The sequence below is a fragment of the Hydra viridissima genome, unplaced genomic scaffold (genome assembly GCF_058129835.1).
Source record: "Hydra viridissima isolate aposymbiotic clone 2 unplaced genomic scaffold, HvirCarnegie_v1 scaffold_15, whole genome shotgun sequence".
NCBI classification, from domain to species: domain Eukaryota; kingdom Metazoa; phylum Cnidaria; class Hydrozoa; order Anthoathecata; family Hydridae; genus Hydra; species Hydra viridissima.
In genome coordinates this window covers 7,507,356-7,649,576 of record NW_028324314.1, presented here as the reverse complement: position 1 = coordinate 7,649,576, position 142,221 = coordinate 7,507,356, and the positions used below count along the sequence as shown (strand labels likewise).

The window sequence follows — 142,221 nt, the reverse complement described above, 5'->3', positions numbered from 1 at the left end:
ATGCAAGCTTTATATTAAAGTTGATGATTTCTATTTTCAACAACCATTGGCAGAAAAACTCTAAAAAAGGAAGCATTTCCATCTATTTTTAAATTCAAAAAACAAATTGATGAACAAAAAACGATGTTCTCTAAGAAAACTTATTTATTTAGATTTATTTAGAAGTTATTGAAGCTAGTGCATTAAAAAATAATTTTCCAAAAGTCCTTTGTAAAAAAGATATTACTCTTTTTGAAGCTAAAAAAATTTATGAATTTGTTTTACCCAAATTAAAAGATCAAGATACAACAGTACCTAAAAGTTTTTTTGAGCCAACGATAAAAAAAATTTCCGAAAAAAGACTCATCAAAATTGCAGATCTTTTGAGATCTTTAGAGATCTTTAGAGGTACCAAATCTCAGTATGATCAAGTTCAAAAAAACTCAAAGAAACCCAAATGAAAAAAAACCCAAAGAAAAAAAGACATTCACTTTTTTTTTTATGATCCTAAAGATAAATCAACAGTTGAACATGAAGCTTACAATCTTGAAATTAAAGAACCTTTAAAAAATTACTTCAATTACTCTCATTATTAAATGAAGAAGACTTCCGTAATTGTTTTGGTTTGCTTCAAAAAAGAAATGGCTGAATTTGAAGGATCAAATGGTTGTCCAAAAATGCCTGAAAAACTAACCTTGATAGGATAAAGAAGAACCAGTTGGAAAATTTAAAAATGAGATTAGAGTTAAAAATGTCAGGTACATAACAAACAATACCAATATCTGTATTTAAAAAAGCAATATTTCATTATAATTTGCTTATATTTGGTTTTAAGATATCTTTATGTTTTATTCGCCTTGAATCACAAGATAGGCTTAATGCCATTCTTCAAATTTACGAACATTTGTAAACATGAAAGGATTTTAAATTGCTTTACTTTACGACTTGAGATGTCCTATTCTATTTATCTACTTGTACAAAAAATTTTATCAGGTATGTATTTAATTAGATTTAAATAATATTCTGCAAGTTCAAATATAATACCATCACGTGATTACAATAATCACAATTTCCAGTAGAGCATGAGCTACGTGCTTTTCTAACAGAGACAGTTAATCTGCTAATATAACCCTTTGAACCTTCCATGGCCTCCTCTCCTTGAGAACTGAAATTTTAAACATGCTCGAGTAAATATTCGGCCTTCAGAATGCGGCGTATGTGAATTGCGAAAAAAATTTTGCACTACTTTTTTTTTAAGCCCAAAAGAAAGCTTAACGTTGAGATTAATTGAAATAGAAATAAGTAATGTAATTACATGATGAATTAAAATTTAAGAAAATCATTATTTTAAATAAATTACAGTTCAAATACCTGGTCATATTATAGACGCCCGACCATTAGGGGACAAGGCTTGCAGTAAACTTTCATTCATACATTAGGGGCTAAATTAAACTTTCATTAATACATTAAGGGCTAAATTCTTTCTTTTTTTTTTTACAACCATATATTTGTAAGATTAAAATTATTGTGCAATAAAAAAATGTCTCCATCAACAGAAGTTCTGGTACGCATGTGTAGTTCAACGATTTTTTTTTTTTCTTTTAAGAGTTTGACATCACGAAAGCAACGAGCCACATGAAGGTTTTCTATGACGAGGATTTGTTCTATGAAAATGATTACGACGTTTGCGAACAAGTCGAAATGCTTGAGACTCCTTATCACTGTCCATTAATTGCAGGCAAGTAAAAGTTTATAACTTTTCAAATCAAGCGATAAAAACTTCTCATGATGGCTTCTTTACTCTTAAATTTGTATTTTTTATTTTCTTTATCAATTTAGGGAAAGAAATTTTTATAAGAAGCGAAACTAAAATGCCAAGTTATATACCAAAGGTAAACATTTAATTTTGCGCTACACTTTTTCTTAATTTTGAATTTGAAAACTTATTCTCACTTATATTTATCACTGATACTTAATATATTGTTTTCCCAAGTTATGAAACTAAAATTGTAAAAACTGCTGCGGTTGCTTTAAACTTGATGAAACCTTATTTACAGGGAAGATACACCGTCGAAGTGTCAGTGAGAAACCAAGACGACATTGATATCGGCTGCACATTTGTCGAGTTCAAAACAGGTGAAGAAGAGCACTAGCTTAATTGACTCGAAAATGCCTTTCAAATTATCTTTAAAATTTGTTAACAGAAGATCATCTTTGAGTTTTTTCACTAAACAAAGTTGTTGAATGTTATTCGCTGATCCTACGCATAAAGTGTTTTTCATCATTAAAACCGTGCGTAATTCCGAAAAATTTTTCTAAATATTCCTAACTGATAAAACTGATAAAACAATTTGAGAAGAGGAAGATTTCTTCATCGAAAATTTACATTTTAAGGTAGAATTAAAAACTTGGCGACAGCTTTGAAATACTTAAAAAAAAAAAATTAACTTTTAAATTTTTTTTTTCATTCATATTTTTCAGCGAAAAAAGATAACGAGCAATTCAATATATTTTCTTAAAAATTCTGTTGAGAAAAAATTAATTTATGAAAAACGAAAACCTTATGTGAGAAGTTAAAACAAGTTTAATCCTTAACGAACACGTTGAATTGCATTGTTTATTACAATATTATTATAATAAACAATCCATAAGCAATAAATTATGAAATAAACCTGTGAAAGGTTGAGAGGTATTGTACGTCATCTTTAATTTTTTTTTGTTTCGTACATATATAGAGGCAAAAATGAGGTGTCAAAAACACATTAAAAAATGGAAGCCTACTTGAGCCATGTTTTTCTGGAAACTGATTTCATCCGTTTCAAGTGATGTAAAACATCATTTGGAACTCAATTCAGCGCGCGAGCCACCAGAACACACAGTCTACAAGTAGAGTTTTCAACAACCGTAGTTTAAACTGTCGATTGACATGGTTTTGACATCTTATAATCACGTAGACTGCTAATCCTTATATCAGATTTTGAATATTTATTGTATGGTTTTTTTTTACATCAGCCGAACAGTTTGTTGGGCGTTCAAAAATTTTCTTCGAGAATAGGTGAACCATAAGCATCTGTAGTCATTTAGTGTTTAGAAAAGTAGGTGTAGAAGATCAAATGACATCATTGTGCTTCAATGCAAGTTTTTAATACTTGCTATCGTTCTAGTGCATGTTGATTGATTGGGCTAAAACTGAATCAAGATCCTTTTCATCTGGCGCTATTATTTAATGGAGCTTATTTTTTGGGTTGTATTTGAAAAGATTTCAATCAGCGCTTCCTCAGGACTAGAAACACTTATCTTCAAAAGGTTTAAAAACTGCTTACAATTTTTGAATTGTGACAGCTTCCTGGGAGCTTCATCAGATGCGTCAGTTAAATCTCTAGTAAAACCATTTTATTCTGACATTTAGAAACTTTCTCAAGTTTATTTTACAAGCCGAACACCAAATTAAAGGAATTGATAGTTAATGAAAAGGCTGAGAGAGAGGTAGCCCTTTCCAAAATTTTAATATAAAGCTGACAAAGACGAGGATTAGCTTTAGCTTCCTGAATGTACTAAAAGAAACGTTCTAGCAAATACCAGTCCCAATAGTCAATAAGTGAAATTAGTTAGAGGTTTACTTGGATACGACATTAATACTGCCAGGATATTTTGACGTTCGAAGTTTAAAACACTACTGAGGTATATGTGACTAAAACTATTCAATTAGTTTCTCTAAAATAGTTCTCTCAATAATAGATGTGATAAGCTGAACAAGTAGACAATGGACATAAACAATTAATTTAAGTTCTAACACTACTATGATGTATGTCTAAATAATTAATATTTAAATATATTGCCAATTACTAATAAACGTAAATCTTTGAAGCTCAAGGTCCACCCCTAAATATCAACTAATGCTGCTGATTTTTTACACATAATTTTGTCTTACATGCATGCATGCATACATTCATACACACATACATACATACATACATACATACATACATACATACATACATACATACATACATACATACATACATACATACATACATACATACATACACGCATACATCTTCAGATATATGTATAGATATGCACCTAAGGCTTGTTCCCTAAGAATAAATACCTTGAAATTTTTAGGCTCAGCGAGTCAACTCGGTATATTTCTTTTAATTGGTTTTTATGTAGGAAAATGTAAAAAAGAGTTAGAAATAAAAACAGAGAAAGGAGAAAACGAAATAAAAACACGACAGAATCTAAGCTTTGCCGGCATTACTTCTCTTATGCAAGATTTTAATCCCCCGCAATATATTCTCTAATGTTTTCTAACGATGTTTTTATGAAATCTATTGACGTTTTTTATCTGGATAACTTTTTCATATTTACTATTTAAGTTAATCAAAAATGTGATCTAAAAAAGGAAAAAAAAAAAAAAAAGGTATTCTAAAATGAAAAAAGTTAAAACGCTTTTTAAGGTAAAAAGGAGAAACAAGGTTTTCACTCATCGTCACGGAGTGTAGGAATCTGAGTCAAAGTAGGAACAATTTCGTCGATGATGTTTTTACATCCCGCAGAGATTATTGTACGACCCATCAGGTCGAAATCGCTACCTGTGAAAAGAAAAAAAAAAACACCTAGCGTTATATTTATTTTAATTTTCTTCTGAGAGATTTGTCAGTTCATATATTACTATTGTAATTGAATACATCAAGGAAACAGTTGAGCAAATACTTACCTAACGTTGTAGCATTGCACCCTCCAGCCTCTTCCACCATCAGGTTACTAGCAGCCATATCCCAACAATGCGGCCCCCATTCAAAGTATAAATCAATTGAGCTGCAAGCCACCATACACATATTTAAAGCGGCTGAACCAGTACTTCGCATGCTACGAAATGTAGCAACAACAAAATTTTCAGATAAATAAAAATAATTATAATAATAACAACAACAATAATAATAATAATAGTAATAATAATAATAGTATTAGTCATATTAATTGCTGCCTTAAAATTAGGTTGCAAATGCAGGAAGTAACAAGAGGCATGCATTACAAAAACATCTTACCCTCGAACCTGATGTTTTTGCATGATGTCCAGCAGGTTTTTACATTTTAAAGCTAAAACATTATTTTCTCTAACTGCGCCAAATTCAAAAGCAATTAAGGCGTTTGTCAAACCTAAATATTTTAAAGCGCAAAAAGATTTTAATTTTTTTACGTTTTAAAATTTTTAAAAACGTAACGTTTTAAATTTAAATGATCGAGCAAAAAATAACAATTGTAAAATAAAAAAAAAAAAAACAAAAAAAAAACGTACAACTAGGAGGATTAATTATTTTCAGCCTTTGTCCGTTTAGATATGCTCCTTCATTTTGTACAGCTACATAAAGGTCTTTTAGAATTGGTGCATAAACCACTCCAACTTCGCTCTAAGATAACAAAAATCTAAATTTGTTTAGAAGGGGTTTTGTATATATTTTAAGAATAAAAACATAAAAATATTTGTAAAATGTAAATAAAAGCGATGGCTTAAACAAAACTTTATTATATTGCGATATTAGAGAAAGAAATTTTTTAAAGTAATACTGAACTGCAGACAATAAAACGTGAATATATTCTGCCTTTTTCAATTAGAAATACTTATGAATTAGTTATGCACTATGCAACATTCATTTTTTAAATCGCCCATGATATTAGACTTTGAATGGAATGATTTAATATATTTTTTTTGACTGCAAGCTTTAAGGTGTTTTAACAACTAAACAATAATTACACCAAAAAAACTTGTAATTACACATAAAAACTAGACGTAGAAAGTTTTACGTAAGCCGGAGATATTACAGAAAAAAATATCTTTTAAAAGTTTTTGCTTAAAGTATATTAAAAACTGCAGTAGTTACAAAGGAGAGATGCTCTTATTATGACCAAATATCAATTCTAACCTGAAGCAATTCACTAAAAACCACTTCCATCTTAAACAGCAACTGGATTGGTTTACATTACAAAACTTTTTGATCATTGTTGCTTTTTAAGACATAAGTTAAAAAAGTTAAAAAATACTCAAACTTATTTCACAGGTCTCTTGAACATTACTTAGGAACATCATCATCTTTCTGATTATGTTTGAAAACTATATTTTAAAAAAGGAAAAGATGAAAACTATGAAAACCTCATGAAGAGGTGTCTCTGGGAAGAATACTATTTGAAAATCTTGATCTACCTAAATTGTTTAGATAAAAAGAGCATTCAACTAGTTTCACATTTACAATCAAGCTTAATTGTAAAAGTAACTCAGATTACGTTTGTGTATTAGTGAAAGTGCATTGATGCATTAAAGTTTTAATAACATTTAACAGGTATTGATAACCTTTTGGGCCAGAATATTAGAGTTGTTCACAGAGCAAGATGTAAATGTTGTGAAATGGCCCTTAAAGTGATTCAGAGAAAGTTTCTCTCTCTCCCTTGGTGCCATGCTTGACTAAAAAATTTTTCAATTCTATACTTAATAGATTGAAACTTTATGCAGCTAAGCAAGGTCTAGTTCTTCAAACTCTAGCTCCATCAAAAAAACGAATTAAGCAAAAAAAAAAACAACTCTGCTTTCTATAGGTTGCAGCAGTGATTCACAGACTTTTTGTTACTATCAGACTTGAAATTTTTGAGCCAAAAATAATCGTTTCCAAATAATATTTATAAAAGAAAATTTCAAGATATATGACTTCCTACCTTAAGATTTGATTAGATCTCCATTTTTTTTCAATGAAAGTCTGATAAGTACTGATGAAGTATTCCCCTGACATAGAGTTCTAAGTTTTTGTAATGGATATGCAAACATATTTCCACCAACGCAAATCCAATCAAGAGGATTCTAATCTAGATTGGATGAAGGCCAAAAGTTTTTGGTGATAAATTAGCCATATTGTCTTTAGGAAACTGTTGGATCCTTTTGGTCCCATGGCTTAGAGCTCCATATTGCTGGAACACATAGTTTCCATCTGGGGAAGTCTTCTTGAGACATGATACCACATACCTTTTTAAAAGGCTGATAACCAATTATAGGCAAACCCACGTGGATTAAATACTTCAGTTCTTTTTGCTTCCATTTTTAAACTTTTTAAATCAAATTTATTTTTGTTCAACTTGATTTAAAAATTACATATTTAAGCATCAACAAAAAACAAAAAAAATCCATTCTTTTTAGGTGATGCAACCTTTCTAAAAAATTAGTCTGCAAATCACTGCTTCCCCCTGTGTATAACATCTTGCACAACTTGTATTAATTTTAGTTAATGGGAAAAAAAATTGCCCTAAACATCAACAATCTTAACAAGTTCCTATGGTTATTCAGCAAGATACTACATAATCAAATGTTTCAGCAATATACTCAACCATCCTTTGTTGAAAAGCTAACAAAGATGACTACAGAACTTGCCTATATATTGTGGCTAACATTTTTTGCTAGGCATTTTGATGGACATTATAGACAAACTTCTCACAAGTATTAAAAAAAAATCTGTTTTAATTTTAGAACGATTCAAATTTTTAGGTGGTTATCAGTTTACAGTAAACTTAAGTGAAGTGTTAAGAAAAGCACCATTTGAAAAGTAATCTGGGGTAAAATACAGAGCAGCTCAAAAAGATATTAACAATATTGTTTTCAGTTGTTTAGGCAAATATTCAAATCACAACTACATTGAGTGTATCAAAAACATTCTCCATAAGCTTTAAAGATTTTGGATCCATTAAAACTCTTAGAACACAAAATCAATTTTTTTCTGGTATGAAAACATTTTTAAAAAATTGTCAGTTTTTGTGACACAATCTGAATTACAGAGGAAGGGAAACTTTGAAAATTTATGAATGATACTGTTTTGATAGGCTAAGAAATCATTCTATATAGTCAATAGCAATAGAGATGATTAATTGAAATATGTAAAGGAAATGACTAAGGTCATTTCATATTATAAAATCATATTTGCTCATTGAAATTATGACTTTCTTTTTCTTTTTTTCTTTTTTTTCTTTTTTTGCAGGTCAAATACAACCAACTCCTACCATGATTACTCACAAATGAAATGGTTAAAAATAATGGTTGTATCAAGCAATACTTAAAAAAGTAAAAATTATATGAATTGTTTTTTACTTTTTTGTTTATAACAAGCCCAATTGAAACTGCTACATATGGATTTCTAAAAAAAAAAAATCTTTAGTTAAGAATAACTTTAAGTGAAAATTTGAAAAAACTGTTAAATAGTATTTTAACATTCAAGAAACATGCAACCAAATTTGTATTTTTCTAATAAACTGCAACTTTCAAATAAAATGAAAAAATAACATTTAACCTGTTTATTAACCAAAATATGAGTATTAAAATACCTATGAACAAAATTTGTTGTACCATCTATAGGATCAACAATCCAAGTGGGTTCTGATGTTAATAGAGAAGATGCACCACCACTTACAGATTCCTCTCCTATAAATCTAAAATAAGCACTTAAGATAATACATACATAGATACAAAAAATTAAAAATTGCCTTTTAATAAACTTAAATAGAAAATTTCTCACCAACAAAAAATTTATAGCTTTATTTATAAAAAACATCTACAAAAATGTACCAAAATTTTTATAGATGCTTTTTAGAACTAGATTAGAGTTCATAAGTGATACTTTTGTATAAAACTCCACCAAGATCTTTAAAAAATGTTTAAAAACAACAACTCTGCTGAATATTGCTATCTAATGAACAATATAAATTTGCAAAAAATTTTATTGGAATTGTTATTTCTAAAACTTTATTGGATTAATTCTAAGAAAACTTGCTTGCAAAAACGGAGAACCACAAAATGGAGAGCCAGGAGTGTAAGCCATCACACAATAAAGCTACTTACAATATTTAGAAATTTATTATGACAAGACCAATCTGTCTGCAAAGATCAGAAACTATATTAATGCAGTATATGTGTACTGTTCATTCTTTCAACTTGGTAGTCTCTTCAGTTCCTTGAGTAAATCCAAGTCCTGTCTCTATAATAAATTTTTTACTGGCTCCAAACTGTTCCATGGCAGGCTACAATATGAATAACATTTGTTAAGTAAGATGTAATCCTATGAATGCTGATATAATAAAAAGAAATTACTAAATTTTGTTTGAAATTTTTGCCTTCCAGGAAATTTGCTGTCTCTTTAAAACTAGTACTTTTCTATCTTGCTGAGGTAAATGATTTTTAAAACACCAGCTTTAGAGTTTGGCTCTAACTTGGTGTTATAAAAATCATACACTGCATTAATATAGTCTTTTTTTTTTCATTATTGGTTGTAGTATTAAATGTTTGCCATATATCAAACTTGGCATTCCCTATTTTTGGCCTAAATGGTCTATGGGTAGTAAATTAAAATTGCAGTCAACCAGAGGTTTTTTTAATCTTTCATAAATACTTTCTGCTTTTAACTCTATAATGCAGACAGCAAAATTCTTTCTTTCAGCATGGTTTTTTTTTCTTTAAATAGATCTTACTTTTTCAGAAAATTTTTAACTTTTTTAGTTAAAGTAACTTATAATTTGGACTCATGAATTTCATTTCCAGTTTCACTCATCAAAAAAAGTCTGTGCAAAAAAAGATCTCATTTTGAATATCTGGGCTTAGCACAAAAGTATTTCTAGAACCAGACTTGTATTTGTATTTTGAAAAAAATTCAGCAGCTCTAGGAAACTTCTCTTGTATTGAGTTTCAGCTTTATCTCTTTGAAAAGCTATTTCTCAATTTGCTCAATAGGAATATATTAACTATAGTTATTAAATACTCTTTTTCTTATTCAAATTATAAAACATGGTCCAATAATTGGCCAAATTTTTTTTTATACTTACCAGTTTTAACTTTAATTTAAATGATTTATGGCAGTAGGGGAAGGGGGGGGGGGGGGCAAATCGCTGTGCTTTTTTAACTTTCTCACAACTTTTTTTTAGTTTTGACAAAGCTAAAAATTAACAATAAACAAGTCTTTTTATTGCTAAATTCAATTCATTAATATACATTGAGGCAATGAGATCTGAGTTTGTGTTATTTATCATTCGGAATACAATTTGAATTTGAACAAAGTTGTTCCCCCTTTTCAAGAAAGCATGTTTGTTAGCAAATGATTGTGTCCACTGATGATTACTATTTTTTACATATTCTTTTTTGCTAATATTCTTAGTAGAAGAAAGTTCTTTATATACAAACTTGTTACTAGCAACCTCAGACATGATGAATATTTCATTAACCCAAAATTAAAAATTTATTAAACAAATTGCTACACATACAGATGATCATGAATCACAAATTAATATTCACTGGAGGTGTAGATTCCAGAAAAAAACCATTACTTACAATTATGATTAATATCTAACAACTTTAGTTGATTTGTACACAATGTCTATGATTTTTTTTGTAAACTCATTTATCTATGCCATTAATTACTTAAATTAGTTATTGAATTATAAAAATAATATCTTTCTCATTACTTTTGAACAAAAGCTCATTGATTTATGATATAAGAGCATTGGGTAACAAAAAAGTCATAACCCTAATGTATAATATATATGCTTACAATGAATATACAATAAATAAGAAACTTTATGCTATTGCTGAAACACAAATTATTTTACCAAGACTTTGTGTTAGTTGTAGACATTATATTAAGTCCTAATTCCAATCCGATTCAAATTCACTATGTGAATATTGCCAACTACCTTTTTAAACATTACTAACCAGTTTTAAGAGAGATTCATTTTAAAACTATTTCCAATCTGTCTGCTTTCTACCATCAGAAAAAAATTGAAAGCAATAGCAAAATCAATCAATTCTTTTTACAGTTTGAAAAGAATTTATTGATTTTGCAGTTGTTTTCAATTTTTACAACTAGATATTGTTGTTCTTAGGGCTAACATTATGGCTGGCCAAATAAAAAATCAAACTCAATGGTGAGAATACTTTTCCTACTCTAGAAACTTTATTCACAGGTTAATAAACAAAGATCATTCCCTAAAAGAATTGTTAACCTGTACAATTTTTTGCAGCTACTACTTCTAGTCTCACATGTATTTTTAGTGAATTGCACAGAATATTTATGGTTGCACAAGGGTTTTTATGTTTCTTTCTCTTTGAACAACATTTATTAAATTGAAGTGATTACAAAACCATAATCTAAACCTTCAGGAAACTCTTATTATAACAAAACACTACCTATAAAAAAATATAGTTGTAAAGGAAGATTTTCTTTACCCAAACAAAATTCTTAGTATATAAATCTTGTTGAAATGTCAATACAAGCTCTGTTTAACTGATGTTTTTAAAGAAGGATATTTTAACAACAAATATAGTTACCAACAGCCTTGGATTAAATTCATCTTAATGCAAGCAAAGACAATAGTGAAAAAATAAGCACTGTTAAATGTCCTCAAAAAAAAGGTAAACTATAAATAAACTGCATATTGATCTATTCTAAATTGAAAATAAAATGTTATTTTGAGATAAAAATTCTTACTTGTGTGATGGAAATTCTTTTTTCAATGCACTAAAAATCAATTTTTCAACCAACTTGTCAGTTTCAGTGACTAAATCTGCAGCACAATCTTTTGTAAACACTGTTTTTACTTGATGATAAGATTCTCTTATAATCTAATTTTAAATACGTATATATATATATATATATATATATATATATATATATATATATATATATATATATATATATATATGTATATATATATATGTATGTATGTATGTATGTATGTATGTATGTATGTATGTATGTATGTATGTATATATATATATATATATATATATATATATATATATATATATATATATACATGTATATATACATATACATAAATATATATGGAAATGTGTAATATGTTATAAATTTAAAAAAGATTGCTTAATTTGAGAGTTAGTATATTAGTAAAAATAATGATTAACTTACATTTCCTGCAGTATTAGCAATATTTATAGCTGTAAGAACGTAATGAAGACGACTATCTTGTTTTGAAGCTAGTGTTTGAAGACAGTCATCTAATGACATTTTTGTAAAAACTAAAATTTTTTTATGTACATATACATATATATATATATATATATATATATATATATATATATATATATATATATATATATATATATATATATGTACATATATATATGTACATATATATATATGTACATATATATATGTACATATATATATGATATATATATATATAAAAACTGGTACAGTCACTTTATATGTGCGTTTATAGTGATTTGATTGTTGAAAAACAACAAACAAAAATTTTATCGCAATTTTATTTCAAAGCTCCACCATGTTTGTTTATTGTTAAAAAATCAAAAAAATGTATTTGGATAGTTTACACTGGGTTCAAAGTTCACCAAGAAGTTAGCAAATAAAGTAGCGAAAATTTTTTTTCCAATAAAGTATTATTTATTTTATATATATATATATATATATATATATCTGTGTGTGTGTGTGTGTGTGTGTGTGTGTGTGTGTGTGTGTGTGTGTGTGTGTGTGTGTGTGTGTGTGTGTGTGTGTGTGTGTGTGTGTGTAGTTTTATATTGTTGCTCTTATTTTACATATAGATAGTACTTTTATTTCTTGGTGAGCATAGCTAACCAAGAAATAAAAGTACTTTGAATTTCACCATTTTTCTTTTTTTAGCGATTCATTTCTCAACAACATCTATTTGTTGATAGCATCTTTATATATTTTTGATGTATCAGCACTGTCGGGTAAAGAGGCCAGATAGGATATCCAGCGAGATAAAACGAAACAAGAAAAGTTCTGAATATAAGGATTTTGTCTCAACCATCTAAATTGGATCAAAAAAAAATTCTGTAATGAATATGATATGCATTTCATACTCATGTTCTTGTCAGAAAATATTTTTCCAATAATAGATAAGAACTTTTTTTATCCCTTGCCCCAAGACTGCGCGAAAAATGCAATATAAATTTATGTTTGGTTTAAACAATTTATTTTTATTTAGAATTATTTTCGAAAGACTAGTTGTTGTTCTTCAAAGAAAGACATGTTAATGACACATTTTTAATGTTATCGAAACTTAAGAACGTGTCATTCTACATTATCTTTTTGAAAAGTTATTATTTAATAATAAATTATAATAATAAATAATAAAAAATAGATCACAGCTCTCGCATAAATCTTAATTCAAATGATGCATTGCAGGATTTGATTTACGCTCTTATTCAACGTAGAAATTCATTTAAATAAACTAAATACGAGGCATTTTTTCTAACTCAGAGTACAAAAGTATACTAAAAATATTGAATACTTTTCTAAGCTCTTTGCGTAACAATATTACCTATAAAAGATCATTAGAGGTCGATTACATTCCTCAAATAATACTATTGATTCCACTGAAGCTTTTAGCACTTTATTAAATCTAAGTATTTGAAACTAAAATTATTTGAAAAATTATGCATTTATTAAATATATCTGTTGCGCGGAGGTTAAAAACACATTATTGCAAATTTTCCATTCATTTTTGAGGGTATTGATATACTTTTTGTGATATTTTCTCCAGTTCTGAGTTGGAACTGAAAACGCCACATTTAAATTGACTCCCGAATTGAAAAATTAAAAATTGTTAAATTTTACACTTCTCTCCTGTAAACTATAAAAAATATGGCAAGTTCCCCTAATACCTCTGAGCATATATATTTAAAAATATATATTTATTTAAAAAAAGGTTGCTTTATGTCGTTATGGGATATTGTGGAATGCAAAGTAACTGTTTAAAGTTTACATTAAAACCAATTATCTCCACCAATCAATACTAAATACTCATCGTTTGAAAAAGATAAATGAATGATTTTTAGTTTAGCTGCCAACAGTTAAAATCGAAAGTGCTATCTAGCATGGTAGCAACGGAGAAATCACAAATCAAAACTTAACAAAAATCTAATAGGAAAAAGTATAGGTTTTAGATTAGTTGATAAATTTGGTTTTGGGACATTAGGAATCTTTGATCATGGCAGAATCGTAAGTTTTTTCAAACCGGGTTTGTTAAGAAATAAATTTATCTAAAAATTATGAGTTATATACTAACACAATTTTCTTAATAACTTTTTTGTTGGAATATGTAGCTGGCTAAAGTTTAAAGAGTTTTTTTAAAAATCTTGTTTGTTAAAAGCTTTTAATTAAATTATTTGGGTCCAAATAATTTTTATGTAAATAGTATATAGTTAATTAAAGGTTTTTCTTAAAAAGTTTTTTTTTAGCTAGCACATGTACTTACACAAATTTTTTGCTAGATAAGAAATGATATATCATTTCTTATCTAGCAAATTATTATAATAATTCATAAACAAATTATAATAATTCATTCATGAACAAACATTTATGAACATTATTTGCCCAGTTTTCTTAAAGAAAGCATTTTATAGTTTGTCATTTAGTTTAAAAAACTTTGGTAACTTGGCCAATAAATAAAAGAGTTACTAAAAAATGCAAAGGATGCAAAACTTGTATCATAAAATGTAAAAAATACACATATATACATTCGTACATACGTACGTACCTACCTACCTACCTACCTACATACATACATACATACATACATACATACATACATACATACATACATACATACATACATACATACATACATACATACATACATACATACATAGCAGCCGAGAGAAGTTTCGGGCCCCGGGGAAGTTTTTTTAAGGGGCCCTCATTATGATCAATTATATACCCAGGACCAAAAGAAGTGTGCTCTGGTCATTGAAAATTTAAAATAAAAGTTAATTAAATCTTTTCAAAGTCAAAACTATTTAAATCTTTTAAAAATAACTTGGCCCTGGGAATCTTCCCCGTCCACCCCCCCTCTCAGCAGCCATGCATACATACATACATACATACATACATATATACATACATACATACATACATACATATATACATACATGCATGCATGCATACATCCATACATACGATTGTTGGAATGTGAACCTCTACACTGTGCAATTCAAGTAAGTCACTAAAAAAAACACAACTAAAAATATTTGTATAACAAATTACTGAATGAATTTTCTATTTTACATAATTTTCACTTTTATTTTATAATATTCTTTTAGTGTCCGAGTAGCTGTCAGAGTGAGACCATTTAACTCTCGGTAAGTATTATAAAAACCTAAATAAAAGTTTATTGTTTTTGTTTTTTAAAGTTGCTATTTTTCCTTGTAATATTTTCCTTAAACAGTTCTTGTTAAAATAAACAAAATTATTTATTATTTTAATTTTAAAGAGAAAAAGAGCGTAATTCACAATGTTGCTTAAAAATGATAGATAAGATGACACAAATAATTGATCCTGAAAATCCAGGTATGTTTGATAATTCAAACTTTTTACTTTTCTTAAGATTCTTAAATAGAATTTTTTTTATTTCTATGTTTTTTTATTTTATTATTTTTTATTTTTATTGTATCTAGATCAGCCACCAAAAGAGGTAATTGTTATTATTATTAAAGAAGAATTCATTTACTACAATGTTAAAACTATTTTATGCCAAATAATGCTTCGTTTTTGTTTAAAATTAAATGTTTTAAATTTAAAATAAATGAAGTAAGTGCGCAATCTTGTTCTCAATAATTTAAGTGTCTATCTAATTGTCTGTGATCTATTACCTGCTAACTATTATCTTAATATCTATCTTTCATGGAAAATTAATAGACAATGTCTAAAATTCTTATCATTTTAAGAATTTTCTGTCAGCATATTATATTATTAATAAGAACAAACATAGCTTTTAAAAGAGATACTGAAAAATTGTTTTATGCAATTATTTAAAAACCTTTTTACAAAGCTTTTCTTATAAAAAATTTTTCCACACTTTGTGATACGATTTAATAGGATGCCCACTTTATTAAAAGACTATGGAAAAGTTTTAAAGTTGTTTTATGTATGTTATTACTTATATTATGTCATACATACATACATACATACATACATACATACATACATACATACATACATACATACATACATACATACATACATACATACATACATACATACATACATACATACATACATACATACATACATACATACATACATACATACATACATACATACATACATACATACATACATACATACATACATACATACATACATACATACATACATACATACATACATACATACATACATACATACATACATACATACATACATACATACATACATACATATGTATATGTATGTATATATATGTATATATATATATATATATATATATATATATATATATATATATATATATATATATATATATATATATATATATATATATATATATATATATATATATATATATAAAGTAGGGCCTATAACTTCTAAATTATTCTTTGAAATTTTTGTAGATAGAAACTTTCAACTTTCAACCTTACTTTCAGCTTAATTGATGGTTTTGGTTTGTAAAAAAAGATATTACATATCATTTTACCCAAAAGTTTCAGAGTCTTTCCATTAAAACTGTTTTTACAAAAGGTTTAAAAAACTTGTGATAAAATGAATTTTGAAATGTCTGAATTTTTTGAAAGTATAAAAGTAAAATCAAAACAATACAAAATTTTCTTTAGGTGTGCTTTTTAATAAGAGATCTCTTGTAAGTTATTATGATGACAAAAATAGAGTTGCTTAAATTTGTTTTACTATAAATATTTGTTCAAGTTTATCAGCCTTATGGGTACTTTTGTTTTGCAAAAAATTAATCTTATTTTAGGATTATGCAGGTAATTTTTTAAAGATTGGCCAAAGTTCTTAGTGTTAATTGAATTTTAGGAAGACTTAATATAAGAGTAAAATGTAAAACAATTTTTAAATCCATAAAATTGACATATTTAATGTTTAATTAAATTGAGTTACTTAAAATAATTTACAGACTCACTAGTAAATTTTATGTTTTTAATAAGAAAGCTTTGTTTAAAGCAAGAATAAGAAAGTGTGAATAATATTCTTGATTGAACTTAATTTCAATTTAAAGTGATTTTTCATTAAGAATAAGAAGTTCTTACTTTTATAGTTTTTCTCTTTTCCCTATCTAACCTTGAGACCAGTCTCTTTTAAATCTTTTATCCTTGTGATCTGATAGTATGAGTTTTTTTTGTTTATTTTGAAACTATTCAAGTCAAAATTAACTAATGAAGAGAAACTTTCTATTTTTATCAACAAATTATGTAAATATATTTTTGTTAGAAGAAAAAGAAAATCAAATTAATGTTCTTTTATTTTTAGTTTTCTTTTGATTTCTCCTATTGGTAAGTTTTAACGTTTCTTTGATTTTACTATACAATCTAACATTTTACATCAGTTGTATGTTGTTTCACTTATTTTATTTGAAAACATTTTGTAGGTCTCATGATCAGTTTGAAACTGATGAAAATGGAATTTTTGTTGGCACAAGTCCTCAATATGCTGATCAGCGAATGGTTTTCAATGATCTTGGGCAAGGGGTTTTAAACAATGCAGTTCAAGGTAAATAGAAGTGGTCATCTTTGGTTTCTTTTATCATCAAACATAGGAAAGAAAGATTTTTTTATTAAATTACTCTTTGAAAATTATGGATTTTGTAAAATAGTTTAAGAAGAAATATTTAACCTGTGTCATAGAATTAATAGTTAAAAGAAAACAATAACTTTCAATTTAAAGTTTACTTTTAAATTCTAATTGTAAAAAAATGAAAAATGTTTGGCTTGTTGTGGAGCTGCAAGCAGGAGTTTTCACCCAATCAACTAAATTTCGTTCTTTATCAAAATTTTTTTTTCGATTTTCATTTAGGTTTTAATTGCTCCCTGTTTGCTTATGGTCAGACTGGTGCTGGGAAAAGTTATTCAATGGTTGGTTATGGTCCTAATAAGTAAGTTTCACATAACAGAATTTTATTTACATTTTTTAAATTAGCAGCAATCTTTTTAAGATGAGAATTAATTTTTCAATTTTTTACCACTATGGTTAGAAGATAAGTTTTTCCTATTGCATGTGTTTTTGTATTTTGTTTTTAATTTTCAAATATTTTTGAAAACTTTGTATACTTATTAGAGGAATTGTTCCCATCACATGTGATGAGTTGTTTAAGCTTATTGAGCGGTCTACTTCTGATATTGTAAGTTGTTCAAACTATAATTCAGATTAGTTGAAGTATGAAATTTTTGCGTTATAAACTTACTTTTAAAATGTATTTTGTTTTAGAAATATCAAGTTACATTTAGTATGTTGGAGATCTATAACGAGCAAGTTCGTGATCTTTTGACCCAGGATAATCCAAAAGGTGGACTTCCTGTAAGATTTTTTTAATCATATTTTCATATTTTATTACTTTTTTTACTAAGTTAAAGATATAAAAATCAATGTGTGCTATCCAATGTATATAACCATAAGTTTCTGCTTTTACCAATATATGGAGAAAAAAACAACATAGAAAATTTTTTTAAACATTTGAAGCAACTAAAGATATATTAGATAAGTGTCTTTTCTCATAGGTACGTCAAAATCCTAAGCTTGGCTCATTTTATGTTCAAGGATTGAAATTTGTTGCAGTAGGAAGTTATAAAGAGATAGAAGCAAGAACTGAAGAAGGTATTTTCAGTAAAACAATTTTAATATATATCATTTTTAAATTCAGTTTAAACTATGATATTTCAATACCATTTTGATTCTCCAATTAGTAGTCAATTAGAATTTGATGTTTTGTGTTAGGTACTGCAAATCGAACAGTAGCATCAACGCAAATGAATGCTACAAGTTCACGTGCCCATACAGTAGTAACTATACAGTTTGATCAAATTGAGAAAAATTCTGCTGGAGAAGAAACTAAAAAACAAAGTGTTATAAATTTAGTAGATTTAGCTGGTATGTAAAATTTAGTGAGTCATATTGGCTGTAAATTGTAATTTTCAGTAATGCTTAACTGAATTTTCCTCAATCTTTTTTTTTATTTTTTAAAGCTATATGGGTAATTGAATTTGTTCTACTACTCATTCTTTAATTTTTTTGAAGCAGTTAGAAATGTTGTGTTATTTGTTTAAATTAGCATGTTTTCAATCATAATGCTTTGGGTAAAATCTTTAATATTGTATATTTAGGTTCTGAGCGTGCTGATTCTACAGGTGCTACTGGAGATCGTCTTAAGGAAGGAGCAAACATAAATAAATCATTATCTTCACTGGGTAATGTGATCTCTGCACTTGCTGATCTTTCAATGGGTAAAAAAAAAGTTTTGGTTCCATATCGTGATTCAGTGTTAACTAAGCTGTTACAAAATGCGCTTGGTGGAAACAGTAAAACAATCATGATAGCAGCTTTGTCTCCTGCAGATATCAACTATGATGAAACATTAGGTACTTTAAGGTACATGTTTAAACTCTAAATTATTATAGAAAAAAGAAAAAGGTTTCAGCTGTTACAAATTCTATAAAAGTTTTCCATTCTTAAAGAATGTTTACATTTCTTTTTGTAGAAATTGCTGTATATATGTAAAAGAACTAAATGTTATAAAGATATAATTATACATCATTTGTAAATTTGATCATGGTAGATATGCAGACAGAGCAAAGAAGATTAAAAACAAAGCTGTTGTAAATGAAAATCCCATGGATAAACTCATTCGTGAATTAAAAGAGGAAAATGAGAAGTTAAAAAAGGCTATGCAGAGTGGTGACTTTTCTTCATTGATGGGTGCTGGTGGTGAATCTGGAGGTGGAATGACTGATGAAGGCAAGACTTTTATCTTCATGGTTAATTTTGTTTAAATTGATTTAAAAATTTATTTGTAATGAGAAATGCATTTCATTAACTTTAGAAAAAGCTCAGTTGCGGAGAGAGATGGAAGAAGAAATAAGAGCTCAACTTGAAGTAAATTCATCTGCAATGATGAACTGGGATGACAAGGCATGAGCTTTCTAAATATATTGGTATCTGCCTAAAAAGTTTATAATGGTACAATACTGTATGTTTTATATCTTCTTTATTTCTTCAATTTTAGTTAAAAGTTGCTCGAAGTGAAATTATTGAAGTAGATACTAAAGCAGAGCAAGCTAAAAGAATACCCCATCTTGTAAACTTAAACGAGGATCCTATGCTTTCAAGTGTTATTGTACATTTCTTGAAAGAAGGTGAGTACTTTGTAAGTCTCATTAATTGTTGTTGAGGATTGATGAGCACTTTGATTTGTGTTAGCTTATTTTTTGCTAAATATAATATGGTTTTAGGCCAAGTTCGCATTGGAAGGAAAGAATCCAGCCCAGATATTGCAATGTCTGGTTTAAGGTTGTTAATAATTTTTTTAAACTACTGAAATTTACATCAAAAATATTTTTATCCCACATAAGCCATTCATAGTCTTTTTTTATATTTTATATTTTGATTTCCTGCAACTTTGTGTCTTATGTTTACCATTGAGTGTTCAAACCATTACTAACCATTGAGTGTTCTTTTGTGCAGTAATGAGCCTCTGCCACACATTTTTTGCACTTTTTCTCTTTACTAAACTTAGTTTTGTTTGTTTTTCTATTTAATTAAACTTTTTTACCATAACTTATGTTTATGTAGCTTACAAAATACTGAACTTAAAATGAATTGTTTCAAAATTGTTGCTAAATTTGATCTTTATATGGAGAATTCATAATAAGATTTTTATTTATAGAAATAGTGATCTGATTGTATGCTTCATTTTGATTACCTGCTTTTCACATCTAGTATATCAAGCGAACATGCTATCATAACAAATAAAAGTGGAGAAGTCACTGTTAAACCTGCAAGTTCTGGTGCAAAGACAAAAGTAAATGGCATTATGATCACTGGAGAGCAAATTTTAAAACATCATGATCGTCTGCTATTTGGTACTTTCCTCATTTCAAATAAACATTTCAATAAATTTCAAAGTAACTCTCACTAAGAATAAAAAAAAAAAAAACTTTATTTTTTTAGTTTGATTTTTTAAATTTAATTTAGGGTCCAACCATATGTACTTTTTTGTTAATCCATTGAAGAAGGATGAGGGATCTCCAGAAACTGTAGACTGGGAGTTTGCAAATAAAGAAATAGCACAAGCAAAAGGGTTTTCAACAGCAGGTGGAGCAGGGCTTAGCAAAGGTATTTGGTAATTTCATAAAGATTTTAAAAGAATATCTTAGTTAAGAAATTTTTAGCAATAAACAACCTTTTCAAATAAAATTTGGTTTTGTAGATCAGGTTCAAGCACAAGAGCAAGTGTTGGAACTATTACCAATGGTTAGTGAAGTAAATGCCATCAGTGAGGAGCTGGACAAGCAAATGTAAACCATTACTTTTTTTTTACAGAATAAAAAAGCATAACTTCTATTTATATAAAGAGCATCATTTAACTGATTTTTTTTTTAATGTTTTTTGTTGTTTTTTCTAGCTCCTAAGTTTTCTTAATAAACTTTGTTTTTGAAAACTTATTTTTTTGCTGATTGGTTTATTTCTTATAGGTCATTTGAAGTGATCTTAATATCAGGTGCTGCTCAAGGTGGCAACGCTGATAAAGGAACAAAGTATTGATTTAGATAATGAATTGTTGTAATGACATGCTAAATATTAAAAAGCTATTTTAAAAGAATATTTATTGGTTGTTCTTTTCAGAGTGGTAGTTAAAATGAAGAATTTATTAAATGATAACGTTTGGCTCTGGGAAAGAGGAAAGTTTACTAATAGAAGGTATTTAATGCAGGTAAAATACTTAAATTATTTTAAAAATAACAATTTAAAAACAACCACATTTTAAAAATGTTGAACTTTTTTTTTTTTAAATCATGCTAAAATATCAACAAAAAATTCACAAAATAATGTCTTTGTTAACATTTAACAACCTATTTTTTACATTCTAATATCTTACTTGTCTGTTCTCTAAGGATATGTATCAGCGCTTCTTGGATGGTGAGAATGTTAAATCAACCATTAAGCAAGAAGATGATCCTTTTTGGGAACCACCAGAGGATGTGTTAATAGGAACTGCAAATGTGTTCTTGCAAAGTTTGTCTTATGCACTAGACTTTGATGATAAGCTTGCAATTACAGATTATAAGGTTTAATGATCATAAAAATTGAAATTTAATATTTTCAGTTTCAAGATCTTGTTTCAAAATTAAGAAAATTTTTTCAGGGTTCAGAAGAAGGTAATCTAGTGATAAGTGTAGTTCCTTGTACACAGCAGGGAAAAGCACTTGATGAAGATTATTTTGTTGATGATCCAAAAGATCTGCTAGGAAAGCCCTATTACTTTAAGGTAACTCTCATTATTTGCCATTAAGTATTTGATCTTAATACTTCTAAATATGTGTTTGCACCTTTAGAAAATAAACTTTTAATACTTTTATTGTGGGGAAGTTGTGGGTTTTGGGAAAAAAAAAGTTGGGAAATTGTGTTGTAATTGCAGGGTTGTTTACAATACTATCATACCAATGTAATACTAAAAAAGGTTTAAGGAAATAGGGGTGTGAGGGTTAAATGGAAGCAGTGTGGAGGTTAGGGATTTTGTTAAGGGTCTGTTTGTTTAGGGAAGAGTACAAGTAATTGGTAAAAGTTATGTAGTTGTTCCTGAATGTATACTTGTTAAAATGGTTCTTGTGTAATGGTTCTCTTGTATGCGTAATGGTTTAAATACTTTAGCTTTCTTTATCATTATTTTAATTGAGAATAGATTTGAACTCTAAAAACAAACAACAATTGAAATTCTTCTTATATCCAAACTCTTGAGGCTAATAATCTTAAACTTAAGCAAACTCTAGTGGTGGGTAAACAATTTAAACATCTTATCAATAAAAAGAGTCAATCATTGATTAATTTTCAAACAATCAGTTAATTTGCTGTTTTTGAAATGAAAATAAATTTTTGACAACGTATAGAAATTGTTTTTATTTTCAACTGGTGTTAAAGAAAGATGGAAGATGCTAAGAAATGTAAACCAATAATATAATTTCAGTGCAGTAGCCTGAATGCCATTTACAATGTTGTCTGATAAAATTCACTCTGAAGTTTGAAAGCAGTTTTTTATTAGAAAGTAAAGACAAATCCAAGTGCAAAAATTTTTCACTTAAACTTAAATTCATCAACTTCAAATTTTTCATATCATTTAGAGCACTAACATTTTGTCAGCCTTGTTACTTAATTTAATAAAATAAGTAACAAGGCTGAAGGGGTATTAGCTTAAGATCATATTTAGCATACTTAGCTATAGATCATATTCTTTTTCTAACTTTGACCATTAATAAAGATGTTAAAGATGGTAAAGATGTTAAATCTCAAGGACTAAAAATCCCCAATGATCAAGATCCTATAAAGGCAATTGTTATAAACTACAAAAACTCAATAATGTTAAAAACTGCTCAAGAGCTTAAGCAAAAAAAAAAGTAAATGAAAAAAAGTTATCTCTGTGATATTCTTTATATGAAAAAATAAATGAAAAAAGATTATCTCTGTGATATTCTTTATATGAAAAAATGTTTAGCAATCAATCAGCAAAAATCTCAAGAAAAACTAATCAATCATGAGGATAATGAAAACAAAGCTGATTCTGATCCTGATTTACAAAAAGAGTTGAAGCCTGGGTATTAAAACAAGATGAAATTCTCTAATCAGTTAAAACAAGAATTAAAAAATATTATTGAACAGATTTGACTTTAAAAGAAAAAGAAATAAAATCAATCTCGGATTTTGTTCAGGCTCTTGATGTTGAAGAAGTAAATGTTATGGCTTTAGGGAATAGAAACTGTGATCTGATAAAACTATTTCGTTTTCACTACAAAATTTTAGAGAGAAAAATATTAACGTGAGTCAAAATTTATTTACTGTTGTTTCTGAGAGAATTAATAAAGCAATAAGAGAAAAATGAGTAGTTCAGTGGACAAGTTGATTAATTCCATAAAACAAAAAGTTAAGAAATGCAATGAAATAATGTACATTATTTTTTAAAATTCCTTCTATAATATAAAATCTTTTTGTCATTTAATGGTGTTAATCTCTATTATTCAGGAAAGTTAAATATAAAAAGTTATTATACCAAGTCCTTTGACACTTAAATTTATGTTTCAAAAAGTGGAGTTGATTTGTGCACTGAACGGCTCATACGTTTACTTCTACATGAGGATAACCAAAGGAAAAGTGAACTCGTCGTAAAAGTAGCATCTGAATGTGAGTTTGAATCCACTTTTGATATAAAACCAGTGAGAAAAAAAACTAAAGCGGAAGAATTAGCAGAAATAATCTCACAACTTCCTTATCTTGAAGAACTAAAGGACTAATTTGTAATTCATCCCCAAAAACATTTTGACTTATTGAATATGAATTGTTTTTAAATGTGAAAAGCACTAGAGAAAAACTAAGCTATTCAGAAAAGAAAAGTAAGTCTTTCCCCATCTTCTTTAGAAGCAGAAAGAAGTTTTGTATTAACAATTTTTTTGAACTTCGTTAATTATTGTTTGTTTCTCATTTCTATATCAACTTATCTTTTATTTGACAGGTATGAATACATTTGCGTGAGACGCTTTTTCCTAATTGCAGTCTTTATGAAAATGACATTTCATTAGTTTATTTTACCGGAGCAAAATAACGACATTTGTTTCTTGCTACTTGCTACAAGACTCTTTCTTTCTTTGCTTGTTTTAATTACAGTTTTTTGAAACAATCTTTTCAGGTTTTGTTACGCAGTGCAGAAGTACATAAATCTCGCTACTCTCATGGTTTGTATGTAAAGTTTCTTACATTTGGAGAAAAAACTCCGATTCAAACACCTGTAATAAATGGAACATTATCTCCGCAATTTAACTTCTCAAAAATAATTTCTATGCCCTCTATAACTGACGATCATTTGAACTGGTTTGAACACGGATGTTTGTCGTTTAACTTATACGGCAAGCAAAACCCAAACGCTGTTGATCAGAGATTGGCCAAAATGACAACTAAGGTAGAAAACTTTGAAGAAACGTTTAACATTACATGTTTGTCACTCTCCGTTTTAATTATTCCCTTGATGTAGTCCATTATGTTTTCTCGGTCATGAGTTTTATTATACTAAACTTGCTATTTTCATACATCGTGTGTACTATTAAAACTTGCTGCTACTTAAGGAAATTACAGTTTTTTTTTACGTTCTTCTAAGGAACTTCGTCAAATGGAATCGATGCAAAATAATAAAAACATGGCAAAACATGCCAGCTTTAGAGAAAAAAGCTTTGGAGAAATCGCTCAGCTAAAAAGTGAAGTGATACTTTATAAGAGAAGATATGAGAGAATGAAGCAAAAGGAAAAGCGTATTCAGGTATGTGCACTAAGTGTATTTTCAAGTTTTTAAGAAATTTTTTTAAGAAAATTCTCTGGACTATTACATTCACGATCTTTTAAAAGCAGTTTTCTTGTTTTAGGATTTGGTAAATGAATGGGGTAAAAAGGAAGACAAAGATAAGGATTTTGCTGCATTCCATAGGGCCGTTCAAACAGCGGCCTTCTACGAACGAGGAAAACTCAAGTACAAAGTCAATCTTTTGCAATCGGTAAGTTGACTTATCTTGAATTGACTTAACTGAGTTGTTTATGAGATAAAGTTACAATCTTTTATACTCCTACCTAATTATAACTTAGTTTTTAGTTGCAGCCTTTATTATTGTTACTAATCTTGTTTTTTTTAAAGTATCTTAAAAGTCAGCCTGGTGTTGCAGAAAATGGCGGAAAAATTAAAACAGATGACGTTAAAGTTCCGGTTGGCAGCAAAGCATGTTTAATGCAATAAAATTATATTTATATAAATTATATATATTCATACATATCAAATAAATTATATAATATTTTAAACTATTTTTAACTTAGACTAAGTTTAAGTAAAAAAATTCCTTGTCGTAAAACGGAAAGCATTTGATAACTTTTTTTGTAAGATTTTGCTTTTCACATAAAAGTATTATTATATAACCAAAAAAGACTTAAAATTATTATATATTAATACTAAAACATGTAAATTGTGCACTCAAAGTGATTTTTCTAAATTATTTTTGCCAGTATACAAATGGCTTTTAGATTTGTAATTTTGATAAAAATAAATACCAAAAAGTGTTCTCCAGTGTATTTTTTATCGTCGTTGCGTTTTCTTATTTAACCATTTTGAATCTTTGAAAGAACCTTCTTACATTAGGATTATAGGGTATAAATTTGTAAAACACCGATTGGTTGGTTACATTTAAAAATACATTTAGATCGGAATCTCGAAATAAAACTCTACAGAAGCAAGTTTTTCAGCAAATTTGTTTGGTCAAAATTAGATTTTCGAAGAGGAAGAAAAACAAATGAGCCTGGAAAATAAATTACCGATTCCTTAGCATTAAACATTTAGCTTTATAAAATAATTTACGACAAGGAAAACAACCGTTGCAAATGAAGTTATTCAACTTTTAACCGAGAAAATTTCATGCTTTCATTTTTTCTTCAAACGAGTTTGAAAATAAAAATAGTTCTGTCGGTATCGAGGATCTAACGAGGCTTGAATTCGATACAACAACGCTTTCGCTAGATTAACTTATTTTCTCACTAAAGTAATTTGTTCAAAATAATTTGCCCATCATAATTCTGTCTTTGGCGCTCTATACTTTTATCGAATTAGAATTTAAAGAATTTCGTAAATCTTCCAGTAATTTTTTTAGATGTTGAATTTCCGTATCTTTTGCTTTGAGGGCAGAACGGAGAGAATCTAATGTCTAAAGAAGAAAAAAAAAACACAAAAATAGAAATTTTTGTAAACAATTCCAAAAGAAATAAATTGAAGTGCTTTAACGAAAAAGAAATTGTTGAAGAAAATGAACGCGTATTGATCTGTAAAAAAGTGCTATTTTAATGAGGTGAATCCAGTACCTCTTCTTGATCGCAGAATAAAGTGGAATTTAAAACATCATAAGCTGGTGGTCGTTTATCAGGAATAGATGATGTCATCTGAAGAATTAGATTTGACTAGAAAAAAAACATCAATTATTGAGAAAAGATGAAATAAAAGATAAACATCTGTAGAGTATTGAAAAACACATCACAGAATTTAGTTTACCTCTTCGTTCCAAAGAGTATTCACTTCGCCACATGTATTTTGATGAAGCAACCCATTTATTAGATGAACCCTCTCCATTTCAGTGTTAAAAGGATGAAATAACTCGAAGAATATTATGCCGACACTAAAGATGTCTACCTGAAAAAAAGATGTCTACCTGTCTAAAGATGTCTACCCGAAAAAAATTCTCCTGGTTATGATTATTTAGAGTTATGTTATTGAGTTATGCAACACGCAAAAGAATGTAACTGCTGACAGAGGAAGTAAAAAAATTTAAAGAACTACGCAGTCATAAAGGAAACCTTATTTGTGTAGATGGAAGACGTCTTTTGTTCTGGAGCAGCATATATGGTTGTTCCAACATCTGTTGTGTGTAATTCTGAGAATGTAGAAAACTGAGGGTTGGAGGAACGTGTCATACTTCTATCAGACTCTAACATTTTATAAAAAAAAATATTTTGAATTTTTTATTTAATATAATGACAATATTAAGAAAATGCTCTACATAACAACTATTACCGAAGAAAGTATTGCTAGAAGTTTTCGATTTTTCATTACGGGCAGTTCGAGCAAGACCAAAATCTCCTATCTTGATACACATGGCATCTTTTTGCGTTTCATTGATAAATATATTTGCTGGCTATAAATAAAAAATAAAAGTTGTAAGAAAGATAATCATAGTTCCTGTGTAAACGTTTCATCCCTCTCCTCGTTAAGTTCGTACTTCTCGTTTATATAAGATAACAACTTGTAACAATAGAAAACAATGTAAAAAGTTGAATATTAATGCCAACTTTTAAATCTCGATGCAGAAGACCTTTAGAATGAATGTATTGCAGTGCACGGAGTATTTGCTTTAAAATGTTTAGGTTTGTGTTTCTATCAACACCTACAGAAGTAGAGAAATGAAAGGTAACACATTGATAGATGAAACACTTAGCATACTGAGAAAAAGATTTATTTCCAACTATAACCAAAAGTAAACCTTTTACAGATTTAAGCTTTTCATTCCTCCGTTTTATCCACGATTTTAAAGTCAACTGACAAAGCTCCATTTGAATAAAAAGAGTCATCATCAATTTCTAAAAAAAAAAAAAAAAAAAAAAAAAATACATTTCAACATTTTATAACCATTCCTTTTTGCTCTTACGTTCGTCAACACATTCTATTAAAGAACTAATAAAATTAAGTTTCTGAAAAAGTTAGTGATATAGAAAAATTGTTGTGAAGCAAGAGCGGTGCTGTGACAGAGTAATATAGTGATGCCGGAGCAATCAGGTTTCGCATGAAGCAAAGAAGGTTCAGTCCGAGATTTTTAAAAGCTGTACAAATTACAAATACGATGAATACCGTAGCTCTTTTACATCTGTGAAAATCATCGCCATTGCCTTTGCAAATATCCACATCATAACTTTTGGAAATATTACCATGAGATTTTCTACTGTTATTTTGAGACTTTTTTGGTGTGACACAACCGGAAATAGATAGCTGCTCGTTGGAAACGTTTATTTCTTTTTTTCCAAACAACTGGCTTGAAAGGCTAACACAAAAACATTTACGTGATGAAAGAACAACTTAATTATAAATCCCACAATATAAGATGACGGTTATCTAAATAAGCGTTACTCATTTACTGTATTCCTACAACAATTTTAGAAGAATGTTTTCTACTGAAATCAATGTACATAGCGGAAAAAAATATTTTAATAAAAACCTGTTTTTTGGGTTAACTCTCTTTCTGCCTAACAACAAAGACAAAAGAATAATAACAACTAAGACAAAAGAATCATAATAAAAAAGACAAAAGAATAATAACAACTAAAACAAAAGAATAAAAAAAAGTTTTTAAAAATATTGATGAATTTAGATGAGAATATGAACGAAAAATTTCAAAAATGGTGATTTGGCCTACTTAAAATATAGCAAACTTTTATGCTTTGAAGAAAATCAGCTAAAACAAAAAATATTGCATCAATAAACATTTGTTAACATAATTGATGTTTTATAATAAACTGATGCAATACCTACTTCCTCAAATAGCAATTTAGAAATCAAAATAACGCAGGCATAGAACTTTCAACATAATGTAGGTATAGAAAATTTCTGTTCTGCAGTTTGCTAATTCTTGTTTAAACATTGAATTAAAGTTATTGAAATAAAAAAAAGGGCATAAAAATTGTTCAAATATAACAAAAAAAAAATAAAATAATAAAAATAAAAATTTAATGGTTGGGTAATTATTCTCAGTGCGATTTCTTTTAAACTCAGCATTAGAAAAAGTAGAACCAATCCAATAAATATAGCTTTTCAACTTTAAGATCTTCAGTGCTTCATAAAGCACCTTTCATGGGTTTGAAACTATTTTAAAAAATACAGTATTCAAAGATTTACAATTTTATTTTAGTCACCTTTGAGAAAGGTGACTAATACAAAATTGTAAATCTTTGAATATGGAGTATTGAGCAAAAAAAACAACTCCACTATGAAATGTGCTTCAAAATTTTAAAAAGGACTTTAAATGGTAAGGTACAGACTTTTTTTAGGTTTAAAATCAAAAATTCTTTAACTGAATACGAAGATTCACTAGCATTTTTTTTATGACACTTTTTAACTTTACCTGCTTGCTGAACTTCATCATGACCATATTCTAACCACGATGAATGATAGCGCACTATATTAGGATGATCTAAGTCAGAGAAAATACGCACCTCCCTTAGTGTCTAGAAGCAAAACAGTTAAAAGGTGAAAAAAATTGGAACAAAATATTGAAATAACAAAAAAATTTCACTAAAACAAAAAAAGATTTATTTGGTTCAAAAATTCAAATCATCAAACTAATATCTTTACACTTGTTGACTCACATTTTTTGAAGCTATACCTTTAAACAATCTTGAGGCTGAGTATCAATAAAAATAATCTTTTTAATTGCATAGAACTTTTGATCAAGAAGATTTTTAGCTTTAACAACTTTCCCAAAACCCCCTCTGCCTAACAAATCACTTTCCCAAAATGTTTCTTTATACCATGACTGCAGGGTTAATGATATATTATTTCTAAAAGTATTACACAAATTTAACAATGTAAAGCTAAATAGCGGAACAAATAAATTGCCTTAAAGGAAATTACTTTAGTACTATATGAAATTAAAACTTACTTAGCAGACATATGCCACAATCTTTCAGGTAGCATATTTGGAATACCATCCATCTAAAAACATTTTTTATAAATATAACATTATAAGATGGCCATTAAATATGAAAGATTTCCAATAAAATATTCAAAGATTTATAAATTTTTTTTGAGAACATTGTTTTGTTGTTGAGGTTCTATAAAATGTTATATAGAATCAAACATTACCACATGGAATTAAAAGTGAACAAATATTGAAAATGCACCTTTATTGTGCTAACTGCACTCTTCATTAACTCAGAGAAAGCAGCATTGTACTTTTTTCTGACAGCTTGTAAGTCATCTAGATATGACAAGTTTGGTATCAGCTAAACGAAAAAAAATTAAAAAAAAGATCAGGTTTGTAATCATTTTTAACACTTTAAGTGACCTATTTCTGATAAACAACCATAAATAACTATTTTCTTATAAACAACTATTTTTCTTATTATATAACCATAACATTAATTTTCTTATAAATAACCATAACATTAATTTAATGAAAAAAATTTTAATGACATTAAAGTAATTAACCATGATCATAAACCATGTATAAATGTGTAATAATATAATAAATGTATAGTAATATAATAAATGATAAAAATATTACCTTCATCTTAGATAAATGGTCACAAACAACTGTAAATCAATAAAAATATTTTTTTATATAAATTAAATTTTTTTTTGTAATACTATTTTAATTGTCTTCATTGTATTTAAGAAATATAAACTTACACTTAAACAACTGTCTACTTGATTTTTCATTCACACTATAAAATTTGCAAATATGCTCAAGTAAGGAGACAAGCATTAAGTGATTGGCTGGTTGATAATCAATAGAAGATGCAACTAAGTCAATCTTTGAAGATGAAGAGCTTGAATGAGATAAGAAATCATCTAGTAAAAATATAAAAAATTAAATTATTAGTAGGCACTTTATAATTCTGTTATAAACTTACCAAAAATTACTAATGTTGTAGGAAAACCTTTAAGTAAGATAAAAATATTGTAATTCAAAAACACTTTTCAAAACTGGTGAACATTCAAACATAAAAACTGTTCAACTTTCAATGTCCACTGATGAATGCTCAAAAATACAAACCATGAAAATCATCATATCTTTCAAAACCAATTGATGAATGTTTAGAAAGAGAGTTTGTATATTTAAAGCTCATCTTTTTTTGTTGACCTTTTCAATTCAAAATCATCTAAAATAATCTCTAAGAAAATAATCTCTCAGAAAATAATCTCTCTACAAAAAAAAAAGTCAGAAATTGAAGTAATCTTTACTTATTTAACATTGAAGAGTTTTAAAAATACTCTTGAAAAACAGTTTTAACAATAATATTTGATCTTCTAGTATCTTCAACAATCAAAGCTAATGCTGTCTTTTATTATAATCTAATTATCTTATATGCTGCTGTTGTAATGAGAATTTCAATGTAATATAATTTAAATTAAATATTCCCAGCTTTGTTTAAAGTTAGACATTCTTTAATAAATTAATTTCAACATTTTTTTTGTAGAAACATCAAGATAAACAATTATTCAATATAGTTAGCTATAAAAAATTTATAAAAAAATAAGTTAAACATGTAAAAAAATGACTTCAAATATGTATATAAAAAATCAAAACCTTGAGGTTTGTAACGCAACTTTAACGTCATTGTTTGATTTTTAAAAAACCTCTAAAAAATTTAAATATGGACAAAGAATTGTTTATAAGTTAAACTTAAAATATTTGATCAGTTTTTTGACTTTTTTTTACTTAAATTTTTCATTAGTTTATTTAATGTTGAGTTATTTACAAAAGTTAAATCTTTTTACTACAATTTATAAAAATAATAAGAAATGATAAAATAATTTGTTACATGTTTCTGTAAACTATTACTTGAACACTTACAGTTTCAAAAAACATCAAATGGCACATTTTTAAAAAAAATTTAAGGGGTTGAAATTATGAAAAACAAAAGAATGTTACTATTAAAATGATTTTTGAAAAAAAATCTCTAAGAAAACAAACTTAAAATGTCTGTAAATAATATGTCTGACTTAAAATGTCTGTAAATAATGTCTGATTGAAGTAACTTTTTTTTAAATGTTATTACTGATTCAGAAAGCTTAGAAATAACTTGTTCTAAATATATGAATAACTTGAGTTGTTTTTTTTTAAATCAAGTTGCCTGGTTTTTTCGTGGAGGGTCATATTATTGATTCAACCAATCAAACAAGATCGTTGCTAAAATAGCTTTAATAAATAATTTTTAAAACATTTTATGCATACATTCATTTTATGCTTCATTTCAAATGTTATGTCACATTTATTTATTTTAAATGTCACAAATTTTATGCTTACATTCATTTTATGCTTCATTTCAAATGTTATGTCACATTTTATATTAGTAACTTTAAAAAAGTTTTAAAATAGCACTACATTCTTTATTTTCAAAGCAAATGGAGCATATTTTGAAAAAAACAAAATTATGAGAAAAAAATATATATAAAAAGAAATTATGACCTTAATAAAGTTAATGCAAAATAAATTTGAAAAAATTATCTAAAAAAAAAAGAAAAAAAGAAAAAAATTTAAATAAAACTTAGAAAAAAAAATTTCTCAACTATAACATTTTTGTATACACAATCTTTCTTCAGGCATAAGATCGGGATGCCAAAAATCAACTAATAATACAATTCTACTTGCTTGTTCATTATTTGAAGTGTATTGCACAGAATGTACTAAACTGTCATCAAATAAAACAGCTCTACCTTGTTTCCATTCCACTTTTTTTCCAGCTACAATAAGTTCACATTTATCACCTGGTTCCAGTTCTGGAACAGTTAATGCTATATGACAACGAAGTCTAATGTTTGTAGGACCTGTATGCTCAGGAATGACTGTATTTGGATGAACAACCGAAAAGAAGACATAACCAAACAAACAATTGTCAATAATATTATTGCACTTTTTTAATATGGAAACAGTCTCTGTACAAAGATTTGTAATTTTTAAGTTCTGAACACCTTGATTAAATAAATAAAGTCTGGACCATTTGCATGTGTCATGTTTTTCCAAGAAAAGCTTATCTTCTAATAAATAATAATCTTGCAAAAAAAATTTTGCACTTTCCTCTAACTTTTTTATATCAGATTTATAAGACTCTGGTAGATCTTTAATGTTCCAAACACTATGTGATTTCAATTTTTCAATATACAGAACAAATTTTGATGCTGAGGATGGAGAAAGAACAGCAGTTTTTATTCTTTCTAGTTTTTTATCAAAAAAAAAATTTTGTTGAAAAGTATTTTGCGCTTGTTTAGCAACAACTATATTTCTATTACATCTTAAGCAGTCAGATGATTCACATAGTTCAGTTTCATTTCTTTTACATTCTTTTCTGAAGCTGTAAAATCTCCAAATGAAAGCCATGAAAACACTTGGGAATATAATCATCAGAATACCAGAAAGAAAAGGTTCAAACATGGTAGGAGTTTTAAAGTTTGAGGAATGATAATATAATACACTATCAAAACTATTTTACAGAAATATAAACATTAAAATTTCAAAAAACTTTCATTTTTTCTAGAATGAACTTTGTCTTCAGTATCTTTTTGTTTAGACAAAAAAAGTTGAAATATTTTTTTATATTTTAAAGCCTCTTGAAGATTTTAACCAAAAAAAACATATAACTACTTCTTTCAACTTAATTTAAGTTTAAAATATTTACAACTCATTTTATAAATATTCAATTAATTTACAAAACAAGATAAATCATTAAAATAAGCAAAAATAATTGCATGAAGTAAAATTATAAAACATTTTTCAGAGAGCTTAATTTTTTTACCTAGGAATATTGAGTACTTAACATTTAACACGACAGCTTTATAAATAAAGAACACACAAAAAATGTCTTTCTCTATTAAACTAATTTTATGGTATTTGAAATTAAAGACATAAAAATTAACAATAGATAAACTGATTATCATTCCATCAACCATGCATTAACTATTACGTTCATTTATACCAGGGTTTTGAATAACAATTAGCATGTACTCTTTCTCTAAAATAAAAGATATTGAAATTCAATGCTCAGTTTCAGAAGGATTGAGTAAAAACAATTGTTTAATCAATCATTAAAAAATTTGCTATACTATGATTAATTTTTAAAAAAAGGAAAAATTTTTAATTTGATTTTAGAAAGTTTTTAGAAAAAAATTAGAAAAAAAGGTTCTGGAGAACAAAAACCCTATTGGAAGCACATTAGGAGAGCAAATCCTAACTTAAACTTTGTATTTCTACTCCCCTAAATAGCAAATTAAAAATAAACAGTGAACAATGAAAACAATATATAAACATATGAAGCACAACATCAACAAAAAGGCTACCTGGAGCTACCATTATTTCATGCTTTTTAGATCTGATTCGCAAGAAAGTCAAGTCATTCTAAAACAAGCAATTAATGAAAACAGGACTAAGGTAATTTATTTTTTATAGTATCAACAGAAAGTTTACATTAAATCTTAATTTACAAGTAGGTAATTCTATTTATGTAACCACTGGGGTAACTCTATTTATGTTTGAACTTTTTGTGCAGCAGTATAAAGTTAAAGATTATGTAAGTTGACTTAATTTGGAAGAAAAATGTATTTCTTACTTGAGGGTCTATGTCACGCACAGTACTTCTTGCTTTGGCAGTCAGTTGATGGATAAGTCCTGCATATTGAACTGTAGTGGAATTGTCCAAAGTTGTTCTGATAGGAATACCTGAAAATAATTTTGTAAAAAATGTAAAACTTTTATTCGATAAAAGTTTTACATTCTTTATTACTTGGCAGTATTTAAATCTAAGATGTTAAGTTTCAATTCATGCAATTACAGCTGTTTTTTAGTTTGTTTTTTTTTTAATTTTTGGTGCTGCATTACTTGCCAAGCATTAAAAGAAATTTTCTCAAACTTAATGAGACTTTCTAACATTTAAAGTAAATTTATTTGAAGACCAAGTAATTTTATGATAATTAAGTCTTTAAGTAAACAAATATTAAATCTGGAAACATGAAATTAAAAATATTTTTTTAAGCACTTTTAAGTAATACAGCACCAAAATTATTTAAAACACAGTTAAAAATGTTTTTAAAAATATTAAAAATACATGTATTAAAACTTAATGATGTTAGTTTAAATGCTGCAATAAACTACTGCAGTTAAATTAAATCCAAATAAAAAAATATTTACCTTCTTGATTAACAACAATAATACCAATAACTCCTTTATGACTTCCAATCCTCTTCAAAGTTTCTTCAATTTCAGACTAGACAGAAGAAAAAAATTTAATCTTGGTATCTTTATGTTTTTCTTACTTCATTTTTGAAATTTCATATTTTTAAATTATATCTTTCACATCAGTAGAAAATTTTCAAAAAAAAGATGAACTCTAACAATGTTAAATTGAATCTCCACCGATAAACTGCTTTTACCAAATAATTTTGAAATTTACTTATTCATGACAAGTGATACAAATACTTTAACTCATTAATAGAGAAAAACTGATGCTTTAAACGCAAGCATGATTATGCAGTAGAGAAATCAATTTTTAAAACTTTTTTAAAAGTTTAGAGACACTGTAAACTGTAAATCAATTTGTGGAATATTGCTTTTCATTGACAAGAACACTTTTAAAACAACTTTTACCCTTCCCTGCCTGCCCCGATAAAGAAACTTTTTAATATTTCTATTAAACTATATATATATATATATATATATATATATATATATATATATATATATATATATATATATATATATATATATATATATATATATATATATATATATATATAGGTGTGCGAAACTCAAAGTTTCCAGTTCGAGTTTATTTAATAATCAAACTCAAATCGAATATGTTTAGTTAATCGAATATAATTTGAATTTCGAACCAAAAGTTCGATATTTAAAAAGTTGCTGTAAAATAGTGTTAAAATGCTTAAAAAAAGTCACTGTAAAATAATATTAAAATGCTTCAAAATGGAGGACGAGAGAGTAGGGAGCATTATTTGGAATTTTTTGATAGGCGTAAAATTAATGATACTATTTTGGATTTTGTAAAATTGGAAAATGCAGTCAAAAAATATCTTGTCTTACTTCATCTACAACTGGCTTATTTACTCACCTGAGAAGCTATCATAAGAAGGAATCAGCAGAGGGTGATAAAAAGGCACAAGAAGCAAAAAGAATGAAAAAGGAAGAAAATAAACCTGGAAAACAACTGTCAATTAGTGTCACAGATCTGTGGGCTAAAAAAACACCATGGAAGTCTGATTACGAAAAAGTTAAAGAAATAACACGAGGTATTGGGCGCATATTGGCTTCCAATTACCTGTGGTACGATTTGATTGAAGGACAAGGTTTTCAGGCACTTATGAATTTAATGTACACTTTCACTAGTTTGTTTAATAATTTTAAACTCGAGCTCGAACTTGATCAAATTTTTGTTATTTCAATCGCACGCGATCAAAGATATAAAACCTAATCTCGCACAGCTCTATATATAAAAATATATATATACATTTTATAAAAATATATATATACATTTTATAAAAATATATATATACAATTTATAAAAATATATATATACATTTTATAAAAATATATATATATAAACAGTGGGGTGCAAAAAAAAAGCCACACTAACATTTTTTCTTGACTTTAAGTATAAAATGTATAATCAAGCAAAACAAAAAAAATTGGATGTGGCAGTGAAAAGTTCAGGAAAGAAGAGGTATGTTTATATATACACTAATAATTATATAACAAAAATACACTAATAATTATATAACAAAAATCTTTAAAAATACAGAATAATATGGGCGCATTTAATATTTCAGAAAACAACTAACTAATATAGGAATTGGAATAATTATTGAAGCTGTTGACCAAGGAGAGTCTTTTAGAAGAATTGGAAAGCGTTTTAATTGGCAAAACTCTGCTATTAGCAGATTGGTGAAGAAATATAAACGAACTGGTAAAACTGAAAGGTCTATTGGATCAGGGAGAAAACCTAAAACTTCAAATAAGGAAGATCGCTACATTCTTAACTTTGTCAAAAAAGATCGTAAAATCACATGTAGTGAGATAAAACTAGATTTGAACCTTACTAATATCTCAAAGTGGACAATATCTCGTCAAATAAAAGCATCAGGTGAATTTTTTTCTGAAAACCAAATAAAAAAATCATTTGTTAGTGAAATCAATCACAAAAAAAGATTAAAGCCGTGCATTGAGCACAAAGGTTGGACATGTCAACAATGGGCTAAAGTTATTTGGAGCAACGAATCTCCTTTCATCTTTTTTGAAAAGCACCATGGACCAGCATTTGTATCACAAAATCTTAGTTAATCAACTTTGACTAAGTATAAAAGGACTTTTTCCTAATGTTGACTACGTCTTTCATCAGGATAACGATCCCAAACATACAGCACCGTTGAATAAAAGATATCTAGAATCTAAATTAATACCATTTATGTTTTGGCCAGCACAGTCACCTGATTAAATTCAATAGAAAACCTAAGGTCTATGCCGGATAAAAAATTGAAAGATCGTAGGATAACAAATGAAGATGAACTGTTCCAAATTCTTCTTGTTGGTTGGAAAGCATTGCCAAATGACTTATTAAAAAGACTTGTAGATAGTATGTCTTCTAGATGCGTAGAAGTCATAAAAAGTAAAGGCAATTAAGTACTGATACAGCTAAAACTTGAAAAATACTTCATAAATCCTAATCTTTTTATTATATGTAATATACAATAATATCAAAAGCATTAAATCAAAATTGTCTTATATTACTTTTATTATATGAGTTTAAGGCAGCTTTTATTGCTTTTTTTTATTAAAAAAATGAGTGTGGCATTTTTTTTTGCACCCCACTGTATATATATATATATATATATATATATATATATATATATATATATATATATATATATATATATATATATATATATATATATATATACTATTATTGTTATTATATAAACTAAATATTTAGCTTGGTTTATATTACATTACTTAAAGTTTTAGTGAAAAAGTGAAACTTTAAGTAATGTAATATAAACCAAGCTAATTATTTAGTTTATATAATAACAATAATAGTATATTCGCTCTACTTATTCTACACTGTATTGAGCACTCTTACTGGAAATATTAACATAATTTCTACAATACTATATATATATATATATATATATATATATATATATATATATATATATACATTTTATAAAAATATATTAATATATATATATACATTTTATAAATAAATATATATATATATATATATATATATATATATATATATATATATATATATATATACATTTTATAAAAATATATTAATATATATATACATTTTATAAAAATATATTAATATATATATACATTTTGTAAAAATATATTAATATATATATACATTTTATAAATATATATATATATATATATATATATATATATATATATATATATATATATATATATATATATATATATATATATATATATTTATAAAATGTATATATATATTTTATAAAAAAATATATATATATACATTTTATAAAAATATATGTATGTATATATATACATTTTATAAATATACATATATATATACATTTTATAAAAATATATATATAGTTAATAAAAGCATATCTTACAAAATCACTTGAAAAATAATTTCAATTTTAATTAGTTTATTATTTTATTGAATGGTTCTCAACTGATGGAGGTTGAATATCAGTTTTGGCATGATAAAGCTGATACACACACATAAATAATTTATATATTTATGTCTTGGCATAATTAAGCTTACTATATATATACATATATATATATATATATATATATATATATATATATATATATATATATATATATATATATATATATATATATATATATATATATATATATATATATATATATATATATAATATTTTCAAATTAAAAAGAGAGAGAAATGAAGTTCAATTTAATTAAATATAATTCTAATACAAAAATAACTATGAAAGAAAGAAAACATATTTTTAAAAATAGTAATAAAACTTAAACAAAAATAAAGTTGTTATTTAATATTACTTTTTTTACATAACCATTTAGAAAAATGGTTGAAAGTGTTGCTGTCATTATGTTTTAAAAGCACAACATTTTAATTCATTTTAAAAATATTATAAATTTTGTGTTGTATTTTTTTATAAAATATAATATAAATATAAAAAAATAATTATAATAAAAAAATTGATAAAACTATCAATTTTTTTCAAAATCACAAAAAAGCCTCAGCTGTTCCTAAATAATTAAGAAAAATTTTCATTATCTGTATATTTGATCAGAATCTCTAATTTACTTTATTTTTTAGTTAAATGTTTAATCTTTTTTATTTCAAAAAATTTTTGAAAAAAAAATTGATTTTTATTTTCATCATTAATTGACACATAAATGCTGGAAAAAAAAACAAAAAAAATGATTTCAAAAAAATCAAACAAAACAGTTAATGGATACTTTAATTACTATCTTTAATGATTAATTAGAATATATTAAACTCTACTTTTGACTTTAAATAAATGTAATATAGTCTTAAAATTCAATAAAGTGGAAACAAAAAACACACTTAAACTAAAGAAGTCTATGGTAACAACTTTATACTATTATGAACTCTCAAAACTTCTTTTAAAAAGTATTAAATTTTAGAATGATTTATTATAAATTTGTAATTTTCTAAATTAAATTACATGTTAAATTACATATTAAATTACATTAAAATTAAATTACATCTATATTTAGTTTATTAAAGAAGTTTAAATTAAGTTAAGTTTTGGAGTATGCCATGTTTTTAAAGGAATTTTTCAAACTAAAAACTGTTTAAAATTCATATAAAAAGAATTTAAAATTTTTAAAATAGAACTTAAATCATGTTTTTCAGTGTGAAACCCAGTGCACTCTTAGTAATGATAATATACTTAAGTAGGAAGAGGTGACTGAGAGTAATATACTACTTTACAAAGTATTTACAAAATTATAAGCCAATATTCCTTTACCTGACGAGTTTTATTATCCTACTTTAAAATGACTAAGTTAAATCTGAATATCTGAGCTAAATAATAAGAAATATTCGAAGGGAATAAAAATAATTTACCATTATATCTAGTTAAACTACTCTTGTACTGTATGGACCCGTCTCCAGTCACAACCTTGTTTTGTGCTTTTGATTGATAACTTATAAAATGTTCGACCGGTTTAATTTTTCCGTACTGTTTCTTATGCCAAACTCTTGATCGATAAAGAAAATATGGTTGAGACGGTGTTGCGTTAAAAAAGTTAGTCGTTAAAAAAGTTTATTAAATGTGAAATCTGCGCATGCGCAAAATAATTACAACTTTTTTAACGCCTTACGGTGTTAAAAAAGTTTGCCCGTTAAAAAAGTATTCAAAATGGTACCGTCAACCGGGGTAACTTTGGTCGCCGGGGTGACTTTGTTGACCGGGGTCAATTGTTGATTTTTTTTTAAATTCCTAAAATTTAACAAAGATAACATGTTTTAATTTTGTTAGAGATACCAACAATATATATCGACTATTATATCAACAAATTTGGTATATCAACAGTTTTTGTGAATATAGCACAGTTACTTCGTAGACTACATTGAGTTTATTTTGGCATGTTTTGACACTTCTGATACATTTATTGAACCATTTGAATTCTTAGCCGGTGAAAATGCCGAGGAAATATAAGGAAAGACTAGTCGAAAGTTCGGAATATACGCTTCCCATTTGCTTTAACCGCTGGACGTTGCTGTTTTCCGTCCGCTAAAAATAGAAACGCGCATCAAAGAATCAATACCAAAAAATAAGTTCCTCGGTCTTCTTGCTCTACTGCAACGTCAATTGAAAAGCGATAATTTGAGATCTGACTTCAAGGCTAGTGGAATATTTCCCTTCGATAAAGAAATGGTCATGAAGCGTTTGTCACAGGTTAACAAAGACATTGGAGGAGGTACCGGTAGTATTGTTAAGGAAGCATTCAATGAAGATATAGAAGGTCTATTAGTGAAAGATTGTGGACAGGATGGGAAAACAAATCGCACCAGAGGGAAAAAGATCACACCTGGCAAAGCGATAACACCGCAAGATCTGGTGAATAACACAACTCCTACCACATCAAAGAATAACAATAACACCAAGAATAACAGTAACACCAAGAATAACAAGAAAAGGGCAAGAGTTGAACAAGTGTCATCATCCTCAGATGACGATAATGACCTACTAGAAAATGACTGTTAATGACTTTTGCACAATAACAGGGAGCTAGTTGCAAAATATTTTGTCCATTTAAATGTTCTTTTCATGTTTCTCTAAGTGTTTAAGGGCTGATGATTTTTTAAAACTCCAAAAAGTGACCAATGTTACCCCATAGCAGGGGTATTATTGATCAAACATGATAAAAACCTGGGGTAACATTGGTCACTTTTCGGCGTTTAAAAATAAATATTTGTAATAAAAAAATTAAAAAAATAAATATAGAGGCCTATAGTGTTATACCACAAGAGAAAACTGTAAAAAGTTAATAAGATTCAGAGATGTTTAAGAAAAACTGCCAAAACTGACCAAAGTTACCCTGGCTAATGATACTCTTTAATTTGTGCAACCCTCAAATCCACAACAGAATATGCTTTGATATTTTGATTAAGGCATTGGGAAGCATTCTTTTTTTATTTTTGAGCAAAAGCTCTCAAAGAGAGTTGCAATTATTTTTTCCAAATTTTTTTTCCCTGTAATTTTCTAATTCTACAAAGTTATACAATTCTCATGACATTTTCTTTTTCATTTGACCTCCTCATAGTATCAAAGCTTTTAAACTCCTAAATAAATTATATTTCATGAAAAAATAGAACATAGATACTCACTTCTAAAAGAATTATACTATACTAATTATAGTAATATATACAAAATCAAATATTTTTAAATTCTCATATTATAGTTCAGAAATATTAACATTTCACCATGAGCTCCTGTTAAGCTATATCTCTTTGCAGTATATACATTTCCACCTATACTAAAAAGTCTTTCACTCTCCACAGAAGACAGTGGGCAGCTTAAATACTTTAAAGCAAGCTTTGCTAATAGTCGCATTTTGGTTTTCTGTGATTTCCACCACAACAAAAGATTGCTTTCTTTGTCAATAAGGTCTTCATTTGAGTTGTGTTGAATTTTGTTTAATAAAGTTTCATTTGAAATTAAAGTTTGTGGTTGACCGATTTATTTAGAATTAAATCCTACAAGTTCTTCAAAGCAATTATCAAAACCCATTTGCACTATATCTTTCTATTCATTTAGTAATGTACCATTATTTCCTAATTCTGAGTCAATATTTTCAATGTCACAAGCTGCAGACCGATCATTTTCAGTAACTTTGATGTTTTTTATATTTTCTTGGGTTTTAATAAGTTGAATGGTTATGTTCTCAGTACTTGTTTTAGCAGCTGAAAAGGTGTTTTCATTTTTGAACATTTTTAATTTGAATCTGGGATCAAGAAATATTGACAAGATGATGTTATAGTTATCAGTATATTGTTTGAAACTATTCTCCATTGAATTAGCTGTCATCAATTAAAGGTTTATTAATGAAATGTTTCAAAAACTGTATCTGTGGTATAATATCTGAGACAATAGAATTTCTTTCACTCAAGCGAACTCTTGTTTTGTGGAAATCTTTTAGCAAAACACAAAACTGTCCAATAATCATCCATTTATTTGCATTTAATAAAGGAAGCTTACCATTTTCAAGTGCATATATGGTTAGAGGTTTCCTTTGATCATAAATTAGTTCTAACATATGACAGGTACTATTCCACCTTTTTGGAACATTTTGAATAAGTTTGTGCTTAGGAACATTGTTTGCTACTTGAAGAGCTTTAAGTTTAGGGCAGACTTGGGGAGAATGGCTGAAATGCCCAACAATTGAATGCCAGTTTGCAATGACATTCTTGACAACTGTTTGTTCAAAAATACACTCATTAATTACTAGTTGCAGTGTGTGTAAAAACAAGCCATACTATCATATGGGCTATCTTTAATAGCCTTGACAATATTTCTACCATTATCTCTAGCTATTAAATGAATTTTTGAAGGTGATATTTTAAATTCAGCCATAATATCTTCAATCAATTCAGCAATATTTGCTGCTGTATGCCGCTCAGGAAATGGAGCTACTCTAAGTACAACAGTTTTCTGATTAAATGTATTGTCTAAACAGTGACCTGTCAGGCTCATGAAGCTTTCATTTGAACTACTGGTCCATATATCAGTAGTAAAGCTTATGAATTCAGCAACTGAGTAAACATGGACAGCCATTTTTAACATAAAGTATAAAATAATTTCATCAACTGAGTAAACATGGACAGCCATTTTTAATATAAAGTATACACTAATTTTTATTATTTTACATACCCTAATGAAACAATGCAACTTTTTTAACGTCTAATTTCATTCCCTAACGAACGCTCCTTTGACCGTACTGCGCATGCGAAACGCAGGCGCAGAACTATTTGTTAACTTTTTTAACGACTAACTTTTTTAACGCAACAACGGCACAACGAGTTGTAACGTTGCAACGTAGCGGGAATAATTTATTTGAAAAAAAAAAAAATATCAGAAACAGTTCGCAATTTCGAAACCACCATAGCATACACAGTTATAAACTAGATTTTGAAAACTTTCTGTTACATGAAAAATAAAAAAATTTAAAAAGACGATTTTTGGTATTTAAGATAAGTAAAATTCAGAGATGGTGCTAACTAAATTTTTGTATATTTACACTGGTGCCAATTAAAAATGTCTTCCTAAACATTGCGGTAATCGGGCGACCAAGCTTACTACCCCTCTATTTAGTGGGGATGTCAAAATTACATGGTCATAACTAGGGATGTTGACTTAAAATAATAATAGACACTTCTCTAATTCGATTGCGCAACTAATTTCTCAGCTTGAAAAAGAGGCCAGTAAGGACAAAAGTGTAAACAGATAAAAACTCTTTCTCGAAATTATAAAATTAAAAACATAATTTTGCTCCAAAAGATGTCTCATTCCAACTCAAGCATTTTCAGACCAAACGAAGTGAAAAAAGGTGGAAGAGGGATGTATTGCTGTATTCCACTGTGCGGAAGTTCGTTTTATAATAACAATATGGAAAAGACTAACATTGCTCTATTTTCTTTCCCAATTAAGAAAAAAAAACTTGATGTTTACAGAGCTTGGTGTAGCGAAATATTTAAATATAAACGTAAAGGAGGTGCTGATAAATTTGAAATAATGAAACACACGAAAGTGTGTGAATTTCACTTTAGGCATGAGGAAATAAAAGTTAGTTCAGGATGCGGTAAAAAAAACTTTAAAATCAGGGAATGACGTTCCTAGCATTTTTTCATTCAAGACACCACAAGATAAGTTACCTAGAAAATCTCCATGCAAAAAGTTGAAATATCCAGAGTTTACAACTTATATTGATACTTAAACTCATACAATAATCAATTCTACAATCATAGAAAAAAAAATAGAAGTATGTCATGAAAGTTACAGAAGCTTGCTTGAAAAATATAAAACTTTAAAAATAATAAAGGACCAGCTAAAAAATAATATTTTTAGCTACCAAAATTTTGAAAAAGAAAAAATAGTTTGCCGCTATTTGTTTACATTTTTGTCCTTACTGACCTCTTTTTCAAGCTGAGAAATTAGTTGCGCAATCGAATTAGAGAAATGAGTCAATCTCTCATAAGACGGTTTTGTCGCAACTAATGTTGCATAAAAATAAAGTTTGGGCTATCTATAAAATTTTATCAAGTATGGTAAATTTTATCAATAGGGATGTACAAAATAGATTTGGTTTTGCACGAATCTGCTTTTTAAATGTTTTTGGATATCATCAAGTAATGAGGCCCAATAATTTTTTCCACTCCGTTACCGTAACATAAATGTAACTACATCTGTGAATTATTATTATTTTTGTAACAAATTCTATTTTTGTAATGAAATATACTGGGTAGTATAACTACAGCCTACATGTTAAGTATATTAGCCAAATTTAATGACATAAAAAATTTAATTTATGCGACAATGTCTGCTCCGTTACTGACATTTGCTAATTATTTATTATTTAAAAGCAAAACAGTGTAAGTTACATTTTAAATTAAAGGGAAAATCTTAGTATACAAATAAATTCAGTACATTGTCTTTTTAAAAAAGGTAAAGCGTCTTTAAAAAAAGAAAGTAACTCGACAAAAATCTTTTTCGGATTTAAATTGTACAAATACTGTCCGCTCCGTTACTGGATCATTACCATGATCCGTTACTGGATCATTACGCTCACAACCTCATTTGCTTCAATCAACAAGATATTCAAACTTTCATCGAAATTAACCAGATCAATGATATTGTTGCTTAAATGTTGAAATTGGTCATCATTGACATCCATTGCATCGGCCGAAGTAATGCTTTCATCACTGTTAAAATTCTGAAATATTAAAAAGAAATTCACGGAAGTACTTAAAATAATTTTAATTATTATGGAAGCAAATAAATAAGCAAAATAATAAAATACACAAATATTTTTTTACCGTGCTAGTGTTTTTGGAAAACATGTAGCAAACTGTAGCCCTCTTACAGAAGCAACTTAAATCTCGATACAAAACATTAAATTTTCTGTCTGTGTGCAGCTGATGCAATTTCATAGCGCCTGTAATAGCCTTTAATGTTCTGGAACATTTTGAGTCAAAAGAAATAATTTTGGATCCCTCAATATAGTAAAACTTTATTAATGAATGTCCATTGTTAAGAAAATTATATAAACTTTCTGCATCTGGAAGGTCACAACCCATATTAAGCAATTGATCTGCCTGACGTTTCACAGATCCTCCTATCGCATCCGGTGCTCCCTTGCCATGCCCACTTTCAAAAAAACTCCAACTGGCTAAATTAAATTTTAATTCGTATACCAATGTAGAGAATAAGAAGAAGTTTTGCTTATTCCTATATTGTGTGGTAGGTCCATCAGAAAAAAAATGAAGATCTGTAATTTGTGGGTTATCTATCTTGAGTTCAATTAGCACGGGTTCCAGATGTGCCCATATAGAAGGAGGATCGTGCCTCAAAGAGTCGGATATAGTTGTAAATGACTGATGTCCATCCATTTTATAAATTACTCCTGTATGCAATGTAGCTTGCTTGTTACTTGCTCCAAAATGTGAAGATTGAATTGCAGCAAAATACTTGCACACATAGTTCTCAGAAAAATCTATATGTATAACAGCTTCGTTCACATTTACTGTTTCTTTTAATTGTTTGTACATTCTGAACTGGTGTCTTATTATAAAAACATGCTTGCATAGCTCGTTTCGAATAACTTATTTAATTAATTATTTTTTTTATTAATTTATTTAATTAAACAAACACGTCAACCATTAGGGACTTACTGCAGCGATAAAATATGATTACCTTGCAGCGTTAAATATGATTACCATATATACGCTGCGTTCTTTTACTTTCAATTTATTGTAAGTAAAAGAACGCAGTTTTTTTACTTACAATACAATAAATTGAATATATGGTAATCGTTCGTTCTTTTACTTTCAATTTGTTTAAAATAAATGTAAATCTTGAAATATATTTTAATAATAATAAATAAATAAACTTTTGGTGTATTTTCTGCATTAATGCAGAAAATAGCTTAGTTTAAAGCTTTTGATTTTTTTTATATTCGTAATGTCAGCTCCGTTATGTTGTTGTCAACTCCGTTATTAAGAGGAAATCACGGAGTTGACAGTAACGGAGTAGACATAACTATACATAATCAATAATATCTCATTATTACTCATTGGAAAACATCTTTAAAATCTTTTATTGCTATATTGTCCAAAAGATTTAAAGATTACTAAAACACGCCATATAAAAATTTGTAATTTTACGGAATAAAAAAGCGTAAGCGTAATAAAAAAACGTAAGTAGACTTCGAATAAGAATATCATTTTTAAAATAAGGTAATTAGGCTCTCATTTTTATGTAAATAATGCTTGCAGCACGATATAACTTTAAATGTTAATAAATTCCATAGAACTGGACTTTTTTTCATTATTTTAATTAGTAAATAAGTAAAAACTACAAACCTGTGACTATTTTAGAATGTAATAACGGAATAGACAAAAAATGTGGGGACAGCAAGTTTTTGACAAGAGCTACAACAGGATAAGGTGTAAATTAATACATGTATTAAAATAACATATATTAGCATCTCTAAAGCACCAAATTATGTCCCCGATTAGCCTTAATACAAAAGAAAAAAATTATTGAGTATAACAATATAGTCCTAGATGCAGGACATCTACGGAGTGGACATTTTTGATTAACAATTGAGCACACAAAATTTTAAATTTTAGTTGGAAATATCCGATAAAATGCTAGTTTATATTAACGATAAGTATTACTACTCAAATGTCTATTGAATGTAAAAAGATGCTTTCACTAAAAAAGATTTTTACATGTGAATTTTAATCTAGTTTATAATATTGCAGCTTTTTTTAATGTCATTCTCCCTCTTTTCCCTTCACACAGATTTGGAATTTGAATTTTTTGCCCTAATTTAAACGTTTCAAATTCCAAGTATGTATGTGCAAAGGGGAAAGTAAGGAATGACAATTTAAATGAAACTTTAATGACATTTACGCCACAGGTTTACGCTATAATGTAGAAAAGAAAATTTATTAAAATAAAGCTATGAACATTTTTTTTTATCTGCTGCTGTGGTCAAAAAAACATTTCATAAATAGTTTGATATTTTTCAGATTGTTTCAAAATGCCAAACAATAAAAATCTCACAAACGCTTGATGTTTTTGTCTCCGTAATCTTTGAATGTTGCATTTTTTAAATCTGTGTATTTTTTGAACGCTTCACTGAAGTCAATCTTTAATTTGTTTGATATTTTGAACATATCGTTTTTTTTTTTAGTTTCTCGGGCACCTCAGATTTATTTAGACACTAGCCTTCAACTCTCGGAATGTTGACTTTAGTTTTTATGTGTCAACATGGTGGTGCCGTAAAACATTTTTCAAATTGCTTTTGAGTCTTTCTAAGAAATGTTGCAATTACTCTTCACTGTAAGTTGTTTGCGTTTTACGAATGTAAGTACGAGCCATTTTTATTTTAAAATCGTAAGATAGATAGCAAAGGCTATCATATTTGTTTACGTTTCAATTAATAATTAACTATTAATTAATTTAGCTTCGCTCATCTTATATTTAAGTGCGAGTAATAAGCATGTTTACTCTTCCCCCTTTTGTTTAAGAGAATAGTACTTGGAACTTTTGTTGATATTTACTCAACGTAAGTAGCTGTACTGGTTTAAATTATTTACTAACTCAAATAGTCTACACTTGTATTTTTGCAGTCAAAGAACCACTACGCAAACGAACTATACTTTGTTTATTACGGCGGTTTCAAATTCAGGGGTCTGCGAGTGATTTACAAAGTGGTGGGAGGCCACATTCAGGGAGGCCACATTCAGGGAGGCCACAGGACAACATATGACGTGCAAGCCGAAGCATTGAAGAAGAGCCTTAAATTATAGTTTGAAGGCGGCCCCAAGAGTTGTAGATGTGATATTGAACAGAACTTCGCTCCAGAGGATTAAAGAAATGCTGCATATCTATTCGTATAAAATACAGCTAGTGCAGGAACTGAGTTCAACAGATTATTGGAATTAATTTGCACTTGCTTTCCAGATCGAAGAATTGGAAAGGCAAGAATCTGGCTTCATTTACCTGACCTCTTTACGGGTGATGAGGCCCACTTTCACCAAAACAGATTTGTTAACAAACAAAATATGTAATTCTAAGGTACACAAAATTCAAAAAATAGTCCACCAACGTTGTTTACTGCCCATATTTTCTACTAATTGTAGCTCTCGCTCCTTTGTGCCTCCTGGTTCTTTGAGAATATTGCTTTGAATCTTCTAAGTCAAGTTATTTATACCTTGTTAGTTAATAAATATAATTCTATACCTACAGTGTCATCGAACAAAAAAAAATGCAACAGCATAATTTTTTTTAAAAAAAAAGTCATAAAACTCAATGTTGTGTCAGTTATTTTTAAACTTCATTTCTCAATTATTATTACACTTGATTAAAGTAGAGAAATTTTAAATTAAACTGTTGAAATTCAACTACAAAAAAAAGCTCAAAATTATTTTTATCAAAAAAGTTAAAATTTTTTTTAGAAAATAAATTAAAATTGATTGGAGCTTCTAATTTTTTTATTTTTGCTTTTAAATATTTAAAACTTAATATATTTACATTATTTCCGTAATTAAAATTTAAAAAATAACAAAAAAAGAAAGTGACGGCCTCAAATTCACGAAGAGCACAGGAGGATTTCTTTAAAACAACGTTTCAATTGTCAATGTTTCACATGACATTTTTCCTAGTTTTAAAGTGCTACATTTTATATACTTTTTTTGTAACTTAACTTTAACTTTTCATCTGTTAATCTATAAAAAAATATTACATTATTTTATTTAAATTAAATGTTTTAACAATTTTATATACACAAGGAAAATATACTTAAATGGCAAAAATGATAGAATTAGATGCTTTTGTTTCTGCTTCTATCAAAATTCAACCATTAATTAGGTATGAGACATTCATACTCATAGTATTTTAGCATTTAATTTTAACTAACATTTGCTTATCATTTAAAACTCATATTTACCAATTTAGGAAAAAAATGTTCAGACTTTGATAAAGGTAGAATAATTCAATTACACAATGCAGATTGGTCTTCTTGTAATATTTCCAAAGAAGTTAGATGTGGTAAAAAAAAATATGTAACTTATAGCACACATGCAAACCATGGTTTGGGGTGTATTTGCTGTTCATGCGGTGGAAAAATTGTAATTAGTTGAAGGAATCATGGACCAACATAAGTACTATTGTATTTTAGTGCACCAAATAAAACCAATTATAACACATCTATTTCAAGATGGAAATTATATTTTTCAACAAGACAATGACCCAAAACATACAGCAAGAAAAAGGATAAGGTATATACAAAATGCTGGAAAACTTAGCTTTGAGTGTCCGTCGCAATCACCTGAAATTAATCCAATTGAGAATCTGTGTTCTATATTAGATGCTAAATTCAAAGATAGAAAGTCTAGTAAAGAAAATGATTAATTCTTAACACTTCAAAATGGATGGAATTCTCTGGACGTGACCTTGTTAACAAAACTGGTTGAAAGCATACCCCACAGATTCCAAGCGGTTATTGATGCTAAAGGTTATGCGACCAAGTATTAGAACTAATCAAAATACTTAAAACAGATTGAATTTCTTATTTAGTAGTTATGAGGGAAAACTAATTGCATTAAGTATTCAGTATTTAGTAGCAAAAATGTAAAAAAAACCATAGGTGATTAGAAACAATAAACATTTATACCTTTGTTTGTGAAAAAATATTCCCATTTTAACTAATTTTTTCCACTTTGGTTGTTATATATATATATATATATATATATATATATATATATATATATATATATATATATATATATATATATATATATATATATATATATATAAACAGTAGGGAAGCAATTATTCGAAAGCTTAAAAACTTTCTTTACTTTTTTCTATGCACAGTTTAAAAAGTTTATAGTTAAACTGAGATTGTTGTATTTATCAAAATAAAAATAAAGTTGTTCATTTAATTCAATCAAATTAAAAACAAGTTTTACAAGGGAGAGACATTTACAGAAATAATTTACACCCATGACCAATTATTTAATAAAGAAGTATATTTGAGAGAGTAGATATACAAGCATTTTTTTCGGACAATAAATCTGAAGCTAAAAGAATCATGTTGGATTAACTTAAATACGCGAAAATCCTTAAAAGTACTATTTATAGGATCATGTTTGACAGTTAAGAGAATTGCATCGTTTAAGCAGCTCGAAAACTCAATTGTATCATACTGTATTTTCATATTGCATGTATAAAATTTTTTTTTTGGAAATTAGGACTTTAAATGAAAATTAAGGTTTCGGATTTTTTACACAATCAATGAGCCTTTTTGATTACCATTATAAGAGGATTGTAACATAAGATTTCCATCTTAAGAGGATTACAATAAAATCAGCATAGGGAAATTAGGAAAGCAAGCACCTTTTTCTTCTATCAATTTAATTTTTTTTTTTTTTTTTGAAAAACTTAAGAAGTGAAAGCTTTTTAAATTTTTCAAAAAAAAAAAAAAAAAAAAAGAAGAAGAAGAAAAAGTAAGAAAAGAAATAATGCCAAAAAATTTTCTTTAAAAACTTTTACATGTTTTATGACCTGTCTGGGCAGTAGTGCTACCTTTTTAGAACTGTCAAAATTCAATTAATATGCTGTCTACTTATGGAACTATGCAGTTCTTAAGTGTCCCTGGTTTTGATTAAAACTGTAGCTTAAACCAATTAAAATAAAAGTGAATCAACAACGAGTACGTAATTTATCGACCTCTTTTTTTTTATCTTCCTACTACAAAACAGTTAAAATGCTTTTCAATTCTAAATCTTTATTCTAGAATTGTGCTTTTTCTATTTAAAACTTCAAAGTTTCATTGCAAAAGGTTACTTGTTTCTACTTATCTATGGACCAAGCGCCATTCTCTTCTTACTCCATCCTAATATATTGAGTTTATTTTTAAAGAAATAATTGAACGGCTGAGTGGAAAAAGGATGGTCTTTCTTAACACTCAACTTTCGGAAAATTAAAAAGTCCTTTTAATTTGTTAATTTTTATTTGAATATTAATTTTATCTATACAACACATACAGGTTAGTACTTAATCATTAAACTCCTAAAATAAGAGATAATGAGAAGTTCTTTTTTTTAATGTGCAAAAATTATAAAGTACTGGAATATTATTCTTTTTCTACTTCGTTCAATGTAAAAATAGGATCTTAAAATAATTTTAATGCATAATTTTATAACGAATAAGATTTTACTTTATACAAAACTGTTATAAAGTCTTATCTTAGTTTAAATGATATAAATTTAAAAATAATCAAATTTTTTATTAAATTAAATAAGTATTTGGTTTTTTTAATCAAAATACCTATCATCATCACAAATTTCTCCTTTCAACATTGGTTGGTTCAAGATTTCGTCATAGAACACTTTATACTCTTGTGGCATGTATTATCTAACTTTTGATATGCTCTGAGTCTTGTTGTTGTTGACAGCAACTTTATAGATTATGTTTTCTGGGAACAGCATTTCTTTTTTTTCTTTTTTTTACGGTCATCAATAAAAAGTTAGAAATTTTCACATAACCTTTCAGTTGATTTTTGTACATCAAGTGCCTGTGCTGGCTTATGCCGAACTTTTCACCCTTTCTTTCATTATCGGTTACTTTTTTTTAAAAATATCGAGGGCACCATTTATGAAAGTTTAGTGTCTTCATTTTATACCAATTTTTATTCTTAGGTTAGTGAGGACATTTTGGCTATTTTAAGAAGATTTTCATACTGGCTAAGTATATAGATTCTAACGAACGTCTGTACTGCACATTATATCACTGAAAAGTTTCGGTCACAGAGCAAAAAGCTGTGCCCTCGTACTGGAAATGGATGATGGAAAACTGTTATTGATGTTCATAGTCAAAATTATTCAGTCACCATGTGAGTTCTATTTTGGCCACCATACGCGTCACTAAATACGTGAAGCTCTTTTACTTCATTAGGTATCGTCTTGAAAAAATCAGAAAGAGAGCTACAAACTTCATTTGGACCCCTTTTGAAAGCCCCTTCAGCGTACGATTAAATACAGTTCTTTGTTTTGATCCCATTTGAATATCTAAAACCATAGCTTAAGTAGAACATTTCCTGGACTGGCATGAATGGAAGGGGGAAGTTTTGCATATAGCAGAGTGTTGTGACTATTACGTCACTTCTGATTTTACAATTCTCAGAAACTTTTTTAAACTTATTATAAAACGTCTTCGCTTAGTAACTGTGAACTAACTATGCAACTGCTACTATGATTGTCACATTGTTTTAGGCCGAAGATTTAATTTTAGTATAAAACTCTTCACAACTCGAGCACACATTTACTTGTGGTCATTAAAATCTGTAGTCGAAGTTGTCATTAAAGTATCAAGTACAAAATTTTCTAGGCTTGGGTTATTGTCAATGAAAAGTATATATTTTTTTTATCGTCAGAAATGCCCCTGAATAAATAACAGTTGCAGATGTATGTTTCCTTTTTAGGAAAAGATGAAATATAATCAAAGATCTTAAAGATTTCTGGGTCTAAACCATTTTCCCCTTTTTATGCTATCCTCTTATAACGATAAGTGACTGATTGGTTTTACGCAATCTGTTCAAACGTTAAATTATTTTGTTTGATATTCAAACGTTAAATTATTTTGTTTGAATGCAGACTTAAATACTTTACGATAGACCTCTTCTTTGAGGATCACTTTCCAACCGTTATTTATGTTTTAAACAACAATATTGTAATTAAAGAATTTCTTACTTTCAGTTTAGTACAAAAACCTTACATTTCTAATATAAGCTTTTATTTTTATTATTTCATCGTACCTTCAGTTTTACTAGTTTGAAAAAAATAAACACAACGGATACAACATTTAGAAAATCGATCGATCTTTTTTACGAGTTGTTGTTTTACAAAACCAGCTTTAAATTTTAAAAAGCAAAAAAAAAAAAAAAAAAAATTCAAATGTTTCTTTTAAACGAATTAAAAAAAAACAAAAAAAAAATCTACGTTAAAACAAACAAACGAAAAACCAGCAGTTTTTTTTTTTTTTTTTTTGGAACTTTCTTTCACTTCAGCATAATCAGCGAATAAAATATCTTCAGAAGAACTTCACAGCATACTACGTCATACTAAAGGACACAGAAAAGAGAAAAAAAGTACATTCGAGGTGTATTCTTACACCTCGAATGTAGTTTTGTATGCATTAGTATGTGTGTGTGTGTGTTCTAAGGGCCTGCGTATCGTTTCATTTCCATATCGTTATCATACCGATATGATATAGGAAAGAAAAAGTGTCATCGGAATGATTACGACGTAATATCGTTATAAAAACTTTAACCGGTATTGCAGTTAGTTTAAATTTCGGTATATACCGGAACTCTCGCCATTCCAGTTATTTTTTTTTCCGATATCATATCGGAATGATAATGATATGGAAATGAAACGATACGCAGACCCTTAGTATACATATATATAGTTTTAGAATTATAAAGAAAAAATACCTTTCAATAAGGGCAGCTCTCATACTGGTGGTTATAGCAGATTGTTGTGAGTCTCCTAACTTAAATATGCTCTCGATGACAGACAATTCAGTACTTGTAGTATCAAGTCCACAGAAAGCGCACCAATCATTCACAACCATACCACCCCCTATAACTTCACTTCCACGATTGACTGTACCAGCCTGGAGTATAAAGAAAATTTCATTATTATTCTACCAAAATGGAAAGAAGTTAAAAGAAGTTAAAAGAAGTAAAAAGAGTTAAAAAGCAACGCATTCACCTAAAAGTTGGGACTAAATAGTTTTTTAAATATATTTACCACTAGCGGTATTTGTAAAAGCGAAGATAGTTCTTCTTGGTTTTCAATCGATGTTTTGGGATGTACCTACACATTAAACAATTTACAGATCATTTGAGCCAAGAGCCGTACATAAATGAGTATAGTGCATAGTTCACACATTAAAAATTTTCTAAAACCTTTTTTTATAATTAAAAATACTAAATCATTTAGACGAGAAAGAAAAAAAGTACCAGCCCCCCTTGATTACTAAAGCTGCAGTAAGATCCAACAAGTGAGTTGTCTGCAACAGTTTGTCTGAACACTTCAACATTTAATGTATCAACTAAAATCTCCTCTGTTTCCTTAAAAAAAAAAAAAAAAAAAAAAATATCTTATGACTAAAACATATATATATTTTTTATATAATAAAAACTCTTAATAACATATTTTTGATATTCTACATCTAACTCTGTAATTCTTACTCTATCTAAATCTGGGTGAACTATAGCCACATAATCGTTACAGGCAACAACATTGCCGAGCGCAGATAATCTTTCTTCAACACGCTGCAACTTAACACCACATGGAAGAGAATTACGAATATGCTGAAGCTCCTAAAATCAGTTTAGTACACCATGTAAAGATAAATTGAATAGCAGAAACCCATAAAATATTACAGAAATTACCTCAAAAGTTATCACCGTCGATTTAGTAATAAAAAATGGCATAAAAGATTACAGAAAACACCTCAAAAGTTATCACCCTCGATTCAATAATAAAAAATGGCGTCATTAACTATTAACACTCATATACAACAAAATTTATTAACTGTAAATTTATTATTTACCTGATCTGTTGTGGTGTTAGGAACAATCAATCCATGTCTGTTACCTTAGTGAAATAAACTCATTTCTGTTACCTTCTAATTTTATATCCATAAAAATGATAAAATAAAATTTAAAAAAACTGTAATTCAAGTAAATTAAATTGAATAAAGAGATAAACCATAAGACACTTTCCATGTTTCAACTCTTTTCACAAAAATCATGGAGATGACTTACCCACACTCAGGCTTCCAACAATAGCAGTATCTGCTAGAGAAGCATGAAACACTGGGATAACATCTGATAATTCACCTTCAAAAACACTAACAAACAAAATTTAGGAAAGTATACCTTTTCTGATTAATCATATTAAAAGGAGTAAAATAGTTTCAACTCTACTACAATAATTAATAGAATTATAGAAAATTTAGAAAACTCTACTACAATAATTAATATATAGAAAAAAAAAACAAAAAAACTTTACCTATAAAAGTTTTCAGAGGCACCAACACCAACCATACAATATGTATTTGTAAGTTTTGCATACACACCTATTTCATTACTATTTTCATAACGAGCACGAACAGCCATAGTTTTTAATTGCTTATTTATTTTACTAATTGCATATAAAGATAAAAAATGCTAATCAATATTTATAAGCACATATTTTATACAAATAAAAAATACAACTCATAATTTATTCTTAGTCTAAAAAGCAAAATAAACTTCCAGATGGTTATAATTGAGCACAAATGAGAAGACTGCAAATTGCAAAAAATAACAATTACTTAAAATCTATGAAACTTTATAAATAACCATATCTTTCTGATCTATAGTTAGTAAAATTACAATTCTATATGAAAAAAGGAAGTTTTGAAAATTGCAAAAAATGCTTTATCTTTGAAATCTTACAAATAATATCTTTCTGATCTCCTATCATTAATATAATTATAATTAAAAATCAAATAAAGCAAGTCTGGAGGATACTATTTTCTACTTTTAAAAAAAATTGTTACAAAAACAGTATTCTAACTGATTGTAAATTAGTAATTTAAAATTTTAACTGCAACAAGAAGGAGCTTTGTTTTAAATGCTTTCAAAACACAATTTCTTCATTTTTTGCTAAAAGTGCTTTGATCGTCATCATACTACCTTTGAACCCTTTCATAAAAAAGCAAGTAGGGAACACTGCCTTGCTGTTTACGCAAAACTTGATTAACACTAAGTGGTTTAATTAAATTATCATCAAAGTTTACCCAACCAAATGGATTGCCGTGATGTACTGATGCAGTGTAATGACCACCTGCTGCATGTTTTCCATGATGGTAAATAACTAAAATAACAGAAAAACAAATTAAGATGCAATCTTATTATTATATATCATGTAATAGTATTTATTAAATTAAATTTGAATTGACAATTGGCATAAATTTAACTTTAAATTGGCTTAAAGAATGAATTTCAGAATTTCAAAAAATTTCAAAAAACAGAATTTCTTTTATTACAGAATCAATTTGTTACATAAAAATTGTCATAGCTAACAGTACAAAGTACTTTGAATGAAATATTATTGCTCTTTAACTAAACAGTGGAAACTTACCCAAATACCTAATCAAATATTTAGGTATTTAGAAAGCTTTTAAATAACATAAGAGTGTCAAATATCTGAAATATTAAAGCTGTTGAACTATTTGTAAAAAAAAAATAAATATTGCATATAAAAAACTACCTGCATTCAGCTTGTATTGTCGATCACTTGAAGAAACTTTCAATGAGGGTGATAGAACATCTATATATATATATATAAAAAAAAAAAATAAATGAAAAATAAATTTTTAAACAAAAAAATTTTTTACCTATAAATTCTGAAGTCAGTCCAACTTTTACCTTTAGGTATTTTGAGATCAACAGGTATATCAATAGGTTTATATATTTTTTGACTTCCTCCAGTTCGATCATAAACAAAATATTTCAGATGGAAGATAAGAACTATAGGAAGCTCTTCAATTGACAACTTGCGTGAAGCTTCCACCTATATTTGTGAAATGTTTATTGAAATAACTAAACAAATCAAAACTATATAACAACAAAATATGCAATCAAAAACATAATCCAAAGCAATTCTTCAAAAATTAGAAAAAAAACCTCAGCATTTGTTTTTGAACATGTAAAACCTTGAAGATTTTCTTTAACAAAATATGCTTCAAGTGCATTTCCCAATGACCAAATATTCTCTCCCTTAAACATTAATAATTAATGAAAAAAATAAAACTACATTGTATATAACAATTCCAAAATAAATGGTGATATCTTTTTAATTCTTTAAAAACAACATATCAATTTACTAAGCTTAACTTAATTAACCAGACAACAATAAACTTAAGCAAACTTAAATATCACAATTCTGCGTATCTAAAAGCATTTTCATTAAAATACTGCTTTTCTTCCAAGTGGTGATATCAAACAATTATCTTCCAATTATTTATTTAAAAAATGTGTAAATTTCTGTTGAAAAAAAAAAAGATTTTAAAATACTTGAATATCTAGTTGTAAAGTAAAGAAAGGCTGCAAAGTTGTTGATTCTTTTACTCCACTTTGCTGAACAGATGATCTAATCATACCGCCAAAGATCTGCTTTATTATGGAATTTTCAGATATTATCTATAAAAAAGGTTTCAAACTTTTAAGCTTTAACTTGCTGTTTACTAAAAGTAAAAGTTAAAGAAAAAAAGATTTTTTAAAAAAAAAAGCCATTCTCAATACTTTTTTTTTTAATTTAGAAAAGCAAATGGCAGTTGGCATTCTTAATATTTCAATTGCTTCAGTAGATAAATATATTTGTTATTTTGTTAATATGTTTTTGAAACCTTTCTGATAGTCTGTTCTTTATTTTTGGGACCAACATGAGACCAAGAACTATCATCATTTTCTTCAATCTCTGAAACACCATTTCCATTTTCTATTTTTTTTAACAGCAGTTTATTTAATGCAGCCAATTCATCATGAATGCCATTCAATAAATATGAGAGAAACTCTTCAGCATCTTCTTGACGACCCTGAATAAGATAAGCATTTGGTTAGGATTCCATATCAACACTAGCAATAGAAACACAAAAAACACAAACAACAACATGAGTAGTAGTAGAAAACTCAATTAGAATTTAAACTTTTTTTATATTTTTCCTATTTTAACAAATTTATTTTATTTAGAAATAAACATGAGTTTTTGTAATTACAAGTAACTAAAGAAAAAAATAAATAAAGGTAAATAAAAAAACCTTTTCAGATAAAGTTGTTTTCAATGTAGTTAAAACATTGTAAATACATTGTGGCTCAAATGAAGAACCAATTCTCAATTCCTCACTTTGCTTTTTCAATGAAACCTTTGGATTAATACACTCAAATTCATTGAAGAAAGCAATCCTAAATCAAATGGTAAGCCTTGAAAAAACAAATTTAAAGAACTTAATTTGTTTTCAAGAAAAAAGTTTTAATTTTATATTTAGCTTACAGGTTAATTGTTTAATTAACTTCATATTTGGACAATCAATTATTACTTAAAATTTTTAAAAATTTATTATATGTACTCTTTTTAATTGCAAGTATCTCTTGATTCTTTCTGTTTGTCTTTTAATGAATACTTCTCATTCAACTTTTGTTTTTCCAAATTAAACATTCACAGTTTATAAAATTTGAATTTTGTGGCTTTATCTGGATTGAGTCTAAATTGAACAATGCAGATGAAACTTTTTGCTCACCTTAGTCAAATTTTTGGAGCAACTTTTGATAGTTGTTAAGCTTCTTTTAGAACCATTTCATTATTGTAATCGTTTTTCACATGTTGCAATTAAATTTTGTAAGTTTCCATTCACATTTTTTCAAACAAAAAACAGTTTTATAGTAATCTTCATGATTTTTACCTGTTTTAGGCATTTTTGAATGTTGAAATGTGAACTACAAAATGAAAGTTAATTGTATATGATACATTTCTTTACATATTTGAACTAAATAATCCCATTTAGAAATTAAAGAATCAATAAAAATGATGGTGGTGGTGGTGGGGTGGGGTGGGGGGTGGGGAAGAGGAGGAGGAGAAGGAGGAAGAGGGCAAAGGAGGGGTTAAAGTTTTAAATTTTATAACATAATAATGCATTTTTTGATTTAAGACAAACTTTTAATAGTTAAAAGAATTATTAAACTTTAAGAGGATGGTAACTTTAAATGGTTTTTGCTTCATTCAACTCACGGTTAGCATGGATCATGATAATGCCAACCTAGCTGACCCAAGAACGCCACTTATATAGAGTGATAGCATACACGTCAAGGTACCCTGTGATGCAAATTTTGAAATCATTTTATTTTTTCCGCAGAAAATAACTTTATTTGAATGTTCAAATTGAGTGAAATTTTGACTTTATAGTGCAACAACAAAAACACTTGTAGAATGAGAACCACTATGTAATTTGATAAAATTTGGTGCAAATGCCATAGCTGAACAGCTTTGCATTAGCAACATTCCCGCCAGATTCCTGAAAATACTTGAGGCTAGATTTGGTTGAGCCCAGTGTTCGTAAGTTTCTAGATTCGGCAAGACACTTGGATTTGACATCACACCATGTGCAAGAGTGCATACTTGAATGGGTTTGAAGACCACAAATTATATTTGCAACTTTCATACACAAGCCAAAATTAGTTTAAGTCCATTTAGATTAATTAGGGATCAGATTTATTCAATATTGGAGTGAATTTCAGACAATTCTTTTGATACTGCAACAAGAGTTTGTCTCTTGACTCCAGTGTCTTTACCAGTTCTTTGAATGAGAGGTTGTTTTTGTGGCGGTGAACTGGTTTCATCCCTGAACAAGTATTGACAATGCTTAGACAAAACTTGAGAAAACCTTTGCCAACATCAATTCCAAGCTTAACAAAAAAGCCACCAGAAACTTTGCGAGATTGAATAACATGATTCACAAGACTTGATAAATCATTGCAGTGAGTAACAACCCAAACTGTACAAAAATCTCCTTTTCTGTCAGTGATTTTTAAGTCACTGCAGGTGAAGAAATTACTTAAGTGTTGACCTGCTCTTAGGAAATTCTTGTAAAATTTTGGCTCTACCATCTTGCTGCTTGATGTTTGGTTTGTAGTTTTGACCAGTTCTTTTAATCCAATTGTTTGACAGGCCCATATTTAATTGTACGTTTACAAGAGCTAGAATGATCAATTTCAGAGTGCTTGATGGTGACAGGCACTACTTTGAACTGAAACCAAAACATGCATATTTTAGGTTTTAATAAACTTTGTTTTTAAAGTTTGGTAAAGCTTTTAAATTATTCACTATTAAAGAGATTAGAAACTTGTCAAAAATATATTTCCTGAGATCTATCTAGTCTTCTTAATAGACTTTCTTTTAACATATGCATGTAAAGATTATTTAAGTATAAATATTTACTGGGGTTTATTGTAAGTGGAGGCCCGCCAGATTCTTTAGCAAGTCAAATAGTTCCTTACAGGGATAACTCTTTATTGGAAATAACTCGAGATGCAATTTGTTCGGCTGCTTTGGCACCATTTGCTGCTTAAGATTAAAGGTTTTCCCCTGTTCTTTATTTGAGAGCACTGGTGTGGCAAACCTTTTCCTAAAGGGCTGAGGCATGTGCTGCAGTGCACACCTGGCTCTTTCTCAATGGTGGTTTGCTCTTCAAGAGGATGTTTTTTTGCAGCTTTGAACGACCAATTAGATTTTCATCATGACTCTTTGCTTGATCTAACTTTACTAAATCAAACTCTGCCTTTTACAAAATCTAATTTAAAGTCATATTGGATAATAATCCACTTAACGTTTGTTAACAATTACAACTTTTAAGATTTAGAAGAGATCTTATTTGGTTAGACAGTCCTACAATTGATTTTTACATTTTTACTTCTCTTCAAATAACTATTCTGCCCTTCATAAAATTTCTCTTTTCAAAAATTTTGACACTTTTAGAAAACTTTTGATAGAGATTTACTCTTTTTGTGCCTCTGCAACTATTCTTATAAAAGTTTTACAATTTTTTTTTTCAAAACAACCCAAATCTATAAAGATTGATCTTCCTCAGAATGGCCCTCCAAACATTTTAGAGGTCAGTTATCTTAGTTATCTAAATTTTTTAAGCCGATATAACAAATAATTTGTTTTTTTCACAGTTTTTCTGTTTTAACAGAAAAAAATATTTTTATTTTCTATGTAGGAATCCTTAGAAAAGCTTTTCAACCATTTTTTAGCCTTTTTATGCATTTTGGCAGTAGTTTATACCTTATGAAATGCAGAGATTTTCAAGCAATCCATAAGTCAAACCACGCTTTAAATAGCAAACCAATATTTTGGTCAATAAAATGAAAAACATAATTTCCATTATTTTGAAAATAGTGACCAAATATCACAGTAAGGTTTTGAGGTATAAGTAGCAAAAAATTAACAAAATTTAAACCAAAGCTGCCATAAATATGTAACATAAGAACCAATTCGACTGAAATTTTATCCAAAGTTTGATGTGATTGTAGGCAACATTTGCACCAAATTTTATCAAATTACATAGAGTGGTTCTCATTCTACAGGTGTTTTTGTTGGTGCACTATAAAGTCAAAACCTCACTCAATTTGAACATTCAAATGAAGTTAATTTCCATGGACAAAATAAAATGATTTCAAAATTTGCATCACAGGGTACCTTATGTGTACGCTATCACCCCATATAAGTGGCGTTCTTGGGTCAGCTAGGTTGGCATTATCATGATCTGTGCTAACCGTGAACTATGCATATTGGTGTTAAATGAACACTAAAATGTGAATAAACTCATATTTTATTGGTGTTTTTCATAAAAATATTAAAATTTGTACAACTCTCTCAGACAAAATAAAAATTTTTAAAAATTTTGCAGTTGCTCTACCGTAAGTGTACTCCAAAGGGTTTTCTTGGGAATTGCCATAAACATCAAACCTGATTTTTACAGACCATGCACAAAATAACATAAGCATTGAACTTTTGATTAGATGAAATATTTCAAATTCATTTAAAATGACATTAACAACTATCGTAAAATCTATAAAAGAACATAAAAATTGTTTGTATTTTAACTTTGTAATTCTGTTAGTTTTGAGGAAATTTTACAAATTATCACAACCATACTAAACACATGACAAAATTTTTTTTTCTTCCCAAAAAGATGTATAAAAGGAAATGTAACTATACCTAATATACATCAAATTTAATTACTTTATTCTTTTTCAAAGAAATTAATATCTGTTTAGTCTTAACATAAAAACCATTAATGTGCCTTTAAATGCTTTTTAAATTAAGACTAAACTCAAACTTTCTAAAAGAAATTCTTACATGCTATCGGTTAAAGGAGTTGATGTATGATTTAGATTTGTATTCAGAAATCCTTTGAGGGACTTGTAAAAACGAGATATTGGTGAAATTGCAAGAAGGGCTTGTAATGTGGTATTGATGTAACACCAATTACCTCGATTGATTAAACCACGAAGTTGGAGATGATGACGTGTAAAATCTATCTTCAAATTGCATATGTAATCTAAAAGCATTAGACAAGTTATTTCTAACTTTTTACTAACAATTTAAAAGCAACTTGCTTTGCCATTACAAATGTTAAGTATCTTGCCAGTCAATAACAAAACTATACATTTTAAACTTTAAAACCAAAATTTAAAAAATATAGTAAGAAATAAGACATAAATTTGTAGTATTCAACACAATTAAGATTAGACAGACTTTATACATCAAATTTTTCTTTTGACCCACATAGTGTTTATTAAGTCCAGTTTTGTTATAAAATTTTCAACATCATTTCAGAAATAAAGAAGTGAAATATGCATTTTAATCAAAGACATTGTTCAGCCTTGTCAATAATGCATAAAAAAAGTAAAACTATTATTGCTTATTTTATGCATCGTTGACAGACCTCTGGTTATAGATTCTTAATATATTGCATATTTCTTAAAACTAGTTTTGAAAAACTCTTTGACTCAAACTGTTTTAATGGAGATTGATGAAATAATTACAAGGTACTGTATTAATACCAAAGATACCTAAATAATATCTCAGTAGCTTTTCCCAGATCTGATATAAAGGATCTATAAAATTGTTTACTAGTTTTAAAATGAAAGCATTCAGTCAAATCAAGAATCAGGAATTTTTGTTAAATACTTTTTAAGGAAATAAAATGTTCTGTTATAGCTAAAGAAACCTTAAAATATGAGTTGACACTAGTTCTTAAGTTTCTTACTGAAAAAAGTTTAAAAGGTATAACATTATTTATTTGATAAGCATTATTAAACATAAAGAGCAACATCAAAAGCTTTTAAATTTCAACATAAAATAATAAACTATCTATTTTGAAGGTCCTTAAAACTTCACAATTCAAAAAATAAAATCAGAGTAAGATACCTGCTAGCTTGACAGCTCTTTCATCATTCTCCATTCCAACAACAGTAATAAAATCTTTTAACTCTGTATTATGAGTGTCATCAATTTGTACAGAAATGACCTTGTCATTGTTAATTGAACTCGAGTTGCTGTCAGTGACAGTAGAGTTAAACAAAGAAGCCCATGTTGATGGCCTGAAAGGTTCTTTTTTTTCAGAGCCATTTTTTTCTATATAAGGCTCATTTTTATTAAGTAAATTTTCTGAAAAGGTTTGAAGTTCTGCTTGAGATTCATATTTTTCTGAAATAGCATTATGGTCAATTGAATTCAAATCATTTGATGTGTTAAATTCAAAAGAAACATTGTTTACTGATTCTGGATCTCCAATACATTCAACTGAAAGAAAACAGCAATGTTACTTTTTATAAAAAAAAAAAAAATTTTTTTGTTGTTTATAAAGTATACAAGGTATTTTTATGATTTAAGAACAACTTAGGTTTTTTTTTTTTTTTTTTTTACAAAATCTTTATTTTAAAATCTATTGAGATTAATTCTAGAAAACAAAGGAGCACTTTTTGTTAAAAAAAATAAAATAAAATAAGTAAATAAATTAAAAAATAATTATGTTTTTTGTTACATTATACCTTCATTCACCCATGCCTGAGTTGTATTATGTAAATCACCACATAAAAACTAAAAAAATAAAAAATAACTTGAACCTTAACATAAATAAAAATGCATTAAAACTTTTTTATTTTCTGCAGTTAAAGTATAATGCAGTTAAAGTTTTAAAGTATACCTCTACACCAATTTTCTCTGGTTCAGCATGCTGGAAATATATATTATACTCATCTACTTCAAAATCACCAAAAAGCAAAAGCTACATAACAAAAAAAACACACACACAAATATATAAGTTTAAAACTGAAGTAGTAGTTAAAATTTCATCATGTAATTATATTTATCAATACTAAAATCCTCAAAACCATACTTTCCATGCGTGTTTTAAAAAGTTGTTAATACTCAAAATTGTTAGCCTTTCCCATGACATTTTTTTTTACTAATATCATGCTTTATTAACAATTACTAACTTCATCACATTGATTATTGACAATTATAGCACATAACATCTAATCTGAATGTAATATCAAAAATTGATATCATTTTGATGACTTGACTTCATGATAAACTCTTTCTAAATCAGCTATTTTGTTAAACAACACTTGTAATAGTATACAAAGATTTTTATTTCAGTGCTATCTTTCATAACTAATATAAGGAGTAGTTCTTAGAATTAATTAAAGTCATTTCACCTTATTTATATCATTTCGTTCAAGAAGTCCTCCCTCATTTGGGTTCATATTATTTTACTTCCAATCTATTAGACATGTAAATGATCGCATCATTTTTATTTAAGATAAAGTACTTTTATGCTGAATCTGTCAAAAATTGACATCGCATGTTGCATGTTTGTTATTTCGTAGAACTGCCATTATGGTCTGCAATGTGGGTATGAAGTTATTAAGGGGGATCGATTTACAATAAAAATTTTATATATAATTGTAAATTACTGAAATAATCTTGTTTTTATGTTTTTTTTTAAAAAAGAAAGTTTTTGGGTTAAAAATATGATTTAAAAGATAATTGATTTTATTAACAGCCAAATTTAGCGAACACAAATCCCCCTGAAGCGAATTTATTTACTACTATGTGGTCTATGGACACAATCACACATCGGGAGGGGGCAGAACTGTACAAGCTATCTGCCGTGTCACGCTGAACTGCCTGAGGGTCATTTAATAAACATGAGTGTAAAATTATTCACTCTTGAAGAAGTTAAATCTCATAATAATGGAAAATCTTGTTGGGTATCTATACATGATAAAGTTTACGATATTTCAAAGTTTATAGATGAGGTACGATCTGCTATAAATTTTAGAGGCCTGATATCTGTATATATCATGGAAGCTAACCAATGCATTTTATAAAACTATCATCTGATATGTATCATGTAACAGCCTGGTTCATCTCATGCTACTTATCACATAGCTTCTAATACAATGATACATAACTTAATGTAGATATGCTCTCTTAATTGCATTAGCAGCTATATAAATATTAAGAAGTGGACCAGGTTTTAATATAATGATTTTTTGTAATCTTATATGAGTCTTTCAGAAAAGTGAAAAAAGATTTTTATTTATGTCATTCTGATGCATAATTTATGCTGTATATTTTCAGCATCCAGGAGGTGAAGAAGTTTTGTTGGAAGTGGCTGGTAGGTTAAACTTTTTACATTTTTGAAAGATTAAATATAAAGTGTTACTACTTACTTTAAACATTTAAATTAGTTATCTGCTTTCAATAGGGTTTTAGTAAGTATATTATAAGTATAAAGCATCAGGGTTGTCATACTTTTAAAGGAGAATCATAAGCACTAATGAAATAAAAAATAACTCAATTAAAGCTGAAGTACTCAATCTTAAACACTAATCAATAATTTGGAAGCAATTTTAACAAGATATCTGTAAGTTAGGTTATAAAAGCAAAGCTTGGCAAATAACTAAAACTCTAAATTCCCTTTAAATTTATAAAACTGTTGAAAAGTTTATCAGCATAATAATATCTTTGCAAAAAGTTGACCCCATAATTCATTGTATTAAAATTTTTGAGAAAAAAATTGTGCTATAGGGATGCAAAGTTGTTAAAAGAAAAAAATCTAAATATTTTTTAGGAAAAGATGCTACTGCTCAATTTGAAGATGTAGGGCATTCAAGTGATGCTAGGGAATTGTTAGCAAGCTACTATATTGGTGATTTACATGAGGTAAATATTTAGCAGTTTGATTGATATTGATAGTTTGAGATTCTATCAGGAGCATTTTAGAGGGAAGGAATTAAGTTTACTAATACTAGTTTGAATTTTGATTTAAAAAAAAATCAATTTTATGGCAAATGTTATATTGGTTCCTGAAATTAAGTATTGTTTTTTTCTTTAGAAGGATAGATCAAATTACAAACAACAATCAGCTAAAGAAGTGAGTTTACTTTTTTTACATATTTGCATTTCATTAGTGCTTTAAGAGATTAACTTTATATACATATTATTTGTATGTGCATATTAATTCCTGTCTTAATGCTATAGTATACATCTGCCATGCCCCTCAAAACTCATTAAATCTCCTTAAAAACTCTTCAGAAAAAAAGAATTTTTACTACTTTTTCTTAAATCTCCTCAAATTTTCTTTTACCTGTTTAACTTTAAGAATGCCAAATGATTTTGTAAACTTTCTTAAACTCTCCAATTGTTACGGTTTTAATGGCAACAATTTAATATTACAATTTGTTATTTTGGCAAAAACTCTTGTTTTTTGAACTAGCGAAGCAGTCTACTAGTTTAAACTATTTTTGTGTTAAGTTAAAGTGAAACATGAAGAACCTTCAAAACCCAAATATGACATTGAGAAGTTGTCTATTTTTCCTTAAAACCATCTTAAATAAATACTACTTTTTTTTTTCATTCTAAGCTTCACAATTCTCCTCATTTCTCATGTTTGAATTAAAGTTCCAATCCTGCATCTTTAAATTGAGCATTAAAAAAGAATGTAATTTCTCCTATTGTCTAAATTACATTAGATTAATGCTTGTAATAGAACTAATTGTTTTGTTTAATCTATTTTAACACATATATTATAATGGGGAAATTTTCAAAATGTTTTTTGATCTTAGTATTTTCAAACACATAAACTGCTAAATATTAAAATATTCATTTTAGAAAAAAACAAATGGTTCACAGGAGTCCAGGTAATATTACCATGTTACTTTTATAAAGCTTTAAAACGTTTTTTAATTGATTAATTTTAAAAAAATCTGAAACATAACTATAGAATATAATATTAATATGTTTGGAACTAACAAAATAAAATTGTTGAAATTTTCAATGATATTTTTTTAAAATATCAAATATTTTTAAACAATATCTTTAAAATTATTTGTATTTTCTTTGATGATTTTAAATTCAAAAAAATCTTTTCAAACACTTTCATTCTTAGAAATAAAGCTGTAAATTATGAAACTAAATACAAAATGATAGAATTTTCTATTTGCTGTGATGAGATATTTTTCTACTCTTTGATTTTGATTCTCACACAGTTTTGTTGCAGAGAACATTTTCAGATCCAAACTGATTGTTTTGTAAAAATTTTCCATTTCTATTGAAAACTATCAGATGTGTTTCTAGATTCCAACTGCTAGAGGTCATTTATAATACTTCCAGTTAAAACATAGGTACAAAATAAACTTTTCATGTCCAGAACTTTCCTTGTTCCATCACCGAGACTTTTGGAACATTGGAACATTTACCATATTTGTTTTTTCATGTTCATACAATTCTAATAGAAATTTAAATTCTTTTACCACCAACTTATTAGCCACAAAAAAACATCTGTACTTTTTTTTCCCCCTTTTAATAATGAAAGAAAATGTACTATTATCTTGATCTTGTCATTGGGTAATTCAATTGGACATTTTAACTTGGTTGACTTGTGCTCATACTTATCAACTCCTCTATTGGATTGTTTTCATAATTGGCTTGATTTTTCTCTCAGCAAATATGCCTTGGGTTGCTGATCATCAGTAAGTGGGTGTTGATTAATGACTGCTGCTGTGTAAGTTCAATCACTTTCCATAACTATACTTTTGTAATATATTTTCAGTTCCATATTTTGGGAATCACATGTTAAACTTTCTGATCTGTGAAATCAAAACATCATTTTCAGTATTTATGACAAATTTTTGAACAGATAACTTTATTAAAGTTGAGGTTATTTTTACTCTATATGATTATAAAACAAATGACTTATTCAAACTTACATTCTTTTTCACCCAATTCTTCTGATGCTTTTAGATGGTGTCCTTAAGATTTTCTTTGCATTCTACAGCTAGCGCAGAAGTTTTGCTGACATCTGATTAGTTTTCACTTTTTTTTTCTTCAAATTACAGGAGCAAGAAAACTACAAATGTAATTTTTTAAGATTTACCTAATGTTTAGTCATTTGACCTTTGTTCTTAAGTACCATTTCAAAAGGTTCCGGCATGCTTTAGAGAATTTTTGAAAGTATTGCAGAGACATGTTCTTTTATGGAATTGAAGTGCAGCATACTCGTAATATGGTTAGAACCAGTGATAAATCAGTGAAAAATCGCTTTTGTCCGACACATGGCGGTAGACCATTTTTCTTGTGATTAATGCTTACCCTTGTGAACAAATACAATTCTTTTCTTAACCATTGAGGCTGTAAGCAATGGTTTTTGAGCATCGTAAGCCTAGGTCTTTTTGAAGCCTAATTTGAACTGTTCTAATAGACACTTTTTCAATAAAAAAAATAGGTGCATTTTTTTCAAATATGTGGCAGGTAATCAGGGGTTCTTGAACACCTCTCTTTTAATCAATGCATCAGTCCCCTTTAATTAATCTAGGCCTACCAATTTGTTTTTTATTTGAAGGAATTACTCCAAAAGGAAGATTTATAGCTTGTTCATGAATTTTAAAAACACAAGTTTTTGATCTCTTCGTACGCTTCATAATTATTTTGATAGGAACTTCTCCATGCCAAGCGATTATTTGGGGATTTCCCCCGTTTGTTAACTCTTTACTTTGCATTGTGCTGTCCTTTTTAAGTTTTATTTTGACCTTCTCACTAATGCCATTTTTCACATCATGGATTTTGTTACATTAAGTCACCTAATATTTGTTTTCTTGGTTTTAAAATTTTTAGATAAAGTTCAAGTAGGAATAAAAGTGTTCATTTAAAAAAAAAATTCAGTTTGTACAGAGGTGATTTAATTTTAAAAAAGAAAAAACTAAAATAAAAATTATCCGCTATCTTTAGTAAACAGCAAATGAAAAAAAGTTGTCCTGCGTATTCATTTTGTTTCTGGAAAAACCGGAATTTTTTGGGAAAAAAAGGGAAAAATGTTCCAAAATGTTTACGCAATTTAAGAACTTTGAGAATATTTCCGTAACAAAATTTGGTTTCGAAATTTCGTATCGTTTTATTCCTAACTCTCCGCTCTGACAATAAATCCAAACGCCGAGATTTAAAAAATCTGTATTAAGTTTTTTACAAAGTCTTGGAATCAAACTTAGCAATTTAATTTTTTGTTTTAGTTGTTTGCTTACATGAGTTAAATGTATGTCATTTTACTTATAATAGATATTTTTATAAATTTTAATTTTTTGTTTCACAGAAATGTTATTTCTTTTTATTTATTTATTTTTTTAATTGTTTTTTTAAGCATTTCTGTTTGGTTGGCAATTCTATCTTTAACTGTGCTTGGGGTGGCTTTTGGCTACTACATGGTATTTATGAAAAAATAAAATTATCTTAGAAAGGCTTTTTTACGCAATTGCATTCGTGTAATACAGAAGTTGTATGTGAAAAGATGTCAAAAGATGAATTTTGATTCATCTACATGATGATCATAATAATAGCAAAGTTGAGATCATTTTGCATTACGTAATGTGTTCTTTTCTCAATTTTTTAATGTGATTTTCGGAAGTATGCGTGGATAATTTATTTTCTTTGTAAATTTGATTTTTAATAAATTAAAAGATATTCTTTCCTCTTTTTTTTTTACTCACTTAAAACTTTAAACATTCGAATTAATTTTTCTCGTAAAAGAATACGCATGTTTTTCACATAAATTTGAATTCACTTGTAAGTTTGTAACAGCCGGAAATAAACATAGGAAGGTGACCACAGTCTCCCGAGATCAGTAAAAAAATAACAACTATGAAAGGCGTTGAATGTGTAACAATATTCTACTACTAAGCATGTTAAATTTGAATTACTGCAAATAATGCAAATAAGAATAAAAAGTACAAAACGAATTGTCGAGGCAGTTGTGATATGTGTGCGACAACGAAAAGCCTTATCAGAAAAATATAAAATAATTTTAAATAGAAATAAAGAAGTAGATTGATTAAGGAGAAAAAAAATACAACATGCGACCATAAAATCCGCACTTGGCGCTATAATTTTAAATTTTTAAAATAGAAAAAAGGAGTAAATATATATTAGGGTGTGTCACAATTAAAAACTTTTAATTTCAATTCCCTAAGATAATTGACCCATTAGAATAAAATTAGTTTGAGTTCAAAAAAAATAAAAATGTTGCTCTATTTTTTAGATCCCCGTTTTTATAATTTCATATTCAAAAATTTTTCCAGAAAAAAAGCAGAGACCTTAAAATTTAGCTAAAATCTAGAATTTTTTGTTCTGAGCATCTCAAATGACCATTTAATCAGGCACTCCAAATGATCATTTTATAAATGTGTTAAAAAGTGCACTGATTGCAGGCAGAAGTCGTTAAAATGTATCTTTATTTGATGGAGATTCATTGATATTTGAATTAAACGATTTCTCTCTCAATTGAATATTATAAAACCTCCACCTCAAAAACAAATAACCATTGAACTAGGATTTTTTAAAAACTCTTTTTAGACAAAGTTGCTTAAATTCATGGTGTACATAAATAAAGCCATGGTCTAGGTCCATGGTTAGTAGCCATGGCCTAGATCCATAGTTACCAGCGATACTGTGCTCGATACAAGATATAAAATTCTTTTAATAAACTTGATGCAATCAAAATTAATTCCTTTTTTAATATTTGTCATCAATTTTTAGTAAAAAATGTCAAATAATTAACTTGTCTCAAAACAGGTTACTACTATGGATTGCCGATTCTGGAACATTTTCATTTTTTGCAAATTTTTTTTGCGTGCCACTTTTTTGTGGGCATGGGTTCTGGCTCATATATATTTTGATCATAATGTAACAATGAATTTTTCTCCGTTTGAACCGTGCATTACTTTTAAAAAACTTTATTTTTGAAAAACTTTTCAGTTTGTAATGTCTGACGTGATGGTGCTTGTTCAGTCTGTCCTGTCAAATTTGTCAATCATTTTTATATACGCGTTTTTAGAATTACCACAAGGTATTAACAATGTCTTGAAAGTCGTTTCCTTCATCCAATTTTTTCAAGACGTAAAGACACAAATGACCACAATAAGACTTTCATTTTATAAAATTAAATTTAAAAAGGGGATGCTAAAAAAGGGTGAGTTTGGATCTAACTGCAAACCAGACCCATAGCTTCATACCCTCTTCCGCTCTTTACATAAGCTCCATCTCTTATTGAACTCCCTTTTACCCACGGTGTTATAAACAATCCGTCTCCGCTCAGAGTTTTCATCTTCATTCCATTGCCATTTTTTTTTGTCATACACAATGCCTCTTTCTGCGATTTTATCCACCATCGCCGACCCTGCAGTTGAAGCAAGTCCTCCCAACAAAGCTGTTGCAACCACTAGAGCCGCTCGCACTGCAAGCATTCCCAATAATGGCAAAAGAACTCCAATAAATCCTCCTTTCACTTTTGAGTTGTATTCGACCTGAGTTTTGCTCATTTTAATGGTCACTCCAACTACTCGACGGAGAGCGTTCACAATTTTTTCATATTGCTTTTCAGTCACGAACAATACGTCTCTTCCATTTAAATCGTCTTTTGAAAGCCTGATGCTTACAGGCTGACCATCCATTATCGATTTTTTTATTTTGTCAGTCTGCCCTTGTGAAACATTTACTTTTACATTGATATATTTGCTCATTTTTTAAACGTCGAAAAATATTTATTTCATTTCTCGAATGTGATATCTGATCGTAATGTCCTCACCACGAAAATCAACCAAATTTCCATTTTGGTCGATAATGCGAGTGACCATCGTCGAAATCTCACACAGTTTCACGGGAAGATAAAGAAAATGGGTGGGTCTTTCAATGATTTTAAAACCTGGACCCACGTTTGGATAAAAGGAGTAAATGCAATTTAATTGGGATCCGTCGATATATGCCGACCCGATGACGTTGTTGACGATTCTGATTGTGTTGATGCTTGAAATTCGGACAATATTGTCAGACTCATATTCTGAATTGGAGTCCAACTGTCTTTTCGTAAACCCCAAAACTGACGCAATGCTTTTCTTCACGTTCAAATCCATCAAATAATTTAAACCTAGTTTGATGGTTGATTTTAAAGTATTAGGATTGGTTCCAATTTTAATGTTGTCTGGAGAGTAACTAGTTTTATTCGCAGTAACATAATTTCCACGTTGAGTCGCGTAATTTTTTATCGTGCTTGAAACAGACTTTTGCAAATACTTATCTTTAATGTTGTAACACTTGTAAATCTTTAATGTTGTAACACCCATCTGGAATGACAAAGTTTTCCCAATTTGCTCCATTGTTCATGCTGTATCTGAAAGAATTGTTTTTGTCTGAAAAAAGCCATCTCATAGCTTTTCCCTTTGTCAAAAACGATTTTGTCTAAAAAATCTGTTGTTATCACGTTTGAATTTCCATCCACGTCGATTATAATCCCTGACATTTTTTATTACGCATCATTTTTTTAAATTGTCTTTTTTGGAAAATAAAAGAGGTCAAATCCGCTTCGATATTTTCCATTAATCTTTTTGAAGGACAAATCAATCACGGCAAATCCGTGGGGTTGAGACCAGCAATGCTTGCAAAACTTTTTAAACTCTTCTTTTTTTCATGTCGAAAGCGACGTGGTCTCGATAAATGTGGTCGACGTTTTTTGAATCCTGCGGAAACAGGCAAATAAAATTCGCATTTTCTCTGATGGTTTGCCTGGGGAGCATGAAATAATTTTGAGCCAAATAGAAGCAGTCGACGTTGGAATGCCTTCCTCTGATGTAATATTTTTCGCACTTGTTTTGTTTAGTCAATTGCAGGTCGTCAAAAATCATTTAATTGTTCCTCGATGCGTCAAAATCTTCTGGTTCAGGCACGTCGTCAGCTGTTCAAAAAACTAGCATTCCATGTCCTCTTTGTCATCATAATTTTTTGAAAGGTCGTCAATCACTATTTCAGGATTTAAATTCAATTTTTCGATTTCCCCTTGTACCTTGAACAATTCGAGAATAATCTCTTTTGGCAATTTCTTCTCGAAGGAGCTTTTTAGTTTTTTGTATTCTGGCTGGAAAAGGGACTTTTCAAAAACTTGCAAGTTGTTGTAATCCAGCCATCCAGGTCTCAGCAGCAAATTCAGCAGCAAAGTCGTTTTTCCACATCCGAATTTTCCAACGATGACTCCCCTTATACTTCTCGGAAAAAGCTTGTTGTTGTTCCTTTTGCTTTTACCAATATTCCATGACAAATCAGAAATATCCATTTTTTTAAATAAAAAAATTTTCTAAATATGTAAAATGTACTGCGTCAAATGCAAAAGAAAAACGGAGGCGATTCACTAGAGAAATGAAGCCTCCAGAAACAACAGAAATATGCTCAAAGGAAATTGCGATGTTTGCGGAACGACCAAAAACAAGTTTATTTCATCCACAAAAGGAGGAGACTTGGTCGAATCGCTTAACAAACTGTCCAGCAAAATAAAGATTCCGTGGAGAAATGCAAGTTCCCTGGAGAAATGCAAGTTCCGTGGAGAAATGCAATTCCCTAGTACAAACCTCGACAAAAGACTTACCCCCACAAGTGATCTGAAATGGACGGATCAGCTTGCAGAGGAGTTTCACAAACCAGTGATTAATCATTTCAAAAGAAGAAAAGTGATTGTGAACGACATCTATGAAATATGGGCTGCAGACTTAGTCGACATGCAATCGTTTTCAAAATTCAACAACGGAATAAAATACTTGCTCATGGTTATTGATGTATTTTCAAAGTATGGATGGATTGCACCCTTAAAAAGTAAAACGGGTCTTGATGTGGCTGACGCTTTAAGTAAAATCTTCGACAAAAGAAGGTGCTCTAAAATGTGGGTGGATAAAGGAAAAGAATTTACAACAAGCATGTGAAAGCGCTTGGAGTGCAATTATATTCCACTGAAAAGAATTTTACAACAAGCATGTGAAAGCGCTTGGAGTGCAATTATATTCCACTGAAAAGAATTTTATAACAAGCATGTGAAAGCGCTTGGAGTGCAATTATATTCCACTGAAAAGAATTTTACAACAAGCATGTGAAAGCGCTTGGAGTGCAATTATATTCCACTGAAAATGAAGAAAAAAGTTGCGTCGTCGAAAGATGGAACAGAACTATGAAAGAAAAAATGTTTAAATACTTTTCAGCTAAAAAACACCAAAAAATACAATGACGTTTTAGATGAAATGGTGAGCAAATACAACAACACAAAACGCTCTTCCATCAAAATGACTCCTGTTGAAGCCAGCGATGAAAAGAATAAAAATAAGGTCTGGATGAACCTGTATGGAAAGGTGCAAACAGAAAGAACTGAACCAAAATTTTCCATGGGTGACAAAGTGAGGATCACTGAAAATCCACCCACATATAAAATCACAGATGCCAATGGCGAAGAAATACAAGACACTTTTTACAAACAGGAAATGCAAAAGACTCATCAAGACATATTCAGAATTGAAAAAATCATTCGAAAGCAAAAGAACAAACCATTGGTTAAATGGAAAGGATATCCAGACTCATTTAACTCGTGGGTGGATAATAAAAAATTGATAATTTTGCAAAAAAAAATGATCTAAAAATTTTCTTTTTAATATATTAAAATGCATGCTCCTCACAAGTTGTTTAAAAATATTGCCTTAGCAGAAGTCCACAGTTTGGATTTGCAATTGAGTCATTTGGAAGAGAGGATTAAGGAGTTGGAGCAAAGAAGACCGAGCAACATTATTGTGACCAAAAAAAAAGTTGGATCATCCTACCTATAACAACGTTAACGGACAGCATGAGATTTTTGCTCAGAAAGATATTAGATTTGTCGCTCTCTCGCACACGACGATATCGTTGTCAGTCGGACTGAAATTGGACAAAGATATCGCTTATAGAAATCAATTATAGAAATCAGGACGTCATCGTTAAAAAAGGCAAAAAACTTTGTAAAATTAATCAAATTGATTTGAATTAAAATAATTTATTAATTGATTAAAAAATGGAAATATTAAAAAATACAGATAAAATTTATCCGGTTCTTCCAACGGCTCCAGCGGATGAAAGGCATATTTACCGCCTTCAAAAAATAAGCGAGATACAAAAAGAGATTTAAAACGAAAAAGCAAAGAGAATGGCTCTTAGCAAAAAGTACCATCGCGCTTTCAGAATCATCTTGAATGTGGACAACTCGATGCAGGTATTGCGCATCGCTCTTGGGACCGTGGAAATCGGACTTTTGACAACCATTATTGCCACTCCATGCTGAGGCAAGGAGAGATTAACAAAGACCAATATAAATCGATTCAAAGATTCATCGATATCTAATATTTTCTCATTTAAAAAAATTATTTAGCTCATTTTAAAATGCTAATCATAAATAATCGTAGATATGTTAAAAAAAACATCGTCGGTGGCATTGTGGACACGATTAAAACTTTTTTGAGAAGCGAATTTGCTTAAAAATGCTGCAAAAAGCGAAATTGGAAGAGAGGCGATCATGGTTGCAAAGTCTGTCGGTAAAGAGTTGGCCTCTTCTGCTATATCCGCCGCAAAAGGCGTGGCCATTGACAAAGGAAAGAAGGCGATTGAGAAATTGTATACCAAGACTGGAACAGTGAAGCCGAACATTTTAACCGAGACAGTGAAGCCAGATCTGATAAATAATGGTGCTGAGAGTCCGATTTACGATTTGCATAAAAAATTGTTTGGTTCAACCATAATCAGAAAGAAAATGACAAAAAAGAATGCAACCAGAACTCAAGACCTTGTAAAAATGGGAAACGAGATGAAGATTGCGTAAAACAGTTTGAAACAGCGTGAAACAGTTTGAAACAGTTTAAAAATTTGAAAGATTTTAATCGCGTAAAAAATGAACTAGATTTTTTAATTTCATATAAAAATGATAAACATCGACAGATTAAGAGTTACCGAAAATCCAGAATTTTACATTGATATTGAAAAAATTGATTTTTTTGAGTACCTTTCAACAAGTATCGATTTAAATTCTTCAGGCACGATAACTCTTGAGATTGACTATCAATTGATTCAAACAGTGCCATCAGAGGCTTACATCCTCATCGAAGGAGTGTTGAAAAAAAGTGATGGCACTGTTTACGAAGCCACAGACAAGATTGCATTTGTGAACAATGCCATGATGTATTTGTTCAACGATGTCACTTATGACTTATCAGGAGAGCAAGTGGAGAGAATCATTTATCCAGATCAAGAAACAACCATGCTTGGAATGATGAAATATCCTTATGGATTTCAGCTTGCAGATGGATTAAAACAGATGTGGTACATGGATACGTCAAATCTTGTTGGAAATTTACAAAGAAAGAAAATGATGATGCTATTTACAGAGCTGAGAGCGTTAGTGCAGGAATGATCTACCTTAAAAAATTCAGACTTTATATGCCAAGACTTGAATTGGATATTTTGAGGAAGAACGATTTCATAAATTTAATGACGAAAAAGACCCATTCAAGTGGCTTATAAATCAAACAGATGTGAAAGGCAGATTGTTTTATCTAGTTGCACAGAGTTCACCTGGTCGCTCGGAAGAATCACAGACAAAAGCATTCCAAGATTTGTCATATTTGAACTTCAGCAGAACAGATCTTCCAGTCAAACTGTTAATCCATCCATATTTGACCATTGTGATGTCAGCAATTTTTACGTGACCGTTAATGGAATAAAGTATCCAAATTACAATTATGGCTTGAATTTTGGAGAAAAGAGAGTTGTCATGGCCCATTCAGATGCATTGTCGTTTGATGAAAAATATTACGGCACAAACGAACTTGTTTGTCAATCGGGGTTGTCCTTGCTTGAATATGCAAAATTGTATCCATTGTTCTTTGTTGATATCAGCAAGCAAAAAGAGAGAGTGGTATCTGAAACTGCTGAATTTGTTGTTAACCTCAATAATATTTTTTTGTTCTGAACAGCGACTCTTGCAAATACCGTCATATTCGCAGTGGTCATTTCCAACAAAATGATGAAATTCGTGTCCGATGGCACCAACATGAATGCTATTTATTAAGTCTTTCAGACCCATATGAATTAGATCCTTTTTAATCTGAATAAATATTGATGAAAATTTGAAAAATTGAATTGACTTAAACAAAATCTTGACATATTAAAAATGAGATACACGACAACGTATTTGAAAAAATTACTGATGGAAAATGGAGTCTCCAAATCGGCAAACGATTTAATTACGTTGACGATGCTGCGGTTGAAAATAATCTGATCAATAAAGATTTAATTTTGGAAAATGCAAAAGAAAAGAGACCTGTGGGACGTCAAATAAAATCTGAAAAAGAAAAAAAACCGATTGACCCCAAATATGAAAAAAAGCCCGTAACTGCAAGAACAATTAACATCGAAACGGGCGAGGTGGTTGGAATGTGGATCCCTTTACAAAGCGATGAGAGAAACGGGACATGGATGAAGATATTTAGAGTGTCGATATGGAAAGGTGGGCAACGGAATCAAGATTGAATTTTTTTATTCTGAAAAACTTGAAAACCCTCTAGCGCCTGAAAGAATGACCATTAACAAAGTGAGCAAGCTCGTCCCAAACTTGAACGAGAAAAAGAATTATGTCATCCATTACGAGAACCTGAAATTATATGAGCGATTGGAGTTAAAAATTTCAAAGGTGCACAGAGTCATCAAATTTGAGGAAAGAGATTGGCTGAAAAAATACATCGATCTCAACACCCATTTAAGAACTCTTGTCACTTCGACTTTGAAAAGGACTTTTTAAGCTGATGAATAATTCAGTGTTTGGAAAAACCATGGAAAACATTGAAAAAAGAGTGGACGTGAGATTGGTCACAAAAGAGGAAGAAGCCAATAAATTGTCTTCCGAACCCAATTACGATCGACACACCATTTTCGATGAAAACTTGATCGCCGTGCACATGAAAAGAACACAGCTCATTTACAACAAACCCATTTATTTGGGAATGTGCATCTTGGATTTGAGCGAAACGTTAATGTTTGAATTCCACTACGATTACATCAGGAACAAATACTCCGATAAAGCAAAGCTGCTGATGACCGATACGAACTCGTTGATTTATGAAATCAAAACGGACGATTTTTATAAAGACAATGCTGAGGATGTAGAAAGCAGATTTGACACGAGCGAGTTTGACAGAAACCATTCCGCCATTCAAAGCGTCGGTTTCAAAACAGGTGTCAACAAAAAGTTCATTGGCATGTTTAAAGACCAAACCGCAGGTAAGCAGATTGAAGAATTTGTCGGAGTTCGGTCCAAATTGTACTCTTACAAGCTCCACGAAAAAGAACAAAAAAATGCAAAGGGGTTAAGAAAAATGTCGTCCAAAAATAAATCACTCACGATGATTACAAAAACTGTCTGAAAAGTAAAAATAAGTAGCTCAGGAAAATGAACGTCATCCGATCCCATTTACACGAAATTTACACTGAAGAAATCAACAAATTCGAACTCAGGGCTGACGATAATAAAAGAGTCATTTTAGAAAATGGAATCAACACCTTCGTCCGCGGACATTACAAATTAAAGTCAACAAAATAATGTAAATAAAATGATTAATGTCGAAGGAATTGTCTTGCCTAATGAGGCTTTGACGAATTTTCAGTTGATAAAGGCGGTAAAAAAGCTCAAAATTAAAAAACTTTAAAGGCGTTTTTGTCAGAGATGAATTACCTAAAAAGCCAAGGAGAAAAGAATGCAGAATTGTCAATACGGGGGATTCGAGCACGAATGGATTTCATTCGGGTGTGCTAGTATAAAGACGAAGACAAAAAATACAGCTTTGACTCTTATGATCAGCCTCCTCTTGTCGAGCTCGTTGAATATTTGAAAAGTCCCGTCATTTACAACAGCGAAAGGGTCCAGTTTGGCGACACGTCTTATTGTGGTCATTTGTGTCTTCACGTCTTGAAAAAATTGGATGAAGGAAACGACTTTCAAGACATTGTTAATACCTTGTCGTAATTCTAAAAACGCGTATATAAAAATGATTGACAAATTTGACAGGACAGACTGAACAAGCACCATCACGTCAGACATTACAAACTGAAAAGTTTTTCAAAAATAAAGTTTTTTAAAAGTAATGCACGGTTCAAAAGAAAAATTCATTGTTACATTATGATCAAAATATATATGAGCCAGAACCCATGCCCACAAAAAAGTGGCACGCAAAAAAAATTTGCAAAAAATGAAAATGTTCCAGAATCGGCAATCCATAGTAGTCAGGTTACTATCAGCAAAAACGAAAAAAGGAGTTAGCAAAAGAGTTAACAAAAAAAAAACTTGCTTCTAACAAAAAGTTGAAAAAAATGTTCGCTATGTAAGTAAAATTTTTAACTTAAGAGTTTTGGTTATAAACTGCAAGTTAAAAACTTTACTTTGAAATGGAGTCGTAAAAAATAAATCGAAAGAAGATAAAAGTCTTCGATCGAAAACTTTTTTTATCTTCATGTAAAAAGAAAAAGTTTTCTGAAAGCGGATTGGTGTCTATAATTTTGTACTTAAAGCGGATTGGTGTCTATAATTTTGTACTTAAAGCGGATTGGTGTCTATAATTTTGTACTTAAAGCGGATTGGTGTCTATAATTTTGTACTTAACATTAATTTTTAACCAATGATATATTATATATACTAGATGTCTAACTTCGATCCGAAAAGTGAAGCCGTGGGAGCCATTTCTAATTCGGGCAAAAACGTGCATTTTTAACTTTTATTTCGCACGTCGGATATAGTTTTTGCCCTTATTACAAATGGCGGATATAGTTTTTGCCCTTATTACAAATGTCGGATTCAATTTGTAAACAAAAAAAGCGGCTTCACTTTTCGTCCAATAAAATCCTGCAAGTTAGACATCTAGTATATATAATATATCATTGTTTTTAACAGATGTATTCATGATATTCATATGAACGCCAAACGTCCGCACAGAAAAAATAGTATACCTATTGAATTTAATGACATGTCATGTAATTCATCAAGGAAAATATATTCAAAAAGATCAAATCGTTTAAAAAGAGGAATGCTGAAAAAGTGCTTATTGAAGAAAATAGTATTAACAGTTGTTTGCAAGAACAAATTGTTGAAGAATCTGAAACTGTCAAAATTATAAAAGAGTTAAAAGAAGAAAACGAGAAGTTTAAAAATTCAATTAAAAAACTAAAAGAAGACAGAAAGCAGAAATTGAACTTTTTCAAAAGGAAAATATGAATTCGAAATATATTATACAAAAACTAAAAAATATAAATACTGCACTCATCAAGAAAAACAAAAAATTGAAAAATCAAGTTGATCAGGCTACTTTTAAACTAATAAAAGACAAAAAAAAAGTTCAATTTTATACAGGTCTTCCTGATATACATGTTTTTAAACATGTTTTTAATTTAATTGAAAACTATGTGCCAGCTAATAATGCTTCAACTATGACAAAGTTGCAAGAATTTTGTATTGTTTTAATGAAACTGCGTCTAAATTTGCTGGAACAAGATATAGCGTACAGATTTGGGATAAGTCAACCAACCGTATCACGAATCTTTGAAAAATGGCTTCTTGTAATGATGCGCAGACTATCCTTTTTGATAAAGTGGCCAGAGAGAGATATCTTAAGGAGAACAATGTCAACTTGTTTTCAAGAATTTTTTCCTAAATGTGTTGTAATTATTGACTGCTTTGAGATTTTTATTGAAAAACCAAAAGATCTGACAGCTAGAGCTCAAACTTTTTCTAAATATAAACACCATAATACTGTTAAAGTTTTAATTGGCATTACTCCACAAGGCTCAATATCATTTGTTTCAGAAGCTTGGGGCAGAAGAGTATCTGACGTTTATATTACAGAAAATTCTGGAATATTAAATAATTTACTTATTGGTGATCAGGTGTTAGCAGACAGAGGTTTTACCATTGCAGATTCCATTGGTTTACATTGTGCAGAATTAAAACTTCCTGCTTTTACACGAGGAAAGTCTCAGTTGTCTCAAATAGAAGTTGATTGGACACGAGAGATTGCCCATGTACGAATACATGTTGAACGTTTAATTGGGCTCTTAAGAAATAAATACACAATTTTGCAAGGAGTACTTCCTAATAAACTAACCAGTCGAACAGATGATGGAATATGTACACTAAATAATATTTTAACTGTTTGCTCTGCTTTATGTAACTTTTGTTGTGGAGTAGTCCCTATTGATTGACTTTTATTTTAATATATAAAAATACATAAATGTTGTGTTATGTTTATTTATTTATTTAAAACTTTTTTTTTAATTCTGGTTTTCTTTTGGCAACAATATGGGCAAAACCATTTTCCAATTGGTTTGCTTGTGAGTCCAAGATAATTTAGATGATAGGTTTTTATAACGCAAGTTAAATCAAAACATTTAATTATAATACTCTCTTTGATTTCACCGCAAGTACATATTGTTTCAAAATTGCTACTTTGTTCTAATATTTACAAAATTATTATGATTTCTAGAATACCATTTAGCAAGGAGTTCAGGCAATATCGCTAAAATAAAAAAATCTCTTGCTTTGTTTAAGTTTTCAGTGAGGAATTCTTTATCAACATAAATCTTTTCAATTAGACTGGCTTCACCATCATACACAATAAAATAACAAATCGGAATATTTGAAATTAACATTTTTAGCTGAACTTGATAAAAATGTTGATGATTTCTTTTTAAATAATGTTTTCCGTCCTTTATTTCCATGCAAAACTCTTTACCATTATTTGCCAGTTCAAAGACATTTCTTTTTGTGCATTTAAATGGACATTTTATCTCAACTATATATTCATGAGGACAGCATGTGCATTTCATAATACCATCAGGAGTTGCTTCGAGGTATGGCCATCTGGGTGTTCTAAGTAATCCACCATCAAAAATTTCAACATTTTTGTGAGTTGTTAATAGATGTGATTTTAAATAATTTTTAGCTACAATTTCATTATCACAACCATACTTTGTTGCTTTGGTAATAAAATTTTTTTTCTGATGGATAACAAATTTGCATTATTAAATTTTTAGAAGGCATGGCTATATTTGAATGACAACAAGCTTTGAATTTACTAGCTGTTATAACCCCTGCACGTGCTCTAAACCATAAACTTGATTGAGATTGAGTTTTTGTATGATCTGAAAGCAATTTAATTTCATCTTCATTTATTTTTATATCTGAAAAAGTTTTATTTGAAAGTTGCACAAGTTCATGATTGTTCACGTTCTCTTTTGTAAAAGTTAAAAATAATTGTATTTAGTTTTGCAACTAAAGGTATATATTTATAACTATATTCAGGAATTATACGAAGAATTACACTATCTCTTGCATTATCTGATATTTTACTGTAAAAGTTAGCAATTTCTGTCTCACTTGGAATTGGAACAGATAAGGCTTTTTTAATATATGGTTTTGCTTGTGTTTTGTTCTTCACTTTTGCTTCAATTTTTTTTTTAGGATCAGTAAAATTAATTTGTGAAAGTGGCAAATAAGTAACTTCCTTAAGGTTTTGTGGCAACCAAGCACACAATTGAGATGTACAAGCATCATCATTATTTCTTTTCCAATAATCAGATGTTAACATTAAATAAAATAGGGTTGCTCCAATATGAGAACAGACTTCACATAAACCTGCCATACATGTGCAATGTGCATTTATAACTTCACCATCTTCTTGAACGCTAACCCATACCCTTGTTGGAGTTTTAGAAAAAATGCTCTGACCATGTCTTACACGACTGGTAACAATATAAATAGACTTTACACCATGAATGAACTTTACAAGAACGTTGTGAACAAGACCACTTGTTACATAGTTGTAAGATTCAAGACCTTTGTAAGATTTTAAACTAGAACTTGTAAACTGACTTGGAAAGTTGATTAGATAGCTGTATATATCAGCAAAAGTCAGATTAGGCAATTTGTCTACGTTATTAGTTAGTTCACAGTCTTTTTCTGATAAAGAATACGGATCAAAAATAATCTCTAAAACTGATCATTTTTCTTCGTATCTCTTTTTTGCTTCCAAACTAAGACTCTCGTAATACTGTGATCGCATAGTTGTAGGCAAAAAAAAATTTAAATCAATTTCAGCAGATCGGCTTTTAGTATCTAATATTTGTTTACATTTTTTTGCCACCCATCATGGCGGATACAAAGTTTTGCGGACGTTTGAAGTTCATATGAATATCATGAATTCCCAAGGAGCAGTTGGCATATAATGGCATACTTGTATTTTTTTTTTTGTATTCCAACATACAAAACAATAATAAATTAAAAAATAAAAATAAAAAATAAATTGTTGTCCCTCAGAATTTTTAACTACTTTACTTTTTGATAAGTTATAATCATAAAAAAAAAAAATACAAGTATGCCATTATATGCCAACTGCTCCTATGATGTTTACTTTAAATAAATTACTAACAAGAATTATTTTTATTTTTTATTAATGGAAACACAACATATAATTAAAAGAAAAAAAAATTAACTTATGGTTTAAAAGCATAGTTCACATACAAATTTTATTCTTCTATCTAACCCTACACTTAAAAAATGAAACCAAGATCTACATTTTTGACACCAAATCTATAATTCTCAATTAAAACTGCCAATCTTTTAAGACAGTAAGAATCTACATTAGTCATAAAAGATTTTTTTTAAGCGCGTTATGGTGCACAAAATATTCAAGCTATTTTTAAAAAATTTCACTAGTTTAATGTTCCAGTTGCATTCATAGAACATATTACAGTCAAGTGCTGATAACGTTCAGTACTTCTGAGTGCACTTTTTATTACCAGCCATTTTAAAATGTTAACAAAATGCTTGGTGTTTTTTTTTTCTACTATTCTCAACACCCACTGCCTCAGATCTTTAATAGCTAAAGTAAAAAAATCTTGTATCCATATCCACTAAATGCATACTTAGTTCAACTTCTAACGGTAACTTGGTATTGTTCTATGACCTCACAAATCTGCTTTTGTAGCACTATTGCGTTTTTTAAATTTTTAACATATTGTCGCTTGTTGCCTTTTGGTAACCATTTTAACATATTGTCGCTTGTTGCCTTTTGGTAACCATTTTAATATATTGTCGCTTGTTGCCTCTTAGCAGCCATAAAAATTTAATTGAATTTATCATAAACAATTTTTAACACATAGATAAAGAAACATGGGAACTACTTAGATTCATGCAATTCAGATGTGTTATGAAAAATGAAGAGACGATACATGAATTTCTCTATTCCATACTGTATGGTTTCTACAAATATTTGTTTCTTCTGCGCCTTTCCAAGACATTTCAGCTTACTGTCAGATGTTCAAGTATAGAAAGCATAAAGAACCTTATGACCCAAAGGTGAACTAGTACTAAATGAGATTAAAGGTTCTGTGAAACATAATGCTCATGTCTCTCCATTAATGTTTCTTATGTCTCTCCGTTAAAATATCGAAATGGAGAAACATTTATTTCCATTATGTTTAACAGATCAAGAACTTGGTCATGATGAAAAAGAGAAAGTTGCAAAAGTTCTGCTCTGCCAACAAGTTCGTTCACACTTTGAGCATGGCCTACTATATTACACGGCCGTATATGTTACATTTTAGAGGCCGATTCTAGGGTAAATAGCGCCTGGGGCAAACACCGATCTCGCGCCCCTCTTCCCCCACATAAAGTGCTTAATTACAATTTTTTAATAAATGATGACACAAACTTTATTTTATATAATATATCTATTTTATATGATATATTATTTCTTAATTTATTTTATATAATTCTCGCTTATTGTATCGCAACCAAGCCTCTTTTGCGCCCCTTTCAGGCTGGCGCCCATGGCACGTGCCCTGCCTGCCCTACCCTAGATACGCCACTGGACATCACGAATATAAAAAAAATCAAAAGCTTTAAACTAAGCTATTTTCTGCATTAATGCAGAAAATACACCAAAAGTTTATTTATTTATTATTATTAAAATATATTTCAAGAATTACATTTATTTTAAAAGCCAAACGTATTAGAGTCAAATGTAAATAAAAACCAAATAATAAATGAAATCCTAATACTAAAATACTTACAAATTACTCTTACAATAAATTGAAAGTCAAAGAACGCAGCGTATATATGGTAATCATATTTAACGCTGCAAGGTAATCATATTTTATCGCTGCAGTAAGTCCCTAATGGTTGACGTGTTTATTTAATTAAATAAACATCAGTCATTTACAACTATATCCGACTCTTTGAGGCACGATCCTCCTTCTATATGGGCACATCTGGAACCCGTGCTAATTGAACTCAAGATAGATAACCCACAAATTACAGATCTTCATTTTTTTTCTGATGGACCAACCACACAATATAGGAATAAGCAAAACTTCTTCTTATTCTCTACAATGATATACGAATTAAAATTTAACTTAGCCAGTTGGAATTTTTTTGAAAGTGGGCATGGCAAGGGAGCACCAGATGCGATAGGAGGATCTGTGAAAGGTCAGGCAGATTAATTGCTTAATATGGGTTGTGACCTTCCAGATGCAGAAAGTTTATATAATTTTCTTAACAATGGACATTCATTAACAAAGTTTTACTATATTGAGGGATCCAAAATTATTTCTTTTGACTTAAAATGTTCCAAAACTTTAAAGGCTATTACAGGCACTATGAAATTGCATCAGCAGCACACAGACAGAAAATTTAATGTTTTGTATCGAGATTTAAGTTGCTTCTGTAAGAGAGCTACAGTTTGCACCTGCTACAATTTAAAGCGATATATGTTTTCCAAAAACACTAGCACGGTAAAAAAAATATTTGTGTATTTTATTATTTTGCTTATTTATTTGCTTCCATAATAATTAAAATTATTTTAAGTACTTCCGTGAATTTCTTTTTAATATTTCAGAATTTTAACAGTGATGAAAGCATTACTTCGGCCGATGCAATGGATGTCAATGATGACCAATTTCAACATTTAAGCAACAATATCATTGATCTGGTTAATTTCGATGAAAATTTGAATATTGTTGATTGAAGCAAATGATGTTGTGAGCGACCACAACTTTCTTCACATTAATGATGTATGGTAATGATCCAGTAACGGAGCGGACAGTATTTGTACAATTTAAATCCGAAAAAGATTTTTGTCGAGTTAGTTTCTTTTTTTAAAGACGCTTTACCTTTTTTAAAAAGACAATGTACTGAATTTATTTGTATACTAAGATTTTCCCTTTAATTTAAAATGTAACTTACACTGTTTTGCTTTTACATAATAAATAATTAGCAAATGTCAGTAACGGAGCAGACATTGTCACATAAATTAAATTTTTTATGTCATTAAATTTGGCTAATATACTTAACATGTAGGCTGTAGTTATAGTACCCAGTATATTTCATTACAAAAATAGAATTTGTTACAAAAATAGTAATAATTCACAGAAGTAGTTACATTTATGTTACGGTAACGGAGTGGAAAAAATTATTGGGCCTCATTACTTGATGATATCCAAAAACATTTAAAAAGCAGATTCGTGCAAAACCAAATCTATTTTGTACATCCCTAATGATAAAATTTACCATACTTGATAAAATTTTATAGATAGTCCAAACTTTATTTTCATGCAACATTAGTTGCGACAAAACCGTCTTATGAGAAATTGACTCATGTATTTTTTTTTTTCTAAAAACATATATTTTAAAAATAAAAGAGAATTGAATGTTTCGAAATTTAGACTTGTTCTTCTTTTCGTTTTAATTGCACCTGCTGTTGAGAATACTCTTTCAGAAGCTGTTGAGGTAGGGCGTATTGTTATTAAAGCGTTATACAAAAGGTCCAGCGTTGTCGACCGTTTTTTAAAAGAATCCAATTGACGAAATTCTTTCTTCAAATCAATATATTTATCAATTTCGCTGCGATTGCTAACATGACAGTTTTTTGGTTCTGTAATAGAACTTATTGCATTTTGGAGTTCTTTTTGCAATCTGACTGCAACTGGTGATGTTAATTCTATTAAATCATCTGCATCAGATGAGGTAGAATCATTATTAATTTGCTCTTCTTCAAACATTTGTGGATATATTTGTTCCATAACTTTAACAGCGAATAATATTGCTGCATTTTTTGATGAATATTTAAAATGAGCGTTAGAACTTGGTATATTTCCACTCTGCAGATAAATGATCAATGTCATTAAAACTGGATCTCTTCTTTCATCCATCCTTATTTTGATCGCATGTATCAGTTTTTTTGCTATATTAGTTTGCATTGGTTGCAACTTTTCAAACAAAAATTTGTAAACTCCTTCAGCAGTTATGAGATTTGCATCATTTTTACTTAATTCAGTAACAGCAGTTTCAACTGGTGCCAGAACATCAACAAGGTTTTGTAGCGCAAAATTATCATTTTCTGGAATTGGATCAATATTCAATTCGACTAAGGATTTGTTAACACATTCTGATAGAATTAAAAATCGTCGAATCCTTATACTCAAAGAATTCCATCGTGTTTTTATGTCTAATTTTAACTTGAGTTTTTTCCCCATTTTTTGAGCTATATTTTGTTGCAAAATAGAATGCTTTGTAGCCGATTTTTTAAACATTCTTATAACACCTCTTAACCTGTTAATAATTTGATCAAAATCTAACGTCATATCATATTCATCTTCCTCAATAAACACCAAATTGTAATCAGAGCACTGATCTTCTGTGGAATCTTCTTCTACATCTTCATCAACAAAATCTTCGGTATCGTCAAACACTTCATTGCGAATAGAATTTTTTGGTATATAAAAACAATCCATCACGGCTAAATGAAGCGCGTGATTATGGCAAAGTTGATTTAAAACACCTAATATATTGCCATATTTTTTCATTACGGCTGTTGCATCGTTAGTAGATGCAATAACATCATTTTTTAAGAAAATCCCAAAGTCTGCTAACTTAGCTTCAACCAAATGTTTAATTGTTTCTGCATTTACCTGCTTAATTATTTCTGTCAAACCCAGAACATAGCATTCAATTGTATTTGAGTCAATTCCAATCACATGAGCTGTTACATTTACATAACGTAAAATAGTACAATCTGTCCATTCATCCACAGTAATAGCAAATTTACGATTTGCTGTTTTTAATTTTTCAAATTTTTCCCACAGTTCAACACATTTTTCTTTATAAAAGCTATTGATGCATTTTGAAATAGTTGTCGGACTTTTCGGCATTTTATAACCTTTTTGTTGCACGTAACCAGCTATGGCTTGGGATTTACTCATTGCTGTGATAGCCATTCCATCAAAAGCTGCGACTTTTGACAATATTTCATTTAAAGATTCTTTTTTTACAAATGGCCAAATATTATTTATTTCAGTATTTTGTTTTTTCTTAGGAATATTATTTTCTCCATCATTGTCATTTGATACCGATTTAGATATCAATATGTTGTGTCGTAGCTTCAAATGATTAATCATAGCAGTAGTTGAACTTCTCCATCCTATGTTTGTGTTGCACCTACCACATTTGGCTTCACCAATATTTTTTTCGTCTTTCTTAAAAAAATCCCATACCTTGGATTTTTTTGACATGGCTAAAAAAACCAGAGATGAATTATCTAAGAAAATCTAAAAAATTTTAACTTACCACTTCAAATTATGCAACCACAAATTGTATATTATATTATATTTATTTAACTGTATATTATATTTATTTATTCACAAAATATTAAAAATTATTATTATTAAGATTATTATTAAGATTTTTTTTAATGGAACAAATATGTATTTATATTTTCAAGCAATCTAAATAAACGACTGTTTTCTAAAAGCAAACAAAAATAATGTCACACAAAATAAAAACCATACAAAAATGCAATTTAAGTTTTCCACTTCAAGGTTATATAAAAATGTTAAGAATTTTTTCCGTTTGCAAAAAGAGAAATATTTTTTTTGTTTGCAAAAAGAGAAATTAACAGTACTTTTTAAAAAGCTTACTCTGCATTTACATTTTTGAAATTATTCGAATATTGGAGAAAATATTCGAATATCAAATAGTAAAAAAACACGCAAATATATTCGAATATCAAGTATTCGAATTCTCAAATTGGATGGTCTAATATATATATATATATATATATATATATATATATATATATATATATATATATATATATATATATATATATATATATATATATATATATAGCTATTTTAGAAAGTTAATAAAGGTTAAAAAAGTTAAATCATATCATGGTTAACAAGTGTGTTGCATATGGTTGTAAAACTGGATACATCAGTTTTTTGGAAGATAAAAAAGTTGCTTCTTTTCATTTTCCTTTAAAAAATGAAGAGTTACTAAATTATTGGGTTCATTTTGAAAACCGTAGTGATTGGGTGCCTTCACCTAACTCTGTTTTGTGTGAGAAGCATTTTAATGAAAAGTACATTATTCGTGGTATAAAATGCAAGTTAAATTGGAATCTGGATCCTATTCCTGAAATTTTTTCAAGTGAGTGCTTAAAACGTCCTTCCACACTACCATCACCTATTGTTATGAGAAGACCACCTAAAACTCGGATTTATCAAGAAGATGAACTTAGTTCTTTTTCTAAAATTGATAAAATTACTGACTGGAACATGTTAAATAGTAAACATTCACCAGAAGGATTTGAATTTAAAAAACATCTCAATTGTGTAATTTATTATAGTTTAGTATTTGATCCAATTACACATTTTCCATTGATTCTTGAATCAATAAAAATTGACAATTGTTTATGTGTAGCTTTACAATATAAAGGAAATAATGTCCCACTTCCTCCATGGTTAACTAAAGGTCATAATGCCAAATTAACTTGTTTGAGTATGTTAGAGAATCTTGCTTCATACATAAAAATCATTGCTTCTTCTAATAGAAATATGCTTCTTGATGAAATAAATAGTCGAATATACTATAAATCCAAGGGTCAACCACAGTATTCTGCCAATATGATTAGACAAGCTTTATTATTAAGATATACATCTAAACAAGCATATAAAATGTTACTTGAATTTTTTCTGTTACCTTCAATTTCTTTATTGAATAAAATAAAACAAGGTGGAGTTGATGCAATAAAGGCTGCTAAAACACTGCTTGAGAAAGGTTCAATACATGAAGATATAATACTAATTGTAGATGAATTTTATCTTCAGAAACAAGTACAATATTGTAGTGGTGTTTATGTGGGTGCAAATGACGAGGGTACTCTGTACAAAGGAGTTGTTGCATTTATGATACTTAGTTTAAAGAAATCTATTCCTTTTATTATAAAAGCAATACCTGAAGTTACTATAAGTGGTAAATGGCTTTCAGATCAAATATCAGATTCTATTAGTTCTCTTTCTCTATCTGGTTTTAAAATTCGAGGAATTGTTACTGACAATCATCAAGCAAATGTAACTGCATTTAGTTTGCTTCATTCTAAATTTGGTAACCAATCAAGTTTATTTATTCATCATCCTGATAGTCCGATTAATAAAATATACTTATTTTATGATAGTGTTCACTTAGTTAAAAATATCAGAAATAATTTATTACACTGTAAAAAATTTGTCTTTCCATCTAATAGTTGTCCAGCTGGTTATATTACTTGGGGAGATTTTCATCATCTACATTCTAAAGATGAGCAACTTCAGGGTAATTTAACAAAAGCTCCAAAAATCACATATCAAAGTCTTTACCCTGGTAACAGAAAGCAAAATGTTTCTCTTGCACTGTCCATTTTTGATGAAACAACAATTGCAAGTTTTAAAAGTTATTTTCCAGAACGAAAAGAAATTTCTGGTTTTCTTACTATTTTTCAAAAATGGTGGACTATTTCAAATTCTAAACAACAGTTTAGTCCAAATAAACTTGGTAATGCAATTGTTTGTGATGATGGTAAAACAACTTTTTTTAGGCAACTTGCTAATTGGATTGAACTTTGGCAGAAATCTCCATATTTTACACTATCAAAACAAACATCATCTGCTCTTATCACAACTCTGTGTTCCCAAGCTTTACTTATAGATGAGCTTATTGAAGAAGGATATTCGTATGTGCTCACTTCACGACTTCAAAGTGACCCAATAGAGCGTAGATTTTCACAATATAAACAGATGAGTGGGGGGAGATTTCTAGTAAGCTTACTAGAAGTTCAACATTCAGAAGTTATTTTAGCATGTCGGTCTTTAATTAAGGAGAATGTAAATTTTTGGAAAGAGGATCTAAAAAAGGACCATAATAACCCAATTAATAAGGAATTACTGGAAATATTAGTTTTAAACTCAAATGAGATATCTGAATCAACTCTCTTACCTGAAACAGAAGAGGTTGCAACAACAATTGCTGGTTATATAGCTAAGAAATTGATAAAAAGAAGCAAATGCAGTTATTGCAAATCTATGCTAGCTACAGATACAAACAATATAGCTATTTGTCCATATCTACAATTACTTTCAAGAGGTGGTCTTACTGTACCTTCACTTTCACTCAAAGATTTTACATGTGGATGTTTTGCAGTCTTAGATAAACTTTCAAATTTAATAACTAAACAAGGGGCTAATATCAAAGAAGTGTCAACCTTTGTTTTATCAAAATACTTCCCAATAATTACTTTTACTTGTGATTTACACAAAGAATGGGGTTTTAACTTTGCTTCTAAAATTATAATTAATATCTTTTTTAACAATAAGCAGAACCTAATCAATGCCACTGTAAGAAAAGATGCTGTTAAAAGTTTTAAAAGTAGACAGAGACAAAAGTAAAGTTAAAAAAAAACAAAACATTATAAATAGATAAAACATAGAAATGGATAAAAATATAAAAGAACATAAACCTTAACCTGTGATTTCTTTATAAATTCCCAATGTTGTCGATTTAAATGTATTAACAGATATAAAAATATACATTAGACACAAATATATATAAGGCGCTAGTGCACTTTCGCACCCCCCTTTTTTTATTGCAGATTATGATAGAGAATTTTATGCTGATTCAGAAAAATATAAAAACATAGACTTGAAAATCAACGGAAAGTGCTCTAATTCGAAGTCAAAGTTGTAAAAAATCCCTATAAAAACCCTAATATTCGCCATTTTTTTCAAAACGCTTTCAATTTTAACGAAAATTAATTATCGTTACATTGCGCAATAAACAAACCTGGTTTCCATCAGCGTTAGCATCATTATTTTAAAGTATTATAACGAAATGAAATTAATGGAAGATTTCAAATAAAGGTTGAACGTAGAATGTGAAAATGTAGACAAATTGATGAATAATTATTATTATATTGCCCTATCCCTATCCCTATTCCTATCCCTATCCCTATCCCTAACCCTTACCTTGACCCTAACCGCCTATCCAACCAGCTTTATTGTGAAATATAAATCGTACTGTTATAATAAAATAATTGCGCATGCATGTACAATATTGCGCTCTGAGTAGCTTATGGCTATGTAGAGCGCATTGCGCTCTACGAAGACACTTCGGAAAAACATACTTCAACGACTTTTTTAACGTAAAAACCATGCTATTAACGTATTGCTTTTGTAAGCTAAAAGATCATTAACTGATTATTCTCAAAATGGCGAATATTAGGGTTTTCAGTGGGATTTTTTACAACTTTGACTTCGAATTAGAGCACTTTCCGTTGATTTTCAGGTCCATGTTTTTATATTTTTCTGAATCAGCATAAAATTCTCTATCATAATCTGCAATAAAAAAAGGGGGGTGCGAAAGTGCACTAGCGCCTATATATAATACACATAGATATATATGTTTATAAATACATAAGTCGCTGGTATGAAAACACAAAATGCCATTTTTCTGTGAATACTTTTTATTTGTACTCGTAGTATTACATTTAGTTCGCATGAGATGTTTTTTCTCTGTAATTGCGCAGCCATCTTTTTTATAAATAGGCCTCTTAGAATCGGCCTCTAAAATGTCACATATACGGCCGTGTAATATAGTAGGCCATGCTTTGAGCATACTGAAAAGCTTAATCTCTTGAAAGATCTGGATTGCACCCAGGAAAAAACACCTAGTTTGTCACACTTTGTCGGCAAGAAATCATAGTATATTTCCGTCCTCTTACATTTAATTAAGGATCAAGAAAAACATTGGCGGAACTGCCCTGCATTTTTCTGGGACTTCGTCGACCAATTTAAATTTTTATTTGATTTTGTTAACCGCCTATATATGGTCAACAACTGCTTTGAACGGGCAGTCAAATTTGTATCAGATTGTCCTGATTTTATCTACAATGAAGGGGACAGACAGGATATCCTTTTGGATTATTTAACTTATCTTGATGTTTCTGAAAAAATGACAAAAGTGACAAATTAAAATTTGTCTAACTTTAAACACGATTTAAAGCCATTTGTGAAGTGGAGTTTTTCTGCAGTTCCTATCGTGCATTTAAAGGAGTGGGGATGGAGTTTAGCGTTTTGTAGGTTAGGCGGTTGGATGTATAGGTGTATGGGGATGCCTTTTGGTTCTGTGTAATGGTAGCGCTCTGATTTATTTTTGTTAATACGTGCACTTTTCTTTACGCGCAATATTTCTCGTTTAAATACTAATAATAACAATTCTTTTCCTTTAATTTTTCTTATCGTTAAAAAATATTTCTCCACTTTAAATTCTATAAAAACTATTTTTTGTACTCTCTTGTAAAATTAAAACTCCCGTCTACTTCTTTCTCGTAGAGCCTAAAAACTCTGTTATCAGCTCTTCTTTTCGTAATTTTAAAGCTCCACACTACTTATCCATCCGCCTATCTATCTTCCTTTTTCTTGGCTTTCTCTCGTTTTCTCCTCTCTTTTTCGTAGTTTTCTCGCTTTTTATATTGGTTATATTGCTTTGGGCGTTGGCGCCTTTTCATTTTTATTCGTTGCCGTGTAAAACATTGATTAATTTTTTTGGGTGGTTATATTATTATAAACAACATCTTGTTTCACCTAGGATTAGCTTCTTCACACATTTCATAAATTTCATAAACTTAAAAAAATTTCATAAAATAGGCATATTGTTGGTTTTGTCGTGGAGGGTCACAATTATCAGGTCACTAATTGGTCAATTTCCCCTAACCTTTATTATTGATTTTATTGTCGAATTCGTTTAAGATATACGATGAAAGAATTGGACAAAAAAAAATTTTATAAGTATTTTCTCTTATATTTTTTAGTAATAAGGAAATATATAAAACCATTTTAATACAAATTTAAAATTAACAAACTTACATTCGGGGAAAAATAATGAAATAAATAGGAAACGTTCCAAAAATGAAGGCAATTTTCTTTGAAATATTTCTTGAAAATAATAACTTTTAGAATGTGCTAATCAAACGATTGAACCATCTAACTAACCGGTGGATTAAACCGCCGTCAATGTGACGTTCTGATAAATAATTTTGATGGTTTAACGACTTTCGACGGCGAAATAATCTCCAAGTATTATGTCGCCTTTGGTTAAATGAAACGTCCGAACTTACACTTTGGAAATAATGCTCAGTGACAATAGATTCTTTAAAATCTGTGCTGCTGACTTGATTGAAGTCACTCTGCAGATTACACTCTCCTGCGTCACACTCGTTGCCGCTCGATAGGTTTAAGTGGCAGTCAACACCATTTTTTTTACCTAAAATGGTAAAATTGACCCACAACTTATTTTTAACATTAAAAAAATGACATACATACATACATACATACATACATACATACATACATACATACATACATACATACATACATACATACATACATACATACATACATACATACATACATACATACATACATATACACACGTTTTTAGTTTAACGCAAACCGGATCAGAAATAAACTCCGTTGGTTAACTAAGAAACAAACGAAATCTACAACTCGCGAGGTTAGAATTATCTTGTTCTATCTCCAATTTTGAAAGTTGGGAGAAAATGAGTTATTAATTTTAGTTAGTAATAATAACTTTTGAAATACGCATTATTTTATAAATTTTTTTCTAAACAGTTTCTTTAAATATAAATTTATTTAAATAATAAGTTATTATTTCTTTAAAAATAAAAGCTAAAGCTCTAAACAATTTTTACTTTTAGAAAAAATCAAAAACTTTCTCCCAACGTTTAAACTTGGAGATAGAACAAAATAATTCTAACCTCACGAACTGTTGTTTTATTTCTTATAATCCTTTAATAAAAATAAAAACAATTTAAACAATTTTTTTCTTTTTGATTTTTCATTTGATTTATTGTTTATTGGAATGACACAGGTTAACCTACTTAATATCCATAGTACTCAGCTATAAAACGCTTAATAAATGTTTACCAAAAAGTTCTATTTGATTGACATCATCTCGCTTTATAACATGCAACAAAGAAACCTCATCGAGACTCTCGTTACGTAAACTTCCAACTTTCTGGTCTTGATTTTCTTCTCCTCTAAATATTCTCAGAATTCTTTCCGAATGCTTTCCCCCTGTTTGGGATAGAATGTCATAGCAATTACGACCTTGAAAATCTTTTATATTAGGTGAACCTATAAAAAAATATATACAGCTCAACATTTTTTGGTTAAAAATTATGGGGAAAAAACAAATGAAATTCTGTCAAAAATACGAAGAACAATATTTATCTAAAAATTAATTTAATAGTGTTAAATTTTTAAATTAAATACTGAATACGATGAAGAGACTTTTAAGAGGAATTACCTCCAGCTTTTAATAACAGCTTGATAGTCTCTTCTTGATTACTAGTAGTCGCAATGTGCAATGGCGTGAAGCCACTGTGTGTTGCAAGGTTAGGATCAGCACCATAATCGAGACAGAGTTGAGCAAATACACAACCAAAAGGTGACGACATACCTAAGAAAAATAAAGGAAGGATGCTAAGAACATCATTTTAAATGTAAAAAAACAAAACAAAACAAACAAAAAAACAAAAGTAAAATCTATCAAAGTCTGATGACATAACGATAAACTTCTAAAGACCTTTCTGTGTCAGCTACGTGGAAAACGTCGTAAAATCGGTTTTTAAAATGTTTTTTGCAAAAAGAATCAAATGAATGACTTAACAATGATTGCTACAAAACAAAAGCAAGAAACTCTTTTTCATTTGAGTTTTGCAAAATATCTAGAAATTCTTAATAAGTTTACTTTACTAAATTGATCACTTTTGTGATTAATGGTACATTCCAAAAGTAGCAAAGTCACATGACTTGAAAGGTTAAAATGTTACATTTTATGATTGAAGTTGAAGTTGGGAGACTAAAGATAAAAATTAGGCTCTTCATGTCAAATGAGAGCTAAGATATTCCTAAAATATTTCAGTAAAGAGGAGGAGGAGGAGGAGGAGGAGGAGGAGGAGGAGGAGGATGATGATGATGATGATGATGATGATGATGATGATGATGATGATGATGATGATGATGATGATGATGAATATTTAAAAAGCAATTCATTTTTACGTGATAAAAATGTTGTTTTTTAGAAATCGTTCACACGAACAATCGATTCGAAGTAATTAGGTTAAAATTCAACCTATTGGATTGGAAAGAAAGTTCTTTCGCACTTGCACCATTACAATTTTTCTTATTAGAACATGGGAAGCTCTATGATTTTCTAGAATGTTCTAGCATTTTGTTTTAATTCATCAATGGTACATTATTTTCTAGAAATTTCCACGTAACTACATCAGCGAGTACAGTTGATTCACTTGACATAAAGTCAGATCAGAAATCCCATATTCGAAACTGTATCATATGAGTACCAGCACGGTCATTCCGCCGGTGAGGCCGAACATAACATATTCAAAGCCCTAAGCCAAGACAGTATTCCAAAACGCACTTGTCAAATTTAATTTCAACTTTTTCGTTCCTATGAGTCCCAACTCCAGGACCGTCTTGGAGGTCGGGTCATCCAACTGAAGTTGGTTCTGAAGTGGTACGCAAACTAGTCGATGAGGATTTAAGAATTAGTAGCTGCTGCATAACCTCCAAACTCCAATGTTTTCACACCTCAGTGCTGCAATGTCTTCATTCATTGGGAAAGGTTCTAAAGTTGGGGATTAAGTTTCCTTACAGTCTGACATAACATGACAAGGATATGCGATTGAAAACTTGCACATTCTTGCTCTCCAAAAAGCGACACTTTCACTGATTAGATCACTTAATCACTGGCGATGAGAAGTGGGTACTTTATGTAACTAAACACACGAAAGTCAAAGTGGATTAAGGCTGTAGAGCGGGAAGAACTAGAGCCCAAAGCAGATTTTCACCAAAAGAAACTCATGTTATTAGTGTGATATTTATGCATCTCTCTATCAGCTCTACGTTTACGGTATACAGTATTCCATCAAGTTGGTAAGATATTTTAAATATTACATAAATTTTGTGTATCATTCGCCAGCTTGTGTATAGTACTATAAGTTGGTTAAAGAATGCTTAAGGTATTGAACATCGGTTAGGAAAAGATCACCTGCTAACTGTAAGAACTTCAGGATTAATCAAAGCTGTGAGAAGCAGAATTCTGAGAATTCTGGCCTACTAAAAGGTTAATCTTAAACATTAATGGACACTAACTCTTCCGATTTAAATCCGCTGGACTACAAGTTCTAGTCAGTGTCGGAAGATATTGTCTGGAAGACACGATTTTTAAATTTAGAGAGCTTGTGAAAAACTTTAAATAAACTATGGTCTATTTCTGATGGACCTCTTGCGTACTTTCGTTGATTTTTAGCTGTCATGTTTAAAGGCCTGCGTGAAGGTTAAGAGAGGGGATTTCGAATAAAAAAATTTATTTTTTTTAACATGTGTAAAATGCAACAATATAAAAACTATTTATATAATGTCATTCAAAACCTTTGTAAGAGTAGTTATAGCAGGATAAGGTGTTATTTGCTCTGATTTCTTAAGACTTTAAGGAAAAAGTTGTGTGCTAGTTGGATTTTATTATTTAAAATATTTAACCACAGATTACATGTTTTAGAATTATTTTTCCTAAAACATGTAAACACGGGTACAAAAAACTATCGAAGCTGTAGATCGTGAAACTAATAACTAGATTAAACTAAGTGTAAAAAACTACTAAAAAAAAAAACTCCTAACAAAAGAATTTATTGATAGTCTTGCTTATTTGGGAGCAAAAAAAACTTTAAGAAACTAAAAGTTTGTTTTGCAATTTTGATATTATGCGATCAGGATGATTGGATTATGCAAATAAATAGAAAAGATTGAGTTTTTTTACTAGGGTAACAAAGTTGACACTCTAAATATCCATGTTTCTTTTGCTAACAGGATCATATAATGAAATATAAACGCTGGTGAAGAAAAGAGGGGCCAAGCAGTGATCAATTGATTATTGGAGAAAACTACATCAAAGATGAACAATAAATTAATAGAAATATTCCCACTCTATATCAAGAATGGTCTGAAAAATCATATCTCGAAAACCCTGGTGAAATAAATACAATATCTTGACTAAATTTAACAAAATTTCTATGGCTCAACAATGAAAATTCTTTTCCGAAAGATTTTAAATAAAACTTGTTAAGGACTCAATTTTTGTACTGTGCATGAATGAAATCAGAGCAATAGCATGTAATGTGGTTGCAGAATTATTCTTCAAAAATGACATTTAACATGACATACTTTTTCATTTAACAAAATATTAAAGTGAAAGCTTAATATTAAAGTTATTTACACCTTGTGCTTCAAGTTCTTTAACCAGAAATGAAAAAACTTTTTCACGATGAGGTTTTTGATAGAGAAAAGGTAACATGATTTACAAAAACGGATGCGAGATTTAAATTTAAGGCCTCTAAATTTTCCGATAAATTAATGAAATTGGGCATGGTTTACTTTTTCCTGTTGTGTCATCACTGCGCTAACAATGTTGTATGAATATGATATGTATGCATAATCTCACTTTATTTAAAAAAAAAAATTTAACATTATTTTATTACCATCTTGTAAGAAACATTTTTAGAAGTTTTTCTTTTTTGAAAGTTAAAAATTATAACTACTTTAAAAATCAATATTCTGCATTATAACTGAGGAAAATACAAAAAGCATTCTAGTTAAGCATTTTAAAAAATCTAACCTGCACTAAGGTGGATAGCAGCTAGCCCTCTATGAAGATAATTAACATCAGCTCCTTCACGAAGATATTTTACTGTACTTCTGGAGTTCACAAACAAAAAATAAAACGTAATATTTATGTAAACTAATTCAAAATTGATAAATATAAACAACGGCAATTTGTTAAATCACAGAAAATTTTTTACATACTTCAGATTTTGTTTGCGAATAGCCTGATGTAAATTATTTTCCAAATGAAAACTATCTGACTGATCTGAAGAGTATCTGTGAACAAGCATAGTAGAAATAAAATAGTTTAATTGGTTGAGAAAGACAAAACAACAGGTTTGAAATAAATTTAGGCTTGCAAGAAAAAAATTATCATAAAATTCTTTAAACTCTTGTACCCTGAAAATACCTTTCTAATGTCTCATTGCGACTAATATTTTTTGGGGACTTCCCCTTTGCTAAAACATTAACAGCACTCAATGTATCTAATGAACTTCGAGACTGAACTATCTGATTGAATAAAATAAAGCATATGGAATAATACACAACCTAAGATAAACTAACATAAAAAATTATGTATAAAAAAGCAATTATTAAAAACTAAGTTTAAATCATAAATATACATACCATGGTGTGACCTAACAAAGTCTTACTTATTTTTAAATAACTTATTATTTAATAACTTAGTTATTTTAACTAGATATCTAGTTAGTTAAAATAACTAAATTTTTTTCTCTAAATGTTTATTTTATATATACGAAATTTGTCATTTCTTAAATAAGGACTTTCTTAAAGCATAGGACTTTGTCAGGTCACACCACGGTAACTTATATGTGCATATCGCTTAAATTGTTATTTATATCATACAGGAGAAATCATGATTTTATGCGATACGATAAGACATTTGATATGAGCTATTTGTTATTTCAGTAACAACAAATCACTAATACAAAGTGTCTTACCATAAATTCAGTTACACTCCAAACTCTGAAGCCACTCTCAGTTAAGAGGGTGGTTTCAGAGCTTGGATTGTAATATATGTGTTTTGTCATATTTTTAAAGCGGATCATTTTGAATTATTGTTTATGTTTTAAAATATTTGTTTAGCATTTCTGATCAGAGGAGATATCAACAAAACTTGTGTTTTACTTGCAGTGACTTAATAACTTTGCTTGGTATTATAAGAACACCAAAATTCTAAATTTACAAATGTTCCCACAACAACAGCCATGATAACATGTGGAAATACTGCAACTATAACAAAGTTGTTTTTAACTTTAATATTTTTTAATCTGGCTGATTTTTTGTATGAGCTTCTTTTGTGATGTATAACAATATTAGAGGGTATAATAATATTAGAGGGTATGCATTGCAAAAATATAAATTTCCCTATGAGCTTGGGCCAGTCATTATACGCTGCCAGCTAAAAGTTTGAGAACATGAAAAAAAAAAAAAAAAAGAAGGTTAAAGAATAAATTAACATTCTTTGTGGAGGCTATATCATGTTCTTTAAAACATCTGCATCAACTTTTCATTCTAAATATGCATATTTTAACCTATGCATAGTTTAGAGCTCTTTTTGAGATCATTGTCTTGCTGGAAAATGAATTCAGTACCACTACTTGCAACCCAGATGGAGCTGAATATCATTCAAGAATTCTATTGTATTCCTCTTTTTCATTTTATCATCAATTTTAAATAAATCTCTAGAGTTAGAAAAGTAGCCCCAAACATGACAGAGCCCCGCCATACTTCACTGTAGGCACCACACCTTATACTAACATCTCTTTAGCAGATACAAGCTCTTCTTTTTGAACCAAATGTTTTGAGCTTTGATTTGTCACTCTAAAGACCTTTTCCAAAGTCTTTTATTACCTATTCACAATGAACATAAACCCATTCTAGTCATTGTTTCTTATTTTGAAGTCAAAGTTTTTGTTTTCTGACAGCATCTTGACCAACAGATTAAATTCTTATAAACATCTTTTAACTGTGTTAACTGTTGATGCAGGTTTATTCCAAGTGCTAAAAACTGTGGTACTGAAAATTGCCTATTTCATTTACTGGTTACAACAATTCTTCTATTCTTGTTGTAGCTTTTGGCCTTTAAAAAAAAGATGATCTTGATGACTTTCACTTTGCCTGTATCACACAATGAACACAAATACTTGATATTTTTATTGTAAATGTTAAAATAGAAGGTTGCTTTTCAAAGACTAATTTTATAGACTTCCCCCATTTTTATGTCTTTAATTTTGATAAGTCAATTGAAGACTTTAGTCATGTTTAACTCTTGTTTAATAAGCTGTATTTATTTCCACTTGAATGTCACCTAAGTTTTCATCTAAGTGTTAATAATTAAAGAAATGTTATATTTAAGCATGAAACAATAAAAATGATTTAAACTTACATTTAAAACTAGTTGAATAAGCCAATAAACAACTTTAAATTGGAGAAAATACTGAAAGGTACTGCAAGTGCTTTTTCGAACCAAGGTTGCAAGGTGTAATACCACAGTTTATAACAAAACTGTCTGCAAATATTTCAAAAAGTTTTAGAACAGCTCATGAGCAGCTTTGATGGGAAGTTTTACAGACATTAACTATTTATGAAATAGGTATTAAGTATAAATATAGTTTTAAAGACATTTTTTTTAACAAACATTCGCTCCTGGTTTCAGGATGACAGGTGTTTATCCACTTAACCATGATATGCTTAAAAGTCATGCAACTTCATTTCAGCCTGTAACATCTTCATCAGTTCTTGCAACAAGTTTCTTTGTTATCTGCAGTCCAATTTACACTACTTCTCTTAGTTTATTTGAATCAGTAGTTCCATTTGCTATACTCTATGTATTAGTTACTCAAGGGAAAAGTAGTAATAAAATTTTTCTTGAGAGCATTTGTCTCAGAGATTTTGTCTAGTGAAATTTTGTCTTTTGAACTTTTGCCAGACAGCCTATACTAACAATCTTAATCAAAAAGTAGGTCTTTCAAATGAACATCCATTTTAACAATGCAATTAATTCATAACATGGGGCACAAACAAAAAAATAATTTGATGGTTTAGACTTTGAAAGAAAATGTGCAGCACATATTTTAAGAAAAAATTCAAATAACATTGAAAATATTTATAAATAAATATCTTGCACAAATAACTTACACAGACAAATCACACTTTTGTAAATTTACACAGATATGTATTTTCACAAGCTTTCAAAAACTATCAATTACTAAATTAATAAATCTTACAAAAATAGATTTGTAACATTTGCTACAAATCACACATCTAAGATTAGTTTAACTTTTACACACCTTAGATATACTAAGGTGTGTAAAAATTTGAACATCAAGCATTTGTTATAAAAAAAAAAGTTAAAAGGAAACTTAATAGTAAAATAAATTTATAAATTTATATTTAAAAAGTAAACATTTAGCTACATGTAGTATAGCATTTTACTACCTAAAAAAACAGCAGTTATTTTTGTAACCAATTATACCTGGAGGTGCAATTGTTCTAAGCATTTACACCGCACACAGTTACACAAAGATGGAGTATCCCTTGAATAACAACTTTTAGATGGGCAGCTACTAGATGATTCAAAACCTAAATAGCATAGTAAAATATAAAAAAAGCAAAATATAAAAAATGAATAAGTTTATAGCATAGATAAAGTAACATTGCTAAAAATATAAGTATGAGTACCAGTTCTGTCATATTTTTTTGTTCCAAAATTCTTCTTTATGCCAATATTTCCATCAAAAGACTAAAAAATTGTAACAGAAAAAAGTTCAATTTCTTTTAATATTGTATAGCTTATCATTTTTTTCATATTAAATAAAGTAAACAAAAAAACTGTGTGCATTTAAAAGAAAATCACAAACATTTTCAGGAAAGAAATTTAAAAAAACAGGGGTAAAGTCAGCCCATGGATTGGGATTGACTTTACCCCATGGTATGGCATAACTTTACACAACTTGTAATAAAATATAAACACAAAATCCTTTGAAAATAAACAGCACACAAAACTTTCCATAAAAACTAATGGAAAACTAATAGAAAGTCAAGATAATGTTCAGTAACATTTGGTTATTACATAGTTAGAAAATATGCTTTCAGCATGAGAGACGTTAAGAAGTTTGACAGTATGTCAACATATCCCTTTTTATAGACTTTTGAAAATGTTTATTTACATCTAAACATTGAAATGAACAATTTTATATATCTTTATATAGGTTATTCACTGATAAACCAGTATGTAAAAAAACTCCAAAAAAGTTACTATGAAAGCACCATACAATATTTTTGTGAAAACTCCTTTACTTTGTAAAGTCATCCCTAATCACAGTACCTAAAATAACTACTTAAATAACCTAAAAAACCATTGTACCTAAAATAACTACTTAAATATTTTACACTACTTAAATAAGTAAAGAACTTTACATAGATTTTAAATAAAAAATGAAGGTGCAAATGCTGTCAACAATTTGTCACATTTAGCCTAAAAAAAAATACACTATGAAATTTTTTTCCCCCCTTTTTGTTATAAACTAAGCCAAGTAATGACTTAACATAACTATGATTCTTCTTACATTTTTTAACATAAATATGATTCTTCTTACATTTTTTAACATAACTATGATTCTTCTTACATTTTTTAACATAACTATGATTCTTCTTACATTTTTTAACAAAACTATGATTCTTCTTACATTTTCTCATGAAAAAAAAATTAATGGAAAAAAATTGCATCTGACCTGAGATAAATAAAATGTAAAAATGCAGCAGGTTATATTATATGAGAAAATCACATCTTTGGTAATATTATATGAGAAAAATCACAATATTTGGATGTTTAATCATTATATTATGCAGTTAAATGACTAATCTAAGTAATAATTACTACAGATAAATCTAACCCTTTGTGTAGCTACCATAACTTTCTTCTGTTTTTTTGCCCTATTTAGAATCTTTGAGCAGGTTCCGGACTTTTGAACAAAAGTTTCTATTAAAAGAAAAAGGCATAAAAAAATAAAACAAAAGAGTTTTACATATCATTTCCATTGAGATACATAAAAATACATAATTTCTTGTTTCATTAATGATTATGAGTATTATCATTTTTAATATCAATAGGAAAAAATTGCTGTATTAATGAAGTGATCAAGACAGCATCTTAAATAAAAATATCTTTTTCTTCTCTTTTGTCTATAACAATTCTGACCAAAGTTTTAAATACTTATGAGCTTCAAATTCTGTTATAGAATCAGAAAAAAAATTTTTAAAATCTGAAAGATGAAAAAACAAAAAAATCTGAGTATGCTATTAAAGGTTGTCTTTAAAAATTTTTAAAAAAACTAATAACCTACACTGAAAAAATTCAGAATAAAATCATTTAAAACTTATTTGAATATATTTCCTGAAGACCCTATCAACTGTGGGATCTTAGTATCATTTAGAAAATATGTTTTTTAAATGTTTTTTTATGAATTTTATGAACTTTGAATTTTTTTCTTTGTCTATAAATAGTTCATTGAAAGCGAAAATGATTAATGAATTGTATAATGATTTTTCTAAAAAGTGTAAAAATTGTTAGAAAGTCTGTCTTAACACAAGGATAGTTATGTAAGCTCAGTACGTCAAATACTTTAAATTATTTCTAAATGGTTTTTATAGAAAGTTTTTATCATAAAAATTTTTCCAAATACAATTTAAATTTTATTGAAGTATTTTACTTTTGTAAAACAGTATTTCACTTTACAAAGGTAAGAGATATACTTATGTTTTGTAATTTCATATTTGTTTGTGATCCTAATAGAATGCAAAACAATTTAAGTTAAAATGTAATTGGTATTCCTATTGTAAAAACGATCACTAAAACATTGTGTTCTTTTTTTAAAAATGTTTGATGCTCACCATGATTTTTAATGTAAAACAAAAACTCAATCTCAAATTCTGGCAATGAAGTTACTGTCTAGAAAAAAATGCAATTAGTAAATTTAGACAAAAATAATAAAAGTTAGAACTACAGAAACAAATATTTAACACCCATCTCTTAATTTAAAGAACTTACAGAACCTAACGTTACAATTGTTGAATATAAAATATTGATATAAAAGACAGCCAACTCACATTTTCAATTCTTCAACAATTGCATTTGCTTCATTTAAAATTGTAAAAAATTAAAACAAATGCACTTTATTACTGATTTTTATAATAAATCAACTATAACAGGGTAAAAACGTAAAGATTGAAATATTTAAAAATATAATACTCTATATTCTGAAAAAGTAATAACTCAATATTCTGTATTGTCAAGTGAATACTTTAAAAGCTCAAACTATACCAAAGCTTTATTGTTTGAATACATGATCCAAGTGTCTTCATCACAAACTCTTTTTTTTGGATATGCTCCACTACAATGTTTAATGAAGGCAGTGTATTCTAAAATATAAAAACCATAAAAATTGTCTAAATAAAAAAAAGAACTCAGTAAGATGTACTGCAGCTTATTGGAGATCAACATTTGCCAACAAGTACAGCATGCAACACACCTGAGTCTTTAATAATTAGACTTGTAAGTGAAAACTCTTGACCAGAAGGTTGCTTGCCAAGATATGGCCCTAATATTTTGTGTTGGTATAACAATCTGCGTTCACATAAACTTAAAAATAGCAAAAAATAACACAATTTGGTTAATGTTTGTCATCAAAGTAAGATTTGATGAATTTGTTTAACATTTGTATAAAGAAATGTAAAAAATAAAAAAAAAAGCATTTACAACTTCATTTAAACTATTAATATATACTTTTGAAAAAACTATAAAAATAGCTTACCTGGATAACTGAAAAGTAAGAACATCAGGCCAATTTAAAGTTATGATCTCAGGTTTCCATAAAAACTGAAAGCAAACTGGACAAAATGACTTTTCTTTTCTAAACACATAAAATTTGTTTACATACTTAGAAAGTCATATTCTATTCAGTTACAAATAACAAAAATGTGAAACTTTGAAAGACACGTTTTTTAGATGTTTGTAATTTCCAATTTATTTATGTGATTTATACTTTTTTTCAATGATTATCCACATGTAAAGAATTACTTTTAAGAACCAACTGATTTTATAATTTAAAATTTTACATTTGATAGGTTGAGTGAATATTAGATAGTATTTTAATTGTTAAAAAATGATAAATGAAAAAAGTTGGGTACATACTCAACATTGTCATGTATCTCTTTTTACAGTTATAAACCCTATCCTTTATATTGATATAAACCTCTTTTTACAGATTTTTCTCAAACATACTTGTAAGCAAAAGCTCTGATACACTCATCCAAAGAGAAAAAATTTACAGGTTGATTTTCCGTGACTGAGACATCTTCAATTTCTTCTATAAACTGAAAATTAAAATAATTATTTGGTTTTTATTTTTGAAAATACTTTAATTATTTTGTTTATCATATAATTTTTATTTAACTTTATTTACATTTTCATTTTTTTAGTGTTAAAAAAAAATAATTCAAAAACACAAATTAAAATAAATATACCATCTCCACATTATTAGAAAGAACAACAATCATTGAAAATTGGTCACTGACTGTTACTTTGTCACACAATTGTACAGGGCAACCACTGCATTGCAAAGTCATGCAGAAAATGCATAACTCAGACTAAAACAGATGTTAAAGCAACATTATAAGTTTTAGTGTATTTGTTTTATTGTAATTAGGCTTTTGAACTTTATTTACAATTAGAACTAACCTAAACAAAATTAATAAACCAAGAATGCACATTGTTTACAGTAAAATATGGTTCACATTACATAAAATTAACTTATAGCTAAAACTGGAAGAAAACTGCAATGTTTGTGTGGAATTGGTTTTTCATGAAAGACCAATAAAAATTTTTTTTACAGAACCTTTACAAAATGAACTGTGACTTTAACAGGTGCATTTATTTTTAAGCAATTGGAAAAGCTATCAAACTTAGAGAATGGAAAAACACAAATTTGGAAAACAAAATTAAGATTTGAGAATGGAAAGACAAGCACAGTTTACTGCTAGTTAACTATTGTTTTAAAATTGAATAATGAACGCCAACAATATCTGGTGAGCAAATTTAGAAATTTTTTCATTATTAACTTTGAAATATTTTTAAGTCTTACAATATTTGTGTTAAAATTAACAACAACAGAAAGTTAAAAATTAAGCCACTTGATTCATTTTAAAATTTCTTGACCTTATTTTTTATAGAAATCTTTAAATTAGTAGAAGAAGTATTTAGCAATCTTGCTATACACTCATACATATCAAGACCAAGACAAAAGCGGGGAAACTTTAGTACCAGAAAAGAATAATGGATCTAAAAAGAATAAGTCAAATAGTTTGAACAATTTTCAATAACATAAAAGTATAAAGAGCAAAAAAATTAAAGTGAAATATATGTAAAATAAAGAATATAGAAAGTGAAATTCTGAAGAAAACTGAACAACAAAAATAGATAAAAAAACTTAAACTTACTGACAACTTCAAAGAATAAAAGTAAACAAACAATCTAGCCATATTTTTAATCTTTTTGGTTGTCTCCAGTTTCCCATTACTTCTGCAAGAGAGTTCAGGATTGGTGCAAGTTGTATTGAAACTTAGATTGTTAGTGGATATAGACTCCAAAGAAAATTTGTCATCTAACAGATGACATAAATTTGTTTCAAATGCATATATTTCTCCATCTGCTAGCATAAGCTCAAATAATATGAGGCTGTCATGCTATAAATAAAAACATTCTGTTTTAAACATTTTTAGAAAATGGCAATAAACAAATTCTACCAGCAACTAACTGATATTATCATATTTTTCTGAATAATTTTTTAGAGTAAACAAAAATTAGATGTCAATTTCACCAGAATGTGAGGCTGCCTAGCTTCAGTGATCAGACACATCACTAAAGATTCTTGCGTTGCTTGTATCATTTTCATAAATATCATCTTATCTTTAAGACTTCCTGCTGTTGACCAACTGTTAATAGTAAAACTATATCTAAAAAAATCCAGATTTTAATTTACACAAATAAATTATGCAACTATTTTTAGGACATGTTTATAACAATACACTAATAAAAGAGCAGCTACAGCAATATTAAAAAAAATTTTATCACCTAGTGTTAACTATGTTATTCCCTTTTCTTCCTACCACTTTGACAACTATACAAATAGAAAAAAATATATAAATATAGAAAAATATGCAGATGTAAAGCTAATAACTTAGGTAATAAATTACAGATTCTTGTATTTTTTAATCACTGTGAACCAGAAATACCATCAGGTATTATATCATGTCACTCAATCAAAACCTTTACTATCAGTTTAGTATTAGTTTATATTGATCATTTAAAATTTTTTTAAACTCAAAATCGTATGTTAACATGTCAAAAATGATTATTAAAGGGCTTGAAGAAACACTTAAAAAAAGCTACTAAAAAATCAGTAAAAAAAATCAACATTATGACAATTTTGGAATTGTGGGTAATCAAAAGCAAAATATCAAAGCTAAAATCCCAAAAAACTGGTGTCTTACATCAAATGATACAAATAACTTTTTAAAATAATTTTCAAAAGAAGCTAAAAAAACTTTTATATTAGCTTTTTCTAAAGATTAGATTTTAAATGACATTTTTCTAAAAATTATACATTTTTTATCATACCACATCACTTAAAAAAAGACACCTGTGTTATTTTTTGGTTTTAATTCACTTTGAGTTTAATGAAAATGGCTGTTGTTAGCCAATTGACTGTTGTTTTTGGGGAATTTTTTAGAGCAAGTTCCAAGTCTGAAGCTGTATATATATCTTGGGTATTCCCTTGAAATTTATAATTACCTAACTGTAATTTGGTCTTGTTATAAAAGAAACCTTTGCTTGATGAAGTTGGGTAATACACCCAAAGGCTCTTGGGGAGAGAAAGTATCAAAAATAATTCTCTCATTTATAGAATAAAACTAGTTTTTAAACTCATTGATTTTTTTTTAATGTTATTGTAAAGTAAGCCTATTAATCTCTATAGATTTTGATGTGTTTTTTTTTTAACTTAAAAAATTATACTACTGTTTATATCAAATCATACATTGCAATGAAGCATTTATATTTATAAAATTACGTATTTAAAAATCACTTTTGAAGGTTGAGTGGAAAATACTGACTAGGAATTCAACTTCAATGCTCCAAAATAGTGAAACCAAACAAATCATATCTTCTTCATCAGATAACTCAAAGCTCTGTGGAAAATGCTGCTCAATGTTAGTACATGGACACACTCATAATTGTTTTTCTTCAATTACTGTAACAAACTTGATCTCTCTTGCCATAACTTTGGGAAGCATTCAAGCTGAACAAATTGCTTCAAGTATATTGAAAAAAAAGATGAATACTGACTACATATCAATTGGTGGAAAGCCTTTCATTTTAATGGTTTGATGTCCTGCTAACAAGGTAAATCAAAGATCATTAAAGCAAGCATCCTCACAGAATATAAAGGAACTTCAAATTGTATTGGAACTTTCTATTAACAAAACCAAACAGTTAATATCTACTCTTTGGAAAGGATTAGGGAATAAGACTGCTGTAGAACTTAACATTTTTGGCATATTGAATGATTTTGAGGAACCCATATCACAATTTTATCATGTAGAAACTGTAATTTATAAATAATTATCAAAAAAGTGCTCTTTTGGAATGTTTTTACATTTTTTATGGAAATTTTATATGTAAAGAGAAAGAGAGAGATCCTCCACCATGATTAAAGTGTAATGATAGAATTTGTAATGGCCACACATACAAATACTAAATGCCTTACATATTGTAGCTATATAATGTGTAAGTATTAGTAGCTTTTTTGTAAAATAGTGCAGCTAATCTTAAGTTGACTAATATGTGAATTAGAATTTATTTTTATCTTTTTTGTGTAATGCACATAAAAACATTTTAACTTTTTGTGTTAATGCTTTAACACCTAAGTTTTCTCAATCTGGGCATCAACAAGTTGTTGAATGTGAAGAATGTTTTTTGGTGTCTAAAAACATAATGACAATTGTTCAAACATTTTTACAGATGAATTTCCTAGACACTAAAAAGGTAAAGGTTTCAAAGGATCTTGTGTATGTTCAAGAGACATTATCTTTCATACTGGATTTGATAAATAAACATCCTCTAGACCTTCATTTAGCTTTTGTACAAATTTTTATGAATGGTGGAAGACCCTTTGAAAGTTGTAATCAATGTCTTTGATGCAAATGAATGTTCAAAGTCTGAAACTTACATGAATAGTGGTGTTTGGAGCTTGCCTGTGGTGTGAAGGGTTAAAAATGAAGAATGTGAAAAACTAAGAACTATTGGAAGTCTAGATTATTGGTATGAAAAATATAGTGTAGAAAATAACTCTAAAAAATCTAATATGCAACACTATATGAATGTGATACATACATGGATTTGCTACATAGCAGAGACTCTTGATTCTCTAATCCATCATTTGGTGCCACCTCCCAAATTGCACCTTTTGATAATGAAGTTGCATCTACTTTAGGATGTCTGGTTATGGGTACTTGGCCTGAATTTGATGACTGGCTGAAAACTAAAAATATTATTCAAGGAGGGTACCAAGGTAGAGGTTGGGATGAAAATAATTCCAAGAAATTCTTGAAAAACTTGGACGAACTTGATAAGGTAGTAACATCTCAGCTTCCTCAACTTAGATCTATTGTTCAGTGTATAAAAGACTTTAAAAAAGTAAACGATTCTTCTTTGGTCAAAGGCTTGAGTCAGAATGTAAGATAGCATTTACCAAGTCCTTGCTCAGGTTCTAGGGAAAAAAATTTTAGTAAACTGAAAGTTTCACATTTTGCTGCATCATGTTCAGCTCTTTATTGAATACTATAATTGTGGTCTATCCAAGTTTGGTAAATGTGGAGAGGTAATTCATTCTAAATTTAAACCTACATGAAGTAGATTTAAACATATAGAAGAGCATACTTCACATGAAGAGCAACTGCTAACCTCTGTAGTAAAATTTAATAGAATTTAACATTAACTTTGATATACAGCCCTAGAAACAAAAAGAAGTTAACAAGCCCAGGATAGTGACTAATCTTGTCAAAACAGCTATTTTCATAGCCACAAATTTTTTTAAAACATTACAAATGGGCTTGTTCTGCAATATCTGAAGAGTTCTAAGTGACAAGAACTTTTGTTTTAGGTATGCATGTTTTTATAATCTGCCCTTACTTTCTGCATAACAAGGTTATGCAAAACAAGGTTATGCAATAAGTAAGAGGAACCATATGTAAAAAAAAAAAATCAATTTACTCTTTTATATTTTTGAAAAGCTTCTTTAAATCAAACTAAAAAGGTTGCTAATAGTAATACCTACAATAGATTCTTAAAAGAGTTTAGAAATCAACAAATGATTTTAATGGTCTAGTTTTGTTACACATGATAAATATATGTAAAAATTTTTAAATTGTTTTTTCAAGCCATAGCACACAAGCTAGATTTAAAATTATTTTTAATTAACCATATGCATTAATAATAAGCTAATAGTAAAGGCTTGGTTCGAGTGACACAACATAAAACGGTCTCTCTGGTTCACAGTGATATATGGAATGATAAAATTGCATTTTTAGTCTATGCAGTAGTAAATGGAACCAAAAATATAGTATAAACTAAGTGTTTCTATTTTTTTAATCTATTTGACCCATTTAAGAATACAATCAAGATCATATTGTGAGAGAATTGTAGGTGATACAAAAATAATAATGCCAGATACAATCTCACCACCCAAAAATTCCTAAAATTTAGGTGATTTTGTTAAAAAGATTTCACAACAATTTGTGTGTCTGTGCAATTAAATCTTTGCACTCTTTGATCTCATGAGTTTTTAGTAAAAAAAAAAAAAAAAAAAGTATAATAAAAGTGAAAAAAGACCATATCCAGGAACAGATAAGATAAAATATATAAACTAAGAGTGAAATATTCAAAGAGAAACAAAAGAGCAAGAAGACTTTCAGAATAAGATTAGAAAGGAATGAAAAATAATTTTTCACCCAATAATGGTAGAACAACCTTTAATACAAAGAGAGATTTGTTTTTTGTTTTTCTTTTGTTTTGTTTTTTTAATTTAAAGAGAATTAATTTATGAATGGGCTATAATAGATCAATTAGATAATTGATTAACAAAAATAAATGTAAGGTTAGAAATTAACAGATAGAGCAATGATTACTTAAACAGCATTGAGTATGTCTGCTTGATTGATGTGGTAAAAGATGCAATTGATAAAAGCATATATTAAAATATTGCTAAATAATTTACTCAAAAGCTTTTCTTCTAAATCTTCTAAAGGAACAGTAATGGTTGTAAATGTTTCATCTAAGATCTTTGTGTAACCACATTCACAATGCACCTAAAGTAACAATAGCATTCATGTTTTATTACCAACATGACCAACATGCTTTTTAACTAAAAAAAAAATACATAAGCAGCATGATTGTTATATCTGATCATTGCACTATATTTATTTCAAAACTCAGTCTTATTTCTGCAAATAATATGTTTTCCCAGCTATTGCTGCTATAAACTATTAGAAAAAGTTATAACAAATTAAGCTAAATTTTCTTAACTTAAAACTACTTTTTAGTTTAAGTTTTACTTGTAGCTTGCACTTGCAAGTTGCACTTGCAGCAAGAATCCTTGTTTGACAATCAAACTGCAGAAGTTGTTCATATTACACAATCATTTTTTACTTTATTTTTAACATAACCCTAAACTTGCTTAATCAGGGCACAAAGATGAAAGCCACAATGAATTGAAATCATATAAACTTTCATGTAAATAAAAGAACTGTGTAGTATAAGAATATAAGAACCATATAAATATAAGAACTGTGAACAAATTAAGTAAATATATATAAAGTAAAAATAAGAACTATATAAAAAATATCATATGCATAGAATTTGTAGCTACATAATCTTATCTTTTTGGATAATAATAAAACATAGAGCTGTGGCAAAGTATCAGTGTCGGTATCAAGTATCTGTAGTATCACTGTTTTTTTTGGGTATCAGTATCGGTAAAATAATATCGATACTTCAAAAATAGTGTAACATCAAATTAAATAATTAAGTACGTTTCTAAGAAAACAATATATAATCTTTTATTAAAATGAAATATTAAAGCAACATATTTTTAACATGTTTTATAATTTTTAATTTCATTACATGATATCCATGATCAATAATCAATCAGTTATTTATTTATGTTATCTTTTTTAACATCTATATTGAAAAAGTGAGAAAAAAATCAAAATTTATATCTGACAATACAAAGGAATCCTTTGTATTTTTGTTTACAGATGTATGTGAAGTACAATTAACAGTACTGCATCACAAGAGATTCATAACTTAATTGCAGAGTTGATTGAATTAGATAAATATTTTACAAATACAGTTTTACCATCATAGGCTTTACTACTGATATATGAACCAGTAGATCAAATGAAAGCTTCATAAGCCTGACAGGTCACTGTTCAGACAATATATTTAATCAGAAAACTGTTGTACTTAGAGTAGCTCCATTTCCTGAGAGGCATACAACAGCAAATATTGCTGAATTGATTGAAGATATCATGGCTGAATTTAAAATATCACTTTCAAAAATTCTTTTAATAGCTAGAGATAATGGTGCAAATATTGTTAAGGCTATTAAAGATAGCCCATATGATAGTATGCCTTGTTTTTTATACACACTGCAACTAGTAATTAATCCCTTGTTTTTTATACACAAATTAATGCTTTGTTGTGGTGGAAATCACAGAAAACCAAAATGCTACTATTAGCAAAGCTTGCTTTAAAGTATTTAAGGTGCCCACCATCTTCTGTGTAGAGTGAAAGACTTTTTAGTATTGGTGGAAATGTATATACTGCAAAGAGAAATAGCTTAACAGGAGCTCATGGTGAAATGTTAATGTTTCTGAACTATAATATGAGAAATTAAAAATATTTTGTCTCTTTAACCTATTTTTTAAATATACAAATTTTAAAATAAAAAATATTCCATATTTTTGTCTTTGAGAGAACCAGTTAAAGTATTGGTGTTAGTATCAGAAAATAACTCAGTATCGCAGCATCGGTATCGGTCAAAATTTTGGTTTTGGCACAACTCTAGTAAAACACATAAAACCATATAAATTTCTTCCAGCTTTTCAAACCAAAGTTGCAAAAAGTCTATAAATTTACAACTCTTTTTTAAAAAAGACCAATTTTCTAACTTATTCAGCTTTTGTTATGTTTGGACACAATGCATAGTGCATGAATGAAATCAGTTAATTCAACCTGCCTAGGTTTTTAATTGACATTTATAAGTACAACTTGCATTCAATCAACACTTTTGCTAATATCTGAAAAGAGATTTGCTTATGTCACATAACAACTTGTCTAAATTTTTACTGAGATCATAACCCTCAATTTTAAATATTTTTGCAAGATCATGTAGAAAAATAATCATTATTTTTAAATAATCTTTAAAAAATAATTATTTTGATCCTTTAGAAAAATATTTTCTTAAAATGCAATAGAATGCAATATGAAATTTAATTCTTCATAAAAAAATTTGTACACAATTTTAATGATTTTTGTTAAAATTACCTTCTTTTTAAGATGTCCTCGAAACAAGTGACTAACAGCAGTATGATTTTGCTTATGTATGAATCTAAATGTATAAAAAAATAAATTAAAAAAAAAAGTGCACATGATAAGTTAGTACAAAACCAAGGTAAAGAGGAAAATGATTTGAGTTGTTCCCCAGTTAGATGAAACTACTAAGTTTAATTGAATAACTATTTAAGATATAGTACAGATATTTATGGGATCTTTAGTTAGACAGAATGACTGGGCAAAATACACATTTTTAGAACAGAAGAAATAATCCTTAAAAAAAGCTGTACATAAACACATTGCCATTCAGTAAAATTTTACAACCAATGTCTTCATCTGTCATCAGTGAGTTGGTGGATTTAGGAAATACATCTGAAAGTAGCTTTGGTGAAGGATTCTCAGAAGGAACTTTAGCATTTAAACTTTTATTCACCCAGTACATCAAATAACTTTAAGAGTTGAGAAGAAATGTTCAACAAAACTACATTAAAGTTCATAGGAAGAAAAAAATTTGCTTAGCTTTCATAAATAAAAGAAAAGTTTTGGTTAATGTTCTTACTTGTTTTATGAAGCCATTATAGTAGAGTCATAGCATAAAAGTAATAATAACAAAATATCATGATGAAGTAGAATGTAATACTATTTCTGTAACTGAAGCCAGTTTCTTCAGTACTTTGAAATATCTTGTTTGAAAAAATACTTTAAATTGACACATAATTCATGACAGATACATTAAATAAGTAAGGATCTTGTGGATTTCTCATAAAAAGATCTTTAATTTTTTTTCACAGAAGTGAAATAATTATTGCAACAATAAATACAGAACTGTTAGGTAAAAGCCAAAACTAGATGTACCTGCATTGTTCAATGCAAGCTTGTTTCAAATATTCTTCGCTTTTTGCTTGGATTAATTCTTCATGAAGAAGCTCTAAGATACTCATCAGTATTGATGATGGAGGCTGTTTGGAAAGAAAAAGAAAACAGTTGTAAATATTCAGAACAAAACACAATTAAATGCCATTGTTCTATGCATTAAGAAAATTTCCAATCAAAAATTTAAGACTGAGAAAACTCACTTCCTCAAGTAAAGAAAGTTCATCAGCTTCAAACCTAATTTTAAAATGCTTCATAGCACCATACTTTTTTTTAATCACATTGTAAGCATCCAGAAAGAATGAAATAGTGGGAAAGTGCTAAAAAAAAAAAAATATTATCTTATTCGAAATGAATTTGTTTTATGTATAACAAAATTTTTAAAGCAAGATAAAAGTGTTTTATGACAGATATAAAAAACAACCTCTATTATGTCTTTTCTTTGATTTATTGGTAATTCTTTATTAATATCTAAAAAGTAAATATTTTGATGATTGCATTATTGCATATTTCAAAAAACTTTGATAACTCAAATTACAATAAATTAAAAATTGATAAATAATTGATAAATAATTGATAAATTAGTTTTTGAAAAAAATTTTTTTTTATAATAGAAAAAAAATAAAAAGGGTGATACTTACAAATAGTGTAACTATTAAATATGGATGAGCATTTCTTGAAAATTTTAACCTACATTTAGTAGCTACACTATTTTGGGGAATTTTAGAATAGATACAGTTAGTTCCAGGTAAGAAAGAATTAATTTTTTAAATGCAAGCATTTTGTTTTTTTAATAAGATGACAAGAAAGAAAAAGAGTTCAACCATTTAGGAAAACATGCCTCATATTTTGCCTCTTACTCATATATGAATACCATTACAAATCACAGTAGAAATTAACAAAAAATTAATAAAAGAAAAAAGTAATATGGTGGATCACAGGGAAAAAAAATTTCATCAAGAAAATGTAAATTTTAACAATTTTTAACAATTATGTCTGATACTTCAAATGTAAAGCCAGATTATTCACTTAACTTTTTACTGAAATGTATTTTTGCAACAAATTTTCACAGAGAAAAATTTAGTAATAGCTGTTACATCAGTGAACTAGAACATAAAGTCTTCTTTTAATGTAAAGCATAAGATGGTTTTCAAAAATTCTAAGGATTCATAATAATGATCTCATGATTTTAAAAGAAATCTTTAAAAAATTAACTTTTGAAGAAAGAATATTGTAAAAAACTTTTTTTTTACATCATATGTTTTGTGTTTTCACATGAGAATTTTGAGTTTGGTTAAATTCCACAAACAAAGTTTTTCAAGTTCTTTAGTCTACACAATAAAAACAAACAAACTGAATGTAAATATGTCAGGTAAGATGAAACAAAACCTATAATGAATAAATACTTCATGAATTATTGCCAAATCCTTTTCAGAACATCAAACTCAAAAAGCTAAATGGTAGAATAGTTGTAGAGAGCAAAATCCTGAGCAAAAGAAAAGCATGGCTACAGCGCATTTGAGAGCTTATAAGCAGCATTCAAAACTCTGAGGTACTAACACATCAGCAAGCAAGAGCAGTTGAAATGATGAAAAGAAATCTTCATGCTAAAATGGTACTCAATACATCAGCACTTTCTATAGCGCAACTTAAAGGAAATATAACAAAGAAAGTTTTAAAAACATTACCAATCAACGTTGGTCAATGTCATGAACTTCTACTCTCTGTTTACCACAAGACATGATGTGAAAACTCAAAAATTAAAACACAATTTAAAATTTGAGTAGAAATATAGCTTCAAATGTTTTCAACTATTTTTGTGATGACGCAAATGTTGTCAACTATTTTTTAACCAAATGTAAAAGACTTTATTGCTATCTATTGCCACAAAAAGAAACTTAAGCAACAAGTCCACATTGTTATTATTTTGGGGATAGAGCCCAAGTAGCTGAACCGAGAGCGCCATCTATATAGAGTGTTTGTAGACATGTATCCACATCCTGTATTGGTAATTTTGAAATCTATTACAACCTTGGAAATAAATTGGCTTTGAAATTTTGGTTTATACATTTTTTAGACCTACTCATGTGAAAGAAAAAAATTATCATAAAATTCCTGAAATAATTAGCACTTCAATGAAAATTTGTGGGATTGTAACCCTCTATGTTCAAATTTTGACACTTTTGCCTCAACTCATTTTCTGTGACAACACTATTATACAGTATGTTGACCTAGCCAATGTTATATAAGTTCTATAGGAACTGACAGCAACTTTTATTAATGTTATTTTTCAATTACATAAGTTATAGAAAATTTATGTTGAGAAAACCATTTAAAACCACTAAAAATGCGTTCAAAAATTGTACTTTTGATTAAAATGGGTAACTTTGTGTTCAAAAACTGTCCAGTTTGCACCAGTGAGTTGATCTGAGTTAGAAAGATGACCATATGCAAAGAAGAAAACCAGGAAAAAAGCTTTTTTTTTTTTTTTTTACAAAACAATAATATTGAGATTTTCCCTTTTTTGCATCTTTTTGAAGCTATTGCTTCAAAAGTTGTTTACTACTATTGTTGCTTAGTGAAATCTGTAAATTATTTAATATATATATCAAGGTTTGCATGAAATTGTTTCAACACAAAAATTAAGAAAAAATAAGAATAAAAAAATTTCTGAAAAAATGAAACTAGATACCTATTAATTTGACATTTCATTTTACAAGAGAAAATCAAGAAAAAAAACATACAGGTAAGAAAGCATTTCACAATTTTCATCATTTTTTCAGCTGTTTTATTTTTTTGGCTGTTTTTTTTTGGAGGGGGTTCATTTTATTCACTCTAATTTTTCAGCCATGTTTTTTACTTTTACAACTATCTTTGTGTCTATTTCAAAATGCTGAATATTGCCAGAGAACATGAGTAAAATAAAAAAGTAATTTGCATGCTTTGTCTTAAAAAGTGCTTCATGCAGTTAACAGCATTTTAAGCAGGTTAAACTTTTCAAATTTATGAAACTTTGACATTTGGGATGCAAGAGTTTCCCAAGATATTTGTAAAACCTGTTGCACCATCTTCAGAAGAAAAGATGAAGGCAGGGATATCACTTTCTCCAAATTGTATAACTTCATGCCCATCCCCATCAGAGTTTAAACCAGCAATCAAAACTGTGACTACCTAACTTGTCAGATCGGCCAATTAAATTTGAATGAGAAACACTCGTTTGAAGTGGACCAAACAAACAACAGGTAAAAAGCTGGTTAAACCCAATACACCTTTGAACTTTACAGCTGCTGGTCAGTAGCTCAATGACACTCCCACCCAGATCAAAGCGTCTACAATTTGAAGGTACTACTATCCAAATACAGTAATTGTCCCCATTAGAAAGCTGTCAGAATAAAAAAGAATTTCAAATGTCAAAACTTTCACTAAAAAACCAAGGATTTATGTAAAAATTTGAATGTTTTTCTTCTAAAAATCACATGTCATGCCAGTTATGTTATGTCATTGAATTATAAGGTTCTCACATGTTTTTTTTATTTTTTACCTTAATTTGTTTTTTTTTAAAAGAAAAATTTAGATATATTTGAAAGATTAATAACTTTTTCAGTCTTCCTAAAACTTTCATTTCACTCCATCAATCACTTTCAGAGAAATTTCATTTCAAATTCTATTTTTTTTTCTTGGAATTCTATATTTATTTTTCTTCTGCATTACATCAGTGAAGTGAACTTTATTGCAATAACTTGGGTCTCTTCAAATTACATTAAAACAAACTTTTAGAATTAGACAAGATCAATTTACTGGATAATACAGTGTTTTTACTTTTATTTTTAGTCACTTTTCTCTTTAGATATTGCATTATTTTTCTGCATCTTTTACATCAGTTAATCATAGAACTACCCATATACTTTATTATAAGAAGGCTTTCCTGTCTAAAAAACATGTCCTTTTTTAAAAAAAAAAAAAATTTTCTAAATTCAAGTTAACATTACATTACAAATTAATAATCATGCATTAGTTAAAGAAATACAAGATGAATTAAAAACAGCAAACCTTTAAGAAACTTCTGTAACTTTTTGATACTTAACAAGCAGCGAAGCAAACTTTTCAAAGCAGGTGGAATAAAATTGCCAAAAGTCTCTTCGTCATTTTCAGGAAAAGACAATAAAGAAACTTTATTAATTAACAGTGGTTTTTTGCTAGTAAAGGTTTTATTTCTTGAGGTTTCCATTGAAGAATGTCTATTTATGAAGCTATCTAAATAAAAATATCACAAAAAGTGTTAAAACTTAACAAGAGATTTAGTGCTTAACGGAATTCAGTGCTTTGTAGAAAACTCTACTTTTATCATTTGAAACTGTGGATAATTTTGATTTAATTGAAAGAGACAGAAAAAAAAAAGAACTCTTACTTCAATTAAATTTTTTTAAAGTAAAGATACCATACATGCTGGTCTTCAAATTATTATCATAATAATGCATTTTGTCAGATAAGAATGAATTTGTTTTATCTATTTTAAACATCAGGAGAAAGTTATTGATTACTTTCTCCCAATATTTAAAATAGATAAGACAAATAAATTCAAATGATTACTTAAAACTTTAACAATTTTTGAAGTATTAACTTTTACTTAAATTAATTTACACTTTAAAAAATTGCATAACAGTTACAAGATCTTTTTTTATTTAAACTCACTTGTTTTGTATGTCCAAAAAAACAAGATTTTTTTAAAAGCAAAAGGTTTTCTGTAACCTTCTAAAATGCCTCTTTGGAAGAACAATTAGGCAGTCTATAAACTTTTAGCCCAATAGGGTAAGTTCTTCAGCTGGGTTTCACAGTGCACTTTGGATGGTAAAATCTTTTATTTGTTAAAAATGAAAATATAATACAATTACAAAAACAAATTTTATTTTACAGCATGCAAGTTACAAACATTAAAAGGTTTATTGTTTTGCTGTCTTTATCTGCATCCATTCATGGTTTACTAGCAGAAACAATGCTGATGCCCCAGTTAATGATATTTGAATAATCCAGAGACTTTAGAAATATGATGACAACACTATACAAACAATTAGATTCAAAATAAAACTGCAGCATTCATAGTATTTGGGTCCAGAGCTAGCAACAGCACACTTTTTCATCATAACTGAAAAATAAAATTAGTAGTAACAATTAAGTCCGACCAAAGCCTAGATCTTCCTTGCAGTGTTCGAGACTTATTTTCCTTTAGAACATTTTTTGAAGCAACAATTATTGAATCCAATTTTATCACAGTTCCCATGTAGACACTTGGTTTGAAAAGTCATCTGAAACAGTAGGAGCCTGTATCAATAATTGCCATGAGCTAGGAACTACTATGATTCAATATTTCAATGACACTATTAAGTTAAGAAGGACAAAAACAATTTTTGCTAAGTGCAATTGTTAATCTCAAAGTTAAAATTATTAACTATTGATCACTGTTAAACTGTTTATTCCTAAAAACTTACTGTATAAATATTCTGTTTAACATTAGACAACTACTTTCCAAAAACTTTCAATAAATATTTAATTTTAATATGAAATTTAAATTTTATATTATGACCTTTTTATGAAATTTCTATTATAAATAAACTATATCTATGTATTATACATAATCAATATTTTTCACGTTTCCAGTCTCAGACAATCAAATTATGAATCAGTGAAAATGTTTCTATTAGTTATCTTAAAAACTTTTTATACTTAGAACAAAGAACTTAATAGTTAAATATATATTATTTTTTAAAACTTTTTTAAAATTTTCTGAATAAATTTTTTCACACAAATTTATTGATAAAATTAATTTTGAAAGTTCAATTATATGATTTGATTTCAAAATCCTTCACTGAAATTTTGAAAGAATGTTTTCAATTGTCAAATAAAATAAATTCTGCAGTCCACTAAATGTTCTATTAAATAACACATTTGGTTTTAAAATTGTTAACTATTTAGAAAATTATTGAGACTGAATGTTAATTTCAACAACCATATGCACTTTCCAGAACCTCTTCTGAGATATGCTTTCTATAACTTAAAATTCACACTTAATGCAGTTCATACTAATACCAGTTTTAGAAAACAACCACATTGGTGATAATCCACAATTGTGTTTTTTCTTTAATTTTGCTTTCTACTCTTATTACAAAACAGTTTTATAGTAATCCAAAGTTTGAAAAGCACTAATACAAAAACTTCACACCTTATCATAAGAATTTTTATCATTTGATTCAAAGCAAAGAGTCAAATGATAAAAATTCAAACTTTTGCTTTAACAGAAGTTCTGTCATAGTTTGATTAGAATTTATTTTTAAAAAAATACAAGAAGTATTTATAGAAGAGAAAAATAACCATTACTCTCTTCATGAGGAATCTCTTTTAGCTGTTTGTCACTAACACCAATACCACATAAAAAACTAAAAAAAAGGTTTCATCATTACACAATTTCTATACAAAAATCATTGTTTGTATTTCCATAAGATTGAAGTGTTACTCCAATCTTATGGAAATACAATTCATTCCTACATTTTAAAAGATGCATAAGTTTATATAAAATGCTTTAAACAAACCTTTGTTGACAACAATTTAGAGAGGAGCCAATGCAGTATTTTTCAACAACTTTTTGTCCTTCCTAATGTTAAAAACAAATCTAAAACAACCCAACAATCATTTTCTATCTATCAAAAAGAGTCAATCAAGAGAATGATTTATTTCTGGTCTTTTTTAAAGCATACATATAACCTTATGTGAAATCTCTTATTATAAGTCTTCCAACTTTCTAGGAAATAACACCCATTTTGTATCTGTATAAGATAATTAACTTACTAAAATAAACAATTTTGGTAAATCTTCAGTTGTATACCTACATCTCCAAAATATTAATTTTTAACAAAAAAGTTTTATTTGCTTGTAATTTATTTTTTAACACCATGTTACTATGCAGTACAGGTAATCATTTCCAAAATAAATGTTTTTACTGTGTTTCTTTTAAGGTGGTAAGAAACATTTATTTTCAGTGTGATTCTACTCATCAACAGATTTATGGTTTTGAAATGATAACAAAATGATCTTTATTAAAAAGAGAAAACATTTTCTAGCTTGGATTAGAATAATGGTTAACAAAAAACTAATATATAATTAATACTAAAATTAATTAAAAAACTAATAAATAAAAAATTTTAGTAAAAATTAAACTTAGTCTTACTGAAACAATTAGAGAACTATCCTTAGAATTCTCAGCATAGCGACATAAAGAAAGTAAGCTAAAATTTAAAAAAGGTTATTTAAGAAATAATCATATTATATTAATTTTGAAGAACCAAATCAGATATGGAATTTAAATTTCAATTGAACTTAAGTGTAAAGTGTTTAATACACACCTTGACATAACATAAACTAATAATAAAACAGTGTATCAGAATTAAACTCCAGATATCGATTTCCAGTGTTGCAGTACCTTAGGCAATTGCTCTCTGCTTTTGAAGACACTGCACTAATTTACCTCCAACTTTGCAACCCCATATTTATTGAAATGGGAAAAGCAGATATCAATAAGAATGATGAATAAAACAAAGATGCTACAGCTTTTTACCTTAAAGTTTCGCTTCCTTCTTCAATCAAATCTGAAGTGTTAAATACCTAAAGTTAGAACTAGAAGAATAAAACTTGTTTAAAAAAAAATGGAGAAAATTTTCCTGAAAAATTTTGTTGTCTCTTTTTAAAAATTGCACTTTTTGTAATTGGTAAAAAATTCAACAACTTGCTTGAAGTTTTCGTTTTTCTTCTCTGAGTTCATCAAATATTCTCCAATTCTCTGCACTAAACTTTCTTTTCTTAAAAAATTTAACAATATATTTACAAAAAATAACTATGCAGATAACAGTGAAAAAATGAAAATGGTAAAAAATGAAAAACTAAATGATACTAGTAAGTATTATAGTGAAATATTTTCATCTAATATAAAAGATTTACCGAAGTATTTTCGAAATAGGTCATCTTGGAAAACAAAGCAGCTGAAAAGTCTTTAAAAATCCTGCAGCTTCTTACATCATTCAAACAACTTTTTTTTTTTTCACTTAAGCAATCATAAAATCTAGATAGACTTTCTAGTCTACAAACTAAACAAAAACTATTTACTCTTACTAGAAATAAGCAAGTAAGTTAGAAGATTAAACAAGCAAAAATAATTTAAACAAATTCATTTGTATTAATTTTAACATCAATAACATTTTTGGTAATATTTAAAAGATGCTGAGTTTTTGATGGTTAATAAAAAGAATACAACTCATATACAAATACATGATATTTTCAAAACTGATAACAAAATTATACTCAGTTATATCTTCTCTCATTTTCTGTAATAATATCTGTTCAACTATGCTCAAATAGTAAAACAATTATATAATAAACTGAAACCAGTTGGGAGCTTTAAAATATTTAATTGGAGATTTAAACTGGTAAATAAAAAGAAGTAACCATAAATAAAAAAAAAAAAAAAAAGAAGAATCCAAAAAGAATAGTGTTTTTTCTAAAATGTGTATTTCAAATTTACCAAACATATTTACAAAATTGCCTATTGGTATTGCACACTACAAATATCAGTTTCTAAACATTTCCACACCTCTTCTTAAACCAATACTTATTGTTAAAAAATTAATTATTGCATACAAAGGCTCTTAAAACCTAAAAACACAATTATATTCTCCTTTTAATCAACAAAGTTCAAATTTTATGTGAAAACTTTAAACAGAAAAAATAATTTTAACAAAATATGAAACAGAAGACTTTAACATGAAAAATATTTATACATACTTGGATCTATATAACAGAAATAAATATTGGAGCTATAGTTAATTAAAAGCATTGATATTATCTAAATAATAGAAGAAAATTGAGGTCATTACAAAACAAAGTTGTTTAAATAAATCTTATGACGCTTGTATTTTAAACAATAGACTAACAAATAAGTATTAAGTGAGACTTGATTAAAGAAGAATATAGTACTTATGAGTTATAAATATTTTTTCAAAAACACTACTAGAAATTGATTCTTCTATAAAGATCTAGGAATTTACTTTAAAAATGGGTAATAAGAAAAGAATAAAAAAGGTGAAGGACATCAATTAGACTTCATAAAACTCTTGCTTTTTGCGATGATAAGGTAAGGAGGAAAACGGGGAGAACCAAGAAATCCCAAAGTCTCCACCAAAAGTGTCTTTCATACGATCTTTCCTGTAAAGAAAAAGCAAAATAAAAATCTCATACTTTCTTATTTGTAACAAAAGTTTTATTTAATAAAAAAAGAAAAATAAAGAATAAAGTATTTTTTTGCATTTTTTGTAAAAACTTGCACAATAATGCATAGACACTTCTACTCATAAATATTCAAATGACAGAGATTTTTTAAAAAATGCTTAAATTTTATATAAATTTTTTTTTTATTATTTTTGTAATATTGGTAAATTATGGTGATGTAAAGACAGATAGGTAATTTAAATAAAATAATGCTGAAACAAAAATCTTTCAATTTTTGTGTTAAGATTATAGACACTGAGAAACATAAACATTTAATGATTTGTTTGTATTAAACTTCAAAAAGTTAAGTTATGGTATAATTGTTATGGTACAAGAATGGTATAATAAGTTATGGTACAAGAAATATTAACAGCCATACATATTACAAATAGTATGAATAGTATGAATAAAACTGTTGATGACTGGAAACATGTTTTTTGGACTAGTAAGTCAAAGTTGCAAACTTTTGGTTTATAGAGAAAAGTATTTGTTTAAAGAGAAGTTGGTGAAGGTATGATAAAAGAGTATGTGTTGTCAACTGTAAAATATATTGGAGGTAGTGTCATGGTGTGGATTTGTTTTGGTTGTAACAACACTGATGATATTGCTAAAATATAGAGAATAATGATGAAAGAAGTTTGTTTTGGCATTTTAAAAAATTATCCCAATCTTTCAGGAAGTCTGATAATTGGAGAACCATTCATTTTTCAAGAAGATAATGACCCAAAACATTCCTCAAAACTTTCTAGAAATCATTTAAGTGAATTAGAAAATGATAAAATAATTGAAAGAATGATTTGGCCTCCTCAATCACAAATATCAATCATTAACATTACTGATATTTCTTCTGTATTATTTAATAGTAAATATTTCAAACAATAATATATATATATATATATATATATATATATATATATATATATATATATATATATATATTAAGTTTAGAAACACTACAAACATTGACATTTTAATTTTTGAAATAAACTTTCATCAAAATTCAATTGTTTCTAAAAATTTGCACAGGAGCCTTTTTAAAAAAAGATTAAATTTTAATTAACGGTTATAATTTTTTATTTTTGCAGTTTGTATAATGAGTTGAATTAACAAAAAGAATATTTCATAAAAATATCAGCTGATTTGATAAAGTTTATGAAATTCAGCTGATTTGATAAAGTTATGATTTAAAAACTGCAAAAAATTTGGTGTTTCTAAACTTTTGCACACTACTGTATGTATAAAAAACTTCAGTATAAAATAATAGGCTGACCAATTTCCTTGCTTTTCATGTGCTTCTTTTTTTAAATGCTCGATTCCCTGTAGTAAAAACATAATTTTTAAGAATCAGATTTCCTCTGTAGCTATTAAAAAAACAATTTATTATTATTTTTGAATTTTACAATTATCATTACTTTGGAAACAAAGGCATTTTTTTATTTTATATTGAAGCATAGGGACAAGACCTCTGCTCATACTTTAAACATATGATTTTAAGTACCTACTCATACTTCTTTGAAGTATGAGTAGGTACTTAAAATCAAAGATATTTAGAAAAAATAGCTTTTTAATTTTAGAAAACTTTATAAGTTAATAATTCAAAACCTCTTTTGTTGTATTTATTTGTTATTGCTGTGCTTGACAACAACAACAACAAAAGATTTTGAACACAATGTGACAATGAATTTCTGAAGTAAAACTTAAGAAATTTTTATAAATATCAAATACTTACAGTTTCATCATGCATTACAGAATTTATTTGTGTACAGAACATAATCAAAGTGAATAAGCCAAATAATAACCCTTCAAAGAGGAGAAACACAATAAAAATAATTGTAGTCGGAGGTGAAAATATTGTACAACCTAAAAAAGAAAAGAAAAACATTTAAAAATAAATTATAGTTTATAAAACAAGAGGTCATCAATTCAACAAAATATTGATTCTGGCATTAGTGATAGTCAAACTAACTTAACAATTTTTATTGCCCTTGGCAAAAAATTAAATAAAAGTAAGCTCATATAAAAAGAGGAAAAAAAAAAAAAAAAGGAGTAGGGGGAGGGGGGAGGGGTGGAAGTGTGAAATTGGTAAACAGCTACTTTATAGCCATGAATAGCAATATTTAAGCATTAGTCATTTAGAAAATATTCTTAGCCAATTATAAATTCTGAAAGCTGTATAAATATTTTTGTCATTATTACTCACTATTATTCTACAACTTAACCTTGATTTCTTTATTTCAATGTTTTTACTTGACCTTTTAATGGTTTCCCTCATATTGTTTGCTACTGTTTTTGGAAATAGCAGTAGAAAACAATATGAGCCCACGACTAAGTGTTTAAATTTTTGAAAAATATTCAGAAAGTTAATCCTGTAAAATAAGAAACATTTTGAAATCTTTTTAATTGAATTCATAAGTTTTCAACAAATATTTGAGTATCTCTCACCTTTCCAGTCATTATCAGAACATTTAAAGACATAATGAATAGCCAGAGCCATTGCATAAGCAGACAATGTCATAATATAAAACTAAAAGATCAATTAAAAAAAACTTAAATAACAAACCAGGGATAGATCTTAAAAATATTTTTTCAGCGTAAAATTATGCAGAAATCACAATTTTTTTACACCATTTTATCAATTGAAAAAAAAAGATGGATTCTTAAAAAAAAATTACTCCAAACATTTGTGTAAATTTACTCCAAATTTTGTACACTTTTTTCAGTATAAGTATTTACTCAAATTTTTTTTGATTTTTGAATTTACAAAAATTTATTTGAGTATTGTGCTTTGAAATGTTTCTAAATGCTTGTGATATGCTTTGTTAATGTTACCAGGTGCCGAGAGATATCCTTGATTAATTAGAAGAATCTCTTACTGAAAAACTTACAAACCTTAACAGTTTGTTGAATGATGGTGATCAACTAATAATAATGATTATTTCATTGTTTACATTTACGCTCTGTCTTTGGTTTAAAAGCTGATCTACTTATACTAAGATACTAAAACAATAAAATTAAATATTTCTTTTGGTGATGTGCACACTAACATTCAAAAGCTTTTGTTGTGGTGACATTCACATAGCACAAAGTTAAAATTTGAGTTTATTGTCTTGCAATTATTTCTCTGATCTTCTAGAATAAAATTAGTGTTGTTAAAAATCAATAACAAGAAGAGTCTTGTTATTACTTAAGTTAGTCTTGATTGATTCAAACCTTTACAAGACAAGACTGAAATATCTTGTGTCACTCAGTCTTTTCTTTTCTTGCTAAGTCTTGCTAAAAAATATTAAAAGATTTCATTTCAATTCATGACACAGATCCTTAGTCACAAGCAATTTGGCACAAAAAATTTATTCAGAAATCTATGTTGCAACACTTCAGTTCGCAAATATCTAAAGATGTTTTTTTAGCTTTATCCAGAGAGATGATAGTTGAGTTAGCTATGATTTCAATGCCTACACCCCATCTTTAGAACTTTTTATAGGAACAAATTTTAAAAATTGTGCATATACGCCAGATTTGAGATTTTACACTGAATATTGGAGTAGTTATTTGTATACGCTACTCTAAAACTCTAAATTTTTCAGGATTGTCTTACAGAAGTAATCACATTTTTTAAGTGTAATTACTTAAAAAGATGATTTAAATAGGATTTTATTCATACTTCATGTTTGTTAGAGCTTTGCAACTGATTGATTTGTACCACAAAAAAAAACTCACAGTAAATAGAACAAAATACTTTTGGTTGAATTCTCCAACACAATTATTGATCCTAGAAACATGTAGAAAAATTTTAAATAATCAACAATAACTGTTAACAAATGATAAATCACACAAAAATGATACAACTGATATATAACATGAAAAAATATTTTACTAAAAAAAAAATCAAGTAAAAAAAGTTAAAATACTACATAAACAAAAATACCATGGACAGTGATGATCCATTTTTCTTATACAACGTTGACAAGTACTACAGTGGTGTGCACGCTCTGTCTTAATGCATTCGCACCGTGTACAACGAATGACAACATCACCAGACTTTAAGCCTAAATGTTTTACATTTTCATCTGTAAAGTTTCCTTTAGGTATAGTTCCCTACAAAAAAAAAAAAAAAAAAAAAAAAAAGAAAATACATTTAAGTAATAATATTTTTGTTGTATTGTGGTAACAAACCATTGAAAAAAAAAAAAAAAAAAAACAGGTGTATCATAATTAATTTTTCTTGATTTAAAATTAGAAAAGAAAACTTCAAACTTCGTGTAAACTAAAAAAGGGATTTATTTGTTAATTGAGGATCAATAATGGCATTAAAATCCATTATAAATTTCAAATCAAAAACAGATAATGAAGTCATGAATATTGATGAACCAATATTTTGCTATTATTTGAGACTTTTTTTCTCCTTAATGCTATGATTTGGTAGGAAAAACTTTGCTCCAGATACAGTGGTTTTCATAAATTTAGACGCACTCATATTTGAGAACTTAATTTTTAGTTTTTTAACAATAAAACAATAACGAAAAAAGATTTTGGTTTAGTTTTTTTTCTATTTATTAGATAAATACATACAGAATACAAAATTTTTAAAAAATTTACAAAAAAAATGCAAACACTAAGTAATAATTAGGTACAACTACATTGTATTAAAAAAATAAGACAAAAAAAATTGTAGACGCACGATACATTAGGAGGCATAATTTATGAACCAATCACTATTTTGTGTATCCACCTTTTGCTTAAATACAACTAAGAACTCTTCTAGGCATAGACTCAACAAGATTTTTGCTCATCGCTTCTGGGACCTTATACCAGGTCTCCTTAAGGACGTCCTTCAGCTGGCCAAGTGTGGAAGTTTGAACCTTTGCCAATTCACAGTCAATCCAAGCCCAAATGTTTTCAATTGGGTTCAAATCAGGTGAGTATGGAGGCCACGGTGTTGTCTTGATATTATTATCGTTAAACCACTCCATTGTATAGTATGCAGTATGTGCAGTAGCGCCATCTTGTTGAAGTTTCCATGGTTTATCATTGAGCATAAGCAGGTCATTTGATGGAATTAGTTTGTTTTCCAGTACTTCTACGTATATTCTGGAGTTGATTCTTTCGGTGTATGTTTGGCACATACCAACACCTTTGTAATTGAAGCATGACCAGATTCCTATCAAGCCTCCTCCACTTTGCACAGTCAGTCTAATGTACCTGGCGTAATACTTTTCGTGAGCCATTCTTTTGACTGTTATGTTAGATTTGCGATTGATGAGCTCAAAGTTACTCTCATTACTCCACGTAATGTTTTTCCATTGTTCTATTGTCCAATACCTTCTTTCACGACACCATTTTAGTCTCCTTTGTTTATCATATGGACGCAAGAGCGGTTTCTTCAAAGCAGAGTAGACTCCAATCTTGTATTTGATAAGTATTCGACGGACTGTGCTTTTAGAAATAGATGTATTTTGCGTTGTATTGAATTCTATGTTCAATTCTTTGTAACTAATTCTTGGATTAGCTCTGACAGCTCTAAAAAGGGCACTATTGTCCTTTCTGGTGGTTGACAAGGGTCTACCTGGCCTCGCTTTCTCGCTGGCACCACCAGTGTGAAGAAAGTTTTGCTTCGTTGTCCGAATGCATTTCTCAGAGACTCCAATTAACCTGGCGATTTCTCTATTACTTTTGGTTCCTTCTTTGATGTGAGCAATGATTTGCCATCTTTCAGCTTGAGTGATACGTCTTTTGCCCATTTTTCGCGTCTTTTTAGTGCAAAACTAACTTAACTTTTGTTTACTTGTTAAATAATGATTAACTAAATCCAGGTAAGTTATACTTATACAAGTTTTTTTGACAAAATCAATTAATTTAGGCCTATTAATGAGAAATATGGAAAAAAATTACTAACTATCAACTAACAAGGTATAAGACTTTTTTGATTGTGCACCTAAATTTATGAATAAAATAAAATCAAGCTTATCAATTAACTTTTTTGTGTTAATTGGTATAAAATGAATAATAAACATCCTGTAAAAAAAATTAAGGTACTCTATAATAATTTCACTTTCTCTACTAATTTATATACCAAACATAGCGGTAGCACTTTTATTTTATTTTTATTTTAAGCATTTTCTTACATATATGTAAAAAAAAAAAATGAGTGCGTCTAAATTTATGAAAACCACTGTATAAGGAATGGTAAAACTTATGCTTATTTTATAGTTTCTTAACCAAATTTGTTCCCAGTTTACTTGAAAAAAAAAAAATTTTTTATTCAGACTTTCTTACCTATCTATTGATCTACTTATCTAAGTGATCTACTCATTCTACTTCACAGTATTTCAATATGAAACTTATTTAAAAAAAAAAAAAAAAAATTTATTGAAAAACATTAAATCTAAGTTCATTTAATCTAATTTAAAAAACTTTAATGCAGAAAATCCTAATTATTTATTTTTAAATGTAATTAGATAGGCAATTTGTGAAAGGAAACTAAACCGTGTTATTTAAATTAAATATCATTTCATATAGCTACTCTATATTGGATGTTGAAGATCAGTCTCTGTCAACTTTTTAGGTATTTAGACCTAAAAAAGCAGATATGGAACTAACAGCATCAAATGAAAGAGTATATTTTTCTACATCAAAATTTATATTTAATTAGAAATAATATATTACATACAATAAATTAGTCTTATCAAATATCTAGGAACATAAACAGCAAGTGAAAAATTCTGAACTCATGATGATGGGATATGCCATTTTATTTAGTTATTATACTTTACCTTACCTACAAGTTATATTTTAAATAACAGCAAAAATTCAAACCAGGAAATTATGCAAAGGAGATTATAAAAACCAACTAAAACAAAAGCTCATAATGTGCCATTTCTTATCGTTTAATACCATAACTCAACAGTGTATTAAAGAAATGCACATATGACTAACTCTGATGACATTTTTACTGTGGTTATTATGTCAGATTAAAAAAAAACATCTTGTAATATTCCAAAGCATCCATCTACTGAATAGAAAATTGTTTCTATTCTAACAAGCCTATAGAATACCAAGGCCTTAAGCACCTCACATAGCTAGAGTGTTAAAAAAAGACTATAATTATAAACAATATATGTATTTTTATAGGAATCAGTATTCCATATTTATAAAAATATAAATTTAAAACCAGAAAATTTATTGAGAAATGTTGTCATAGTCATAGATTAAAAGGACAATAAAGTAAGCTTCCCTTATGTTTAGGGGCAAATTTTATCCACTGCCTTTATTACTACACGAAAACCTTTTAAACATTGCTTTTAAACCATCTTAAATGCAAGCAGAATTTTATGCAAGCTGGTGTTGACCTTCATTTTGAGATTTGATTTGTCATGAAAGCAATTTTTGAAATCAGAAAACTTGCCTATTAGATCACTGTTTCTATATGGATGCATTTTTGGCCATATAAATTACTGATTCAATGTTAAATTCCAAAAGATATTCAGTAATCAAAAAACTACGTACAAAGTCAGAGACTACTATCTGTTGTAATGGGAATTATTCAGTTGAGTATCTATTATTCAACTACTATCTGTGTAAATCTATTAAGTTGATATTATTTCAAAATAATTATTTTAGAAAACTTGCTAAAAACTATTTAACTAAAAATTTCAGTCTCAAAACTCTATATTTACAATGGAAAGTTTTTATCGTGATTTTTATTTTATCTTTGTTCTCAAATCACTAGTACTAGTCCTATGATATGAACACTACTCTCAATACCAGTCATAGATATGACTAGTGTTAGAAAACAGGGAGGGACTAGGAAAGGTAATACCCCTAGCAATTTTTTGTATTGACTTATATCTTGGTGATTCAAATGCACTAAAAGAGAAATCCTGAGAAATCAGGTAACTTTATAAAAGGTCTATGGACCATTTCATTAAACTATCATTAGAGTTAGTGTTAGAAAGTATAAATATTATTTACAAACTTACAATCCTATGAAACTTATCAAATACAGTTTTTAGTTTAATTTAATGTAACTTTTTTTGCAGATGATACTTCTGAACTTGGGGAATATACACTCTTTGAAGACAAATTTGGACAAGAAAAACTCCTAGGGAAGTACTGGAGAATACAAAGTTAACTTGTCATAATTCATTTTGATGTTAAATAGTTTGAATCTGAAAGTCAAGAAAATTGAGAATCTGAAATACAAGTTAAGGTTGGCTTTTGGTAGCTTTCACAGTTACAGGGTTTAATAATCTGGGACATCTATGAAAGTTTTCAATAGATAAGCTAACTGCATATTTTAAAAATTCAAATAAGGAGACTCCAAGATAATCTCAATACAATCTCTCACCTCCTACTCTCCTCTTGTGAAGCCTGATAGATTGTATTCATTACCAATAAAAATATAACCTGTATTAATTTTATCGACCTTTATTTTGTTGCAATTATATTAATATTTAGTTTCAAGACCACATTATCACGTTATCTTTACTATATTACATTATGATACTAAAAATTTTTCTTTGAAATGATATTTAATGTAAGTTTTGAAGAAAGGAAACATTTTAAAAATAAGTACATTAAAACCACAGTAACATAATTTTATTAATCAACTATATAATTATCGCCTAATTGATATTTCGGCCAATAATTAAACTTACAGGGTTTGTAGTCATGGCTCGAAGATGAGAACAACCTGCTAAAATAGCACAGCAGCTAAACAATACTGCGTGAATGTAACTCCATGGAGAACCAGGGAGAAAAGGAAGAAGTATAACACCAATTACAACAAATTCACCAAATAAAATTAGGATATAAGTAAGTCCAGAGCACGTAATTCCTAATCCGTCAACTACAAACCAATCAGGTCTACAACGACAGCACTGAACTTTCATTTTCGTAGTGTCAGTACTTTCAGCTGTATCAGCAGTCTGCTTATTACTAACTTCTGCCACTATTTTAGAATAAGAATCTAAATTTTTGCTAATTATGTCTTCAACTTTGATATACTCAGTCATAATAAAGCATCTTTTATGAAAAAACTGTCAACATAATTTTATACTGCTATGCGACATCTATCCGCCATGTTACAAAACAGTTTTAACCAAAAACTCGGCAAATTTAGCCGACAAAGATAAATTCAAAATTTTTAGACAAACTTATGCTTGCCAGCTTGATCAGTCGGACTTTTTTATTACTGCAAATTAAAAATGTGACTTTAAAAGTAAATATTTTGTAATGTATTTAAAACAAAACTATACTTGAGTTTCTTATATTATTAAAGATGAGCTACGTCTTGGAAAAGCGAAACAGTTTAATAAGCTACTCGACTTATATGAGCAACACCTTTAATGTTGTTTAAAACAATTCAATCTTGGCTCTTATTTGGGAGAACATGGTTCATAAATCATACTTATGGGTTTGATTATGATAAGCTTTTCATTCGGCATGAGTACTGTCAGGCTTACAATTGAAAATAAAAAAACATTTTAAATGATGTCATTCAAGAAAGGTTGTATTACTTTTACTCTCACTTTATCTCCAGGAGTTGTTTGATCCTTTTACAGGAAATTATGCTGCCGATGCGAGTTTTCAAAAGTAGGGTAGGACGGGGCTAGTTGAGCATAGGGGAAAGTTAGGCAACTAAAATATCTCAAAAACTACGCATCAAATGATAAAACATCTAACGGATGAAAGATAGGTATATATGAAATGGTAATAGAATGCGCATCAAATAGTTGTTGGACCGCGGACAAGTGAGATGCACGGGTACTTTTTCGAAAAAAATAGTAAAGTTTTTTTTTTTCGAAAAGAAAAAAAAAATTTTGTTACTTTTTTTTTCTTAGATTCTTAAAAAAACATTTATCTGGCAACACTTAAGTGTTGATATTTTACCAATTTACTACCCATGACTTTCGATTATACTTAGCCAAATTTCCCTAAGTATTAGAGTTCTTTTTATAACCTAACTTTTGTGTCACCTAGTCTAGTCGGGGTAGGTTGAGTAGGTTTGAAAAAAAGTTAATTAATAAAATTAATTAATAAAATTAATTAATAAAACTAATTAATAAAATTAATTAATAAAATTAATTAATAAAATTTATTGATAAAATTAATTAATAAAATTAATTGATAAAGTTAATTAATAAAATTAATTAATAAAACGGCATTATCGGATACGGAGAAAAAAATTTCGTTGGGTAAACATTTTAAGGTCTATAAGCACTTAAGTTAATCATTATTAAATACTCTTAACAATTTAAAATAATATCTAAAACCCTTTTTTTTAAAAAAAATATGTAAATGTGATTTAAAACTATAAAACTTTTGCTCCTTTTAAAAATATTTTTACTTAAATATTACTTAGTCAATAAAATATAAGTCCAAAGTTCAGAAATAAAAATCTTAACTTACTAACTTTATTTTTAATTTACTCTACACAGCTGCTCAACTTACCCCCCGCTGGGGCAGCGGTTGAGCAGCTCGGTAAACTTTAGGGAATATTTTCTCAAACAATTCTAAAAACGATTTTTTTTTTCTTAAACAATTTTTAGCAGATAAAATTATCTTTCTAATAGTGAAAATATTATGTAAATCTGACGCACCGTTCAAGAGATCTATTAGGTTTAGTAAAAAATGCTCAATTAGCCCCGCCCTACCCTATATTAAAAAATTCCATATTTCAAACAGTATGCAAAATGGTATTGAATTGGGCGGTCCAACGAGCTAATTTTTTAACTATCATAATATGGTATTAAAATTTCATTTTTTCCGATTCCAGTATTGCATTATAGTTTAACAAATTATTTTTTACTACCTCAGGGGTTCCTCAAAATCTCAAAATTTTAACATGCTTACAGATGGTAGTTCCCTTAACAATTCATATTATGACTATCAACTTAAGATTTTGCATTTTTTTGCTCTTGTCTTAGGGGTAAAAACATTTTTATCAGATAACTAGAAGTTGGAAAGTTGTTATATATTGTCATGGACGTGTAAGATATGGGCGTGCAACGATATTGCTTTCTTTGCGAACTATGCTCGTTGCGCATTGTTAAAAATCTTTTGTTTTAAACAATAGAAATTAAATTATATTAATGACTGTCGGATTCGTCGAAAATTTTTGGTCTCGTCTAACCAATCACATCAACTTCCTTTTAGTTATTAAAGATAACAGCAATAGAACCAAGTTTTAAGCTCAATTTTATAAAGATAGACATTCTTAATATTTTAAGAAACAACGCTGATGTTGATATAGAAATTGAGATCATTTAACTACTTTAGTACATGTATAACTAGAGATAATACAAAATATCAACTAGTTTTATAGCTACCTAGAGCATATTGGTTTCATGCCCAGGGAACTACTCCATCTATTATATTGCTGTAGACTTCCAGTTTATGAATGTTATAGAAATTTCCATTTTAATGTTTAACAACAAAAATATATAGTTAAGGATAAAAAACTTATACATAAAATAAATATAAATAAAATAAAGAACAAATAATTTGTCACAGTTTCAAAGAATTTAGTAAAGCCAATTTATGGCAAACCGCAAGAATAACTAAGTATTTAATATTAATGTAATGTGATTTACCAGCTATATATAAACTAATTTTTATTTGACAAAAACAAATGGGTTATATGTGCCTTTTATGACAAATGAAATAATATATGAAATATGAAAAACAAAACCATGAAATATCTGGCCGCATTTTGCAAGATAATTATAAACTTGAATAACTTTGTAAAAGGTTTTGTTATATCAAATAAATTGTAAAAAAGCCCATTAGAAATACACCTACTAAAAAATAATACATAGTGGAATATATATTATGAAGCTTATAGAGTTGTCGAGTCAAAAAATGGCGACATATCAGAAAAAATACTCAAAAAATACACAAAATTAAGCCTGGTGAATGAAGGACCAAGGAATTGAATGAAATCAGATCTTGACAAAAAATTCTATTTAAGCTTTTTTATATTTCGCTATACTTTTTTTTGTTATCTTAAAATTATCCATACAGGTCTATTTTATGATTGACAGACTTTGCTTACGCGAAAAAAGTTCCCAAATTTACAAATGTTCATCTTGAAAAAATGATGCAAATTTGTTCGTGACGGCAACTAATTTCCTTTACCTTGGAGTAATTTGATAACTAATTTGTCAACACGTGAAGTAGTTACTTTATTCTGAACAGTCTTATTCTGAACAGTTTTAAAACAGATTTTTTTGTTGACGGGTGAAAATCTAGAGTCTGACGGAAACTCGCATGGCTCGCTGATTTCTTCGGCCTCTTTGATATAAAACAGAGTTACACGTCCATGGGTCACTACTATAAAACTCATTCCGATCGGAATTCACGACCATTTCATCTGAAACCCGCTGAAATAAGCGGATTGTTACTATAAACATATTTTTTCGTAATTTCCGCTAATTTCAGCGTAAAAACCCAATTAAAGTTTACGCGATCTTTGTGTAGCGGAAATCGTAAATCCGATAATTTGAGCTAGCTTTTTTTTAAACAGTTCCTTGTTTTGAAAACAAAAATAGAAATCAAACTCAATCTCTAACATTTCTCATTGACAAAATTAGAATAATAAGTTCCACATTTCATTTTTCACTGTCTACTCGACAACAGATAATCAACAGTGGGTAAGAAATTTAAAATATGAATTTGGGCATGAATAAATTTCTTACTTTTTTCAGACCAAACTCTATTTTCATATGAATTTCTCCACAAATATCAAACGCCAAGTTAATCATTAAATATTATTTGCAAAAATAGAGACTATTAAGGTTAGTGTCACTAATAATGAAAGAAACTGCTTTGCCAATTACAAATACTTTTATCTAGATTTCTTTATATTGCAGTAGAACACACTGAATTTGAATATAAAAACTCAGAATTTAATTCTAGTTGTACTATATTCTATAGAACTATTTAAGTCTAATGTCAAAAACAATCTCATCCAGTGGTATTAGCTTTTGACTCCCCATACTACTTTTGTTAGAATCTGTCACCATCTTTGTAGTCACTTGTTTGATGTTGTCCCAGAAGTCCTACATAGTTAAATAATACATTTTAAGTTTGTAACAATTTACAACATTGATTACATCCTATACTATGATATTGCATTATTGCAGCATTTTGCACTGTCTATATTAGGAACCATTTACACCTTGGGCAATAGGTCACTTTTACTATATTAAAATATTGTCAGGTAACTAAAACTGATGCCTGGCAATTTTTATTTTAGTAAAAATGACACAAATTTGCCAACTCACAAAATGTGTAAATGGCATCTAGGGGTCAACATAGACAGGTGATACTAAAGCAATACTTTTTATAAAGTAAAATTATCAAGGATATGATAACCAGTGACTTTCTCTAAATAAATAAAAAGAGAATTAAACTTTTCAGGAGACAACAGAAAAAGTTTTCGATTGGTCAGAGCAAGCTTGATTATTACTTTAATTTCTCCTAAAAAAAATTTTAAATAAATGGAGTCGAATTGTTCAATTTTAGTTTGCTAGAACAACTTTTAGGATGTTTTTGATGTTTTTTAAAGGTATTTATTGTTATTTATAGAGTAGTAGAAGTGGCGAAGGCTTCCTTTTAAGGGCTTCCTTTTAAGTTGCATTCAGGACTTATACATTTTTTCTGGTCAAAATGGATCCTGCTTTATAACAAAACAAACTAACATCTAATGTGAATAAAACTTGATAATCTAATTTAAAACTAGGTTTAGAATACTTTTGGAAATGTAAGAAATTATTACATGTCTTAGGTAGTAGATGTTTGGAATGGGGAGTCCATTTGCAACTGCTTTAGAATAGATAGCCTCAGATGCCCAGGTTTTTTTCAAGATTGGTAACCTTTGGTGTTTTTGAGCCATCTGTGACTTTTCACCAAAACTTCTCATTAAAGCATCTTTGAATTGTTTAATCCTGCCTGCCAAATTTTTGTGACAAACTCAGTGACACTCGAGCTATGTAGACGTCTTTTTTCTGTCCCCTTGGATAAAAAACATTAAAGCACATTAAGTATAATGAACTATGTGTGAGAATAGTATTATGTATAGGGTCAACACAAACAGGCAACAATAACAATAAAGAATAACTTTGATGTAATGTGATGAAAATTATTTAACATGACATAATAATTTCACTTCTTTAAAATTACTGTTTAATTGTGGTTGTGTGCCTGTTTTTGTTATGCTTTAGAAAAAAAAAATTTTTTATTGGAAGTTCTATGACAATTATTGTCTTTGTGGTATGTCAATAACAGGAAAATTACAGTGAAAAAATTACTTATAACTATTTAATGGTTTTAATCGTTTAATAAAACATTGATTAGCTGGCCTTGTAAATTGATAAAGAACGTCTTAAAACTCCTAAAACATGTGAACGTAGGACTGTGGTAGTTGCACAGAAAGATACATAATTGTAAATAAGTTTAATGTATATTTAAGATAAGGATATTGGGTTTACCTACATTTCTTTTTTGAAATTTGTTTTTCTTGTGGCATTTAGTTGAAAGTTTGCACAACTGTCCATAATATAAACATAACAAAATGTAAAAAAACAATGGATTAACTAGATAATATCTTTTTGTTTTTCATGAATCCGCTAACATTTTCGTCGGAAAGTTTTTACGATACGAAAAAAAATGTTTATAGTAGAGGCAATTATGGATTATCGGGTTTACGCCAATTTTGTCGAATCCGAAGAAATTCATGGGGTTTACGATTTTTTTATTTCCGATCGGAATGAGTTTTATAGTAGTGACCCCATCTCTTATACGTCTATGCCGATGATATATATTAACTAGATGTCTTACTTCACAAAAATTCCGTAAGAAAAAGTGAAGTAGGTTTTCAAATCTTTTAATGCCTGTAGCCATTTTATTTAAACTGACAATACTTCATTTTTGTTTGGCTTTTATTTATAATTGCATCATTTCAGGCTGGTAAAAAATTTGCTTCACTGCGAAAGTGCGAGTTAGATATCTAGTTTATATATATGATTGGACCATGCATATGTTAATAGTCTCTGCGGGGGAAGGGGGAGTGTTGTCAGTCAATTTAAGGTTGTTTTAAGGTGGTAAATATGGGTGAAGAGGCGGTCTAATTTCATTTTTTATCAGTAAAATTAGTAATATAGATATAACTTAGTTATATCTTAGATTTGCTTCCTTGCTTTTAAAGTTTCAGTCATTACCAATTTTAATGTAAATAAAAATTTGTATGAACGAATCGTTAATTGATTTGGTTTGACGTAAAATTGTGTCATTTTAGTCGTTTGGTTCGTTGAAGATATCAAATTATTAATGTATCATCTATAGCAGCTTTTTAGTCTTTTGAATAACAGCCCTTCAGAATTTTAACCTATTTTAGTACGGATGTTCGGAAGCAACAAAAATAACAGACCAAAGGAGGTAAGGGGTGGTCATCGTATTACGATGCACCAAGGCATAAGGTATTTTTAAATCTCCCGAAGAATATTAGGATTTTTCGGGTGATTTATATACGATCCCTAAATACCAGGCGAATGGGGGTCTTATTAATAAGGGAGTCAGAAAATTTCTAAATATATAATCTAACAAGAATAAATGCATGCAAGCAAACAGTTTGTTCATTCTTAGGCCACGTTTATTTTTCCATTCATAACATTATGGTTAAAGGAACAACACATCTTGATCAAAGTTACAAATTACATGTTGTAGCATAAATTGCAAAAATGTTGAACAATATATTATGAAATAATCTTTGAATAGTGTTAATAGGTTTACGAACCAAGAAATATCAAATTAAAGTTTATCTAAAATTAATTAAATAAGGGAGCAGCTACTTTTAAAATTATATAAACTTAATTACAAACAACACCAAAACATATAAATAATAAATGTTGATACTCTATAAGTAATTAATTATAATCCTTGGTAAATCTCATGTAACCTTTTCCTGAAGGAACTTCATCTTGCCGAATGCCATTAGGAAAGTATGTGGAGACCTCTTCAGGTTTAATAGAAGGAATTACCATGGCCTCATCACCTGGAGCCCAGTTAACAGGAGTGGCAATTTTTTTGATAGCTGTTAATTGAAGTGAATCAATAGCACGGATGATTTCATTAAAATTTCGACCAGTT

The 142,221-nt window shown here is 28.4% G+C and overlaps 16 protein-coding genes and 1 long non-coding RNA gene across 30 annotated transcripts in view; 4 read left to right on the top strand and 13 right to left on the bottom strand.

The window, feature by feature from the left end:
• LOC145193222 (uncharacterized) overlaps window positions 1-2,215 on the top strand; it is a 5,202-nt gene extending 2,987 nt beyond the window's left edge. Inside the window, exons 3-5 of the mRNA XM_090073405.1 lie at window positions 1,586-1,717; window positions 1,819-1,871; window positions 2,037-2,215. Coding sequence (XP_089929531.1) covers window positions 1,586-1,717; window positions 1,819-1,871; window positions 2,037-2,132 — 281 coding nt within the window. The 3' untranslated portion in view covers window positions 2,133-2,215. The remainder of the gene's footprint in view (window positions 1-1,585; window positions 1,718-1,818; window positions 1,872-2,036) is intronic.
• Window positions 2,216-4,221: 2,006 nt separating this feature from the next.
• On the bottom strand, window positions 4,222-12,063 carry LOC145196018 (inositol monophosphatase 1-like). Its single transcript, XM_090073282.1, has 8 exons — window positions 11,931-12,063; window positions 11,490-11,623; window positions 8,341-8,445; window positions 8,108-8,153; window positions 5,282-5,393; window positions 5,031-5,142; window positions 4,700-4,851; window positions 4,222-4,574 (listed from the first exon to the last, which is right to left on the bottom strand). The coding sequence occupies exons 1-8, from the start codon at window positions 12,027-12,029 to the stop codon at window positions 4,462-4,464; spliced, it is 873 nt and encodes a 290-aa protein (XP_089929408.1). The 5' UTR covers window positions 12,030-12,063; the 3' UTR covers window positions 4,222-4,461.
• A 1,807-nt stretch (window positions 12,064-13,870) lies between these two features.
• Window positions 13,871-25,890, top strand: LOC145192960 (kinesin-like protein KIF28). The gene is made up of 27 exons (XM_090072734.1): window positions 13,871-14,006; window positions 15,107-15,145; window positions 15,277-15,353; window positions 15,461-15,477; window positions 17,271-17,293; window positions 17,389-17,510; window positions 17,814-17,892; window positions 18,075-18,138; window positions 18,225-18,314; window positions 18,515-18,611; window positions 18,732-18,884; window positions 19,118-19,382; window positions 19,570-19,748; window positions 19,834-19,922; window positions 20,017-20,146; window positions 20,243-20,300; window positions 20,730-20,872; window positions 20,985-21,125; window positions 21,220-21,307; window positions 21,485-21,547; window positions 21,636-21,723; window positions 21,905-22,078; window positions 22,156-22,278; window positions 24,685-24,954; window positions 25,150-25,308; window positions 25,412-25,540; window positions 25,678-25,890. The coding sequence occupies exons 1-27, from the start codon at window positions 13,996-13,998 to the stop codon at window positions 25,774-25,776; spliced, it is 2,970 nt and encodes a 989-aa protein (XP_089928860.1). The 5' UTR covers window positions 13,871-13,995; the 3' UTR covers window positions 25,777-25,890.
• Window positions 25,891-26,337: 447 nt separating this feature from the next.
• LOC145192964 (eukaryotic translation initiation factor 2-alpha kinase 1-like) lies at window positions 26,338-31,639 on the bottom strand. 2 transcript variants are annotated; one of them, XR_016447564.1, is made up of 16 exons: window positions 31,343-31,639; window positions 30,976-31,137; window positions 30,851-30,879; window positions 30,468-30,569; window positions 30,227-30,279; window positions 29,951-30,125; window positions 29,690-29,792; window positions 28,787-28,814; window positions 28,423-28,612; window positions 28,065-28,154; window positions 27,867-27,961; window positions 27,592-27,712; window positions 27,375-27,505; window positions 27,073-27,210; window positions 26,886-26,981; window positions 26,338-26,731 (listed from the first exon to the last, which is right to left on the bottom strand). XR_016447564.1 is itself a non-coding variant. In XM_090072735.1 (16 exons), exons 1-16 carry the CDS (start codon window positions 31,413-31,415, stop codon window positions 26,618-26,620), a joined length of 1,707 nt encoding a protein of 568 aa, XP_089928861.1. In that variant the 5' UTR covers window positions 31,416-31,639; the 3' UTR covers window positions 26,338-26,617. The 2 variants fall into 2 exon arrangements, 1 of the variants encoding a protein (XP_089928861.1); XM_090072735.1 differs by having other exon boundaries at window positions 28,058-28,154.
• Window positions 31,640-32,839: 1,200 nt separating this feature from the next.
• On the bottom strand, window positions 32,840-33,721 carry LOC149878453 (aspartate beta-hydroxylase domain-containing protein 2-like). The gene has a single exon (XM_090072732.1). It carries the CDS (start codon window positions 33,719-33,721, stop codon window positions 32,855-32,857), a length of 867 nt encoding a protein of 288 aa, XP_089928858.1. The 3' UTR covers window positions 32,840-32,854.
• Window positions 32,867-40,548, bottom strand: LOC149878452 (dynein light chain roadblock-type 2). The gene is made up of 5 exons (XM_090072733.1): window positions 40,416-40,548; window positions 35,471-35,546; window positions 34,893-35,002; window positions 34,624-34,681; window positions 32,867-34,298 (listed from the first exon to the last, which is right to left on the bottom strand). The coding sequence occupies exons 1-5, from the start codon at window positions 40,416-40,418 to the stop codon at window positions 34,240-34,242; spliced, it is 306 nt and encodes a 101-aa protein (XP_089928859.1). The 5' UTR covers window positions 40,419-40,548; the 3' UTR covers window positions 32,867-34,239.
• Window positions 40,549-42,871: 2,323 nt separating this feature from the next.
• On the bottom strand, window positions 42,872-43,629 carry LOC149878451 (zinc finger BED domain-containing protein 4-like). Its single transcript, XM_090072542.1, has 2 exons — window positions 43,332-43,629; window positions 42,872-43,269 (listed from the first exon to the last, which is right to left on the bottom strand). Exons 1-2 carry the CDS (start codon window positions 43,627-43,629, stop codon window positions 42,872-42,874), a joined length of 696 nt encoding a protein of 231 aa, XP_089928668.1.
• Window positions 43,630-53,945: 10,316 nt separating this feature from the next.
• Window positions 53,946-56,338, bottom strand: LOC149878450 (eukaryotic translation initiation factor 6-like). The gene is made up of 8 exons (XM_090072749.1): window positions 56,166-56,338; window positions 55,919-56,004; window positions 55,705-55,748; window positions 55,340-55,471; window positions 55,109-55,219; window positions 54,897-54,962; window positions 54,578-54,759; window positions 53,946-54,205 (listed from the first exon to the last, which is right to left on the bottom strand). The coding sequence occupies exons 1-8, from the start codon at window positions 56,270-56,272 to the stop codon at window positions 54,196-54,198; spliced, it is 738 nt and encodes a 245-aa protein (XP_089928875.1). The 5' UTR covers window positions 56,273-56,338; the 3' UTR covers window positions 53,946-54,195.
• Window positions 56,339-56,658: 320 nt separating this feature from the next.
• Window positions 56,659-65,623, bottom strand: LOC149878449 (ubiquitin carboxyl-terminal hydrolase 10-B-like). The gene is made up of 12 exons (XM_090072748.1): window positions 65,423-65,623; window positions 64,909-64,989; window positions 64,754-64,802; window positions 64,131-64,505; window positions 63,057-63,258; window positions 58,960-59,104; window positions 58,549-58,737; window positions 58,217-58,342; window positions 57,827-57,919; window positions 57,569-57,713; window positions 57,411-57,470; window positions 56,659-57,014 (listed from the first exon to the last, which is right to left on the bottom strand). Exons 1-12 carry the CDS (start codon window positions 65,468-65,470, stop codon window positions 56,830-56,832), a joined length of 1,698 nt encoding a protein of 565 aa, XP_089928874.1. The 5' UTR covers window positions 65,471-65,623; the 3' UTR covers window positions 56,659-56,829.
• Window positions 65,624-65,821: 198 nt separating this feature from the next.
• Window positions 65,822-70,734, top strand: LOC145192967 (cytochrome b5-like). Its single transcript, XM_090073375.1, has 6 exons — window positions 65,822-66,025; window positions 66,351-66,387; window positions 66,844-66,935; window positions 67,108-67,146; window positions 67,884-67,912; window positions 70,405-70,734. Exons 1-6 carry the CDS (start codon window positions 65,915-65,917, stop codon window positions 70,484-70,486), a joined length of 390 nt encoding a protein of 129 aa, XP_089929501.1. The 5' UTR covers window positions 65,822-65,914; the 3' UTR covers window positions 70,487-70,734.
• Window positions 70,735-81,430: 10,696 nt separating this feature from the next.
• On the bottom strand, window positions 81,431-84,359 carry LOC149878447 (uncharacterized). The gene is made up of 4 exons (XM_090072541.1): window positions 84,269-84,359; window positions 83,356-84,123; window positions 83,205-83,270; window positions 81,431-83,149 (listed from the first exon to the last, which is right to left on the bottom strand). The coding sequence occupies exons 1-4, from the start codon at window positions 84,357-84,359 to the stop codon at window positions 82,572-82,574; spliced, it is 1,503 nt and encodes a 500-aa protein (XP_089928667.1). The 3' UTR covers window positions 81,431-82,571.
• On the top strand, window positions 81,561-82,353 carry LOC149878448 (uncharacterized). Its single transcript, XM_090073417.1, has one exon. It carries the CDS (start codon window positions 81,561-81,563, stop codon window positions 82,329-82,331), a length of 771 nt encoding a protein of 256 aa, XP_089929543.1. The 3' UTR covers window positions 82,332-82,353.
• A 3,288-nt stretch (window positions 84,360-87,647) lies between the features above and the next one.
• LOC149878446 (uncharacterized) lies at window positions 87,648-93,245 on the bottom strand. 3 transcript variants are annotated; one of them, XM_090073310.1, is made up of 2 exons: window positions 92,440-93,236; window positions 87,648-89,698 (listed from the first exon to the last, which is right to left on the bottom strand). In XM_090073310.1, the coding sequence occupies exon 2, from the start codon at window positions 89,694-89,696 to the stop codon at window positions 87,747-87,749; it is 1,950 nt and encodes a 649-aa protein (XP_089929436.1). In that variant the 5' UTR covers window positions 89,697-89,698; window positions 92,440-93,236; the 3' UTR covers window positions 87,648-87,746. The 3 variants fall into 3 exon arrangements, 2 of the variants coding, with proteins under 2 accessions (XP_089929436.1, XP_089929435.1); XM_090073309.1 differs by having other exon boundaries at window positions 92,966-93,236; XR_016447695.1 differs by lacking the exon at window positions 87,648-89,698 and adding an exon at window positions 90,355-92,348 and having other exon boundaries at window positions 92,440-93,245.
• A 2,032-nt stretch (window positions 93,246-95,277) lies between these two features.
• On the bottom strand, window positions 95,278-124,897 carry LOC149878445 (uncharacterized). Of its 10 annotated transcripts, none has more exons than XM_090072741.1 (31): window positions 124,753-124,897; window positions 124,545-124,613; window positions 124,373-124,419; window positions 123,986-124,043; window positions 123,351-123,412; window positions 123,133-123,197; window positions 120,817-121,020; window positions 117,191-117,237; window positions 116,970-117,086; window positions 116,749-116,852; window positions 115,885-115,948; window positions 113,555-113,645; window positions 109,354-109,399; window positions 109,100-109,235; window positions 108,720-108,965; window positions 108,439-108,561; window positions 107,748-107,870; window positions 107,506-107,597; window positions 107,036-107,134; window positions 106,754-106,863; window positions 106,546-106,643; window positions 106,116-106,173; window positions 105,119-105,204; window positions 103,905-103,965; window positions 103,699-103,805; window positions 100,609-100,709; window positions 100,401-100,475; window positions 100,213-100,292; window positions 96,826-96,978; window positions 96,444-96,653; window positions 95,278-95,760 (listed from the first exon to the last, which is right to left on the bottom strand). In XM_090072741.1, the coding sequence occupies exons 1-31, from the start codon at window positions 124,774-124,776 to the stop codon at window positions 95,450-95,452; spliced, it is 3,267 nt and encodes a 1,088-aa protein (XP_089928867.1). In that variant the 5' UTR covers window positions 124,777-124,897; the 3' UTR covers window positions 95,278-95,449. The 10 variants fall into 10 exon arrangements, 6 of the variants coding, with proteins under 6 accessions (XP_089928867.1, XP_089928868.1, XP_089928871.1 ...); XM_090072742.1 differs by having other exon boundaries at window positions 123,139-123,197; XR_016447568.1 differs by lacking the exon at window positions 100,609-100,709 and having other exon boundaries at window positions 123,139-123,197.
• Window positions 124,898-125,831: 934 nt separating this feature from the next.
• Window positions 125,832-135,189, bottom strand: LOC149878444 (palmitoyltransferase ZDHHC3-like). The gene is made up of 7 exons (XM_090072740.1): window positions 134,730-135,189; window positions 130,001-130,170; window positions 129,793-129,844; window positions 128,518-128,599; window positions 127,805-127,935; window positions 127,346-127,392; window positions 125,832-126,012 (listed from the first exon to the last, which is right to left on the bottom strand). The coding sequence occupies exons 1-7, from the start codon at window positions 135,084-135,086 to the stop codon at window positions 125,904-125,906; spliced, it is 948 nt and encodes a 315-aa protein (XP_089928866.1). The 5' UTR covers window positions 135,087-135,189; the 3' UTR covers window positions 125,832-125,903.
• Window positions 135,190-138,997: 3,808 nt separating this feature from the next.
• On the bottom strand, window positions 138,998-140,791 carry LOC149878443 (uncharacterized). 2 transcript variants are annotated; one of them, XR_016447680.1, is made up of 3 exons: window positions 140,565-140,791; window positions 139,853-140,088; window positions 138,998-139,133 (listed from the first exon to the last, which is right to left on the bottom strand). It is a non-coding gene; the product is annotated as an uncharacterized LOC149878443 (long non-coding RNA). The 2 variants fall into 2 exon arrangements; XR_016447679.1 differs by having other exon boundaries at window positions 139,002-139,133; window positions 140,569-140,783.
• A 911-nt stretch (window positions 140,792-141,702) lies between these two features.
• LOC145193368 (peroxiredoxin-6-like) overlaps window positions 141,703-142,221 on the bottom strand; it is a 2,356-nt gene continuing 1,837 nt past the window's right edge. Inside the window, exon 3 of the mRNA XM_090073235.1 lies at window positions 141,703-142,221. This exon is cut by the window's right edge and continues 56 nt beyond it. Coding sequence (XP_089929361.1) covers window positions 141,999-142,221 — 223 coding nt within the window. The 3' untranslated portion in view covers window positions 141,703-141,998.

What these genes read in the sequence shown, in the direction of transcription:
- LOC149878452 (XM_090072733.1), bottom strand. An exon ending in TGCGTGACATAGACCCTCAA is followed by an intron (nt 34,682 to 34,892) that starts GTAAGAAATACA and finishes TGCTTGTTTTAG; the next exon opens with AATGACTTGACTTTCTTGCG. An exon ending in TGAAATAATGGTAGCTCCAG is followed by an intron (nt 34,299 to 34,623) that starts GTAGCCTTTTTG and finishes CTTTTATTTTAG; the next exon opens with AGAAAGAGTACATGCTAATT.
- LOC149878444 (XM_090072740.1), bottom strand. Translation starts at nt 135,086, where the DNA reads ATGACTGAGTATATCAAAGTTGAAGACATAATTAGCAAAAATTTAGAT. An exon ending in ATGGATCATCACTGTCCATG is followed by an intron (nt 129,845 to 130,000) that starts GTATTTTTGTTT and finishes ACATGTTTCTAG; the next exon opens with GATCAATAATTGTGTTGGAG. An exon ending in CATGAAAAGCAAGGAAATTG is followed by an intron (nt 126,013 to 127,345) that starts GTCAGCCTATTA and finishes TTTTCTTTACAG; the next exon opens with GAAAGATCGTATGAAAGACA.
- LOC149878447 (XM_090072541.1), bottom strand. Translation starts at nt 84,359, where the DNA reads ATGCCATTATATGCCAACTGCTCCTTGGGAATTCATGATATTCATATG. An exon ending in TGTATCCGCCATGATGGGTG is followed by an intron (nt 84,124 to 84,268) that starts GCAAAAAAATGT and finishes AAAAATGATCAG; the next exon opens with TTTTAGAGATTATTTTTGAT. An exon ending in TGCAGGGGTTATAACAGCTA is followed by an intron (nt 83,150 to 83,204) that starts GTAAATTCAAAG and finishes TAAAAATTTAAT; the next exon opens with AATGCAAATTTGTTATCCAT.
- LOC145196018 (XM_090073282.1), bottom strand. Translation starts at nt 12,029, where the DNA reads ATGTCATTAGATGACTGTCTTCAAACACTAGCTTCAAAACAAGATAGT. An exon ending in AAAGAATTTCCATCACACAA is followed by an intron (nt 8,446 to 11,489) that starts GTAAGAATTTTT and finishes TGCTTATTTTAG; the next exon opens with ATTTATAGGAGAGGAATCTG. An exon ending in ACAACAAATTTTGTTCATAG is followed by an intron (nt 8,154 to 8,340) that starts GTATTTTAATAC and finishes TTTTTTTTTTAG; the next exon opens with AAATCCATATGTAGCAGTTT.
- LOC149878449 (XM_090072748.1), bottom strand. Translation starts at nt 65,470, where the DNA reads ATGAACCCAAATGAGGGAGGACTTCTTGAACGAAATGATATAAATAAG. An exon ending in ACTCCTTTAACCGATAGCAT is followed by an intron (nt 59,105 to 63,056) that starts GTAAGAATTTCT and finishes CATTTGATTTAG; the next exon opens with GATTGCTTTCTTCAATGAAT. An exon ending in GTTCAAAAACAAATGCTGAG is followed by an intron (nt 57,714 to 57,826) that starts GTTTTTTTTCTA and finishes TCACAAATATAG; the next exon opens with GTGGAAGCTTCACGCAAGTT.
- LOC149878450 (XM_090072749.1), bottom strand. Translation starts at nt 56,272, where the DNA reads ATGGCTGTTCGTGCTCGTTATGAAAATAGTAATGAAATAGGTGTGTAT. An exon ending in GCCTCTGAAAACTTTTATAG is followed by an intron (nt 56,005 to 56,165) that starts GTAAAGTTTTTT and finishes TTTGTTTGTTAG; the next exon opens with TGTTTTTGAAGGTGAATTAT. An exon ending in CTAACACCACAACAGATCAG is followed by an intron (nt 55,472 to 55,704) that starts GTAAATAATAAA and finishes AACTGATTTTAG; the next exon opens with GAGCTTCAGCATATTCGTAA.
- LOC149878446 (XM_090073309.1), bottom strand. Translation starts at nt 93,032, where the DNA reads ATGTATATTTTTATATCTGTTAATACATTTAAATCGACAACATTGGGA. An exon ending in AATTTATAAAGAAATCACAG is followed by an intron (nt 89,699 to 92,965) that starts GTTAAGGTTTAT and finishes TGGTTTTTTTAG; the next exon opens with CCATGTCAAAAAAATCCAAG.
- LOC149878445 (XM_090072741.1), bottom strand. Translation starts at nt 124,776, where the DNA reads ATGACCTATTTCGAAAATACTTCG. An exon ending in GTTTTACATTAAAAATCATG is followed by an intron (nt 105,205 to 106,115) that starts GTGAGCATCAAA and finishes TTCTTTTAATAG; the next exon opens with AAACTTTTGTTCAAAAGTCC. An exon ending in GCTGTTATTAAAAGCTGGAG is followed by an intron (nt 96,654 to 96,825) that starts GTAATTCCTCTT and finishes ATTTTTTTATAG; the next exon opens with GTTCACCTAATATAAAAGAT.
- LOC149878448 (XM_090073417.1), top strand. Translation starts at nt 81,561, where the DNA reads ATGACAAAGTTGCAAGAATTTTGTATTGTTTTAATGAAACTGCGTCTA.
- LOC145192967 (XM_090073375.1), top strand. Translation starts at nt 65,915, where the DNA reads ATGAGTGTAAAATTATTCACTCTTGAAGAAGTTAAATCTCATAATAAT. An exon ending in AGTTTTGTTGGAAGTGGCTG is followed by an intron (nt 66,388 to 66,843) that starts GTAGGTTAAACT and finishes AATATTTTTTAG; the next exon opens with GAAAAGATGCTACTGCTCAA. An exon ending in AATGGTTCACAGGAGTCCAG is followed by an intron (nt 67,913 to 70,404) that starts GTAATATTACCA and finishes TGTTTTTTTAAG; the next exon opens with CATTTCTGTTTGGTTGGCAA.
- LOC149878451 (XM_090072542.1), bottom strand. Translation starts at nt 43,629, where the DNA reads ATGGCTGTCCATGTTTACTCAGTTGCTGAATTCATAAGCTTTACTACT. An exon ending in TAAAGATAGCCCATATGATA is followed by an intron (nt 43,270 to 43,331) that starts GTATGGCTTGTT and finishes TTGAACAAACAG; the next exon opens with TTGTCAAGAATGTCATTGCA.
- LOC145192960 (XM_090072734.1), top strand. An exon ending in TCTTTTGATTTCTCCTATTG is followed by an intron (nt 17,294 to 17,388) that starts GTAAGTTTTAAC and finishes AACATTTTGTAG; the next exon opens with GTCTCATGATCAGTTTGAAA. An exon ending in GAGGAGCTGGACAAGCAAAT is followed by an intron (nt 21,308 to 21,484) that starts GTAAACCATTAC and finishes TATTTCTTATAG; the next exon opens with GTCATTTGAAGTGATCTTAA.
- LOC149878453 (XM_090072732.1), bottom strand. Translation starts at nt 33,721, where the DNA reads ATGTTTGAACCTTTTCTTTCTGGTATTCTGATGATTATATTCCCAAGT.
- LOC145192964 (XM_090072735.1), bottom strand. Translation starts at nt 31,415, where the DNA reads ATGAGCTTTAAATATACAAACTCTCTTTCTAAACATTCATCAATTGGT. An exon ending in GTGCAGTTAGCACAATAAAG is followed by an intron (nt 30,280 to 30,467) that starts GTGCATTTTCAA and finishes AAATGTTTTTAG; the next exon opens with ATGGATGGTATTCCAAATAT. An exon ending in AGAGTTAACCCAAAAAACAG is followed by an intron (nt 28,613 to 28,786) that starts GTTTTTATTAAA and finishes TTTTTGTGTTAG; the next exon opens with CCTTTCAAGCCAGTTGTTTG.